At 32.8% G+C, this 140,958-nt stretch overlaps 12 protein-coding genes, 2 long non-coding RNA genes and 3 pseudogenes across 18 annotated transcripts; 8 read left to right on the top strand and 9 right to left on the bottom strand.

Moving 5' to 3' along the window:
• Positions 1 to 21,977: 21,977 nt before the first annotated feature.
• On the bottom strand, positions 21,978 to 23,668 carry LOC146956308 (uncharacterized). The gene has a single exon (XM_085728297.1). It carries the CDS (start codon positions 23,550 to 23,552, stop codon positions 22,182 to 22,184), a length of 1,371 nt encoding a protein of 456 aa, XP_085584423.1. The 5' UTR covers positions 23,553 to 23,668; the 3' UTR covers positions 21,978 to 22,181.
• Positions 23,669 to 27,230: 3,562 nt separating this feature from the next.
• On the bottom strand, positions 27,231 to 33,707 carry LOC146956309 (uncharacterized). Of its 2 annotated transcripts, none has more exons than XM_085728303.1 (12): positions 33,574 to 33,707; positions 33,225 to 33,416; positions 32,445 to 32,540; positions 31,941 to 32,044; positions 30,380 to 30,558; positions 29,966 to 30,088; positions 29,788 to 29,876; positions 29,247 to 29,352; positions 28,645 to 28,742; positions 28,257 to 28,511; positions 28,074 to 28,157; positions 27,231 to 27,603 (listed from the first exon to the last, which is right to left on the bottom strand). In XM_085728303.1, exons 2-12 carry the CDS (start codon positions 33,348 to 33,350, stop codon positions 27,589 to 27,591), a joined length of 1,275 nt encoding a protein of 424 aa, XP_085584429.1. In that variant the 5' UTR covers positions 33,351 to 33,416; positions 33,574 to 33,707; the 3' UTR covers positions 27,231 to 27,588. The 2 variants fall into 2 exon arrangements, with proteins under 2 accessions (XP_085584429.1, XP_085584433.1); XM_085728307.1 differs by having other exon boundaries at positions 33,505 to 33,707.
• Positions 33,708 to 38,441: 4,734 nt separating this feature from the next.
• On the bottom strand, positions 38,442 to 42,080 carry LOC146956310 (uncharacterized). The gene has a single exon (XM_085728337.1). It carries the CDS (start codon positions 41,769 to 41,771, stop codon positions 38,646 to 38,648), a length of 3,126 nt encoding a protein of 1,041 aa, XP_085584463.1. The 5' UTR covers positions 41,772 to 42,080; the 3' UTR covers positions 38,442 to 38,645.
• A 2,466-nt stretch (positions 42,081 to 44,546) lies between these two features.
• On the top strand, positions 44,547 to 46,322 carry LOC146956311 (alkane hydroxylase MAH1 pseudogene; annotated as a pseudogene).
• A 343-nt stretch (positions 46,323 to 46,665) lies between these two features.
• Positions 46,666 to 52,206, top strand: LOC146956312 (uncharacterized). Of its 2 annotated transcripts, none has more exons than XM_085728345.1 (3): positions 46,666 to 46,870; positions 46,951 to 47,045; positions 48,609 to 52,206. In XM_085728345.1, exon 3 carries the CDS (start codon positions 48,609 to 48,611, stop codon positions 51,978 to 51,980), a length of 3,372 nt encoding a protein of 1,123 aa, XP_085584471.1. In that variant the 5' UTR covers positions 46,666 to 46,870; positions 46,951 to 47,045; the 3' UTR covers positions 51,981 to 52,206. The 2 variants fall into 2 exon arrangements, with proteins under 2 accessions (XP_085584471.1, XP_085584468.1); XM_085728342.1 differs by having other exon boundaries at positions 46,670 to 46,870; positions 48,606 to 52,206.
• A 41-nt stretch (positions 52,207 to 52,247) lies between these two features.
• On the top strand, positions 52,248 to 57,459 carry LOC146956313 (uncharacterized). Of its 2 annotated transcripts, XM_085728358.1 has the most exons (6): positions 52,248 to 52,555; positions 53,830 to 54,685; positions 54,775 to 54,901; positions 55,023 to 55,316; positions 55,411 to 55,515; positions 56,434 to 57,459. In XM_085728358.1, the coding sequence occupies exons 2-6, from the start codon at positions 53,832 to 53,834 to the stop codon at positions 56,905 to 56,907; spliced, it is 1,854 nt and encodes a 617-aa protein (XP_085584484.1). In that variant the 5' UTR covers positions 52,248 to 52,555; positions 53,830 to 53,831; the 3' UTR covers positions 56,908 to 57,459. The 2 variants fall into 2 exon arrangements, with proteins under 2 accessions (XP_085584484.1, XP_085584479.1); XM_085728353.1 differs by lacking the exon at positions 52,248 to 52,555 and having other exon boundaries at positions 53,823 to 54,685.
• A 2,340-nt stretch (positions 57,460 to 59,799) lies between these two features.
• Positions 59,800 to 63,946, top strand: LOC146956314 (vacuolar protein sorting-associated protein 2 homolog 3-like). Its single transcript, XM_085728372.1, has 11 exons — positions 59,800 to 60,040; positions 60,194 to 60,238; positions 60,374 to 60,408; positions 60,496 to 60,546; positions 60,886 to 60,990; positions 61,091 to 61,162; positions 61,678 to 61,749; positions 61,836 to 61,916; positions 63,187 to 63,222; positions 63,333 to 63,388; positions 63,752 to 63,946. Exons 1-11 carry the CDS (start codon positions 59,995 to 59,997, stop codon positions 63,801 to 63,803), a joined length of 651 nt encoding a protein of 216 aa, XP_085584498.1. The 5' UTR covers positions 59,800 to 59,994; the 3' UTR covers positions 63,804 to 63,946.
• A 462-nt stretch (positions 63,947 to 64,408) lies between these two features.
• On the bottom strand, positions 64,409 to 71,881 carry LOC146956315 (casein kinase 1-like protein 6). Its single transcript, XM_085728367.1, has 13 exons — positions 71,244 to 71,881; positions 71,097 to 71,137; positions 70,391 to 70,609; positions 70,196 to 70,291; positions 68,089 to 68,159; positions 67,739 to 67,800; positions 67,552 to 67,615; positions 67,386 to 67,470; positions 66,026 to 66,152; positions 65,861 to 65,934; positions 65,724 to 65,787; positions 65,413 to 65,534; positions 64,409 to 65,001 (listed from the first exon to the last, which is right to left on the bottom strand). The coding sequence occupies exons 1-13, from the start codon at positions 71,317 to 71,319 to the stop codon at positions 64,756 to 64,758; spliced, it is 1,347 nt and encodes a 448-aa protein (XP_085584493.1). The 5' UTR covers positions 71,320 to 71,881; the 3' UTR covers positions 64,409 to 64,755.
• A 2,168-nt stretch (positions 71,882 to 74,049) lies between these two features.
• Positions 74,050 to 75,776, bottom strand: LOC146956316 (scarecrow-like protein 23 pseudogene; annotated as a pseudogene). The gene has a single exon (XR_015020087.1). The product of XR_015020087.1 is annotated as a scarecrow-like protein 23 pseudogene (transcript).
• Positions 75,777 to 77,663: 1,887 nt separating this feature from the next.
• Positions 77,664 to 78,012, top strand: LOC146956317 (uncharacterized). Its single transcript, XR_015020090.1, has 2 exons — positions 77,664 to 77,765; positions 77,843 to 78,012. It is a non-coding gene; the product is annotated as an uncharacterized LOC146956317 (long non-coding RNA).
• Positions 78,013 to 78,289: 277 nt separating this feature from the next.
• LOC146956318 (uncharacterized) lies at positions 78,290 to 88,919 on the bottom strand. The gene is made up of 14 exons (XM_085728384.1): positions 88,757 to 88,919; positions 88,273 to 88,534; positions 85,917 to 86,091; positions 85,052 to 85,135; positions 84,695 to 84,936; positions 84,261 to 84,477; positions 83,948 to 84,027; positions 83,558 to 83,642; positions 82,128 to 82,259; positions 81,915 to 82,028; positions 81,774 to 81,821; positions 80,728 to 80,812; positions 79,043 to 79,099; positions 78,290 to 78,903 (listed from the first exon to the last, which is right to left on the bottom strand). Exons 2-14 carry the CDS (start codon positions 88,494 to 88,496, stop codon positions 78,764 to 78,766), a joined length of 1,683 nt encoding a protein of 560 aa, XP_085584510.1. The 5' UTR covers positions 88,497 to 88,534; positions 88,757 to 88,919; the 3' UTR covers positions 78,290 to 78,763.
• On the top strand, positions 79,256 to 79,538 carry LOC146956319 (uncharacterized). The gene is made up of 2 exons (XR_015020089.1): positions 79,256 to 79,346; positions 79,439 to 79,538. It is a non-coding gene; the product is annotated as an uncharacterized LOC146956319 (long non-coding RNA).
• A 2,137-nt stretch (positions 88,920 to 91,056) lies between the features above and the next one.
• On the top strand, positions 91,057 to 91,737 carry LOC146956320 (protein FAR-RED IMPAIRED RESPONSE 1-like; annotated as a pseudogene).
• A 554-nt stretch (positions 91,738 to 92,291) lies between these two features.
• Positions 92,292 to 96,574, bottom strand: LOC146956321 (putative fructokinase-7). The gene is made up of 10 exons (XM_085728398.1): positions 96,180 to 96,574; positions 95,807 to 95,989; positions 95,519 to 95,697; positions 95,211 to 95,266; positions 94,430 to 94,620; positions 93,805 to 94,017; positions 93,522 to 93,719; positions 93,262 to 93,402; positions 92,916 to 93,032; positions 92,292 to 92,827 (listed from the first exon to the last, which is right to left on the bottom strand). Exons 1-10 carry the CDS (start codon positions 96,546 to 96,548, stop codon positions 92,684 to 92,686), a joined length of 1,791 nt encoding a protein of 596 aa, XP_085584524.1. The 5' UTR covers positions 96,549 to 96,574; the 3' UTR covers positions 92,292 to 92,683.
• Positions 96,575 to 105,348: 8,774 nt separating this feature from the next.
• On the bottom strand, positions 105,349 to 109,562 carry LOC146956322 (ABC transporter I family member 21-like). Its single transcript, XM_085728404.1, has 5 exons — positions 109,104 to 109,562; positions 107,505 to 107,556; positions 107,093 to 107,229; positions 106,236 to 106,322; positions 105,349 to 105,919 (listed from the first exon to the last, which is right to left on the bottom strand). The coding sequence occupies exons 1-5, from the start codon at positions 109,437 to 109,439 to the stop codon at positions 105,632 to 105,634; spliced, it is 900 nt and encodes a 299-aa protein (XP_085584530.1). The 5' UTR covers positions 109,440 to 109,562; the 3' UTR covers positions 105,349 to 105,631.
• Positions 109,563 to 120,224: 10,662 nt separating this feature from the next.
• CHR8 (chromatin remodeling 8) lies at positions 120,225 to 126,782 on the top strand. The gene is made up of 7 exons (XM_085728411.1): positions 120,225 to 120,529; positions 120,635 to 121,171; positions 121,530 to 121,935; positions 122,521 to 123,394; positions 123,760 to 124,369; positions 124,734 to 125,201; positions 125,450 to 126,782. Exons 1-7 carry the CDS (start codon positions 120,440 to 120,442, stop codon positions 126,110 to 126,112), a joined length of 3,648 nt encoding a protein of 1,215 aa, XP_085584537.1. The 5' UTR covers positions 120,225 to 120,439; the 3' UTR covers positions 126,113 to 126,782.
• Positions 126,783 to 127,910: 1,128 nt separating this feature from the next.
• Positions 127,911 to 130,243, bottom strand: ABCI18 (non-intrinsic ABC protein 4). Its single transcript, XM_085728414.1, has 3 exons — positions 129,548 to 130,243; positions 128,676 to 128,960; positions 127,911 to 128,264 (listed from the first exon to the last, which is right to left on the bottom strand). Exons 1-3 carry the CDS (start codon positions 130,037 to 130,039, stop codon positions 128,202 to 128,204), a joined length of 840 nt encoding a protein of 279 aa, XP_085584540.1. The 5' UTR covers positions 130,040 to 130,243; the 3' UTR covers positions 127,911 to 128,201.
• Positions 130,244 to 140,958: the final 10,715 nt, after the last annotated feature.

The raw sequence follows: 140,958 nt of genomic DNA on the forward strand, positions 1-140,958 counted from the left end.
GAATTAAAATCCACTGCGAAGTTTTGAATATTTATGTTGACCAATTTATGAAAGATAAATTGTTATTTATTCCATTTATGATTTTTAAGAAGTGTAGCATTCCGTTTATGTAAAAAAAAACAATGATTATTTGTTATGAAATTTTTATGTTGGGAAAATGGGGTGTTACATCACAAATCTCAACAAATCACAATTCCCATTTCTTGTAACATTTTTTAGGGTTCATGTTCTCTTTCTTCTCTACTATTAAAACGACATTGTCAAAATGTAAATAGTCTCCTTCTTTGTTTTTACGTTTTGTTTCACAATGAAATTTCTCATTGAACTGTTTAAAAAGAACTCTTTCATTCTTTATTTTTCTCGTTAAAGTTATTAACTTTTAACTATTTTTCTCATTGTTTATTATCTTTCATTGATTCACCTTGAAAATTTCTCATTGAGCTGTTTTAATGAGAACTCTTTATTAGCTTTATTTTTCTTTTATTCTATTTTTCTTTAGGAACATTGGAAGAGTGTTAACCCATATTATCTTTTATTCTATTTTTCTTTAGGAACACATTCACCATAAAATTTCTCATTGAACTGTTTTTCTCATTCTTTATTATCTTTAATTCTATTTTTCTTTAGGAACATTGGAAGAGTGTTGACCCATGTTCTGAAACCTTTGAAGACCACGACAAAACGATTTTACAGTGGTTGGAAAAGAGGGGAGAAACTCCTTGAGAGTTTTGATTTGGGAAATGACGAAAGGAAAGTCTTGCCTCTTGTTGCAAATCAAGGCCGATGCGGTATATTCAAATTCAGTGCTTTGTTTCGTCATTAAATAATATTTATAATTATACTCTGTTTAATAATGGTTGAAAACGTGTTTCAGCTTCTCTCTGGGCGTTCACGGTAGGTGGAACCATTGAGTCTCATTTGAAGATTCACGCTGACATCCATGTTGAAATCAGCAAACAGGAACTGTTAGATAGGTGTTACAACAAAAATCACCGCGGCGGTTGGATAGATACTGCTTTAGACTATGTCTCTAAATATGGGGTGTCCATGGAATGGAACTACCCCTATTTGGCTAGACACAGATTTCGCCACGATGATAAGAATGTAAATTATTTTTCTATCTAGAATTTTTTTTATTTTTTTTTGAAAGAATCTAGAATTTTTTTTTATTATTGTTATTATTTTAATATCTCGCTGTAACATTTGTCAGCTCAATTTCACACATAGAGTTCGAATCAAAGGATACCGACAGTGTTTTACTGAAGAGCAACTGTTGAGGGCACTTGTAGAGTACGGTCCTGTAACACCCCGTTTTCCCAACATATAAATATTATAAAATAAATCAGAGTTCATCACAAAAAGGATGACACAATTCGTTCTTCAAAATATAAATCAAATATAAATAGAGTTAAAGTCTACTCGTTATTTAAAACAACTTCTGTCAATAATTCCAAACATATCGCAGCGGAAAAATTCTTAAATGTTTAAACAAATACTTGGAACTAAATGCCTCAACATCATAAACAAATTATTAAACATTCCATTTCAAATGGTTCATCAACATAATTCATAATAATACGTAACAAGTAGAAAACAATGCAAAGATCCCCATCCCATTACGTATCAGAGCAACCCTAAGACGACGCGCGAGGGAGTCAACTCACATCAACAGCTAATCCTGGTTATCTGCACGTTACCCACGTAGAAGCAACATTCAAACAGAAGGGGTGAGATTCACATTCAATAATAATAAGCATAAAATTCATCAACATAATTTAACAACATAGATAACAACAAATTTAACATCATAAATAACAATTATACAACGTTAATGCTTCACATAATTACTTAATTTCATAATTATACAACCTAAAATTAGAGAAAGTTAATCCCACCCTTACGTTAATTCAATGGATTACCTACTCTTTCAACAATCAATTTGCAATTCAAAACCCTAACTTCTTTTCAAACTCTAACTTCTCTAATCATCAAAATAAAACAACAACAAACATGTTAAACCCTATTTCAGAACCATATACTTATGATTAAATAAGGTTATTCCCACCCTTACCTTAGATTGATTGATTGCAAGGTTTCTACAGACTTCTCTTCTCTGACTCTTATCTTCTCTAGGTTTCTCCTCTTTCTCCAAAGCAGTTTTGCACGTAATATAATTTTCTAACTCTAGCTCTCCTTTTTATATAAACTTTAACCTATTTATTTTCTCTTAATTCCAATTCTGCCCCAAAGCCTCATTATTCTAAATAATTATATTTCTCCACTAAATATATTTCTCCACTAAATAATAAAATAGGGGCTACTAATAAATATCAACACATAATAAAAATATCACTTATCAAATATATTAATTAAATTATAAAAAGACTCTAAATTCAATCAAATAAATAAGTAATAAAATAGGGTGTTACAACTCTCCCCCACTTAAAAGAATTTCGTCCTCGAAATTCAGAGCACAGGAGAAAATGAATTTATTTATTGCTTAAATATCTTAAACTATATATAACAAAATAGAAACTTCAAACAATACACAAAAATCACATTAAAGTTAGTCAGTTAAACATGATCACATAAAAAAAACATAACCATTAATTAGAAAACACAACGACAGTGTTCAACCGTCACACGACACAAACGACTCAACTACTTGGGCGGACGGACCGACCTGCTCTGATACCAATTGTAACACCCCGTTTTCCCTTCATATAAATATTATAAAATAAATCAGAGTTCGTCACAAACAGGATGTCACATTTCGTTCTTCAAAATATAAATCAAATATAAATAGAGTTAAAGTCTGCTCTTTATTTAAAACAACTTCTGTCAATAATTCCAAACATATCGCAGCGGAAAAATTCTTAAATGTTTAAACAAATACTTGGCACTAAAGGCCTCAACATCATAAACAAATTATTAAATATTCCATTTCAAATGGTTCATCAACAAAATTCATAATATTACGTAACAAATGGAAAACAATGCAAAGATTCTCATCCCGTTACGTATCAGAGCAACCCTAAGACGACGCGGGAGGGAGTCAACTCACATCAACAACTAATCCTGGTTATCTGCACGTTATCCATGTAGAGGCAACATTCAAACAGAAGGGGTGAGATTCACATTCAATAATAATAAACATATAATTCATCAACATAATTTAACAACATAGATAACAACAAATTTAACATCATAAATAACAATTATACAACGTTAATGCTTCACATAATTACTTAATTTCATAATTATACAACATAAAATTAGAGAAAGTTAATCCCACCCTTACGTTAATTCAATGGATTAGCTACTCTTTCAACAATCAATTTGCAATTCAAAACTCTGACTTCTTTTCAAACTCTAACTTCTCTAATCATCAAAATAAAACTACAACAAACATGTTAAACCCTATTTCAGAACCATATACTTATGATTAAAGAAGGTTAGTCCCACCCTTACATAAGATTGATTGATTGCAAGGTTTCTACAGACTTCTCTTCTCTGACTCTTATCTTCTCTAGGTTTCTCCTCTTTCTCTAGGTTTCTCCTCTTTCTCCAAAACATTTTTGCACGTAATATAATTTTCTAACTCTAGCTCTCCTTTTTATATAAACCTTAACCTATATATTTTCTCTTAATTCCAATTCTGCCCCAAAGCCTCATTATTCTAAATAATTATATTTCTCCACTAAATATATTCTTTCACTAAATATATTCTTCCACTAAATATATTTCTCCACTAAATAATAAAATAGGGGCTACTAATAAATATCAACACATAATAAAAATATCAGTTATCAAATATATTAATTAAATTATAAAAAGACTCTAAATTCAATCAAATAAATAAGTAATAAAATAGGGCGTTACAACTCTCCCCCACTTAAAAGAATTTCGTTCTCGAAATTCAGAGCACAGGAGAAAATGAATTTAATTATTGCTTAAATATCTTAAACTATATATAACAAAATAGAAACTTCAGACAATACACAAAAATCACATTAAAGTTAGTCAGTTAAACATGATCACATAAAAAAAACATAACCATTAATTAGAAAACACAACGACTGTGTTCAACCGTCACACGACACAAACGACTCAACTACTTGGGCGGACGGACCGACCTGCTCTGATACCAATTGTAACACCCCGTTTTCCCGACATATAAATATTATAAAATAAATCAGAGTTCGTCACAAACAGGATGTCACATTTCGTTCTTCAAAATATAAATCAAATATAAATAGAGTTAAAGTCTGTTCTTTATTTAAAACAACTTCTGTCAATAATTCCAAACATATCGCAGCGGAAAAATTCTTAAATGTTTAAACAAATACTTGGCACTAAAGGCCTCAACATCATAAACAAATTATTAAACATTCCATTTCAAATGGTTCATCAACATAATTCATAATAATACGTAACAAATGGAAAACAATGCAAAGATCCCCTTCCCGTTACGTATTAGAGCAACCCTAAGACGACGCGTGAGGGAGTCAACTCACATCAACAGCTAATCCTGGTTATCTGCACGTTACCCACGTAGAGGCAACATTCAAACAGAAAGGGTGAGATTCACATTCAATAATAATAAGCATATAATTCATCAACAGAATTTAACTACATAGATAACAACAAATTTAACATCATAAATAACAATTATACAACGTTAATGCTTCACATAATTACTTATTATCATCTCATTAATTTTAATGACAACTTGACAACACAACAACTAAATCGACAACTCAACATCAACTTAACAACTTAATTTCAACGACGATGCAACGACAACTGCATCAACTTGACAACTTTATATGCATGTGGTGCCAATCAGGGCATCAAGCCCCCAACTTTATAGAGCATAGGCTCTCAACGTGGTATGAATGATTAAGAATTCATCAGGGCATCAAGCCCCCAACTTTATTTGAATGATATACATTCAACATGGCATCAAGCCCCCAACTTAAAAATATGAATGACTAAGCATTCAACAGGGCATCAAGCTCCCAACTTTAAAATATGAATGATTAAGCATTCAACAGGGCATCAAGCCCTCAACATTATTTTTGAATGACAATGCATTCAACAGGGCATCAAGCCCCCAACTTTAAATATGAATGACTAAGCATTCAACAGGGCATCAAGCCCCCAACTTTATATGAGTATGCAAGGACTCCGCAACAACAACCAACAACTTCGACGACAAGTTACAACTTCAACAACAACTTACAACTTTAACGACATTCACGACAACAGCGACAACGACGACAACAACATCTTTGCATTACAATATTATAATTCATTAATCATAATCAACATCATATATTCATCAACATATACATTCACATAATAATACTTCATCAATCATGAACAACATATAACATCATATCCATCAACATATACCTTCATATAATACTTCATCAATCAAAGATATTCACGTCAAACCAAGTTAGATTCATCACAACATAGGTTAAATACTCTAAAATGCCTTAATTGAACTCATAGTACACAAGCTTTGACGTTTGGAGACAATCCATAAGTTTTGGGTTGACTTAGAAATAGTTATGCGGAATTTTCATAAAATTTCACTAAGACTTCCTTGGAGTATTTTCATCGTAACTCAAAAACCAAAAATCATTTTCAAGTCACACCAAAGCCATTGGAAAGCTAACACAATTATCTAAAACTTTCATGTTCACACCAAAGGCCAATTCAAAACAGAAACGTGCGAAAAAGACGCAAAAACCTGAAACAGAGAATGTTGTCACTATGCAATTTCGCTAAGACCTCCTTGGAGTATTTCCATCATAACTCAAAAAGCAAAACTCATTTTCACGTCAATCCAAAGGCACTGGAAAGCTAACAAAATTATCTAAAACTTTCATGTTTACACCAAAAGCTAATTCAAAACAGAAATGTGTGAAAAAGACTCAAAAACATGAAACATGGTATGCTGTCAGAGGTGGCTCTCGGGAAAACTCCATTTTTCACCCAAAAACCCAAATTTCATCTACCAAAATCCCAATTTTGATAGGAAACTTAACAAATGATTATGCTACAACCTGAACATCGATTATACACAAATTCAATGGATTTTCTACTCTATTAACAACCAATAACGACTTCAAAACCTAATTCACAAACAACAACATGTTAAACTCAATTTCAGAATTATACAACCTAAAATTAGAGAAAGTTAATCCCACCCTTACGTTAATTCAATGGATTATCTACTCTTTCAACAATCAATTTGCAATTCAAAACCCTAACTTCTTTTCAAACCCTAACTTCTCTAATCATCAAAATAAAACAACAACAAACATGTTAAACCCTATTTCAGAACCATATACTTATGATTAAAGAAGGTTAGTCTCACCCTTACCTTAGATTGATTGATTGCAAGGTTTCTACAGATTTCTCTTCTCTGACTCTTATCTTCTCTAGGTTTCTCCTCTTTCTCTACGTTTCTCCTCTTTCTCCAAAACAGTTTTGCACGTAATATAATTTTCTAACTCTAGCTCTCCTTTTTATATAAACCTTAACCTATTTATTTTCTCTTAATTCCAATTCTGCCCCAAAGCCTCGTTATTCTAAATAATTATATTTCTCCACTAAATATATTCTTCCACTAAATATATTTCTCCACTAAATATATTTCTCCACTAAATAATAAAATAGGGGCTACTAATAAATATCAACACATAATAAAAATATCACTTATCAAATATATTAATTAAATTATAAAAAGACTCTAAACTCAATCAAATAAATAAATAATAAAATAGGGCGTTACAGGTCCAATCGCGGTTACCCTATGCAGTGGCCGTGAGTGGGCAAGATACAAGAAAGGAACAATTTTTGACACTGATGTTTGCCATCATGTTGTTAAGTGTAAGATTGAGCCACTTTATCTCAACAATCATTGTGGGATACTAAGAGGCTATGATGCTGAATTCCTCAACGTCCAGAATAGTTGGGGAAGTGATTGGGGAAACAATGGCTCAATCATGTTACGAAGGAACAAAGAGGCAAAGGGCAATGCAGAATCCTGGACAAAGCTTTATTTCCTATTATTGACAGGGGTAGTGCATTAGAATTTTAAATGGGTTATTCGTAAGGATCTTTATTTCTCAAAGATAGAAGCACTTTTGGCTCAAAGGCTTTTTTCTTTTAAGTATTTTTCTAGTTAAGTTTTTTATTATTAGTGTCTTGTTTGTTTGTTTGAATTCCCTAAAGTCACTAGTGACACTTCCTGAAATAGCAGAAATGTAATTTCAGAATTTTAATTAGTTTTCCTTCATGTTGTTGTAAGCCTTGAGCCAATTAAGTTAATGAAAAATCAGAGCATTAGCAATTATTACTTTTTCTTCTACTCAGAACAAGTTGAATATGTTACTATTTCGTTGGTCAATTATTTGAATTCTTGCTGAATTAAATTTTTTAAAGTTGAATATATATTCAAATTTAAAAAATAAAATATTATGTGAGTCATCGCCTATGTTGGTCAATTTAATTTATATTAGCATTTTTACGATTTATGTAAATAATGAAAATAGATTTATTTAGCCTATGTTGAAGTAATAAATTCTATATTAGCATTTTTACGATTTATGTGTGCTATGCGTGAGTTTGTTAAAGCAGTTAGGTTCATTCACTGCTATTTAGTACATCTAATGGTTTTGGAGTACAACTCACAGAAACCATTTCCACAACAAAATATTTTGGAGTCCAACTCACAGAAACTATTTCCACAGCAAAATGGTTTTGACATAATTTTATACAAAACATACTATTAAGGACATTTGTGACTGTCATTGAACCAAATCAACACTCTGAAACCATTTCCAACTAACATATACAATTTTGATTGACGGTGATGATGATAAATGACGGTGGTGATGATGATGATGATGATTTCGGTACGGTGATGATGATGGTGAATGACGGTGATGATGTTATACCCTAATTTTGGACATAAAAATACTAACTCAATTCTTCTTTTCTTGTATTTCAAGTCATTTGATATGTCTCTGATCAATTACATCTTTCTTTGCATTTTATTTCAATATTATTTGCAAAATTCACATAGAAGGGTATTTTAGTCATTTCCTATGTTAAAATTTCTTTCAGTCTTTTAAAAATTTGTTTGAGTCCTTTCAAATAGTTTGAATAAGTCTTCATTTCAATTCTATGTCAAAACCCATTTCAAAAATTGCATTTGAAGTCATTTTGAGTCAGTTTAGCCCCTAGGGGCATTTTAGTCTTTTCAAGTGTTAAAGCTCTGTCTAATCTCTTAAAATTGTCTCTGAGTCTTTTAATTTTGCTTGTATAAGTTCTTGCTTTAATTCCCTGTTAAAAATCCATTTCAAAATTTGCATCTGAGTCATTTTTAGTCGTTTTAGCCCCAGGGGCATTTTGGTCATTTCACACGAAATTTCGGCAGAGAGAGGTTACTTTAAAGTACCTCATTTAGGTAATTGGTTCATTTTAGTCCGTTTTGTCAATTTTAATCGTTTCACTTTACGTTATTTTCCATTTTTTGCCAATTTTAATTCAATTTTATTTTAATTTCATTTTAGTCCTAAAAATTCTAAAATTGCATTCAAGTCCTTGTCCTAGTTTCAAATTTTATTTTCTAAGTCCTTTTTATTTCGAAATTTCAAGTTTTTTTTTGCAGAGTAATTTTTTTAATTTTCAGGTTGGTCCTTTTAGTCTTAGAATTTGCAGATTGGCCCTTTTGTCCAAGTTATTGTCCAAGTCAGCAAGTCCAAACACGTGGCAGTCATATATTGGTCCAAAGGTCCACATGTCAGCCTATATAAGGCTGTGTCATCAATGCAATAGTACAGAGGCCCATTCACTTTCTGCCAACTCACAAACACATTTCATTTTTCTCTCTCCCCATCAAACAGATCAAAAAGCCAAAATCTGAAGAACACGATGAAAAGCTTCATCATCTTCAAACCCTAACTGAATTTCCAGAAACATAATCCACCACAAAACCATCCAAATCCAATCAATTCACGCCAAATTCAATATCACAGAACCATCACAATCATCAAAACTGGTTCAATTTCACAAGAAAACAAGGAATCCACAAGAAATCACGTAAACCCTAATTTCCAGAATTAAGAAGCAGCAATCAATTGCGACGAATTGGAGTGTGGATTCTCAGAGATTCAACTGAATCATCATCATCGAATACCAGCCACTGCAATTCAAGCACGGATTGTGCGATCACAGTGACGAAGAGAAGAAGAAAGATCGAAAAGATTCGAATCAGAGAAGAAGAGGGAGCGAAGTGAACCTTGAACCGGTGAAAAGAAACACGAAGAACATCAAGCTCTTCTCAGATTCAAAAGCTTTCTCTGGATCTTTCGTTCACATCTCCGAAACTTCAAAGAGGTAAAATTCTCAAAACTCACTGTTACTTTCCCAGTTTTCAACCAATATGTGTAATGTTCATCATCAAACCAATATAGATCAAACAAGATCCGAAGAAAGCTTTTAAAAAAAAACATCAAAACCGTAGGTTTCTTTTCTAGATCTACACCGATCCAAGAATCTTTTTAGAAAACTAGTTTCAGAATCACGTAGAGGAGAGAAAGAGCGTTAAGATGATGTGATTAGGTTTAGAAATGGAGTGGTTTGGAGCTCCGACGCGGCGGCGCCACCGTTGGCCACCACGTCGGAGAAAAGGTGAGGACGGTCGGAGAAGAGGAGTCTGTTGCAGACTCTCTCTCTCTAGCTTCCATTAGAGAGAGAAGTAGGGTTGAAAAATGAACCAAAACCGGTTCAAGGCCTTATATAGGCCAATGAACCGGTTTAACCCATGGTTTAACCCGCCTCCAAACCCTAACCCGTTGGATTCTTGCTGTTGGGCCCAAATTTCATACGTTTGCTTTGCACACCCCTCTCCCTTGTGAGTTTGTAATATATTTTTGCTATTTTCACCCCTGCCTGTCCAAAATTTTTCATAAAAATCCTAAAAAAATTTCTATGTGTTCTTGATCATTTTCTTGACATTTTTGTGATGTGGTTATGTGTTGAGTCTTGATTAAAAATAGGTAGTATTTTCTTGTTAATTGTTTACTATGTTTGTTAAATTTGTGAAAGTTCTATGTGCTCTTGTGTCCAAAAATCCTTTAAAAAATTTCTAAGTATTTTCATACACATTTCTTGGTAGTTTTATGGTATTTTTGTAATGATTCTAGCCTATTGAAAATTGATAACAATATATGTGGAGTTTTCTTGTGATTTTATGTTACTTTTTGTTAATTTCTTGTGAAATTCTTGCATGTTCTTGATCCTAAAATCTTGCTATGGTATATTGACCCTTGGTATGAGAATTTGCAATGTGTATGCCTCTGATTTGGTGCTATTCTTTACTGTTTTGGAGTTTGATTTGTTAGTTTCGTGTTTTACAAGTTATGTGAATATTTCTATGCAAAAATAAAGTGTAAAATGTGCCTAAAAGTGTGTCATAACTCTTGGTTTGAATATGTGCCTATAATTACCACATTGTGGCTGCAATAAAGTCTCTTGAAAAGTGCTATGATGAGAGAATTATAGGTCGTGTGCATATTGAGAAGTTATGGTAAACTTTTAGTATATTTTAACACTTTATTCTTGTTGATTTTGTTTAACACTTTCTTGCCTTATCTCTTTATCCTATTGCATCTTGTGATACTAACCCTTTCATTTCATATTTCATACATTCCATAAGCATTTCAATCTCCATCTCACATTCTTGGTTTTTATCTTCCTACACTTTAAAATTCATGCAAAGCTTAGAATGTAAAGACTTAGGAATTTTGTAATATTTTACTTTATGCTTTTAAATTCTTGCAAGACCATAGAATGTAAACTAGGGCATGATGTAAAGGACAATGGACTCTAATAATGTACACCGACACAAGCACCGACACGTGCACACACATCACATAGATACCTTTAGATATATGCTTAGGTTATGCATGTTTAGATGTATGTTTAGGATTGTATGTTTAGATGAATGCTTAGGCTTTACACTTAGAAAAATCATTTTTCCAAAAAATATGAACAACATCACTCAAATATTTTTCTTAATAAACCTTGGGATCAAAATCCCATTGATTTTCCTTTCATTTTCTTAATCAAAATTTTAATGAATTTTAATCATACTTAGACCTTTTTTTTGCAAAATCACTAATCAAACCTCACCTTTTCTTAAAGTCTCATGCCTTTAAGGCCTCTCAATCTCCATTCTTCAAAACTCCAATTTTCAAACTTAAAATCAACCAACAAAAACAAAAACATTTTTTGGAAGAGAACTACGGTGGATTTGATCCCTTAAAAGGGTACGTAGGCAAGGAATCAAAATTCCTTCAATTCAAATAAAATAAAAAGTCAAACACATTCTTCTCCCTCCAATTCTTCACTTAGAATACCTTTAGGCTTAATATCACTTTCAACATAGCATTTAAAAATAAAGCGCGCGCGTAGAAATTAAAGACGGTTCCTATAGGATACTATAGTCGTTATGGGTGCCTAACACCTTCCCGTAGCGAAAACAACTCCCGAACCTCGATTCTCAAGGGTTTTACTTACTTTTTCCCTTCCCAAGAAAAAAATGAGATATCACCGGTTAAAAAGGTTCAAACGTAATCAATGTTTGACACCCGAAAACCAAGATAAAACAGATGATGATGAACGACGGTGTTGATGATGAGATTGAAGATTCCAGTGGTGATGATGATGAACGACGGTGATGATTCAGTTTGTTTCCGTGTTTGGTTCGTTTTGTTTGGTCCCGCGTTTGGTTTTCTTTGAGGGTGTAGGAAGCAGTTATGTTGGGCTACCGGTTAATGAGGGTGCATAAGAATTCCTTATGCATGATAACCACACCCGCATATAACAACACAACCACCCACATTCCCTTCTTATTTTCCATTCCCATAATCCAAAACACTCATTCCCTCACTCCAATGGCTTATTCTTCTTTAATGTTTAATACAATAATAGTATTGTATTTCGTATACTTTTTCTTATTACTCACCAATCTCTTGTATTACCAACGCATTCCCATTGACCCAACCGAACAACAAGCACTCTACACTGTTCTCAAAACCATCAACTCAGACTACCCATGGCCGACCCTCTTCCCCGGCGACCTCTGTCTCATACCACCACCCGGCGTCGTTTGCGACTACTCCTTCTTTAATTTTCACGATGATATACTAAGATCACACGTTCTTGAACTCAACTTCGGCAACTGCGTTTCCGATGATGGTAAACCAACCATTCCATGCTCCCATAATGCAACACTCAACCCAATACTCTTCACCCCTTTCAACTACCTTCGAAAACTCACTTTCCACAAGGTAACAGGAAAAAGAGTAGAGAGTGAGGGGATATTATTTTGGTTGTTTGATATTATAGAGAGAAACTTGAGTAGAAAGTGACAGGAAAAAAATGTGTGTAATATTAATATGTGTAGAAATAAAATATTATGTGTGTGTATATCCTCTAAAAAATAAGTGTAAATAAAAAAATAGAAAGCCAAAAGGAATTAAATTAATCAAACTAAACGGCACAAGGTAAAAATATGCCTTCATACAAACAAAAATCATAATAATAGAAAAGATGAATTTTGATTTGAGTTATTCCTTCAAACTAAAATTATCTAGTGATGGTTAACCACAATCAATATTTCTATAGTTGACACTGCTGTAAATATGAGATGAATACAATAATATTTACAGTACCTAGCAAGAAGATATATGCGTTATCTCTTTCTTTATGAGAGCTGCAGTGCTAGATAATCTCAATTCGGTCACGAAAATTTTGGTCTGGTCGTAATTAATGTTCAATTAAAATTGTATATAGAAAATTAGTACACTAAAACAGTCCATCTATAGGATCAGAGGGCGCATTTGATTAGTATTTTGTTTTAGTAAAATCGGAGGGAGTAATTGTACCAAAAAAAAAAAAAAATCGGAGGGAGTATTTTATATATAGTATTGTAAAAAAATTATTTGCTCTTTCATTTATATAATTTTTTTAATAAGAGTGAAATGTTAAAAATGTATGTAAATTATCACAAAAAAAAATGTATCTAAATCATTTTAGAACTGATTTACTCTAACGGTGTAATTTTTTTTAAATCAAATCAAGCAATATAGATTTTTGTGAAAATATTTTAAGAACTGACTTATAAAAATGATAATATAATTTGATTTAATTGTATATACGTGTAGGAAAAAATTACCTTGTCAGGACATAGAAGTTATTCTCATTTAGGAAAGATTACCGAAGTAGTCTTCATGAGCTTGTATCAGTTGGTAATAGATATTTCATGATATACATAGTGATCGAAGTTTTAACCGCAGCCACAATATTTATTCACCTTAAAAAGTTTAAGTGAATTTACAGTCAATAGACTACTTGATAAAAAAAAAAAAATCAATGAAGTATAATTACCTATTTTAACTTTTAAGCCATTTTGACTTCCTCTATCTCATATTAAATGTAGTAAACACTTAAAAAATTATTAAATTACAGTAAATTTATTTTTTCTTGCTTTTATTATTTTGGTGATATTTTTTTTCTTCTTACAAACACACATAAGATAGAGGATGAATAAGCATTTGTTGTGAAGTTATGTACTGTATAATGGTGTCATAAAATGTGGGAAAGGACAGGTGGAAGGAGAGAGCTGGCAAATTCTGTTAATAGTAATGCGGGAATCAAGGATGCAAGGCGTTGTAGGAAACAGATTTTCCCAATTGCAACCTCAACCGATTTTTGTGTGAGTGAGTGAGTGATAACAAGACTCCAATTCGTATTCATCTTTCTTCATTTGTTGCTAAACCAAATTGTTATCCATCTACTGTGTACTTAACTTGAATTTAAAACATTATTACATTATCATTCTCTTGGCTTAATGTAAATCAATTGTAAAATCATCTTGATATATAATTTTTTAGAAGCCATAAATAAATTGGACCTTAACTAATAAAATGCATGCAGCCACATTGTTTGTCGTTTTCTTTTTTCTACATTCTCTTCAAAATCATTTTTACTATTATATCCATCAATTTCCCTTTCATTGTATTGGAAAATTAAGGTGAAATTCGTAATTTAACCAATTAGAGCCAGTAGTATATAACAACACACACACAGAGCCATCCACCCACATTTATTTCATTCATCTTTTCCAGTTCCCAAATTCCAAAACACTCAATCAATGGCTTCAACAACACAAGCACTGATAATACTAGCTTTCTCATACATTTTCTTATCAATCATCCTTCTCAAGAATTACAAACCGCCAATTCACCCAACCGAACAAAAAGCTCTCTGCAATGTTCTCAATTCCATCAACCCTGATTTGTCTACTCGCTTCTCCGGCGACCACTGTCGCTCACCACCACCCGGCCTCGTTTGCCGTTACTCCTACTTTCATCTTCTCAAGTTTCACAAACTAAGATCACACGTTGTTGAGATCAACTTCGGCAACTACGATACCGATGAAAAACAAAATCCCACCCTGCCTTGCTCCCATAATGCTACCTTTAACTCAACTCTTTTCACCCCTTTCAACTTCCTTCGAAAACTCGTCTTCCGTGAATGCTTCAACAACCGAGAAAACCCTATCATCATCTCTCTCTCCACTTTCCCGACAACTCTCCAACAACTCGTTTTCATCGACAACCTTTCTCCCATTCAGGCTTCCTTCTCATTTGCCGAGTTTGGAATGATTAATAAACTTCAAATTGTCAGGACGCATAAGTCTCTGAAAGAAAAAGAATGATAGTTTCTGATTCATATAAGCACTTTTGGCTCAAAGGCTTTTTTCTTTTAAGTATTTTTCTAGTAAAGCTTTCTTTTATTAATGTCTTGTTTGTTTGTTTGAATTTCCCTAAAGTCACTCTGTGACAGTACTTCCTGAAATAGCAGAAATGTAATTTCAGATTTTTAATTAGTTTTCCTTCATGTTGTTATAAGCCTTGAGCCAATTTAGAAGTTAATGAGAAATCAGAGCATTAGCAATTACTACTTTTTCTTCTACTCAGAACAATTTGAATATGTTACTATATATCGTTGGTCAATGATTTTTTATTTCTCGCGGAATTGAATTTTTTTTTACCCCAGTTAAATTATTGCAGTGTTATTTTTTAGCAATGAATGCATAGTGTGAACTTGAATTGAAGGTCAAATTAAAGTCAACTCTGAAAATTGTATGGATGGGATTGGGATGAGATGCGTATGTCATAGTTGCGTTACTTTGCAATCCATAACAATACTAATACTACTAATTTTATTTTTTGAAATTGAAATTGGAATTGAAAGTTAGAGAAGGTTAATAATAGTAGTATGGAGTAATTAATCCTGAACAATATAGCAACAATATTTTATAATCATAGGGAGCGAGTAGTTACACTAACAAGAGCAAATAACGTACCAGAATTGCATTGGGATAAATATAGGCTCATATGGTCATACTAGTAGCACACAAGAATGAACATAAGGCTTTTTTCTTTTCTTTTCTATATGACAAAAATATATTTAATCCAAACTAGCATCATTTTTATATCATGTATCAAACTAGCACCAATACTATATGATGGTATTCACATCATTTGTTATAAAGAAATTTTTTGAAGGAACAAGAGTGAGACATATTTACTAAGAAAACTAGCAAGAAGAAATATTCCTAATTTTTTCATAATGGCTGCAGTGCAAGACAATCCCAGTGCAAAGTTTTGGTCTGGTAGTACGTAATGTTCGGTTAAAATTATATATGGAAAATTATTTTTTCGTGCTTACACTAAACGATAATACACGATAAGATAACGATAATACACGATAAGATAGAATGATCACTATTTCTTTAGATGATCAATGAAATATTTCTTGCTTTTATTTTGTGGTGAATATTTTTTTTCTTGTTTATATACATCCACATAAGATAGAGTATCAATAAGCATTTGTTTGATTTTATGTTGAAGATATGTATAACGGTTTTAAAATGAGGCCAAGGAATAACATACTCCCAATTATTTTTACCAATTCGTATCCATCTTCGTGTACCTGAATTAAAACATTATTTTCTTACATTATTATCACTTTTCCGCCGGCTCAATGTAAATTGTAAAATAATCTCTCCGGCGAGTTTGGGAGCACTGAAAAAGTTGAAGGCTCTTGATCCGACAATGGCAAAATTATTATGTTTGACGCTCTTACTCGAGTTTAAACCTGTAACCTTGCAATGTGAGTGAGTTTAAGTGATCTTTACCACTTCGTCTACATAAAAAAAGCATTTTTTTTTTGACAAAACATAAAAAAAAGCATTGAAAAGCCAAATAGAATTAAATTAATAAAAAATATATGGCGTACGATAAAGGTATGCCATCATACAAACAAGTAATAGTAGAAAAGATGAGTTTGGATTTGAGTTATTTCTTCAAACCAAAAAAATTATCAGGTCATAGTCAACCAGAGTCAATTTTTTGATAGTTATTGACCCTCTCACATTCTTTTGAGTAATGAAACATGAAAAATTAGATAAATGAGAGTAGTAACGCACGTCTCTATAAGTTTAAGCTAGAACTCCAAAATAGTCTTAAACATGAAACTTAATGTAGCTATAATTTCGTACACCATCCGATCCGATCACCATTATAAGCAAAAATGTATTTTTTTTAGATTCATTCAATAAATGTTATATGTGTATATTAAAGACCATATACATCATTTATTCAATGAATCTAAAATGTGAATTTTTGCTTATAATATATAGTGCTAAGAGGGTGTACATCAATACCTTAGATTCATAACTAAGTGCATTCTTTCGATACCTGAATACCTTCATATATCAACATTATCAACTAACTACGAATTTGGGTACCTTTTCAGCTTGGATTTAAGATAATCAAAGCTAACATAGAGTTAACAACAAGTAATAAAAAGTATACATGTCTACAAAGCGAAAATACATATAGATTATGAGAATTTCGTACCAACAGTTCTGAAAACAACAAGATTCAAAGAAAAAAAATTGCAAATTGTTAGGACAAATAAATCTCTGTTTGGGAAAGAAAAAGAATGATAGTTTCTGATAGAAGTACTTTTGGCTCAAAGGCTTTTATTTTTAAGTACTTCCTAGTTAATTAGGATTTTTATTATTCATGTCTGTTTGTTTGAATTCCCTAAAAGTCACTTGTTGTGACACCTGAAATAGCAGAAATGTAATTTCAGAGATTTAGTCAGTTTTCCTATATGTTGTAAGCCTTGTGCCAATTGAGACGTTGATGAAAAATTAGAATTGTTGTTTTATTATTCAGACCTCTCTGTTGCAGTTTTATTTGCTAGTATAGTAGTATATGTATAATGTAATTTTTGCAAACTTGAATCCGTAGTCAAACAAAGGTCAACTCTCAAAATTGTATGGATGGAATTGTGATGAAGATGCGTATGTTAGCTTTCCTTTACATTGCATAACAATACTAATAGTACTAATTTGTTTTTGGAAATTGGAATTGAATGATAGAATTAGAAGGTTAATAATAGTAGTAACATGCATATGCAGTTCATTTAGTCTTACTAGTATAGTAGCACACAAGAATGAATAAGGCTTTTTCTTTTCCTTTTGTGTGCCACCAAAACAAATAATCCAAGCTACCATTTTTAATATATTACGTACCAAACTAGCACTAATTTTGGGCAAAACTGAGAAATCTGTTTTAGCATATCACCGATTTTTCAAATGAATTAATTGACATCGATGCATCACCACCTTTTATATGCGAGTAATTACAACAAACACACCAGATAACTTGCATAGCAAGAAAGCCGCTAAACAAAGCAGTTAACTTCCATTCTATAACTAACTCGTAACATATATCAATTAACTACTAATAATCTCTAACTAACTGAAACTAGTTTGAACTACATCTAAATAAACTTTCTTAATTCAAAAAATCCGAAGTTAATGAACTAATTTCATATCAACAGATGAACCAATTTCATGTTTCTCAGATGAAAATTTTATATCTATCACTTTCATATATAATCAAATAATTGGTTTCACGTCGGAAAATATAAGTACATAAATATATTCATCAATATAATGAAACAAAAGTTGTATATAATTAGTTAGATGAAATATCTACATCAAAATCATAGCAAACAAAACATAATTCTAACAATTGAGAGAATTAGTTATACATAATAACCTTACAATTCATAACAAGAATGTATGAGAAAATGATTGATGTTGATTTCTTCAAACTTGGTCCTCATCTCCCTTTGGTTACTCTCCTATCTTGTTCTTGCTCCAAAAAATGACGCAAATGAGATTCTTTGAAGGTTTATGGCAAATTTGTTGTCGGTCTTTAGCTTGATCGGAAGATTATGATCAATCATCAACTCACAAATAAAAAATTGCAGCCAATTTACTTGACAAGCTGCAACAATTAACATGCCACACCCTTGGTCTCACAGCTTGATAAAGGAATTATGTGTTGTTTTTTTTAGAGCACCATGAGATTGGTGCTCCTTAAAACATCATTAAACAAGTAACCACTTGTACTCCTTCTATCACAATTAAGTTGGAGATGGAGTATGTAAGTTCATATGTGCGTCTCCTAATGTTCATGTTATCAAACCCATCTTTATTGTACACGTTATAAAAAACGCATACAATATTACCTCGGTTGGAAAAAAATTCAGGAAATTTACTAGGCTTGAATAGATGTGAAATCTCCCATTTAACAATTTATGAGTTATTTTAGGAAATTTATGTATTTTTCTTATTTAGTTAACTAAATAGATCAAACGTATATTCTTAAAGCATCTTTTCTAATTGACGTGTTTTATGATTGAATGAGTCACTGGTGGATTGATCAATCTCCACCATGCCTAGAGCATATCGTTTATTTATCTCTTGTAAATTTCATTCATTATTCAATTTGCATCGGATATAATTCAACCTTACAAACTTTACACTCCCTCACGTCTATGACTAGACATTCGAAGTGTGATTCAAGAAAGTTCAGCAGATAATCAACAAGTGGTCAAAAAGATCTAAAACTCTAATAACATGTTAAAATTTAAGTTGAGTATAACTTAACCTTATAAAATCGACTTGTAAGATAAAATCACACTTATTTATAACTTCATGTTGAGGTCCTATATCATTCAATGTAAAACTCTTGGCACTAATTGTAGCAAAAAAAATTCATACCAATAGTGTCAATTGTAACATGTCATGAAATATAATATAGTATGAAACAATTTTTAATTTATTTTCTATATGGAAAGATGAGCAATATTAATTCTCAAGACAAAGTCATATATACATACGACAATACAAAACTGTCCTAATTACGACAACTCAAAGTCATATCAACATTGAGGTTTAAATGACCATCGGGTGGTGCCTACCACATAATGATCCTTGGATGATGTTGTCTCTCACTAGCTTAATTATTGCTTCGACGTGAATACTGTGAAGAATGGAGCAATCTGCATGCTCTACCTACAACTTGCTCTACTCATCCATCCTTATTCTGCCATAGAAAAGTTAATGAGATGGGATTTCTCTAGATTGTACAATACCTGATTATATACATCGACAAAACCTTCTGCATTTTTCATTAATGGTTCTATTTTGTGCCCTAAGTTAATTTTCTCCCAACATGCAATACGATGATGACAACAAATGAAAATATGCTAGTTATATTCAGTATATGTCTAACACACTACACAATTTGATTGACAATCGATACCTTTACTCATCAACCTTCGTCTATTAGACAAACAATCTCTCTCAAGACGCAACATAAAATGCTTTAACTTAGAATGAATAAATAGTGACCGATAATCTATTCCAATCACCTTTCATTTTCCAATCATCTCGATTTATTAACACATTCACACATATCCTACGAGCACTCTTAATTGGATATAAATCTTTTTTAGCAAACCGCCAATTTATTTATCATAGGTTAAGACGTGGTATTTTTAAAATTTTATTCACATCCCTCACACATATCATGACAAATAATTTCTTCATTCCACTTCCTAGTGTTAACACCAAAAAGACGTGCTCTCGCCATCACCAACTATTCGACCTACCCTCTCCTTAAACCAAACTCGCCTTGCCACTCTCATTCCCCTCCCTAATATCAAATAAATCCTTCCACCACGCTGATGCCCACCTCCCACCTCTCCGAATACAACCATATTCAACCCCATGCTTTGCTACCAACACTTTGACAACCCTTCTTGATCAACATACAACTTCCAACACCACTTCTCTAACTACTCCAAATTAAACTCCTTAATCATCCGAACCCCCAAATCACAATTCTCCTTGACTTAACAAACCCTCTATCAGTGAATCGAATTGCGAGCTCCCCCACCACCTATGGACATGATTAAAATGCTTGTAAGATAGGACTAAAAATGTGCTTTTATGGGGGCAAAAAACAAATGATTTTGTAGAAGCGATTATTTTTTGAAAAATATTCGGTGGAAGAGAATGTGTCATAATCTAAGATAGAGAAGGCCTTAAAGATTAAAAAACATCTAAATTGAATATTCAATTGTCATAATCTAAATTGAAAATCTAAATTTGATAAACGAAATTTAGATATTTTTTTTAAAACCAAATAAACGAAATTCAATTGTCTCTTTAAATTTCGTTTATTTGGTTTTTGATTAAATTTGAACTATTGATTAAATTTGTGTACAAATTTTCGCTTCTCATTCAAGTACTCTTATCATTAATAAACAAGACACTACTACAAACTTCCTAAGTGTTGAGTTTGATTTTTAGAACTTGATAATATATACTCCCTCCGTCCCGGAATATCTGACCCATTTACTAAAAAAAAGTGTCCCAAAATAACTGAGTCATTTCAATTTTCAATACAATTTTCATCATTCCCAATACAATATAACTCTAATTAATACTACTTTCATCATTCCCAATTCAATATATTCCACTTTCTCCTTTATTTATACATTTTTCTTAATCTGTGTGAAAAACTAAACTGGCTCAGATATTCCGGGACGGAGGGAGTACCAATTACAACAAAATGTATTTTGAACTAGTTGACATAACAAAACATTTTCATGAATGTTAACAATATGTTTAACCTGAGAGAGTCAATCTCCAACCTTAAAATTGTGCGTAGCTCGAGAAATTATCCACCCTAACAAAATACTAGTGTAAATAAATATTTTAGCATGATGAATATAATAAAATCTTACAAGCAGTATGAGCAGCCTATACTATTGTACTGTCCCAAGCTTAGCCATCTATCAGAATGCAATATGATTATGAATACAATCCATAAAAGAAATGAGGCACAAACATGGGATATTGAGCGCTATAATACGTGAATTCAGAGTTATTAATGGATTCTACATTCTTGTGTGCTGTATTAGCAGCCTATACTATACTATTGAACTGTTTCAAGCTTAGCCAGCTATCACAATGCAATCCTGCTACGATTTCGATATTACTCTTGTCAGTGTCACTAGTCACTACTACCAATTATAAAAAAGAACTTTGCTGCTACATTTTCAGAATTAGTTACTACTACTACTCACTAGTACTACTTCTGGTTTACAACGGATTCTCCCTCCTCCTTTTTTCCTCACCCTACACTGTCTCATTACCTTTCAATTCTAAAAACAAATTAGTAATGTTAGGTACTAAAAACAAATTAGTAATGTTAGGTAAAATTTGCAGAGGAAATCAAATTTAGCATATGATCTTATGATCTTATCCCATCCATACAATTTTTAGACTTGACCTTAGTTTGAGCATAAACTCAAGTTTGCAAAAATCAAATAAAATAAAGCATATACTACTCTATACTAGTACTATAAAAATTACGCTGCAACAATTTAACTAGGTAAAATTAAAGTGAGAAAGAAATAAAAGTGACTAACAAAATAAACATATCTGAGTAAAAAGATAAAGTAATTAATGAAATTTTGTTTTCAGCATACATACTCTAAATAACATTTCTTCACTACTACACTACCATCACTATCATTTCCATTTACATTTGTTGAATTCAAAACCCTTTTCCTAGTAAGAGTAAACAGATAGGAGTATTTCTTTTCTGGTAAAAAAAAAGACAAAACATATCTTCACCTTTCCCAACTCAAAATCCCATGAAAACAAACAACATGACCAAAACCAGCTTAATAGGATCAAAAAGCAGCAAAGAAGCCCCATTGAAAAGGACTTCACTATCAGAAACAACATCTGTTATTTTGCAGGGATTAAGTTGACCCAAACTACCTCCATTTTCAGAACAGCTACTATTATTGTTTCCCAAACACAGCCCTACATTTCCTGCCAACTTTAACTTTTGTCCAACTCTAGTTGAGAAAGTGATCCTACCACTCAAATTGTTGTTCTCCAAATTGATCTCATTAGCAAACTCCAAAAGCCCAAATTCCTTAGGAACAGGCCCATCAAGCTTATTGTTATCAAGCCCAAGATATGATAAATTCTTCAAATAAACCCCCATTGAAACTGGAATTTTACCAACCAACCCCATTTTAGAAAATCCAATTTTTTCAATAGCACCAAGATTTTCCCATATTTCTGGAATTTTACCGGAAAGTAAATTCCCACTTAAATAAACTTCTTTCAATCTGGGAATTTCTCCTAAGAACAAAGGGACACCAAAATTACCAAAAAGGTTGAAACTTAAATCCAAAAATTCCATTTTTTTCAAGTTGCTAAAACTCTCTGGGATTTTACAACTAAACCCATTGTAGCTTAAATCAAGCTTCAAAAGAGAAGTTAAATTCTCAACCTGTTCTGGAACACACCCATTAAACTCATTCTGACTAAGATCAAGAATCTTCAGCTTCTTCAGTTTTCCCAAACTCACCGGAACCTCGCCTGAGAGATTGTTTTTTGAAAGAGTAAGTTCTTCCAGGTCACAAAAACCACCAATCTGTGAGGGAAGTTCGCCGTGGAAGCCATTTCCGATCAAGACAAGTCTTCTGAGAGAGGTAAGATTGGTGAGAAAAGGTTGGACAGGTGAAACAATAGAAGGGTTGTCGATGAACACAAGCTCTTCAAGAGACGAAGGGAAAGAAGGAAGAGAGATGTTAATGATGTTTTGTGTGTTGTTGAAGCATTTGTAGAAGAAGAGTTTTCGGAGGTAGGTGAAAGAGGTGAAGAGAAGTGGGTTGAGAGTGGCGTTAGAGGAACAAGGTGGGGTTGGTGTTTCATCGGAAACGTAGCCGAAGTTGAGTTCAACAATGTGTGCATTTTGTGGTTGGTTTTGGTCATAGTCGCAAACGACGCCGTGTGGGGCGGAGAGACAGAGATCATCGGGGAAGAGTGTTTGCCATGGTATGGTTGGGTTGAGGGAAGTGAGAACATTGTAGAGTGCTGTTTGTTCTTTTGGGTCAATGAGAGGTTGGTCTTGAGAGAGTGAAAGTGAGAACAAGAAGATGAATGAGTATAAGCATAATAATAGTGTTTGTGTTGTTGAAGTTGAAAATAGAGCCATTGGAATTGGAATGAATGTTTGGTTGGTTTTTTGGGAGTAGAAAAGAAGAATAAGAATAAGAGAATGTGGTTTTGTGTTTATTGAGGATTGTGTGGTAGTAGTATGATACTAATATGTTGAGTCATTGGGATGGGACGGGATGGGATGGGATGGGACAGAGTTTGTTGTGACTGTTCTGTTCTGTTACTGGCTGGCTGCTAGTGATTTATGAAATTACAAAAGTAGCCTTATAAAGGATTGGAAAGTTTATTTGGTTGGATTGTACATTATGGTAAAAATAAATGTGGATGGAAAAAGTAGTGTAAAAGAAAGAGAAAAGATGCGAAAAATAAAGAAAGGGAGGTGCAGAAGAAAAAGATTATTGTTGTGAGTGGTGTGTGGTTTATGAGACAGAAACCTGCTGCAATGCAAGGAAGGGAATGCGCCGCATTAGCCGACTTACAGAACAGTGTCGAGAGTCCTAATACTGGCTAAGAGAGCGACATGTAACGCCCTCTTCACAAACTATGCACATCACGTGACTCGTTTCATCTCATCACTCTCTTGGGTACTTCTAGCCAAACTTGTTCTCACCTTTATTTCCCTTTCTCCCTTCATAATACTCCCTCCCTCCCTCCCTCCCTCTTCCTTTTTATTATCATTCATAGACATATACATTTTTCAAGAAAGATTGATGGTGTAATTAATGTATATACTTTATGTATTATTATCATTGTTATTACTATTAGTTTGTAAAAAAATTATTAATATTATTATTATTATTATTATTTAATTACCACTTCTTTTGGCTCACAATAAAGAATTTAATATGATTTACCTGCACAATTAACGCAATATATTTTGATCATATTTTGTCTACTAATATATACTCCCTCCGTTCCTTTATAATTGTCACTTTTGCATAAAATTTTTGTTTCTAAATAACTGTCGTTTTCAAAGTTCAAAGTATTATTAAATGTGGCTTTACCTATATTACCCCTATATATTTATTGCAGAGAGAGAAATGTATGAAATGAAGTATTAAATGATTAAGGTTATTATAGGAAAAAGAAAAATTGTTGTATCAAAAGTAGTAAAAGTATTTGTTGTCTTGGTTTGTGTAAAAAGTCAAAATGTGACAATTAAAAAGGAACAGAGGGAGTAAATGATAGCACATAAGATGCAATCAGATTTGTCTCAATGAAATTTTTTAAAAGGAAAAGTTAAATGGTAAATTTTTATGAAAGTTTGTGTAATCAGCGCATTGGAAATTGAAAAGTTTGATATTTTTCAAAAATAATTACTAAATTTATAATGTTTAAAGAGTGTCTCGGGGATACTTGTTAACAAACCCTTTTTTTAATTATTAACTTTATAATTTTCGTTAATATATACACCCTCCGTTTCAAAATGAGTGTCGTTTTAGGTGTTTACACACATATTAAGAAATGCAATGATTAAAAGAAAGAGAATGATTATTTTACCAAATTATCCTTATTAACTATTGGTTAGTTTTAAAAGTAATACTTTGGAAGTAGTGTGCAGAATATTAATTGGAGGGTACAATTGAAAAGAAAAAGTTATTATTGCATTGGAAACTGAAAGCGACATTCATTTTGAAACAAATTTTTTTGGCTAAAGCGACACTCATTTTGAAACGGAGGGAGTAATTAAAAATATTAAATGTCAGAATTATGTATTGACATATTCGAACCAATCAACTGAGATAACTCATTGTAGAACATATAGTGTAGTATTTGCAATTCACTTTTCACATTTTAAAACAAAATAATAGTATTAATTAATGTTATGTCCAGAAAACATAATAATGCATTCACATAGCAACTTGAAAATGAGTTTATATCTGAGGACATATTTTTTTCCCATGGTTGTTTACAATTACGAACGGAGGAGTATATTACTATTATTCTTTTATTTTATGAAACCTATTTGAGACAAATAAATATTTTCAATATAACACTTACTATAATTTTAAGAACATATAGAAAATAGTGGGTAGTCTCATTTAATTTTCTTGGTTTAATTATAAAAATAGTTGTACTTTACTACCCAAAAAAAAAGTAGTTGTACTTAAAAAAAAATCATTGAAACTTGTTTCAAAGGAGTAAAAGAGGTTTTGGAAAAGCTTTCACAAAAAAGTGGTTATAGAAAATGAAATCAAAACTAGTAAAAGTTTTTTACAAATGGTATTATTATATATTCTATCAAAAGAAAAAGATATGATTGAGTTTTATTTATATTTTCAAGTTTCAACAATCAAGCTTCTCTTTTTAAAAAAGAAAAGAGAAGTTTTCTATTCTAGACCCTATTAACAAAAATGCTATGTTTCCACCAATTATCGAACTAGATTTTTAGTTATAGTGAACTTAGGAGGCCAGCATTAATTAATATATATATCTTATCTATCAAATATAAAAGTAAAACGATATTTTTTTTAGGGGTAAAAGTAAAACAATATTTTTTGAAACAGTAAAACAATATTGTTTACAATCAAATGATCCATTTTTAGAAGTGCCATTGGATAAAGTGATAAGCGCTATTTCTGGTAATCTAATAATACGACCATGACCATGCATGTGATTATGAACGACTGCTAAAGATTGCATGATGTGTGATTTTGATTTGATTTTGGCATGTCATCCTCCTCATACCCAGCTGTTCAACTATTTTTTTATTTCAAGTTTCACACAGAATCTTATTACAATGTGATGAGATAGATATATTATGTCATCCTCATAATTTTCTTTTGAAGGAATCCTCATAAACAATATTATAATGCAATTTTTCATTGCCTAACTCAATAATGTTAAAAATTAAATAAAGAACTTAATTATATTTTGCTTAAAATATAAATAACAAATTAAAAATGGAATCTACAAGAGTAGTACCATACAGGAGCCTAATGGACTTTTATGAAACTTATATAGATATATAGATAGGGTGACAAAAACTTTAAGCATGACCCCTAAAAAAAACTTTTAGTATGAGTGAATTCAAACACTTCGCTACGGAGATAACATGAATTCAACTAGGGTTAGTTTAGTTATAAGTTGTATCTAGTTTTTAATTTTAATAGAGATTAAATTAAATCGATTTGACACTGTCCAATAACATTGATTCGATACATATTTTATATTTAAAATTGACAATTGGATTGAAATTTTATGTGTAGTTAAACTTTTCTTCCAAAAAAAAAGTGTAGTTAAACTTTGCGTAACCAAAAAAAAAAATCACAATTTGGTCGTAAGATTGAAAGTTTATTTGGATATTTGGAATTGGAGCCGAGGAATTTGGATATGTGGGAGTGGAGTTTGGAAGAATCATAAAACATAAGAGTGATAGAAGGAGGAAAGTAAACACTAATTACACGACCAGCACAAGTTAAAAACTAAAAGTTTAAGAATGCTTGCATTACTCTCTAAAACACCCTTTCAAACATGCTTCCTCCCAATAGATTAAAATTTAAACAGAGTTAAATTACGTTGGCCTCACTATAATGCCTCATTGATGGGCAACCCTACTCTCGGAAATCACCCGACAACCCCGGGCGATGACTGCATTTTAGTAACAACGCTTGTAGTATGACTTTATATAGGATAAAAACCATACCTTAGGAGTTGAACCCATGCCTAGCTACCACTTATTAAGTACCAAAAAAAAAAAAACATTATTTGACAATTTTGTGAGCATTAAGGTGATAAATGCTGCTTTCTGGAAAAATGTTTCTTTCCTATGTTACAACTTATGAAAGTAATTTTATATTATATAAGCCAATACAATAAATAAAAGTTTTCCCCCCTAACAATCTCAGCAATATCTAATAAAACTGATGTTTCTGGTTCTCAATATCTAACGACATCCGTATTGAAGAATTCAAAGATTTAGAATCGACTTGAGGACTTGCTTGCTATCGCTAAGAGAAAAAAAAAATTGAAATAAAGAAAATAATGGCCTGTCAGGAGCAACTGAAACCTGGGAAGATCACGCGCAACCACAGCTGCCATCATATCGTTACAGAAAATCTAATGTTGTTCGGTCATGGATTCTTTGTCTGCACAAGTAAACAGACACTTCAAATTTTCACATATCTAGTAAGGAGCAACATAATGAAACTAAATTTTTTCCTTTGTTTATGCAAAAACAGAAAGAAATGTAGTAGCAAAGTACATATGAATATGATTGTGTGTGAGTCGCTCTCAAAATAATATGCTACTTACAAAAAAAAGCTTGCAAACAAAATTGAAAAATTAAGGTTCTGTTTTATGCAGAAAAGATTTTCTGTTATGATTTTCTATTTCACTTTTAATAAAAAAACTGTGACTTCACTTTAGATTTTCTTTTTGTTTCAAATATTTGTACAAGAAAGTTTGTTTTTACTGTTTCCTTTACATATACATGAAAAACATAAAACAATCTGACAAAAATTCCCAATTTGTAATTAAAGGCGAAAATACTAAATAAAGCCAATCAAACTGACACCAAAAAGGCATAAAATAAAAAATTCAGCAGGAATGAAATTACCTTGTTCAGGTATTTTTCCTGAATTTTCAATGCTTCTTTACATGCTTTTTTAGCATCAAGGCTTGAGGTTATGTCACCCAAGATCTGAAGAGATAGTTTCATGTGAGATACATGCAGAAACGCAATGCAAGAACATAACATATATGCACATGTATAAGTAAGGGATGGAAAGAGAGAGAGGACCTTGACAACATCATCCACACCCTTGGCCTCGGTTAAAATCCGCTTATTCTTGGTCTCAAGAACACTAGCAACAAGAAAAATAGCCAGTGCACTATTTTCTTCTGTGCGGCCTGTCTTTACAATTTTTCTCTCGAACTTGCCATATTGCTGCAGAACTTTGTTATTTACTGCAGTTGTCGGGGCTTTTGTTTTAGCACCATCTGGATCCTCGTACTTAGCAAAGATGTTTGGGTTGTATTCCATGCCCCACATCAACTGGAAACAATCTATATTATGTCTTAAAATGAGCTATAAATTTCAAATACTCTATCTCATCAAAAGAATCAGAAAACAGTAGCTCCTCAAAACAAAAGTGACAATTTATGTTGTCAAAGGAATTGATCCTTACCTCCCAAAGATACAAAGTGTCTGCAAAAGAAAATTCTCTTCGGAAAAGAACCATCAGCATGCGAAACGCAAAGAGATACTCTCCACCATCTAAATCCTCTGCGAAATTAAAAGAGATAAAGGTTGGTTTCCTACTCTTACTTACATTTATACAGAAGAAAGCTCTTCATGCCGAGACAGATTTGAAACAAGGTCTCAGGTAATGTCTCCCAATTAAGGGAGAGGTCCCCAAACAACTACAGACAACAACTATTAACAGCATGCAGTTGTGTGTATGTCCTTTTTCTGTTATCAAAAGCAACCTTGCAACATGAATATATGATTGTCAAAAGAGATAAGTAGTTTCCGTAAACTTCCATGGGGGTATCAGCTTAGCGATCAGAGTTGACATTGTAACCTCAAGGGACGGAGTTGAAAACTCCTAAGAAACGGTTGTAAAATGACCATTAGTGTCACTTTAACTAGTTATAATTTCCCCCTTAAAAAAAAAACTTCCACCACGTGGAAGCATATGACTCTGATTGGAAATAAAGATTAGAAGAATCTGAACCATGAAACTATTACTCATGCATATTAGAAGTTTCATAAACAAGCTTTACATACCAAGGTGATGATGAAGTTTGGGATCAACTGTTTTCATTATCTGTGAGAGTGTGCCCAACTGAGTTTGCACCCCCATTGAAGTTGCCGTGACCCTGAAGTTCTCTCTCTGTTATGGGACATAGGCAGGAATGTAGAAAGTAAAAACAACGGGTCTATTTGGTTTGAGAAAAGGTTCTGTTTTACTTTACATTACAAAAGTGCCACCTTTTTACTTTGTTTTCTATTTTCAGATATTTGCATAAGAAACGGTGAAAAGAATAAAATATTGTGGTTGTGGTGTTTCCTACACAAAACTTCAAAAACATGCTTTAAAGGGAAAACAAAGTGGCATGCTAATTAAAGGTGAAAAAATAAATAAAAATAAAATATTTTTCCTCCTATCAAACAAGGCCTCCCTCAGATGGAGATTAAACATTTTTCAGTCTCCAAATAAAAACAAAATTAACAACAGATTTAAAGGCCTAATGTTATCAAACTGAACAGTAATTTTTTTTTTCTGTTGAGCAACATAATGTTCATGTTAGTGTGTTATGTAGCCTACCATCCTTCGCATTGCACGGTCAAAGCACCAAAAGCAATCTGCTTCATTCTCAATAAGAATAACCAAAGGTGAGCAAATATCATTCATTCCTGCAAATGAAATAATCCATTAAGAATATCTGAAATTTCTTAAGCTTTTGCACTTTAACGTTAAAAAATCGAAAGATATAGTCATCTACCTTGTACGTAACCAATATCATTGTCCAACCAAGCATAAATCGATAGAACATCCCAAAGTTTTGATTGATTAGCTTCAATTTCATAAAAGGCAAGTGCTCGGTCTGTTCGAACAACATCCAGACCTACAATGCAAAATAATCAATTGCCATTACAGATGCTTATTATGCTTATTAAACCAGACATAATAAAAAAACAGGATTTTCTTAACGAGTGCCTTAAGGGCATCGGTTAAGGAATTCCATAAAAGGAAAATTTGTCTTGAAGATACAAGTTTTGACTTTTGTGAATGTAATAATTACACCAATTTTTATACAAATTTACTTCTTTTAGTTTATTAACCAATGCTCTTAGGGCCCTCATTGGCGTTTTCCTAAAAAATATAATCGAGTTTTTATACAGTATCATATACTTACCAATCTGATGTAATAACTGCAGCCACTGCACAACTTTCTTATCTGAAGTCTTGATCTTTACCAAAGAAGGATCTATTGGCTGGCCATCATCACCGACGAGGGGTGTTGTAACAAATTTCCCACTACCAAGGACTGGGACTATCTTTTGACATTCAGCTTTCCACATATCATACTGCCCCCTGGATAATAATTTACATATAGATTTCATGCTTTGTTTGTTTTCAATCAAAATAAAGATAAAAAAAAAGGAGGAAAAGACTTGGGATTAACACCCTAAAAAATTTGTCCCACCAAATGCGTATTAGAAAAATCAGTACAAGATTATTAGGAGGAAACATGGGAAGCCACCCAATATTATGCTCACATTCTTTGGGAGATCAGATTTTTAAAAGATCTGTAAAGATCTTGATATTATGTTAGAGTACTTTAGACCATTGTTGTTAAAATCCCAATCAGAATCCTAAAAACCCACGATTTTGCGATTTTGCTCTGCCTTACCGATCTGGATCGTTAGTAGAATCCTGAACTACATAAAATCCCTTTGAAATCGGATTAGTTTCTTGTCCTAGACTTTCTTAGAGTATCTCTCAAGACTAGTTTCCATATTTCTTTGTTATTATCATAATTTGTTTTGCTACTCAACTAGGAATTAGAATCTTGTCTAGAATAAATATAAGGTTTAGTGTTTAATCTTTTTATATAAAATCATAATCATCAATCATATCAAACCATGATCATAATTGAAAGTCTTTATTCTTTCTTTTCCCTCTTTATCTGAAACCCTGTGTTAGATAATAAGTTATAAGCCTTTTGTAAAATTAATTAGGCTAGGGGATTGTGGGTAGTTTAGTATTTTATGTTTTACTATATACTCTCTATTGTAACCCCTTATTTTGACAAGCTATTGGTATTCTATGAAACCCTAGCCTCCATTGTTGTTCCCATTCTCTATTTTGCATTTGTATTATTAACACCCTATAACTTGAACACGAGAATTTATCTTGTGCATATAGCCATATACTATGAAGCACCAAACATGAACTTAATAGGAAGCGTGGCCATCCAAGAGGTAAAAAATTTAGTCTCGTATAATACAACAGTGCAGTAGTAGCAAATATGAAGCACGGACACTCCTCGGATTAGGCGTGTCCCGTGTCGGACATGCGTCGGTGTCCGACACCGACACCGACACGACACTTATGATTACACTAAATTATATCGTTTTCTCAAATTATTATTTGTGTCGGCGTGTCGGTGTCCGTGTCGTGTCCGGTGTCCGTGCCTGTGTCCGTGCTTCATAGGTAGCAATGGTCACAATCACAGAAATAGAAATAGGAAATAACCACAATGATTAGGACAAAAAGGCAATGCAACAGCAGGAAACGAGAATTTATCTTGTGCATATAGCCATATACTATGAACAGAAACATTATTTTATTCCTCTTTATCTTATGTTATAGCTTATATAGCCATACTATGAACAGAAACATATTATTTTATTCCTCTTTATCTTATGTTATAGCTTATAATCCTACATAAACATATTTAATTGAAAATATACCTCCGGCGTTGCTTGAGCTCATTCCGTTCTTCAGATGTACTGTTTGGATCATAACAACCTAGTAAGAACTCCCATACCTCCCCTTTGATTGAAGGATGGACACCCTACATAATGTATAGAAAGAAACACAGCATAAGCACAAATCAGAAGGAACGGAAACACTATAGTAATAACACACACACACGCACACACACACACACAGAGACACACGTATATGACAATGATTGATTGTAACTTTTACTGACATGTGTTGTCATAAAAACACACAGCACATCAAATGGTTATGATGAATCACATGATATACTGCCTCTTTCACATAGAAAAATGTCTGATGCAAATGGAAGTTGGGAGTATCACTACACGCTACAAACTATTGAAAAAGAGTCACCATACAATTAAACGGTAGTTATCAGAATAATTATAAACCCACAAACATACAGAAAAACTCACAAACAGGCCAGCAATGCAATGATAAACGATATACGAGTAAAGAATATAAGTTACCCCTCGCTGTATTCGTCTCAGAACTTTTGCAATGTCCAAACGACCTTCTTCATTAAATGCTGAATTCCATCTTCTTGCACTTAAAGTCTTGCCAGACTGCGGAAATAAAAAACAATGTATAAATCACAAGATAAATTTTAATCAAAACGGCAAAGAAAAAAATATAGAGAAATAAAACCACAACCTCGCTCAAGTATATATAATAACAATATTTGTGGGATTCATTTTGAGTTCTTAAAGAGTTACAAGATTAGACTAACAAATTGGTAAGTGTTCTGAAATATGAAGTGTCATAGCAGGCCTACCAAAAAAGAGTTAAAAACCTCCAATGAAGTTCACAATTGGAGATACTCACAGCCAATGTTGTCAAATGGCTGGTTTAGCATAGCAAAATTTGAAAAATTCGTCATAGTTCGATGATACATCATTTTAGTACAAACAGTCCTCAAATAGCAGTTATAGTGGGAATGCAATAAAACGTGTTATCAAATCGTACTTCTAACAAACTTCTATTTTGTGCGATACGAGATTGACAATATTGACCTTAGCATAAATTTTCAATCATGCAATAGCATACTATTTATTAGGGCATTGCTTGACACATCCAGAATTGAAATATGTCGGGGGTTCGAATCCTGGATTTCCCATGTATTCACGTTAGGGGGTGAAACTTTGGCCACTAGGCTACTTGACCAAAAAAGAACACATCCAAAAGGGTACAAACATACAATGAAACATTTGAAATAAAAGTGCATTTGGGATAAAAAACAAAAGCTTCACCCTTGGTTTAAATCGAGTTGTTGGAACATCAGCTTTGCATTCTGGTCGAATGGGGTAGAAATCATTCAACTCAGTAGTTCCAGAACGCATCATAAGAACACTACACAATCCACCACAGCCAATCATCAACTACTCCACCCTCTTCAATTCCAACAATGTTTCTATTTGCTATAGACCCATCACGATCATTTTCTGCACATTGAAAACAAACCCAACAAAAAAAATTAAATTTTTCTTTCATGATAGGGAGAAAAATCAAAAGGGTCAATTTCATCGTTACCGATTATATCTGATCCTGCATCTCTAAGAAGATTCTGAAAAATACCCAGTTGAGGAAAAAGGAAAGTACCTTTGCGATTTGAGAAATGGTGAATGAAATTTTTTGCAGATTGTGAGGAAGAGAGAGAAGGGAATGAGTGTTGAATAGAGTAATCCGCAAAATGGAACAATGATTTGAGATTGTGATTGGTGTTAGAACAGAACAAGAGACAACAATACTATGATTCTATATATAAGCTTTTTTCTTAACGGTTATTTGTCTTCATTTTCATCAATGTCCTATTTTGGAGGAAGGGTTAATTTCGTAAAATTAATGGATCAACTACAAGATAAATATTAAATGACATAAAAAGTATTCTTAATTTATAATAAAATTTATATGAATTAATTTATAATAAATTTTATTTAAATTTATTATTTAATTGTACTATCTTTTTTATATTATTAATTGATTTTATTTGCTAAAATTTTATTTTATTTTTATTTTCATTTTATGTATACTACTCCCTCCGTCTCACAATATTTGTCTTTTTAGCATTTTTTCTTTTTCTCAAAATAATTGTCACTTTAGAATACCAATGCAACATTTATTATTTTTTTCATTATTATACTCTTATTTATTGAATTTCATCCAACTTATCTACTCCACTAACTACAATTAATAAGGGTGTTTTAGTAAATGATACTAATTTTACCATTGAAATCAATACAATTAATTATTTCCTTAATAATCGTGCACAAACTTTAAACGACTATTATTAAGAGACGGAGGGAGTATATATTTATTTTATCTAGAAAATAACTAGTTAAAGAGAAATGAAGAAACCTGGGTGTAAAAACGAGAAGGAACAATAGCGAATATATTTTCCCACATGGTCATAGACATGATTTGAATGTCATAAACTATATTCCCATTTGGGTGTGCTAGTAATATGCATTTTGCTATTTCTATTAAAGAAACAAAAAGAGGCCTACTACTGTCATAACTTACCTATGATGTTTTTTTTTTTTTAATGACAATTCTATGATGGCTTTTGTGAAATACCCACAAGGACATGTGACAAGACACTAATACTGAGACGTCGATACCAATAATAAATTGCAAAATTGTATAATTGAAAGTAACTATTAATATCAGTATCATTTCGGGCATTAACATGTGTCGGACGCCTACATCTTTAATATGAAGTGTGAGTGTTACATTCCACAATCATTGCCACATGAACATTTAAAGGTGGGCATGGTAATGCTAACTTGTGCCCTGAATGACACATGTTAAGAAACTTATTATAGAAATACATGTATCAAAAGACGTGCATTCAACTTCTTAAAAGCTGACATGTTATGTTTTCCAATGCAAAGTTGCTCCTTTTGGATTGTTTAACATGTAGAAGTTAACATGACTCATATTAATTTGTAGTCTTTAATAACACTTTGTGGTTATAGGAACCAAACGTTAAAAATATTATCAATGAAATTTGACTAATTGTAGTCTTTCAGTCAAAGAATAGACTCAGAGAATAGAAATGAATTGTTTACTACGAGATGATTGAATATGTTAGAATGACAACAAGAAAAGTCGAGATGAGAAAATGGATTCAACATCCCGCTTTCTTTCATCGTTGACAATTGGATGGACTGAATTGTACCATTTTAAAAATGTATTGGTTAGTATGCAGGCATGATCTTATTTTCCTAAAGATTTTTTCACCAAAGGTTTGGACGGTTTGTGGTGTGTTTAATGTTTTTTTTGAACGGTTGGACGGTGGAAAACGTTTGATTTGACCGTAGTTATGATCTAAGACTTGTTTTAGTTTATAAATAGGATTCTATCTTCAACAAAATTTTTCATTCTTCACTTCACCACTTTTCTTACTTTTTCTTAAACATTTTTTTAGTTTTCAGGAGTGATTATTCTGTCATGGTCATTGTTGACCGTTCGTAGAATCCATGCATTTGTTTTGCAGCTTATGCGGGGATTCTACGACGATCAGCAAAGACCTTTGACATTAAATACAACATTGAAATTACCGTTCAAAATAATTTGAATTTTAGAATTCGAAAACTTCTTACAATCTGGTTCAGATTATATAATCCAAACCAAGGATTTTTTTTGTCTTTTTTTGCATAGAACGTGAGAATAGGAAAGAGTGGGAAAGGAAATAGTCTCTAAAGTATTAATTCTCTTCGCCCGATGGAGGGGTGGTTTTATTTGAACTTGAAATCGTGTCCTTAAGCTCTGAATGAGTATAGTATTGGCAAGACATCAAAATTGTGATTCAACTTTTTAAAATTATTTAAACTATGATGAAATTTAAAACGAACCAATCAAATTTACCTAACTATTGATGGTGTCGATCACATCTTAACCGATTGAACCATCCAGTTCAGTCTAAATTTTAACCTAACTTATTCAACAAATAAATTAGATCATGTCTTGTCCTGTTAGTTGGACCATATGCTCCATTCATCAATTTAATCCTTTAATTTATTCCCATAATTGCAATAAACTTATGATAAACCAACATAACAACATAATCCACACTCACCTGAATAGACTTTTTCTCTGTCATCTCTCTAAACCCAAACACACAGCTTCTTCTCCCCATCTCCAAATTTTCCTCCGCGATGTAGATCTAGAGAGGGTGGTGTGTCGAGTGTTGCTCTTCACACCACCGTTGTAACCCCCTTCCTCTGGCGTCTGTCTTGTCTTCCCGTCGTTCCTCCGACATCAATTCTCGCGGTCCTCTTTGTTCAGATCTCGTCGCCTCTCGACGTTTGTCGACAAACAGCTCCACCGTCGCCGTTTAGGTGGCTGTTAACGAGCTTGGGTGTCACTTTCTGCACTGTTTTGTGGTCCGTCAGTTGTCTGGTGCTCGCTGGAGTTGTGCGGCTTTTTTTTCGCGACACCACTGTTTTTGGTGGCCGAACTCTTTCTGTTTTTTTTTGCCTTTTGTTGCAGTTTTCCATTTTGCGGCGGTAGTGTCGTGGGTGCTTGTACCTTGCCGGAGGTTTGGTTGGTTTCGTGTTGTGGTGTCCGTGTTGTTGTGTGTGTTGTGTTGTTGCTTACTTTCCTTTTTTTGTTTTTAATAAATTGGTTTTGTGCGTTCTGGGGTTCCTTAAAAGTTATGATTCATCTGTATGATCTTGAGTTGTCAGATGTTGCTCGAAAGAGTTTGGTGCGTAGACGCTCCGTGTTGGCGGTAGTAGTCATTTATGTACCTTCAGAATTTTTTGGGTCGTGTTAATGGGCTCTTTTCGCTTTTTGGCTAGGTTGTAGTTTATTCCGGCGTCGAACGCCTTCTCCTTGTCTCCGGTGGATACCTGTTTACGACCTGGGTCGTGTTTCCGCTTCAGACCGGCGTCGCTGCCTGTGTTTTGTTGTTGGGTTGCATCTTCCTCTTGATGTGTTTGTGGAGCTGCCTGTTTCTTGGTGAGGTGGTTTGGCAATGTAGTTTTGGCTTCAACCTAGTTGTCTTGCTCTTTTGCTTGTGAATCGTGGTGTTGCAGTGGTGGTGGTGATGCAGGGGTGGTGGTGGTGAGGTAGTGGTGTTGGTGGTGGTTCAATTGTGGTTATGGGGATTCGGAAAAAGGGGGTTGGTGTTGCTTAGGTGAGGAGGTGGGTGCTTTTGTGGTGGTTGTTGTGGGTGATTCCTTTTGGAGGCCGCCTCTGTGATTCGGGTCCATATTCGTTGTTGCTACCTCTTGTTTGAGTTTTGGGTTGCTAAGGTGTTTAAGGTGGTTTAGAGGGTGTTGTTCTTCGAGTGGAGCATTTGTTCCTTTTTGATTGATGTTTGCATTACCGAAAATCTTGTCGTATGTCTTACATAGTGTGTGCTGGATGCTGGTGGGCCGATTACTTTGCTTCGAGATTGGGAGTCGGTGTCTAGCTGCATTCTTGTTTGGCTGGCTACGGTCATTCTCTGGTGGACCGGGGTAAGGGGTGCCCGTCTGGTTGGGTCCTGAAGTCTGGTGGGCCGATCGCTTTTGATTCGAGATCGAGAGTCAGTTCTTTGGCTCAAGTTTGATTTTGGGCTTTTTTTTGTGTTCTTTCGGTGTACCAGAGGTGGTGAGGTAGTGGAAGCTGATTGATCTTTAGAATAGTGGCTCAGCTTAGGCGATGCGGACAGAGTGATTTATTTTGGGTTGAGTAGCGGCGATGAATGGTTATGGATATCGTTTTTTCAGTGGTCGTTTCTTGAAGGAGTTTTTAGGTGGTGATGTTTATTTTGGTGGGTGTTGTCAGGTAGGGTTTGACTAGGTGATGTGTGTAGGGATGCCTTTTATGGTGTTTATTTTTCGGGTGTTCCGCCTATATACGACGCCTTTCGTTTGTATTCGCTGAATTACCGATCGATATTCGTCTTGAGCAGAGATTTGGTTTTTAAATAAAATTTGCTGATTCAAAAAAAAAATCCACACTCACCTGAATTCTCCCAACTTTACCGAGGTGGGAGTGCGTGTTGAGATTTTCCCTTTCCTTCATGTATCGAGAGCGGTTGTGGGTGGTGTAGGTGTTGATATTTGCACTCGTACCTAAATCCACCATGTTAGTAATTTTTATACATATGCTTATTTATTTTATTTATATTTAATCATATTTTATGATTTAAATCTCATCTAAGTAGAAAATATAATTCTAATATGGTGAAGGAAGGGTGTGGAACCCGACCATTGTTGGTGTTGTGCAAGATAAGTCATTCCAACCTCGGCAGATAACTCATTGTTGTACAACTCCTCTTCCAACCCATCTGCTAAGTTCACCAACCATGGACCATACGCACTAGACCATCAATGATGAACCCCTTTAGCTTCTGCATCATAAGAGACATTTCTTTTACTCTTCCACAATCTATATCAACCTAAACATGTAGTATACTGATACGACCCAATTCGAGTAGGGATCACACTCCAGAAATTAAGAGAGAAAACTAGAGATAAAAGAAAGGAAATTCATTATTTTTCATTGATTCTCATAATAAGGCATACAATACTTATATAGACTTGTGCATACTCATAATAAGATAAGTGCACCCTAACATACTCAATATTATCCCCTAACAATATACCTTCTAGATCCTTCTAGACTAAGGTGAGTCATAACAACTTCTAGAACTAGCTGAGTCACCATATTATTGCTCCTTATTCTAATATCATATCATTACCGACCCCTTCAAGACCAACCTTGTCCTCAAGGTTGTAAAATCCAGCTTCTGCCATAAACTTCCCTGGATCCCACTGTTTGAACTGAGAAAACCCCACTATTGTAGACATATTCAGATCCAAATAGCCACCAGGATCCCATTGTTCACAAATGAAGTTCAAGGAGCAATAAGCCTCTTGATTGTAGACTACTGCTATTCCTTGAAGGTAGCACATCAGCCCAAAAAGTTCATACTTGACAACATTGGACACACTACCAATTAAGCCATGATGTTTGATAAGACCATGTTGAATTTCAAAAAATGAAGCAACTCCATGTAGTGCTATATGATAACCATTAGCAACATTCAATCTAATGCCAACTGTGTTGTATGTTAACTCCCTGAGAGCTGATGGACCAACACAAAATTTAGATATTCCACTTCTTATTGCAACATTAGTGACTGCATAAAGAAAAGTAGCAATAGTTGTTATTGCATAAGAATGAAACATTGCTACATCACCTTGAATGACCTCAGAACCAATGCCACATAGTGAGTTTGACCATTTAAATTTATCTAGCCATTGTTGAAGTAAGCCAACACTATTATTTTCCACCTTAGCAGTCATTCCCTTACCCCAAAAAACAATATTTTCCAGCACTTTTGGGGCACCAAGAAACCCATGGTGCTTATCACAAACCAAAAGAAGCTTCAATTTATGGAAATCAAGACCGTGATTTAAATTTTGTAATTTCAAAACAAATTGTTCTAGAGCATCAACAAGGTCACCCATGGGAATGTATCCTGCAAGAATGGCCCCATCAAGAACTTTATGTGGAATCTTCCAATAAAAGATCATAAATTGTGTAGGCTTAAGCAAAATTTGGCATAGCCTATGATTATGGAACACCACAACTTTAACCAATGTATCACCAAAACAAGCTATGTGCCTTCCAACTAAGACAATAGATGTTACAAACCACACTTCCCAAAAGGCCCTGGATAAGACAAGTTGATATCTCGGTGCAATGCCTATGGTTACCCCTTTAGAAGAGCTAAAAGAAGACACTTTATCAACATAGTTATGTGCAATAATGAATGTTGCATAAGTCCTATTTACCACGGTGTCACCAGCTGTGTTCATGCTTACTGGAACCATAAAATTTCCAACAATCATGTCCTTGATAAAATATTCAGCACTAATCAATTTAACATCGTGAATGGGTTCAATGAATAATTGTCCTGAATCACAAGTTCCTTCCCAACTAATTGGAATTTTCCATGTCATCCAATTACCTCTAAAGCCATCATTGTCAAACCAATTACCAAAGTCAGAAGCTCCCACAAGGATATCCTCTCCATAGTAGGAAGCAAGACATGGATAACATATACCTTCAAAACTGTAACAGAGCCCAAGAAGATTTGGATATCTACCACAACAACTACAAGCACCATTAACATATAGATTATATGGACATGTGGACAAGCCGACAGTAGCAAGAGAACTTAACTCAAGGTTCAAATGATTAAAATTTCCATCAACCGGTAAAACATCATCCAAGGAGAATATATATGACTGTAAATATATACTCTGAAACATAGTAGAAAGTATTCCCAAGATGACTTGAAAGAGATTAGCATTCTGAAAGAAATAGGGTCTAATTGGCATTATAGCAAACATGTAGTAGGGGTTGTGTGAGAACTCAATTTGCACAGATTCATTTGATTCATTAGTTCCAAAATCAAAAGATTCACCATGAAAAAATCTAGGGACCACATTAGTACAAGTACAAGAAACAAATGTAAGAGAGGTGTTTAATGTGGTGGGCAGTGGTGGTGGAATAACAGCACTGTCGGGTGGCTCCGGTGGGGGAATCTCGGCTGAAATGATTGTGAACCATTGAAACAGAACCACATTTGTGACAACATCCTTGTTCAATTTGAAGTGTGATGTATTCAGAAATTGAGATCCCCCAGGGTCGAATAGAAAAACGACGTGTGGTGATTGAAGCTCCATCGTTGGAGAATCAACAACGGGGAAGGGAAATGGAATAGAAATCAAGTGTGTTGAGTTTTCTGCGGTACCAAATAACAATACAGTGGGTGGTGGGTAACTGTGTAAAGTTACATGAGCGCATAAAGGATTGATACCTGTAGCAACACTTCGATCCGGTGGTTTCGGCGGCGGAAGTAGATCAGAGATCGGCGATGGTGGTACTCGAAGTGGAACCGAGACTCCTTTCGGCGGTTTCGACGGCGGAGACGGCATCGGAGGTGGATCATAGATCTTTTCTGGTGGTTTTGGTGACAGTGCCGGTGTTGTGTTTTTGTCCGGCTCGCATAGAGAAATCGTATTACTGCTATAGCAAAATGAGAAGTCAGAAGGTGAAAACCCATTTTTCCCATTTTCAACCTCTGATGATGGTGGAGCTGAGACAGTGTCTGGTGGTTTAGGGGATGGTGGACCGAGAGAAGGAATGTTGAATTTCTTGTCTCCAGTTGGAACGAAGAGGCTCCTCTGTAGTACGCTACCACTGAATTCTGCAATTTCCAACTCCAGATTTAGTTCACTTGCAGTGGTAGTGATAGAATCAACCAAATCGGAAGGCTTCTCAACAACCTTCGAGCATGGTGGAAGATCTTGATTGTGTTCACCTGCAATGTCTAGTACGAGATCAACAACACAATCGGCAACTCGGGAAGTCTTCACCTCCAACTTTGAGGATTCACATGCTTCCTCCGTTTCTTCATCTAACACAAGCAAGAGATGCCGCCATTCAGGCTTGAAGCGCCATAAGAGATCAGTGGTAAAGGTGTCCCAATTTGACTGTGGATGACGGCGAGACCACCACAGCCACCATCTGAGAGCACCACCACGCATAGCCAGTGCGGCTACCATCATCTTTGTCCCTTCAGATGTTCCGGTTTCCCTAAAATAACTTTCAGTAGAGAGGATCCATCTGTAGGCATCTTCGTTGCTACCGTCGAAAATAGGAAACATCTTCGTTGTGTACGGTGTGTAAGGGTTGGACAGTAGCGATGGAGTATGTATGGTAGGAACAATGGAATAATACGAGTGAGTGAAGGTGGAGTAAAATGGAGGAGTGTAAAGGGGTTTTTCCATGGAAGGTGAAGTTCAAGAATGAAAGCACCAAATGATACGACCCAATTCGAGTAGGGATCACACTCCAGAAATTAAGAGAGAAAACTCGAGATAAAAGAAAGGAAATTCATTATTTTTCATTGATTCTCATAATAAGGCATACAATACTTATATAGACTTGTGCATACTCATAATAAGATAAGTGCACCCGAACATACTCAATATTATCCCCTAACAATATACCTTCTAGATCCTTCTAGACTAAGGTGAGTCATAACAACTTCTAGAACTAGCTGAGTCACCATATTATTGCTCCTTATTCTAATATCCTATCATATATACCTATTAATTGAGTGTTACGTAGGAATTACTACTTGTAACTTTCAACCATCCACTTAAATGTCATGCACCAAAGGAGAAAGCAAGTTAATTAAGTTTGCATTTGTGTTTATACATTCTAAGAAATATAGTAAGCGTCGGAAAGGGTAACACTTCAAGATGTGAAATGGTTAATTCTCTTCATGCACTAAAGAATAAAGACTATAAAAGTGTAAAACCATGTACACATTTTATAAGCATACATAAAAAACACATACAATTCGAAACATACCTAAATTAAATCTACAATGTGCATGATACAATGTATTGGAGAATTTGTAGCCATCCTCTTCTACATTTATGTCCACAATATTGGCGAGACAATGGCGATGAAATTATGCCAAATTGGCCAATAGTTGGTATGCATTCAATTTCTTAATTTGAATATTATTATAGTACATGATTTAAATCAGGTAAGGCAATGTATAACTGAGCTGCCCCTTGTGGAACTTTTGCCACCACACTTCACCTTGTACCATTTAAAAGAAGCAAATTTTAATCCCAAAAACATTTTCGTCAATTACTTGTGTCATACTAATTAGAAGCAAAATAGTATATGTTATGACCACATCAGTGAGGTTGGTTCAAAAAATGAGACTGCTATACCTTCCACCTTGAGTATAGAACCAGTGGCAAATTTGGGTTCGAATTTGGTGTTGTTTGATTAAACAGCTGAGAATACAAATCCTCATATATTTGAAAATAAGAAAAATAAACAAATGTAATATGTTAAGAGATAAATTTTCAGGGATGACCAATTTAATTCTAACATTAAGATACTTTTGTGGAAATATCATCTTTTTGTAGCTATAAGCGATTAACATAATAAATGATACACGTTCTGTAAAATTGGCATAAACTTATGAGTTCAACTTCTAAGAAGCATTGGATAAAAGCTTAAAGAAGTAAGAAAGGGGAACTACATATAGTCCTACATCGACAGAAAAATCTTGTATGATTGTGTTTATAATCGTCAAGGTACCTTCATGATATGTAATTGATTATGGATTGCATAAACAAATTTACACAAAATCTTTTTGGTGGTGTTCAGGGTTTGAACCCGAACCTTGCATATATTAAGCATTATATTTACCAACTAAGTTAAGCTCGCGGAGACGAAATCTAATTCCAAGGTTTTCATCATTATATTTAATTATATATATTTAAATAACTCAGCTTTGCTATGTCTAAGTTTTTTTTTGGTAAGTTTTTTCTTTGAGTGATTGTTATGTCTAAGTTAGTGTCTTTAATTTTTACAGTTTTTTTTACTCAAGCAAACTCGGTGTTTCATTCCTAATAATCAATGTTTTAAAAATTGGATCGGTCATCGATCCGATCAAGTTATTAGATTATTGGTCAAACCACGTGATTGAATTTGAATCAGATGATCTTTAATCTTATGATTCGGTTTCTCCAAAAAAAAAAAAATGTTATTGTATTAAACCGGATTGCTTGTTTAAAAAAAAAATTCATAACATGTATATAATATATAGTAAATTCACAATTATAACACAGATTTATAAAGAGGAGTACTAAAAATATATTTTATATTTCACGAAAAAAATACATATTTATAATTAAGTATGATAAAAATTGTATTATCTCCAAAAAAAGAAAAATAATAATAATGTATTTGTAAAGTCATAAATACATTTATATCATAAAATTTTAACTATCATATTAATAACCACACCTTTTTTCCTAAGAGAAATGGTGGGACTCAATTAAATATTTGTCTTAGCAATGGTTTATTAGGGAAGATGATGGGGTGTCAATGTATGTTCTATGAGTGGTTTATAAATCATCTTGATTGTATTTTGAGATAGTTTCTCGTTTTCTTGGAGGATTTATGTTGATTCTAACACCCTCATTTTGACGTAGGAACTTCCAAAGCATTGTATAGCATTTTTTTTTCCTTTGAGGATGTAGAGGACAAATTATAGGACAACTCCTCTTCCAACCCTAGACATATGGTTAAAAGGCCAAGCTAATAGCCACTTGAACCAATATTGTCTAGGAAATTTATTAGCAATACTTGTTTGGGATGATTCAACCAAATTTGAAGGAGAGCTTGATATAGAGTAGGATCAATTTCTGAGCACTACAATTGTCAAATGTCATTGGTTTCTCTGGCATGTGATTGTGACAGGAGGATTAAGAAGATAGTGTTCACACCTTTTTGAGGCAATATATTTAGGAATAATACAAGTGGGTTTCAACCACCCATTTAAATGTCATGCACCAAAGGAGAAAGCAAGTTAATTAAGCTTGCATTTGTGTTTATACATTCTAAGAAATATAGTCAGCGTGGAAAAGTGCAACACTTCAAGGGGCGGGTGAAATGGTAAATTCTCTTCATGAACTAAAGGCTATAAAAGTGTAAAAGCATGTACACATTTTATAAGCATACATCTAAAACACATGCAATTTGAAACATACCTAAAGTAAATCTACAATGTGTATGATTCAATGTATTGGAGGATTTGCAGCTATCCTCTTTTTCATTTACATCTACTATTGGCGACACAGTGGCAGTGAGATTATGCCGAATTGGCCAATAGTCGGTATGCTACTGTCGGTGTTGCGTCATCTGTCAAGTTTCAATGACCATTTCACCTTAGTTTTGAAACGTCATGGAGGAACGTTTCGATTTGAAGGACCCTGGTTCACAAACACAAGCTTTATCGCTACTGCTGATCCAATGAACGTTAACCACATCGCAAGCAAGAATTTTGGCAACTATGGGAGGGGGTCTAATAACTTCCAAGAAATTTTTGAATTTTTTGGAGGTGGTATTGTCAATTCTGATTCCCACGTATGGAAAGAGAAGAGGACAATGTTTCATTCAATTCTCAAAAGGAAAAGCTTCAAGAGCTTGTTCCAACAAACTAGTCAAAAAAAGCTGGAGAAATTCCTACTACCATTTATTAATGATGTATCTGAAGCAGGTTCTGAGGTGGACTTGCAAGATATCTTGAATAGGTTCACTTTTGACAGCATCTGCATTATTGTATTTGGATTTGATCCTAATTGGCTTCCAAATAAGATTAGTGATCTTAGAGAAATTTCATATCAAAAATCTCTTATTGTGATAGAGGAAGTGCTATTCTATAGGAACTTCATTCCTAGTTGTTTATGGAAGCTGCAGAAATGGTTTCTTGTTGGTCAAGAAAAGAAGTACAAGGTAGCTCAAGAAAATCTTGACCGATTCTTGTATGAAAGTGTAACATTTGCCAAACGCGAAGAGAAAAGCAAGTGCAGCAGCAGTGAAGAAATGGATGAATGTTCTTTCAACTTTGTAAAAGCACTGATGAAGGAAGGTTCTGGAAATGAGGCAGTGAGTGAGAAGTATCTTAGAGACAATGCACTCTCTCTTTTGTTAGCAGGTAATGGCACACTTAGTTCAAGTCTCAGTTGGTTTTTCTGGCTTGTTTCAACTCATCCTATTGTGGAAGCAAAAATTATTCAAGAGATCAAAGATAATTGTGTATCACAACATGAGAATTGGATAACTTCAATGGTGGAAAGCCTTGATAAGCTAGTCTACCTCCATGGAGCTATATGTGAATCCATGAGGCTGTATCCTACTGTACCTTTTGAGCTTATCAATGCAATCAAATCTGATATACTACCTAGTGGAGAGAATGTTAGTCCAAATACCAAGTTAATTTACTCTTTGTATGCTATGGGAAGGATGGAAGAAATATGGGGAGAAGATTGCATGGAATTTAAGCCTGAGAGATGGGTATCAGAGAGAGGACACATTATACATGTACCATCTTACAAGTTCATAGCTTTCAATACAGGACCTAGAAGTTGTATGGGTAAAGATCTTAGTTTCATTCAAATGAAGATGGTTGCAGCTGCCTTGTTATGGAAGTTTCACATACAGGTGGTGGAAGGTCACCCTGTAACCCCTAGGGCTTCTGTTGTCCTTCGAATGAAACATGGCTTGAAGGTCAAGGTTACTAAAAGATGCATTTGACATTGTTGCTCTCTATGTCTTGGTCAAATATTCTTATGGTCTAGTGATATTATATTATATGGTATTTTATATTATATAAACTTTATTTTAAAAAGCATGTTTCAATGTAATAAACTGATTTAGGTGAACGGTTGATATATATATTTTTATTTTTAAGTTATTGGAGATGACCTCTCCAAGCTAAATAATACATCATAGATATTTTTAAACTTTTTGTTTTACACTACAAGAAATCATCCATTTAGCTAGGAATTATACCTAGGAATCCAGCTTCCTAGCTATGGACAGTGTATACCGAGGAAAGTTTCCTAGGTAAGCATATTTGACTGTTTGACCATGCCTAGCGAGGAAATGGAGGTGGTTACCGAGGAAATATTTCCTAGGTAAGCATATTTGACCGTTTGACCACCTAGATGATGCTTAGCGAGGAAATTTAGGTGGTTACCGAGGAAATATTTCCTAGGTAAACACATGGTACAGAATGCAGCAGCCTTTGCAGGAAAAGGTAACATGACAACTCTATATATATTAACGTTGAGACAGTGAAAAAAGGCTGGCATATTCAATTGCTTAGCAGGTGGACGTTGAACAACCCATATTGGGTTATTTAATTGGGTTTTTGTGTGTATATATATACATGTCTTTCAACACTTCTCTATTATATTTTTCATTCCATATTTTTAACACTTCTCACTTCAATTTTATTTTCTATCTATACCATTCAACAATTGCTCTTGCATATTTATTTTCATATAAGGTAACTATTTTTTTAACATTTCAATTTTTATATTTATAAATAAAATGTTAATGAAATATATGTTACATTATTTTTTGCAGTTAATATTTGGTTTCATTTCCTATTACAAGTTGTTGTTCTTGCTGTTGGCTGCTACTTTTCCGATCTGCATTAGCATCAAATTATATTATTTGAGGTTAGTTTTTCTTATTTATTTAAAATTATTAGTATTAGTAAAAAATGTTGTGATTGGCATTAAAACTGTTTGTTAATAACTATTAAAAGATGTTAGTAAAATTGTTTTTTTTAAGGAAGTAAAATTGTTGTCTTAGTTATTGATAAAAATATTCTTTTTTTTTAGCAGAGATAAAAATATTAGTTAGTTAAAATAATGTTAGGTTAGTAATTATTTTAGTTATTTTTGCCGGTGCTTTTTTTCTTCTAGTATTTTTTATTTATTGTTAGAACAATTAGTGCCTATAAAAATAATTAATATTTTAAGTTTAGTCCCTCTAAAATTTTAATGATAATTTTAGTCCTCCAAAAATTTATAATTTCTAAGAATAATCCTTATTTTAAAAACTTTTTACAAAAATAGGGACTATTCTTGAAAACTACAATATTTTGGAGGACTAAAATTATCATTAAAATTTTATAGGGACTAAACTTGAAAACTCATTTATAACCTTGTTGTTGTTGTTGTTATTGTTGTTATTATTATTATTATTATTATTATTATTATTATTATTATTATTATTATTATTATTATTATTATTATTATTATTAAAAGGTAGGTCAGTAACAATGTTAATTAGAAAGAAAAAAAAAAGAGATATGTTAATTAGATTGTGACAACGAAAAAATAGAATAGTATAAAAAATAATAGTCTAAATATGTTATTTTAACGATATTGTTATTAGAATAGAAATAATAGTCTAAGGAATTAGAATAATAGTCTAAGGAATTAGATTGTTAATTAAAAATAAATATGTTCTTATAGAAAATATTAATTAATTTGAATTAATATCAATGATGCAGAAGATGGATCAATATATTCTTCATCGAAGTTGGATGTATGATAGTAAAATTGTTGTCTTAGTTATTGATAAAAATATTCTTTTTTTTTAGCAGAGATAAAAATATTAGTTAGTTAAAATAATGTTAGGTTAGTAATTATTTTAGTTATTTTTGCCGGTGCTTTTTTTCTTCTAGTATTTTTTATTTATTGTTAGAACAATCAGTCCCTATAAAAATAATTAATATTTTAAGTTTAGTCCCTGTAAAATTTTAATGATAATTTTAGTCCTCCAAAAATTTATAATTTCTAAGAATAATCCTTATTTTAAAAACTTTTTACAAAAATAAGGACTATTCTTGAAAACTACAATATTTTGGAGGAGTAAAATTATCATTAAAATTTTATAGGGACTAAACTTGAAAACTCATTTATAACCTTGTTGTTGTTGTTGTTGTTGTTGTTGTTATTGTTGTTGTTATTATTATTATTATTATTATTATTATTAAAAGGTAGGTCAGTAACAATGTTAATTAGAAAAAAAAAAAAAAAAGAGATATGTTAATTAGATTGTGACAACGAAAAAATAGAATAGTATAAAAAATAATAGTCTAAATATGTTATTTTAACGATATTGTTATTAGAATAGAAATAATAGTCTAAGGAATTAGATTGTTAATTAAAAAGAAATATGTTCTTATAGAAAATATAAATTAATTTGAATTAATGTCAATGATGCAGAAGATGGATCAATATATTCTTCATCGAAGTTGGATGTATGATAGAAAAAGACCGGGGAAAAGGACACTTAAAGCTCAATTTAAGGAAGGAATTCGTGAATTTGTTGCTTTCGCCATGTCACAAGATATTTTTAGAAGCGAGGGAGGAATTAGATGTCCGTGTCTTAAATGTACGTGTAGGTTGATTCAGAGCCCAGAAGATGTCATAAAACATTTAGAGGATGTTGGTTTTATGGAGGATTATTATGTGTGGAGACATCATGGTGAACAAGAGCCGGATGAGTTTGATGTTAATATGCAGGCTTCAAGCAGTGGAGCGCATACAGGGTGTGAAAACTTTGGTCTGATGGAAGATATGGTCGGTGACGCTCTCGGGGTGAATCTGTCTTACAATGAGGGCATTGAAGAGGAAATAATCCCGAACGAGAAGGCGTTGAAGTTTTACTCAATGATGAAAAAAGTAAACGAACCGTTGTTTGAAGGGTCATCTGAGTCGAAGTTATCCATGTGTGTGAGGCTATTAACTGGGAAGTCAAATTGGAATGTACCCGAAGATTGTGCAGAGTACTTCACGAAAATGATGAGAGATTCGACTCCTCTACCAGAAAATTTACCATTAAGTTATTATGAAGCAAAGAGATTAGTGATGAAGTTGGGATTGGAAGAAAAAAAGATTGATTGTTGTGTTAATGGGTGCATGTTGTTTTACGACAATGAATTTGGTAAGAATGATGGCGCGTTGGAGGAGTGTAAATTTTGCAATTCACCAAGGTATGAAGTGAGCGGGGATGATGTTGATCGTAAGAAGAAACGAGTCGCAGTCAAGTCAATGTTTTACCTGCCAATAATACCAAGACTGAAGAGATTGTTTGCATCAATGCGCACGGCTGGTCATATGACGTGGCATTATTACAATAAAACTAATTCAGAGGTGATGCGGCATCCTTGTGATGGAGTGGCATGGCAGCACTTTGATGCTGTACATCCCGATTTTGCAAAAGATCCACGTAATGTGAGACTTGGATTATGCTCTGATGGATTTACTGCGTATAACACAGCGTGGGCTAAGCCTTATTCTTGCTGGCCAATAATTGTTACCCCATATAATCTTCCTCCTGAGATGTGCATGACAAAACCTTACATGTTCTTGAGTTGTATTGTACCAGGACCATCGAACCCAACTGACGGTATTGATGTGTTTTTACAACCCTTAGTTGATGATCTGAGAAGGTTGTGGGTTGGTGAATTGACGTACGATATTGCAAAGAAGGAGAATTTCACATTGAGGGCAGCTTTAATGTGGACTATTAACGACTTTCCTGCATATGGCATGTTGTCTGGATGGTCAACTCATGGTAGATTAGCTTGTCCTCATTGTATGAAAGATACAAAGGCATTTTACTTGAAAAACGGAGGAAAGAATTCGTGGTTTGACTGTCATCGTTGCTTTACACCAGAGGATCATGAATTCCGGAGGAAGAGGAATCAGTTCAGGAAAGACACAGTAGAAAAAGATGGTCCACCTCCTAAGATAACATCAGATGAAATATTTCGTAGAGTCAGCACTCTATGGAGATTTCCAGATGTTGGCCAAAGAGTCAGATACGAAGGATATGGTGAAGACCACAATTGGACCAAAAGAAGTATTTTTTGGGATCTCCCTTACTGGAAAGACAATTTACTAAGACATAATCTTGATGTTATGCACATTGAAAAGAATTTTTGTGACAATATAGTTCACACAGTGATGAATGTCTCTGGTAAAACAAAAGATAATGAGAAGGCTAGAATGGATTTGCCAGAGTATTGTAAGAGACCAGATATGGAGTTAAAACTTCTTCCAAATGGAAAATATCTGAAACCCAAGGCTGTTTATAGCTTAACCAGTGCTGAAGCGAAATCTGTTTGTCAGTGGTTAAAAGAATTAAGGATGCCAGATGGATATTCTTCTAACTTGTCAAGGTGTGCCGACGTAAACACTGGAAGATTGCGCAGGATGAAAAGTCATGATTCTCATGTTCTCATGGAACGCTTACTTCCAATTGCGTTTTCTTCATTGCCTAACCATGTTATAAATCCGTTGACTGAAATTAGTCAGTTTTTCAGAGACTTGTGTGCTTCAACATTGAGGAAGGATGAACTTATTAAAATGGATCATAATATTCCTATCATTCTCTGTAAATTGGAGAAAGTTTTTCCCCCAGGTTTCTTTGATTCTATGGAACATCTTGTGGTACATCTCGCGTACGAAGCTTGGCTCGGCGGACCTGTTCAATACAGGTGGATGTATCCATTTGAAAGGTTTATGGGTGATTCGAAGCGAACGGTGAACAACAAAACAAGGGTTGAAGGATCAATAATTGCAGCTTACTGTGCTCGGGAAGCCTTGAATTTTTGTTCTCATTACTTCAATCACTTGATGTTGAGACCAATAAGTGTTAGAAATGAAGCCATTGCCGAAAGTGAATGGAGTCCGTCAACCTTATCAGTCTTTCGTCTTCTCGGTCGTCCGTCTGGGTCTGGGAAAGAGTACTGGATGAACGATGCAGAGTTACGGTCGGCCGAAGTTCATGTGTTGATTAACTGTCATGAAGTTGGACCATACCTTCACATCTTTCAAGTATTAAATGTTGGGGAGATATACACTAGTTTTCCAAGATGGTTTAAAGATCAAGTGTTAAATGTTGAGCCCAATATGCATATATTACATTTGAGAGGATTAGCTGATGGTCCGCATAGACGTGTAAAAAAATGGCACACTTACTTTGTCAATGGATTTAAATTTCATACCGAATCATGGACGGTAGGCAAAAAAACAATTAACAGTGGTGTTTACGTTAAAGGAGTCAGTGAGGGAGGTGAAGATGACTTCTATGGTGTGATTAAACACATTTTTGAATTGACTTACGCATATGTTGAACAAGACAACAAAGTTGTGTTATTTTATTGTGAGTGGTTTGACCCGAGGAATGGGACTAAAATTGATCCAAAGTACAAAACTGTTGACATAAGAATGGATAGAAGATATAACGCATTTGACCCGTTCATCTTGGCAAGCAAAGTTACTCAAGTGTATTATGTACCATATCCTTCTCATCACCGGCGCAAACAGGGATGGTGTGCTGCTATCAAGACAAAACCAAGGGGTCAAATTGAAACAGATGACATAATTCCAAATATTGAAGTAGCTTACCAAGACAATGAAATGTCACATGTTCCAGAGGTGATTGAAGTCGACCCGGTTACAAATTTGGTCGACAGAGAAGTTGATGGTCAGGAAATTGACTATGACATGTTGTTTAATGACACTGAAGAGTCAAGCAACTCTGAAGACAATTTGGAAGAAGCAAATAACCCTGAAGACTATTTAATGTAATGTCTATTTTATCATTTTAAGTGTTTAATGTTTAATGAAACTATTTTATCATTTTAAGTATTTAATGTTTAATGAAACTATTTTATCATTTTAAGTGTTTTAATGATACATATTATAACTATTTTATTATTTAATTGAACTTTTTATAATCAGTAATAAAAAACAAAAAAGAAAATAAGAAAACTATTTGCAATTTTTTATTATAATAAAAAAGAAAAAAGAAAAATAGAAGATAGTTTTAGCCGGGAACACTGTACTGAAAATTTCATTCACGCTCTACACTGAAAATTTCATTTGCCCGCTTTCTTATTTTCCCCCAAAACCCCCAAATTAAACTCAAACTTCACCACTCAGCACCAACCCTAACAACCCTAACCCGTTCCTCATTCTTCTCACTCTCTCAAACGGTGCTCAAGCTTCACACACAGTCTCGATTCTTCTCACTCCCAAACCCTAACCTAGCTGTGAATCGGTGCTACAATCGGTCAACTCACTCCTCAAGTCTCACAATCGGAGCTCAATCTCGGAATCTTCTCACTCACTCACTCAATCGGAACTCAAACGGTGCTCAAAAGGTGGTCACTCAATCTTCTCACTCAATCTGCTAATTTGTGATTTAAAATTTTAGGGTTTCTGGTTTGGGTTTTTTGATTAATGTAATCCTTCACCTTTGCTTTAAATTCTATTTGATGCTATGTTTTTATTCAGAAAATTTGATTTGGGTTCTTTTAATTTGTAGAATATATTTATATTTATTGATTTTGAAGTCATACATGCACTCCGTTAAAGAATAGTTGTTTAGAATAATAAGTATACTTTCTTAATTAAGTCTGATAATATATAACTCCTTGTAAGTAGAGTAATGTTGAATATCTTCATGACTTCATGTACTTGGCTTGAGTCTACAGATTCTGGTTTAGAGACCAAAACCTGCAATTTCAATTCTTTGCTGCACTGGATAACTTTATTATTTTAGGAGCCATATTTGAAAATTTGAAAATAACCTTAAAATCTTATTCTAAAAACTGTAGTGTGCCAACATCAAGCAATGGTCGGAGGTAGATATCCTTTGCTCTAACTTAAACTTGTTTGGTCTGGAAACACTAACTTACTTCCTTAAAAGTAAAGGTCTATAGCCACCCCTCACTAGAAATTACATAAGCTAAATACTTCAATGTACTTCTTGACCTTTCTTTCAATAAGCATATGACATGTCTCTCATTAGACAATTCAACACGTGATCTAGCTGTAAAATAGTTACTTCTGATCATTATTATTATATACCAAAATATCATGAAAGAAAACTAAGAAATACTAGCTCAAGGAATTCTTAAACATTTCATTCACTTAAGTATGAAAAGTGGTTAGGGGTTTCATTCATCTGAAAGGTATGACAAAGTACAAGTACAATACTTAATACTCATAATGTTCTTCTGTGTACGAGTACTTATTGTTTCTGTTTAGGTGTTTTGCATTTTTTGTTTTGCTGCTATGCACACTAGCAACCTTCTCATCTATTTGTGCTGCTATTGGTGCTCGGTTTTGCCTCGGTTTTGAGCTGTTCTGGTTGCGTTTTATTATTAATTTTGCTGTTTACAAACAGAAAAAAAAAACAAGTGCATGCATTGTTCCTTAATTTCTGATGGTGGTGTTTCGATGTTCCGTATATATACGGCTCCTATTGTATTTTCCCTGTTTTGCCATTTCAAAAAAAAGTATAAAGATGCCATCTGATTACATTTATGCAATTATTGTATAGACTACAATGTTGTACCATATATTTTGGGTTCCTTTATAAATATTATAGTCCATAATTGATACTGTAAACTCCTTCATTGTATTATGACAGCTATGTCTAGGAAAGAAGATAGGGGCAAGAAGGTTGCAGAGCCTAGTAAAAAAAAATCAAAGTATACGATTACAGAGGAAGTGGAGCCAATTTGGGCAAGAAGGTCACAGAGCCTTGTTATTCGTGAGCCTAGTAGTGATGGTCGACCTCCACACAGATCTCCTTCACCGACATATCCACCTCCACACACGGATCATTCCACGGCATGTCCACCTACCCATCGTGATACTACTCCATCTCCTAGTATACCTGGAGTTTCTCCTAGTATACCTGGAGTTTCATTCACTCGAGTTACTATGTCTGGTGTTAATCCTCCACTCTATACACACTCACCAAGACATGCTACCAATCCAATCTCTGCAAGGTCTCCTGCTCCATCTCCTAGTATACATGGAGTTACCATGTCAAGTGTTAATCCTCCACTATACACGCACTCACTAAGACATACTACCAACCCCATCTCTGCAAGGCCTCCTACTCCATCTCCTAGTATAAATGGAGTTTCATTCCCTGGAGGCACTATGTCTAGTGTTACTCCTCCACTACATACACACTCACCAGGATATAGTAACACTCATTTCTCTGCAAGACCTCCTACATTATCATTAGAAGATATACCAGATGTCCGTTTTTTAGACTTGCTTGGTATTAATGGAGGATTTATGCCAGTACCCGAGGTGCAGCAACAACAGCAACAACAACAAGAACAAGAACAAGAGCAACAGCAACAATGTGAACAAGAACATCAAAGCCAACAAGAAAGAGAAGCAGCACGACAAAGCCGGGTGAGACGTCGCTATTATGAAGTGGTACCAATGTACAAGAAGAAATATTTACTTAAAATTGAGGGTGACTCGTAAGTATTAACAAATTAATCTGCTACTTACTTTCATTTCATACTTTTTTTTTTAAAGTAATATATTAATTATCCATTTAAATGTTCAGGTTGGAGCCATCGAAAATCTCTGCAAAATACATAAGGGAGGCAATCCAAGCAGTGTATAAAAAGCCGTGGCCCGTGTATAAGGATCTTAAGAAAGAAATTGGGGATAAAGTTTTTAAAGAATTTAAGGTAAAAAGAAATTATTAAATCTTTTATTTTCTATGGGGTTGATTTAAAAAAAGTAATTTTTAATAAATAAATCTTTAATCATTATATTTATTTTATATATGGTTCATTTATTTTTTTGCAGAGACACTGTGTGTGGGATCCTCAATACGAATCTGATGTCGAGCGCCTTTTTCATCGTTTAGCAAGTACGCGTCTGTCAGATATGCTATATGATGAACGAAAGAATCTTGCTGAAGACCGTTCTTATCGCCCTCATTGGATGGGCGAAGAAGATTGGCGTGCCTTGTTGTCCTATTGGGCTACAAATGAGAGATATAGAAAGCGCTCCACGGCTAATAAAAGGAATAGAGCGAGTTCTAGACAAGCTCGCCACACACAAGGGTCTGTTACTGGTGCAACCCACCGGAGACATATGGTAAAAGTATATGAACTTTGTACATGTTTTTATATATACGTATATATTTAATTAGTCAGGTTATGTAATTAATTAGCTTTTTGTGATAAATTAGGCAAAAGATCTTGGAAGAGATCCCTATGTAGACGAGCTTCATCGAGAAAACCATATTATACATGGTACGGATGTCTACGTTGATGATCGCTCCTATAATACACAGGTGAATTTCTACTCTGATAGTATGCTGGGTGTTGTGTGATGTTTTTGAACTTTCATTACATTCTGCCAGGAATATTCATGTTACTATTTTTAGTTTTCTGTTTTATTTTATTTTGCATCCGAAACCATAATAATAACCTGGCCCTGTTCAAGCTTTGTGGCTTAGTTCAAATCAATTATTTTTCTTCATGTCTGTTATTTTATTAAGAATCTTATCAGTTTCAGTAAATTAGCCAAAGACGAATAGGTTATTTTGTGGGGATAGGATTATCATGGTTTCTTGATTCATAGACTGAATTTTTACTTGTCCTTCATCTTGCAGCATTTTGTGCATGTGATGTTGATGACACTGTTCCTGGTTGATATTTTGGCATTTCTTATTATGTTTTTAATGTTATTTTTAACTTGTTTTGGAATTGATAGGTAGCTTTTAAGTGTCTCTTTGAGCATTGATAACTGTATAGGGTGGATATTTAATACAGTAATCCAAAATCTTATGACATTGTGAAGTTTGTGGAATGTAATTTGCAACCAAGACTTTGGTTCCTTAATTTTCCCATCTTTCATTTTTGTTTGGTCCGACTCCTCTAACGCAGGGTGCTAGACTTCCACAATGTGGTGAACCAAGATTTGAATCCCGGTTGGGAGAGCTACCCACATTTATTACGCCGACACGCCTCAAATGAATTAGTAACTTTAAATTTAAATGTTATCTTTGCAGGGTGTTTGGTCATTTACAAATGAAGTTATAAAACCATAGAGAAATATGGCTAGTGAAAATTCAAAATAGTTTTCACCTCTTTAAGAAATGTGCATATACTGTTGTGTAGTGTGGCTGTTCTGGTTTGGACTGTTTGTGCTGTTTGGTTTTGCAATTAAGAGTTATTAAGCAATTTCCATTTATTATTTATGTATACAGGTAGCTTTTCGGGAGGAGGTACGACTATTCTTGGAAGAGTCACGAGAATATTCGACCTATGAAGAATTGCCTGATGCGATCAAGCTAGAACTTTGGAGGAAGGTATCAGGACCCGGAACAACGCATAAGTGGTATGGTCTTGGTCGGTACGCTCCCCTCATGGAGCATGGATCTGTAATCAATGAGCCTTCATTTGGAGAAGGTTCTTCAAGTAACCAGGAAACGTTGCCTCATTTGATTTCCCGGATAGAACAATTGACACAAGAGTTACAGGCTCGTAAGCTAATGGAGCAAGAGTTGCAGGACAAGATGGAACGGGACGCTGAGCAATATAGAGCATTTCAAGAAAGCGTTGATCGACGGTTTAAGGAATTCATTGCAAGCACATCAAGGAGACCGGGTGTTGAAGAAGATGGTTCAGATGAGTCGGACAATCCCAACATTGAGGAGGATGAAAGTGATGACACCAATTAAATATGATGCTTCAGATGAGAAGAATATTTTGACTTCTTTATTTAAATATGATGCTTTAGATAGTTTTAGCCTAGTTTTGTGGACAATGTAAATGTTGCAGTTTGAAATTGCAGCATTTATGCTCTTCTGTTTTGGCAAATATGATGCTTTAGATACTTTTAGGCTAGTTTTGTGGACTATGTGAATGCTGCAGTTTGATATTGCAGCATTTATGCTCTTCTGTTTTGGCTGTTGTTGATGCTGCAGTGGCAGTTTTTTGGTTCTATTTTGGCTGGTGGCCCTTTGTGTTCGATTTTGATGCAGGGATATGCTATTGCCGGCATCGTTTTTGCTTGTTGTGGCATGTTGTATATTCTTGCATCATGATTGGGTCTTGTTTTTGGGTTTTAGGTGTGCCGCATATATACGGTCCCTTTTGTACTTTCTTCCGCGAGTTGCAGATGTGTCTTACACTCTCTCTCGTCGATGAATATATTTTCCATTTATTTGGATATTGGAAATGTAAAATAATATTTAAAATTATTATTTAATTAACATAATTTTAGGGGAAAATTTGTATTTTTTCTATTTTTTTTTTATTTTTTAGTAGTTTTCCGAGGAATATTTCCTAGGAAACAAATAATTAAATATCCAAAAATTTTCAAATTTCTTTGGTTCAAAAAATGTTTTGGCGCAATTTTAAAAATTTTAAATTTTTGGCGCAATAATATTTTAAATTGAATTTCGAAATTTATTTTTAAATATATTTTAAATTGAATTTTAAATTTTGTTTTTTATTTTTAATTGTCACATCGACTGAACTGTGACAGTGGTGGCAGGAATTGGCAGTTTTGGCAGGAACGTTTCCTAGGAAATTTTCCTAGGTGTGTCCTCGCTAACAACTTCCTCGGTGATTCCTCGGAAATTTCCTAGGCACAACTATAAATATACCTAGGAAGTAATTCCTCGGAAACTTCCTAGGAAAGCCTCCTTACCTAGGAATTTTGCTTCTATTCCTAGGAAATGTTTCCTAGCTAACTTGAATGTTTCTTGTAGTGTTACCTTGTTATATGAATATGTTTCTCCTCTTTTTTGTTTTTTGATGCAACTGTTAATCCTCTTAGCATATAAGTTATGATATTCCTGATTGTTTCTGCAATGAAACAAAGGAATTTAAATCAATCAATGTTGATCTCTTTTAAATTATTGTTCAGACCAATGTTTTAAAATTGATTCTGATGCCGAACTGGCAAAACCCATCCCTGGTTGTATTTGTATTTCAATTTGAAAATCAAATATGAAAATATGTTGGAATGAGAATTCAAATTTGACCAACAAAGAAGAGATGTGTGTACCGAACCATCCTTGATTCGCCCCAAAAACATTGCAAAAAAGTAGCGTGTACCAAAGGACTAATAGTATGTGTTGGTGTCGTACAACATAACATTCATGTGAGCCCAATGGGACAAGACAACCGGGAAAAAAGATTATGTATTGTATATTAGTTGTTGACATGCGAGTTTAGGGATCAAGCGACATACACGACAACATCATGTCGCGGAAGCCAAGTTTATTGAAGAGATCAATGATAATAGTTAAACCAAAGATGTTTGTATATACACAAGCTTCGTTGAAATGAAGATGTCTGCAAGGTCATCCTGTAACTCGAAGGTTTTATAGTACTCTTGGCATGAAACACGGCATGAAGGTGAAAGTCACCAAAAGATCCATTTGATATATGTATTTGTTTCCTTTAGCTTATTTGTAATTGTGATTCCAGTGACTTGCATGGTATTAGAAGAAATGCCCTCTATATTATTATATTCTACTACAAGAAAATAGCATTACTAGCCAAAATTGACATTATAAAAACATAAAATCAAATATCATAAAAATATATTTCATGAATGTTTCCAATTTCTAAAGAGAAGCTAAAATTTGTATCCCTTTTGAGTTATCCTAACTTGCAACAATTCATTCAGGAACCATGTGCTAGTACATGTCTGGCCAATTATTTTCTGACATTTGGAAATCCTCAGCAACCATAATATGTGGAGTCTAAACCAATCTAAGGAGTTAAGATAAAAACTTCCAGAGATGACCAATTGAATTTAAACATTCAAACCTTGTCCTATATGATTATTCAGTTTAAGATACTTAAGTGATACACGTTATATTAAATTGGCATAAACTTGAAGAATTATTTTTTATGCATCTACTTCTGAAGCTTAGAAAAGCAAGAAAGGGGTCCTACAAATAGTCCCACATTGTCACAAAAATCTAGTACGGTAGAGTTTATAATCATCAAAATGCCTTCAAGATATATTCCTGACAATGGAATTGCATAAACCACTTATTATAGTTTATGGAATTCTCCATTACTCGGATTTTTCATCAATGTATCTAAAAAACTCGGATTTTTCATCAATGTATCTAAAAAAACAAATTAGTGTCATTTTCATAGTCTATTTCTATTACGCATTGGTTTTTTATTTTTTTAACACAAACAAACTCATGATATTTCACTCATAATAATCATTGTTAGGTCTTTGATTTACGGACAAACAATTGAATTATTTATTGAACAACATGATTAAATCATATATTTTCATAGTTTATAATGCAACTTGTTAACATTCCCCATTTTTTTAACAATAATACCTCACAAACACTTAATCCCTCCAACCAGTAGCTCAATCAAACATCTTAAATGAGACTCATTAATCATTTATTGACATATTCATTTCAGTTCAATATTCTAATAATAAAAAAAATGTGAATTCCACTTGTTTCTTTGTTTTTTTTTTTTTTTTTTGTCAGGAGATTCCACTTGTTTCTATTACGTATTCAAAATATGTTATTTTAAAGAAAAGTATCTCATTGATATCAAGTCTTAATAGAAAGATCCTCTGTTATCAAAATATATTTTGTCAACATTTTTTTTATAGAAAAACCTCACCTAAATTTTGTTTCATAAAAATAAAAAATGGAGTGAAGAAAGTATAAAAAAAAACATAAGATCCATAGAAACAGAATTTGCTGGTTAATCACTTATCATTCATTCGATCACAGACAGAGTGTGTGAAGAATTTGGAGACAAGAAATACGATGATGAAGAATCTCAATATTTTCTCCAAGAAACCTAAGCCAAAAGGTTCCTTCCTTTCCTTATCATTCATTCGATCACTCACTTTCTCATGTTTTGTCTTTCTTCTTCTCTTCTGTTCCTTCCACCGTCATTCAATTTCGCTTTATTTGATTAAAACAACCCTTTTTCTATTAACACCCCCCTTCTCTATCCATGCAGAGGTTCTCAGAGAGAGTAAACGTGAAATGGCCAATGCCACTAGAGGTAATGTAATTACTGATCACTTCATCACTACTACATTACTCAATTACATTTACATTTACATTTACATTTTTTTTTTGGTGTTACATTTCCACTTATAATCCCTTACTGTATTAATTAATTAGATGTATTCCACAGGCATAGAAAAAGAAATTGGAGCATTACAACTCGAAGTATGTTTTCTTAATTTACTAGTACAGCTGATCATTACTATTTATGTATATCCTATTGTTTAAGTTTCTCATGTTTTTTATGATTAGGAAAAGAAGCTAGTTGCTGAGATAAAGAAAACTGCTAAGACGGGAAATGAGGTTTAAACAAACATTCATCTATCTTGTTCCTAGTGATTTAGGCTCTGTTTGGATAAACAACTTAATTAAACGCTTATCAATATAACGAAAGATAAAATAAAGTCAAATTGTTTTCATATAAGCTATAAGTTGTTTTCATAAGTCATCTTGGAGAGCGTATAGAAATAAGCTGAAAACAACTTATGGACATGTCATAAGTTGTTTCCGTAAACTTTTCTAAACAGACTCATAAGCTACAAATGTTTATGTATTAGCTAGTGCTTATGTTAGTAGATAAGTTCTATTAAAATTTGTTGATATTTTCTTCACTCGTAAGTTATCATCATGCACCTTTTGCAGGCTGCGACTAAAATATTAGCCAGGCAGTTGGTTAGGCTTAGGCAACAAATTGCTAACCTTCAAGGTAGTCGAGCTCAAATGAGAGGCATAGCAACTCACACACAGGTACATTGCTTGAGTGGTGGTCCATCTGATGCTAATTTTGGTACTTTGTTATCAGGGGGTGGGTGATTTTTTCTCTTACCTATGCTTATTATTCATGCAGGCATTGTATGCTCAGTCTTCTATTTCTGCCGGCATGAAAGGTGCTAGTAAGGCAATGGAAGCTATGAATAAGGTAGAATGATTTATCATATGTTTTGATTATATTTGATGTCCATGGCCCGATACATGATACATTGCTGCAGTTGGTTTTATTTTAGTATTGGACACATGCTACAATAGCAAGATGATATTTGGATACCTCTCCTGCAAAAGATTGAAAATGAAGCTTTTGTTTTGCGGAAGGTCTTACAAATTGGTGCATTTTAATTGGATGTTTATTAATGGAATGGTGTCCAAGCTTGTTCAAGGTTAAGGGTTAGGAGATAAAGTTGATATTTATAGGTTATTGCCGGCCTTTTAAGATTGCAAAGTTTCCAATGAATGATCGTGAAGGATGAGATTGTTCTTTTGCTAAAAGGAAATTAATGCATTGGGAAGGCAGAAATGCAGAATTGATATGCTAGCTGTTCTTTTAACTTTCACCTAACGCTGCATAAATTGACATTAGGATCCATAAATTACTCTGTAGTGATGTCATATTTTTTCAATCCATTTCCGTTGTGCTGAATTTAAAGAAATTATTTGCAGCAAATGGCGCCTACAAAGCAAGCCAAAATTATTCAAGAGTTCCAGAAACAATCAGCACAAATGGATATAACTGTAAGTTGTTTTTCAAAGTGAGCATAAATTTTGAAACATTGTTCGTGTTTCCACATCTAATGGCAGAATCTGTAATTCATGTACAGACTGAAATGATGTCAGATGCCATCGATGATGTCTTGGATAATGATGAGGCTGAAGACGAGACAGAAGATCTGACAAATCAGGTACTAAGGACTCTTCGTACTGCAATTATTTTTTTTAAATGTGTTGAAATCTCTGCAGAGCTTAAACCTGATTAATTTCCCAGAATTGTTGAAAATCTCAGCTATACATTGGGCATGGTTAATTAATTTCTTACTTGGTTATTTACATGGAAAATACTATAAGCCTGTAACATCCTGTGTTCCGATCCCTTAGGAATTAATAGTGCTAGGAAATGCAGGTCCAAATTTAAATCTTAGCTTTAATTGCTTGCTAGTAATCCATAATCCAGTTAGGTGACTCAGCTGAGACAAGCTTACAATTCTCTTAGACATAAAAAATTTGAAATCAATAGAAAATTACATGGCCTATAAACCATAGTATTTCCTTCTTAAGAGTTATAAGGTTGCATTTTATGCACCCCAGGGATAACACACGTAGAACAACATAGGACAAACAGTTGAGCGACATGACAATTGTTTGTTCTATATGATTTTAGGTAGACATTGTTCAGCACAAGCAATTTTGTGATGTTGTATCATGCATAAGTATTGGACAAAATAATGCTAAATTTACTATTTTATTTACCACAAACATAAAGACATAGGACCCAAAAATTACTGCTTCTATGTATACCAAGTAATGTACTGCCACTTTAAAACAAGTAAGCTAGCAAGTTACATTTTGTAAAAAGAAAAAGCTAGCAAGTTACAATTTTGTGGTATTCCTAAAGGTGTAACTTGCTAATATATTTTTTCTAAAGAACACGTGGGAGTATTTTAGTCAGCTGGTCGCTAATATAGTCCCACTTGTTTTTTTGGACTGCGTTAGCAAATTATAACTTTAAAATTTGTTAATGTATTCCTAAAATTGTAATTTGCTAATATACTTCTAAAAACAAGTGGGAGTACATTAGCAAATGTATCTAGGTATAATGTTAACATATATTTAGATGCGCGCGCGCACACACACACTTGGTTTAATGAGTAACACAATTTTTGTTTTATCTAGGACTTCATCTTTTGTTTAGTTTTGTCCTTAACTATTTTGATATCAAACATGAAACAATTCTGTGTTGTCCTAATTTTTAAGCAAATCAAGTGCACCTTAAAAATACTTTAAATTTTTGGTTGGCTAATAGCTAAATTGACAAGGGTTAGAAAGAATAATGTCGAATTCATAGAAAGTAAGAGTATAGATGGGCAGAAGTTGCACATATGATTCTACGGAGGTAACATTTACTTTTAAAATTACAAAAAACAATTGATGGAAATTTTATTTACTTTTTGGCAGGTACTCGATGAAATCGGCGTGGATGTTGCTTCACAGGTTGGTTGGAATTAGTTGTTATTAATCTCTGTAGTCCAGTCGTTTGTACTCTTTTAAATCTGTATGTTTTGTGCTCAAGTTAATTTCTGTTTTATTTACACTCCTGGCAGTTATCAGCAGCTCCAAAAGGAAGTATCAAAACAAAGAATACTGAAAATGTCAGCAGGTATATACCATACTGCATTTTCTTACTGTCACCATTTTTCCTCCATCCTTAGTTTTTAAAGAAGTTTAGACGATGATATGAATATGAATACTGAAAATGTCAGTACGTATCTACCCATCCATTCCAACAGTCCCCCCTCTATGTCTTAAAGAAAGTTCAAAAAAGAGAGAATGATATAAGTTTAAAGATATAAATTTCTATTATGCAACTTATAAGTTGTGAAGAATTTACTTGGAATTGTGCATTTAAAGTTCCGAATCCACATCTATGTTTACCATACATGTGAATTTCTTGTGAAACTTCTTTAAATGTTGTTTTTTCTTTATCAGTTTGTTTGACCTTTGAAATTTGATGCCATTGCAGCTCCGAAATTGATGACATCGAGAAGCGTTTGGCGGCCCTTAGAAACCCCTAACTTTTTGTCTAGAATTGTGATTCTCAAACTCAGTTGTAAACTACTAGAATTCTTTTCAGAACTCCCACGTTTTTTTGGGATTTCAGAAGTTCATTGTGTATATCGTCCTTGAAGTTTTTGATGTATTTCATTTTAAATTTTCACGTTTTTGGCTAGGGCAATCTAGGGGAGTGGATTCAAACCAAACTGAATCATGCTTACAGTTTGAGATAACCAAACCAAACCAAACCGGTGTTATGGTTCGGTGAACCAATTCGTTTTTTTCGAACCGAACTGAAGCCATTTTTTACGAACTGAACTATGACATTTTTGGTCATTTTCACGAGTCATATCATGATATTCCTACATATATCGAACATTCTATGACAGAAATTATTTTTATTTTCATAAATTCAATTGCCGTCGAGAACTCAGAATGTTATGCAGCACTAAAGTACTCAACCGTTGAAGTGGCTTGTTTTAACAAAAATAATAATAATTCAGCAATGGTACATAATTTTTTTTATTTTTAATTGCTATGAATATGGTAACTCGGTTTTTTAATCCTACAGCACCATATCATTCGTTGCTTTAAATAACATCATCGATCATTCAGCACAGTAGCCTTGTTAAACTACATTCACTGTCAACAATTAACATTGCATATCCACAAATAACATTGCATATCCACAAAACTTGCTACAACTCAAGTTTCATACAGTACAATACTTATTTATAAAAATAATCTTTTCTTTGAATTACATCTTTGACGCGTTATAAGAACACATTAAAGCTGCTAAGAAATCTTCTGAGGGGATCTAGAAATGATGTCGGGATGTCATGCCATTGTGACCTCAATGGTAATTCATTAATATCCATGAACTTGAATCTTTTGTTTCTTTCCATAAGGCTTCTTGAAATCCCAGGTGTGCCAAAATTTAGAAATGAAGAACAAAATAACACACCCTTGAGATTACTTCCTGATAGTGAGGAGCTCAAAGCTCCTCAGAGGATCATCACGGTGGCCTCTCATAGACCCATTGCGAGCAAAAGTTGCTTGTTTCGTATCATACACAGGTTGAACTCTATGTGCGCCAGATGGACGGCCCCCACTTGTGGCCATCCTGCCAGAATGGTCACCTGAGGAATTTGGCTTTGATGATACCATGGCTCTTCTTGAACTGCTTCCATATCGAGTTGAATTGTGTTGGGCATAGTGCTGTTAATATAAGATAACGTTAAACATAAGAATAATAACTCAATAAACAAATGCATAGTTACACTCAAGACTTGACTAAATATTAAGAGAATACGTTTGTTTGATTTGACAAAACACTTTCTGTTCTCATTGTAAATTATTAAAAACAGACTTGTTTTCTTTCACTTCATTACTTAATTTTTAGATTTGTAAATAAAACGGTGAAAGCAATATTTTATCGTGCTTATAATTTCAAGTACAAATATTTACAAATGGTAAACAAGGTAAAAAAAAGGGACATTTTTGTAATTATGTGAAAAAACATGAAATGGAACTAGAAAACGTCTTGTCAAACCAAACAGGAAACAACATTCTCATTTGAAAACTTCATATGATGATTTAAAAATTCTTATTGTTGTGAAAGAGTATTACCACATCATCATAAGTCCTATGTCTGGTGTGTTCACCGTGATGAGGGCTAGAATTTGCGCGGTTCCTCTGGGTGAATGCTTCAACAACAGCACCAGATAATTTCTCCCGAATCTCTCTCCCAACTGAAACAAATAGCATGAACAAATATTATACAACAGACTTTGAAAACAGTACAATATTTTTACTATTGATGAGAACAACGAAAAAGATAACTTCAGTTGAATGCTTTCAGTTCAAACATTTATTTTCTGTCACAGCACATATTAGCAGGATACCGAATTTCATTCTTATTCAGCTGAAAGACAACAGACCTGGAATCTTTTGTGCTTTATGTACTGGTGTAGCTGCATGCATAGCTGCCTTGCCAGTGCCATGCTGTCGTTACAACAACCACAGTAAGCGACCAACAAAAATGTAAAACAACAAGATCTATAGATAAAATACTAACCCGTCCTCTAGAGCTGCCACTACTCTGTGGATACTTCAATACAGTCCAGTCAAAAACATAGTCAAATTGATAGCCTGCATGATCAATGCCCACGTCAATTCACAACCACCGAATTTCCAGCAAAATATACTGAATGCATTTTCCACATTATTTTGGGTAACATACCTTCTCGAATAAAAAGGTCTCGGAAAAGTCTCTTTAAATATGAATAATCTGGTTTGTCCTCAAACCTCAACGAACGGCAATAGTGGAAGTATGATACAAACTCAGAGGGATATGATTTACAGAGCACCTATTTTTATAAAAGCACGTAATTCTATCAACAAGAGCGATAAAATTAAGATTTTACATGAGACAGAAGGGAAATGAAGAGGAAAGTTTTATGAAAATAACATTTTAGGGTGTGTTTGGATTGAGGGTTTAGGAGGGGGAAGGGAGGGGAGGGTTTACTTTTCTTTTTCAAATTACGGACTATAGAACATGTTTTTCTAAAATAAATTAAGTGTGATCAGTGGCGGAGCCACGTTAAGCTATCTGTGGGCTTGTGCCCCCACTAATTTTTGAAAGTTGCTTCATGCATTACATATATACACACTAATACATATATTATATATTTATGTATAATATTTAGTAAAAAGTTTTACCAAGCATTCCTAAAGATGTTATGGAGCCTTTAAACAAAAACGCTTGGCTGCATCTCTCAACACTTTCTGTTGTGTTGGTTTCATTTTCCTAATAATTAATGTATGATGATTATGTAATGTTATATTATGGAAAAACTTGAAGGTTTTGAATTAAAATGGGTTATTAATAATTTCTATTAAAATTACCAAAAACAAACCTTAGTTTTTATTAGTCATTTTAATTTTTAAATGTGTCTTTAGTTAGCTAAGTTAATCTTTATATATATTTTTCACTAATCAATTTGGTCTATACAATTAATAACAAATGAAACATTTGAAGATATGCTCATAGTTTTGATAAAATTCAAATATTTTAGTGATAACACGCCATATATTTAGAGACCAAAATGACAACTCTAAATTGGTATCGACCTCTAAGTTAGTATTGTACATCGACGTCTATATTGTTTAAGATCCAAATTATTTAAGATGATGGCTATGCTACAAATTTATATATAGTGCCCCCACTATTCAAAGTTTCTGGCTACGCCACTGAGTGTGATTGAAATATTACATGATCGTTTATCATGTTAATATGTTAACTTTTTAAAAAAAAATTTCATAGTGTCCGTAATTTAAAAATGAAAAGTAAACTCTCCCCTCCCTTCCCCTCCCCTCCTAAACACTCCATCCAAACACACCCTAAGTGCCAACAGTTGAATGCAGGAAATATAGGTAAATAATTAAAAAAGCAAACATCAACTTGAGAGTGTTTAGTTAATTCCAATTTCTAATAAACAAGAAACATGCAATAGTGCTCAATAACTGGTATTAATTTAATTTCATTAAAAAAATATAAAAAAAAAAAAACTGACAGATGCAGGAAGTCAAGTCATAATTACCTCTATTGGAGTTGATACCTTCGTCTCACTGATTTTATCGTATTTTTGCTTTTTGTTTCCAGCCCTCAGTCCTTGCCAGGGAAGACTGAAAAAGGAAAAAGTATGAAACAAAGTTGATAGTGTGAATAAACTATAAAGTTGTAGATGCGTTTGTCAATTAACTAACCTTCCTCTTAAGAAATACATTAGCACATAACCAAGAGATTCCAGATCATCCCTTCGACTTTGTTCTGCCACCACAATCACACAATTAGTATATAGAAAACACATTCAGTCCTAATAATGTAATAATTCATTTTGAACTGAATAGTCCTAACCGAGAAAGTAACAAACCAGCATAAAATATCACTTACCGATTCCAAGATGGGTGTTGACACTTGCATAGCGTGCCGTGCCTGTAAGGTTCTTATTTTCCCTAAGCAAAGAAGAAAAATATCACTTACAAAATATATTGAGATCAATGGGAATTTGTGGGACCAAGTTTGATACTGTTTTAGTTAAAGTATACTAAAATATTATCTACATTTAGGTAGTGATTTCCAGTAAAAAAAATGGCATAACAGCCTGTTAAAGGGATGCAAATGCGTAGAAAAAAAAATTAAAAAAAACTAAGCAATTATTAAGCAATATAAGGTTTAGTTTGCCTAATTGTTTAGCTTAACCTAATATTGCTCCCTCCTAAAATTATGATCACAAAACCAACCTGTACGGTATGTGCCTATGAGTCTGAAGATCCCTATATTTTTTCGCAAGGCCGAAGTCAATGGCATACACCTGAAATGAGATACAGAGTGTGATGTATCAGTCGATTATATTTAGTTTTGGACAAGAGAATAAAAATTTATTAAAATAAATAAAAAATTGAAATAAAAGATAGACAAACAGAAACACTCCTATAACATCCATAAAATAAAATAAAAAATGGAAAGAATATTAACTCAACGTGCTGTACAAACTTAGCATATCCAACGATTAAGAAATTCCCACCCTTAAAGAAACCAATTGCTTTGACCAACAAGGAGACTACAAAATGAAGTCTTTTAAAGGATACAAACGGTTAAGTTTAGGCTTCATTTTATCGTGTTAACGCTAGGTAATCTAGTCTCACTAGAAGTTAATCATGTTATAATTAGCACTGTATGGTTGGTATGCCACGATGAAATCAATAAACTGATACCAACATAAAGTCACTTGCATGCCAAAATGTGTGCACATGTCAAAGCAGACATTTTCTCAAGTAAGACCAACTCAACATTATACTCAAGGGCAGTACATTTATTTCCTAAATTTGTCGTGCAGGGATCTATGCTATGAACGGCAACAGTATCTACAGCGTAAGTCATTGAACTAAAGGAGAAACACACCCTCCCAAAAAGTAAATATTACTATGATAGATTATGAAGTAAACCAATAGACGTGATATGAAAATAAGTAAAATGACTGGTGAACTTAGGATTTTAAAGGAAAGGTCCAGGAATAAAGTGAGAGTACTCTTGAAAAACTCAAGGACAAACATGGAAACAGGACACTGCCAATTCAAATGTTACTCAACCAAGCTTGTATTTTGATGTTATTGAATGCCGAAGACTCATTATAATGGGTAACTCTTTATTTATATCAAAGACAGGAAAATAAAAACCAAAATCATCCAAACTACACAACCATTAAAACCACGAATCAAATGACGCCGTTGCATTCTGTCAAAAACTAACTTGCAGCTGCTTGATTGCAACTAAAATGTTAGTTAAAGAACCTGACTAGCTTGCAGTTGCTTGATTGCACTATGTAACGGAATCTAACATGTCTAACAGATACAAGTAGAAGTGCCGCTATCAATATCAATATAATACAGAAACTGTAGATGCTATTATTGAATCACTAACTATATACTCAGTTCAATTCAATCAATAAAAATCATCTTTTCTGTTGCTCAGTTCTTTTCAAGGTTTCTAACATCAACTTTTTTTACCAGGGTTTCTATTAGACTCCTCACATGTTAGACAAGATTCTATCATTTTTTCGGTAATAAGTGTTTTTCCTACTCTCTCTTGGGTTGTAAATTCGTAGTCCTGACAGGTGTTATTCCATTGCACAATCATATCTTTTCTTGTATGTCCACTCATCCCCTGCAAAATTCTCATCTCTAAAACACTTGACTTCTCTTGTTGGAACTTTATTTCCTTCAAACTTTTGAGAGGTACCTTTCAAACACAAATAACTGAAATATTTCTCCATTTCATCCAACTCACTTGAATCCTACGATTTATATCTTTCTCCATTTCTTCGTCGCTTGGTATGATAGATTCAAGGGGCCGAAACTGTGCACCTTGTGTTGTGGCATTAATATGACCTCCAATATTCCCCTCTTAATATTCAGGTCATACCATATCCAATGTGGGACTCAACAAATGTACTCCCAAGATTTTCTTATATTTAATCATAAATCATGTGATTTTAAGCTTCTCTTCACAACTCTAGTTTACCATTTATTCCTATTTAGACTCTTCAACTATGACCATACAACCCACACAAGAAAATATATGACAGCGTTACCTCCTGGATATGCTAGTAAGAACATTTAATACCAAAGAAAAAACATAATAGCTTAAAATGGGCCCTACCATGTGTTATACTTGTCTATAGACACCCTATCATAATTATTTTCTAGGTCAATAATAATCATATATAGATAATTTAGGCTTCTCCCATACTCCTCTATCAAACTTTTCAAAAGGCATATTGAACCCACAATAGACAAAGGAATTAAAAAAAAAAAAACAAGAAATCTTCAACAGACAATAATCGCATACTTGATTTGCTTTACGTCCGAGGCCCATCAGAAAATTGTCTGGCTTTATGTCTCGGTGAAGAAAGCCTCTTGAATGCATGTATTCAACTCTGTTAATCTGAAAAAACAAACAAAAGTGTGAGGCAAATAAGCTATTAGTACCATTATATAAAGAACCATATTAAATAACTTTCGCCAACTTGACAGACAGACTTACTAATTGATCGGCAAGCATCAACACCGACTTCAAAGTGAATTTCCGGTTACAATAATTGAATAAATCTTCCAGACTGGGTCCAAGAAGGTCGATGACCATGACATTGTACTCTCCCTCAACTCCAAACCATTTGAGGTGGGGGATTCCAGTTCCTCCTTGAAGAATCATATACAGTTTTGACTCATAGTGAAGCTGTGGATGCCTGGTCTTCACAGATTCCTGGAATATTTTTGACAGAACCGTGAGACAATTGGAAATTGGAAAAACATAGTGTGTCACATGAAGTGCCACCACTAACTGATAACAAAAAAAAAATCTTTCACAAACTAGCAAAACGTGATCAACAATGCAACAGAAAATGTATTATAAAAATATGATACGAAGTGAGCATCTAGCAGCTGCAAAACAGAATTGTGAGGATAAACATAATGTGCCATTTCACATCTCATTTCAAGAACCAATCATCCACCTATTGACCAAAAGTTAACATTTAAAACATATCTCATGCCATTTCCTTCGATAAATGATATCGCAAGCATGCTCAATTTCATGGATCATCATTGACCCTAAATAGTTCAGATAATATCCTAATAATACATCTAGAACCAACATGAAAAAAAAAATCAACCAAATTCTAGAAATTCATAAAAGAATTCAACAATAAAAAATAAAAATGAGTCAAATGATTGAAGAGAACTTCACATACCAGCTTAACAGCCACCTCCTCTCCAGTTTGTATATTAACAGCTGATATAAGAAACAATAGAATGAACATGTTAATATTAACAAAACAATACAATGTACCCAAATAAATGAATTAAAAACAAAAAAAAGGGAATAAAGATGAACAAACCTAAATAGAGCTCTCCAAAAGAACCACTCCCAATTTTCCTTCCAAGTTTAAACTTTCCACCAATCACATGATCCATGATAAAATCACCTTCAAATATTGAATTCAGCCCTTGATTGTGGACAAATTCAAACAGAGGAAGGAAAAAAGACCAAATTGATTGATTTTCAACAGATTCTTAAACCTGAATCAATAAAAATCCTAACTTTCTTCCAAAATTCACCAAACCCAACAAAAATTCACAATCTAACAATCAAGATTAAATGCAAATTGGGGGTAATGAATCAAATTTAAGAAATTTGAAACATCCTCATGAATGAGGAATTATTCAAAAGAACAACTTTTTCCAACTACATTCCTTCACCCCAAAAGAACCAAAACCAATCATCCCAGAATAATCAATATCAAGAACAACAAAGGGAAAAATAAAAAATAAAAAAATGATATTTTTTTTTTTTGGAAAAACAGAATAAGGTAGGAAAAGAGATGGTATCTGTGGTGTGCTGGATGAAAGAGGAACAGACAAAAGTAGTTTCACAAGTTTGGAGATGAACGGAGGAAGTGGGTCTTGTTTGGTGTGAAGAGAGAGAAAGAAGAGAGAGAAAGTTAAAAGACAAAGAATGAATGACAACAGAAATAATGCTTCTGTTTTCTGTGAATCAATGTGATTATTGTTTTTTCTCTCACTTTTTTCGGCTGTCTTTTTTTTATATTTTTAATTTTGATTTTTAAATTCATTTTCTATATTTTTTTATTCCTTTCTTATTTTTAACGCAAAAAATTAAAAGAGGAAACAATACAATTGATCTCTTCGAACTTAACTAAAAGTCTAGCAATGTTGAATTTTTGCTAAAAATGTTTCATCACACTTTTTAGTTTTATCCAATTCGATAGATTAATCTCTAAAATTGTTCGCAAATGATACTCTATTTACACACATAAAAAGTTACGATTAAAGAGAAAATGTAGTTGGAGTGGAAATTCACCTTGTATGAGCCTCACATATTATATAATATATAGATGAGTCGTTAAAGCGATGAAAACTTTATACTTTTGTAAAAAAAAATGATAAAAACTTTTTATTTATAACATTTTTTTTGAGAGAAAAAACTTTTTATTTATAACATGTAATTCATTTTTTTTAAAGAATGTAATTCATAAAAGGACAAAAACATAAGTAATTTTTTAAATGTTTTTTTAGTAGTTAAGTGACTAAAAATTTATCTCTTAATAATGAATAAATGAGATGTCAAAGTTCAAATTACAACCCTTACATATTACAATGCATTATATCTACCAATTAAGTTAAGTTTTTATTTATAGATATGCGTCTATAATTTAAAAACTTATAGATTAAAATTTCACCTAAAAAGATTATAGATTTAATAATAAGCAATTAAATTAAGAATCATAAGAAAAAAAACTCATAATGAAATGTATTTAAGTGTTTTAAAATAAATTTCAAATGTTTTAATTTTTTTTTCACAATTAGATTTTTTAGAGAAAAGTCAGTAACATGAGGATTGAAGGTTATCAGTTTCCTTCTCCGCCTTTGGGCTGTCACAATAGTAGACAAAAGCTATTTTTATTGTTTTTTAATATATTTTTTCTTTATCCACTTTTTGTGTATTTGATTCTCAAGTCAATTTTCTTCTTTTTATTTGTCAAAGCATTTGATGATGGTCATGACTTTTGTTTGTGTAAGGATAAAGTATTGAGGATGGCTTTCTTCTTTATCTTTTTGGGTAACTTTTATTCTTTCACTATTATTTTGTCTTTCTATTTAAGTAACTTTATCTATTTTATTTCAAATAATAAAAACTGGACGATAACGTTGCGTGACTGTATCTCAGGTGGTAAAAGATTGCATAATATTATATACAGAGGTTAAGGTTCGAATCCTGCCCATTAAACTTTCCTTTTTTGTCAAAAAATTAAAAAAGTTAGACAATAACTCTCTTTTTTGTTAAAAAAACTATTTTTATCATACAAAATGCATCGAAAGTAATTTTTTATGTGAAAGTTAATAAACTATTTTGACTCGGATATTATTCACATGTAACCATTTTCACATTTTTTGAAAAAAAAAATGGTGATGAAACAAAATATTTTTTTTAAGGAAACTAAATAATTTTCACTTTTTTTTTAAGAAGAATAAGTGAGGTATTCAGGGTTCAAATCTCGACTCCTGCATGTATAATACAATATTCCTATCAATTGAGCTAAGTTCATTAAATCATAAATATTTTATTTTATTTCTTGACTAAAGTATGTTTATTTATTGTCGGCATTTTTTCATGTCTTATACTCTCATTTACACGGTTGATAGTTTATATTATAGAAATATTTCTTCAAAAAAAAAGTTTATATTATAGAAATATTATATATATATATTTGTAAAAAAAAAAAAATAAGAAGTAAGTTATATGAAAAAATATGTGCACAAAATAAAATACGAATTTTTTTCTAATAACACTGCCTAAATGTCCAATTACACTCCAAAATAATCAAAATACCTTTAAATTGAAATAATATTTTCAATCGTCATCGTCTTTTCTCTTAAGTAAATCTACAACATTTTCAACCATGTGATGTGAGGGTGATTGCTTGGTTACGAAGGTAAAGAAGGTGAACTCAAGTTGATTGCACATAAAAGTCTAAAGTGGTTCCAACAACACGTTAACACTCCTGTGGAGATACACTTGCTTGATCACAAGCATAAATTTGAGTCACTTAGACACACATACCGTGATGCTTTTTTTATTCTATAGAACTCGAACTCCTTTAAAAAAAATTGGTACATATGAACTCCTTTAAATTTAAACATGTATAAATAAATCATGTATATATGGTTACATAATAATTGTTTACAATCAAATAACTTCTACTAAATTTGCTCAATTTACAACTCAATTATCTACCTCAAAACAAACAAATTAAGAAACTCAAAAACCTTACAACCTTGAACAAAGCTACCTAGAAGTTCTACAAGTCCAACAAGAAGCAGTATACAAACTAGTATCTTTCCAACCAAGCCTTAACATGCCATCAACTTGAGCAAGACTATAACCATGAGCTGGTGAATACATGTTCAATATCAACTGTGCTTGAGCCATTGAATTAGCACTCATTGGAACCTGCTCAAAACTATTTCTTGCAACAAGTTCACTTCTCCAAAGCCTAAACTTTTCTTCACCACTTCTCTTAGGTCCACCAATTGCTAATATATTGTTGATCTCTTTAGATAGAAGACCATGTTCAACAATGTTCCTGTTAGAATCATCACTATGCAAATATGATCCAAGTGAATCAAAAAGGGTGGAATAGTAATGCAATGAACCAACAAAACGGTCCAAAAATGACCCTCCAATGTTAACATCTTGTTCTACCAAAGTTATGATTTTTGGTTCCAATTCTTCAAGAAGTCTCAAAGTTTTCCAATCAGGTCCAGTTGAATCATACAAAGAATGTTGCAACCAATGAACTGCAAGTGTCTCATTAGGCCTAATTTGTAACATGGAAACATCAACAACTTCACCAAATTTACATGCTATAGGGTAAAACTCTAAACACAAACCGAGCCTTCTTGCAAAATTCGAAAGATTTTTCCCCGTCTCAACAAGAAGTTCCATCGATGCTCCCATCCCGGTCATTCGAACTGAAGGCCGACCCTCCATTCGAGTCGCGAGTATGTGAAAAAAAGCAGGCCATTGAAGCCCTTGCATGATATCCAAATCAATGATATGAATGCTATTACAACGGTTCACGGCTTCGAGAATTGCTTGGTTTGAAGTGAAATGTGAAAATTTGATGAAAGGGGAAATATTGTTGAACACTTGTAGAGAAGAATGAATGGTTCTATGATCAATCAAAGGAGAACATGCTCCAAGCCATGTATTCATCACTCTACTAATCATAGCTTTTGCAAAATAAGCAACAACACGTTCAGCACATGAAGTTTTGTAAGGTGAAGCTAATTGTGTTAACTCTAGTAACATTCTATGAGCCTCACCATGATTTTCAACTGAAATTGCCACTGCACATTCCATTAGAAGGGTTATCAAATTCAACCCTTGATCACATTCATAACCACTATTACTATTATGGTTTTGAATTAAATCTGAGGTGTTTGTTTGAATTTGTTGAAGATTATTGTAACTATTATTATCAGAAGTGTTTTGTGGTAATTGATCTTCAACAAAGTGTTTAGTAATGTGTTCAACCCAATCACTCACCTCATTATTCTGTCCTCCCAAGTTTAGGGAGTGATTTTCTGTTGGTGGTTTTGGATAAGGATTTGTTTGGATTGGAGGTGGCAATAATAAGTCATTTGCAATGATTGTATAGTCCCATGTTTCATGCATGTGTGGATGAATCATGTTTGGATTTGCATGAAGGACTTCAAATCCTACTTTCATCATAGAAACAAAGATATCAAATTAATGCTTAAAATCTATAGCTACTATGTTATGAAAATTAATATGTAGCAAAACAAAATACAAAGAAAAAGAAAAAAAAAATGATGAGTTGGAGTGTGAATGTGAGAGAGGGTTTTCAAGAAGAGGATTATGTTACTTTATAAGGGAAAGTTTCATGATCAAATAATTAAATTTATAAAACTAATAAATTAAATAGAATTGTGGTGTTGTCAATAGACTCAATAAGCTTTGCCAATTCCTGTTGATGGCCGGCATAATCAAGACATTTGGAAAAAGACAAGTCACTAGAAGTTAATCATTACACCTCGAATTGGCAGTGATTTTCCCATTATTATATTAATTATAATTATATTAACTAATTAAAGTAATGAAGCTAACGTTATCAAGCTTTTGATACTACATTTTTTTTTAAAAAATTTTTATCAACTTCTTTTCGACAATAATACTAAAAAACTTATATTTAGACATTCGTGTGTTGTATTTACTATTCTCATATCATAATTGGTTAGGAAATCAATTACAAATTTTAAACAACAATAATTATTAATGCAAAGAGTGGATATTCAAAACTAGATATATCATCTTGTCATTATTATAAGCAAAAATCAACTTTTTAAATTCATTGAATAGATAATGCATGTGGTTTATAATATAGACTACATATATTATTTATTTAATAAATCTAAAATGTAGATTTTTGTTTATAATAGTGACAAGATGGTGTATGATTCAAGAGATTGAAAGAATAATTTATATTTTTGGAGAACTATCATGAAGTGAAATTTTTTTGAAAATGTGAGATAATTAGTACTTATTATGCCACATTCATAAATGAAAGTTTTTTTTAGGATAGAAGGAAACTACAAAAGACTGCAAAACAAATCTAGGGGTAGTCCATTTCCATTACATCAAACCGAAGCTTGTGAGCTAAAGATGAACAAGGAGATTGAAGAATCGTCCAAGAGAAGGAGGAGCAACGGTGATCCAAGTTGGCAAGAAAATCAACACAAGAGTTATTATGATTCAACGAAAAATTTCAATCTAAAAGATGGATAAGACGAAGAATGTTAAGTATGAGAGGTAGAAGAACTGCAATACGAAGCTATTATCATCTTCTATAAATAGGAGGTCTTATAAAACTTTATCATTTTTTTTTTTAACTCTTGAATGAGTGTTTGTAGAATGATTCATAATTTGGATTGAGTTGTAATCATATTCGAGATAATGAAAAAAGTTGGTCGAGACGTTTATGTTGACATAGATAAGAAGTCTTGACCCACGTAAATATCTGTGTGCATGTTCTCTTAAGATCCTTGATGCACATTGATTTTCCATAACATAATTCTTTACATAAACTGTGTTTTCATTAATATGAATAGGATCTCTTAAATTCTAGCTTAATTGAAAAAACTAATCAGCCTAATATATTATAATTGATGAACAAAGACAAATAAGTGAAATAACACCTATTGTTACCAAAAAAGACAAATAACACATATATTAATGAACACCTAATTTCCTCCTTTTAATATTAATCATACATGGCTTAACGGTTGAAGAGGGACGTTTGCACTTTTCTATATTACTAGAACGTATCGGCATCTTATATTTAACCAGTGTAGGAATATACCACTACCTGTACACACAAAAAAAAAAAAGTTTATAGTGAATCCAAATCCATTGAGAATATTTTTAGTCTTGTCGTTAGAACTGTTTAGAGTGGTAAAAAAAGTTTATATTTGAGTAATAAGATATACCAAATGCCTAACAAAACCACTGGATTAACACCTTCCGTAAGCCTTTGATTAAACTATTAATATATTAATTTTATAAGGTTAATCATTAAACCACCTTTTAGGTGAAAGTGATGTCTATGTTAATTTATTTTGGCTGTAGGGGCTTTGAACGACCATAAGTTATTTTACCAAGCTACAAGGACAGTTTAATATACAAACCTTATTGCTTAGTCTTTATTCAAATGGATCTCTCTTTGATCATTAAAGAACATATTGCTCTAATTATTGATTGATTTATAAGCTTGCCGATTTGTATAGTATGCTTTAAACAACACGGCACAATAAAAATGGTATCTAAATCCACCAGCGCTTATGCATATGTCATTTTAGTCTGTCCTATTTTTGATGTAATTTTGACATTTTCCAGATTTAGCTGCCTTACATGCAACAGCTTCACTGGAATAGGTTAATACCATCATTCTATATTTAGTTAAAGAATGGGAAAGCACGTGACGGAACCATTCCAAGTGCAAAAAATAAAAATAGTGCAGTGTGTAAAGTAACCAAATGTTCAAACTTTGCGAAAGGAACCAGTCATAATGTGATTATATATACAGGGTCTCAAAAAATAGGTCATGAATGTGATTTGGATCACAATATTATATGCTTTTTGATGTCTTTATGATTTAAATTAAGGTTGTATCAGCAATTAACTGCAATTCTCTACAATATCAAAAATGGTAGTACACCACAATTTTGATCATAGAAATACTCCTCTCACCCTCTCATAGAAACACTAATCTACCTGAAAAATACTATTAGATTAGATGTACAAAAAGAAAATAAATACCGAGAAAAATTGAATTTTAAGATCTGTATCAAAATGAACAGTAATATATTTAAATTTAATGCAGGTTTTATACAACAAAATTACTTGTCAACCATTAGACTCCAGCGTTACAGACAAATGCTTTGTTATCATTAATGTAAAAGAGAACATGAATGACAATAAACTGTAAGAAATTTACAGAGTATCCACAATTCAATGACACCAGGAATCTGTTTACAGTGTAGCATATTTGACAATAAACTGAAAGAAATTTACAATTCAATAGTTGTGATTGCCAGAAAAGACTTGTCCAAGCCAGCTTGCTCGAGGTTAATTACTTGATTCAAGACGCAGCACTTTCTTCTTGCCTTTTCTCATAACCATTAATTAGCGTAACCAATAACAAATCCAAATGTGGAATTGCATTGAGAGTCACATTTAGAATACGGGAATTGTCAAATATATGCATGAGTTATGGTACCTACACTGTTTGACTGGATAGATCATGATATTGCGTTGTTAGGACTTATGAGTAAGATTCCTCTCACTATGAGATGCCTCTAACTTGGGTGGCAAAAGATTCAAAAAGCTTCCTTGAGGTCGATCACTTGCAGACGTATCAGAAACCTCAGACAACTCTGACGTCTCTGACTCGGAATCTATCATATACGTGTTAACCAGTATGATTCGATGAAAAGAATTATGGTTACATGCAAGAAACAGAGATGTGCATAGAGCATCATGAACTAAGAAAACAGTTTGAAAGAATCAAATAGCCACAAAGATGTAAGAGCCTACCGAAAAGCGACTTAATGGATGGTCTCTTTGATTTGGAGGGCTTCTTCTTCAGCTCAGCTGCAACGCAAAAGGATGGTAAAGTCAACACAAAAGTGCAATATATTCTTGAATGTAAAATCTAATCAGCACCCCAAACAAACCAAAAATAAAACAATTTTACTTTTCAACATAACCCTGCCAATTTATCTTCCACAACCCTGCCTAAAATGACATGTAACAGCATTGATGTGAAACTGTGGTTTGATATATTGTTCCAATGATCTATCTTGGCCTTCCAACAACAGAAGATGGAATGAATCATAAGGTAAAATTTCTTCATCTGGACTAAGTTTTGCATATAATGGTTGTCCGGGTAGTCATGTAGATTAACTAATCTCTATTTGCATTTATGTTCAGTGACCAACAAATGTATTATATCATTTCTTTCAATGTTAGAGGACTTCTGATCATCCAACATTGTAATCGTAAGGTATCTTAAAAATATTTTACCATATCATTATTCTATCATAAAATATGTCATTTATCTTAATTAGATTATCCTTAACGAGTAAGTTGAATATAATTGTATTCTTGAGTGTTCCTCTTTCTCCCTCTATACCTAATAGACTAAACACTAAAACTTTAACACGTTTCTAGGGTGGTGCCATACTTTATGATCAGTCTCGTCACTGTTATGATGTCGAGTTTCCAAAATATGGAGCTTATTGTAATGATGCCATTATCTGCATGATTCTTTTCTTGTAATCGGCTATGTACAAGTTCTACCCATCCTTTCTCTCTCAAAACCTGTTTTAAAAGGCTTAGATAAATTCGTCTAACTTTAATTCCAATTATCCCATATACAATATGGCCCATGCTATAAGAAATGCATTAAATCACTATAGTCTCATAGAATTAGGCCCTGGTTACCCCGGATGCATTCCCGAACGTAAACCAACCTCAATAATCCCAGTCAATGTTTGGTCGCGACAATCACTGATATAGAGCCAGTTCGGGTTAGGTTTTTTTTTTTTAAATGATTTTTATAGTCTTTCATTTTATTGTTATAATTTTAACAAAGAACTTTTTAAAGAAAACTTCAGATGAGAAATTGGTTTAAATAGTTTCTCATAAAAAGACATTTTAAGTATTTCATCATTTTATTCTTAAAAAAAAGAAGTATTTCATCATTTTGCTATGACTATTTTTGGATAATGAAATTCAAAAAAAAATGTGATTTTTTTTTTTTTTGAAAAGATGTGATTTTTATTATGTTAAATAAATCTCTAACAATGAATATTCCAAAAATATAAATAGAAAATCTCTAACAATGAATATCTAAGTTGCTGAATGTCAAAATTACTCTTTTAATTTATAACAGATGAGTTCAAAATAGCTTCTACTATTTTTAAGTAAGTTTTCATAAAAATCAGTTTTAAAAATATAAAGTAAAAATTACTTTTTTTAATCTATAACAAATAAGGTGCATTGTCTTCTGTAAAAACAATAGTTACATCGACTAATACAATTTGTCATTCTAAGCATTTCCTTTCTTCTATATCTTAAAAGAATAAACAAATAAACATATATCTTTAACAGTGACCTTTTCTCTTAATATACTTCATCCCAAACGAAAGTACATTTCAAAGGAAATAAACATTATATAAAATAATATACATGAGTGGAAAGAGAAAAAAGAAACGTACCCATCCCAGGAACTTGATAATCGTTGACAATTTCAAAGTTCTTATATGTGTATCCAACAAAATTTAAGTCTTTAGATGAAAGCATCTGCAACATCCCGTCAAACAACAAAAGAATAAGAAAAAGGAAATGGATGGGGGTGGAGAACAGCTGTACATAAGAAATTAAAAAATTTGAAGATTGAGAACTATTCTGTAAGCCAGTGAGAAGGAAAAAAAATTAAATTTTGTTGTCTAATATAGTTCACAAACAATTGGAACTTGAGGAAGTTATATTTGTTGGCCAGTGCTAAAAGGAAGTTAAACAAAAAATCTAACACAAGTGTTGTTGAATATAAAGTCGTTATTTCATATCCGCGCAAATACATACAACCCTAGTACATGTTGAATAGTGATTTTATATTCAGAAAGTTAAACATTATTGAATTAACATGAACATTTAACAAGATCAATAATAAGTGTTCCTAGGCTCTAGTAGAGAGTCATAATTTCAGCTTCCTAAGAATTCAAATAACAGTGTATTCTCACATATTATTATAGTATTTCTAGCCGTACCGCAACACCAATACATTTATTCATATCAAGAATCTGAAGAAGAGCATGTTCACTTAAATATTATTCAAGTGACTTCAAAAGTCAAAATCTGCCTAAAAACAAAAAGGAGGGCAATAATATTTCTTATATGGGAAACCCGAGCCAGTTCGAGAATTAGCAAGACATTTCCTACTATACGGCCCTGCCTATAGTTTATACCTTCTCAACCATCAATTCACCTCATAGCAACTAAAAGGCAGCCTACTCGTGGACATGCAAGTGAAAGGAAATTAATTTTTAAAACAGTAGAGACATACCATAATTTCCATATAAGTAATTCAAAAGTACAAACAATGACAACTATTGATTTTCTTTGTTTTTCCGTATATTGCAAAAATTTAGGGATTTAACAGAATACTACTTGATCATCATATCAACCAATAATAGGTTATTCAAACACCAACTCAACAGATAACTTGGTGAAAATTTCCAGCAGAGGGAACATCAAAGATTACCTTCCTCCATGGACCAGCTTTTGACGACGGTCGAGTTTGGCTGTCAGCCTGCAGGTGCAAGAGGTAAAATTAGAAAAAATGGACAATGAAAATGGCAGAAAAATATCTATACAAAAGCAAGAAAATGATAGACTAAAATACCTCATCAAACTTTTCAAAATTCTGAGTATCTAATTCATCATTGACCTCAGGTATAAATGCAGCTTCAATTTGATATAGTTTATCCCATTCAACACCTTTGAAGAACCGATGAGCCTGAAGCGGAATGCAACATAAAGATAAACTCCAATATTGAAATATAAAATATAAAAAATATAATAATTCAAAGAAGAACACACTGTACAAGTACAACACCTTTATTTCATCAGCACCTTTTGATCCCAGCCTATGGTTGACATTACATAAAAGTCTACTGATAAGATCTTTAGCCTCAGGTGATAGCCCAGCTTCATCAGGAAATTTCAAGTGAGATTTCCAGTTCACTATCTGCAATAAAGAGATACCAAGATAAAATTATCATGCTCAATAAATTTGTTTTAAAAAAGAAAAACTCCGTCTGTTTGGTTTCTGTTTAAATTTTTTCGTATCTTGTTTTTACTTTTAATTACAAAAATGTCATTTTGTTTCATTTCTATTTCCATTGTGTTCTTTAACAAACATGAAATATAGTGAACAGAAGGTGGCATAAAATAGGAAAAGAATATACCAAACAGGATCTAAATTATTATGTTAATTGGACTTGCTTACTCTAGAGAGGAGGTTTCACTCTAAAGCATCGCCATTACAATATAGGTAGGATCGATTCTGCACATTATGGAAAGTGTACACCTAACATCGTAGAGAAGCCTAGTCCATTTTAAAATTAAACTTGTCAAAATGCATCAGATGAAGTATGAAAAAAATACCATGCTAAAATGAAGTAGAAAAACTTAACTATTAGTAATTCGTGAAAAGAAAATCTTGAATTAAGTAGCTAGTTTCAGTCTGGTTGTCTTTCAACAGCATTTTTCCAGCATCCTTACTTTTGATACTGAAGTCCACAAGTACAAGTTTCATTTCTTTTGAAAAGAAGCAATTGCTTTTTAATTCTAAATGATCAACCAGTTAAGGCTACAGACCGTTAAAGATTCATCTGAGTATGAATGGGTCATGATCCCCTACACTATCAAACCCATGATACCCATCTTAAACAAGAAAACAGATTAAAGTTTGGCAGCTCACATGAAATGTCTGAAGGGGAAACAGGTGATATGGTAAAAGAAGCTTCGGAGGCAAGAGGAGAAAAAAGACATATGTTGTTGCGTTTAAGTTTATTTTGCAAACTCGGCCAGAGAAATAAAGGACTATAGGAAGAGTTCTGCCAAAGGAATTAATGACTAGAGGACAGTACTTTCAGCCTCATGGCTATTATCATATATGTGATATGGCACACATTTTATTTTGTACATACTGCAATGTAGTGGATCCCTGGTATCATGTATGTCTTGTCCAAAGAAGGTACCATCACCGAACATGCCAAGAGATATTAAACAGGACTTATGAAATTGAACTTATCAATGATTGTGAACAATCTAGCCACCGATTTGACGTAGAATGATAGACTTTGAAAGAAACAACAAATACAAAGAGCCGACAAACATATTAACTGAAATCTAAAAAAATCAAATTCAATAACCGCACAAGTCATAATTAATAGTAAAAGTATCCTGTAGTGGGTTATAAAAACAAAAGTAAACGTCAAACAATCATTAGTTGCAAGAATCATTTGGATCAAGAAAGATTACCTTCCTACATGTTGTCATTGGATCATCAGAATAAAAAGGTGGATATCCCACCAACATTTCATACATGATAGCACCAAGTGACCACCTGTGAATTTAATAACAACACCGTTCTGTCATTATAAAACATTTAACTCTGATCTTATTGGAGTTTATTCACAAGTCCAATATAAATGGAGCAAATCCAATATGATTGATGTTTTCAAAAAAATATCATTATTGAATAGGAAACAAAACAAAAAGTGGAAGAAATAAGTCCGGAACAAGTAATCAAGTAAGAAATTTGAATGTCAAAATAGGTTGGAACTTACTGAAAACATATCACTCAGTTAAGAATGAAAAGAATAAACTCAGATAGTATGGTTTAAGTGGGCCAAGATGCAGAAAACTCACCAATCACATTCCATCCCATACCCTTTCTTCAAAAGAACTTCTGGCGCAATATAATCCGGTGTACCAACAGTGGAATAAGCCTAGAACATTTATACATTCACAATTACAAAAGGAACAGAATTTTAAACACATTAAGTAAAGAAAGGTGTTTCCATATAGAGACCCTCAACAGTAGAAATCAGCAATTTGTTTTTTCTTTTTTTTTCTTTTTTTGGTTGGGCAGGCAGAGAGGGTTAAACGGGTACATCAAGTTTTGCAACTACACTACTCTCAATTAACAAAGCAATATCAAAACATAAAGTAGTAAACTTACAAGCGTCCTCCTGTTCTTTTGCCAGTTTTGCAATTGTTCTTGTTGTGTGCGTTTTGGAGCTGAGCGCTCCTCACTCTGTGTAGATCCATTCACATTCTGACCCACAGAAAAATCCTTTTCTTCAAGCGTACTACAATCTAATGGTTTACAAAGTCCAAAGTCAGACAGTCTCAGGTGTCCATATCTATCAAGTAATAAGTTATCAGGCTTGATATCCCTGCAACACAAAACATTGAAAAGATAAACTTATACTGTTCAGTGATCATGATAAATATGACTCCATTCATGACTTCGTACATCGAACATTTTCCAGCATTGGATGATTTTAAAATGATTTTGCCAGCAATCATGATAAGAGTCATAGCAGTGTGTCCTGGAAGTTAACTTAAAGGTATACTGGTCTCCATTCGAAGCAACAAAAAAAATATGTATACCTATGTATATAATTGTGCTTGTGTATAGATTCAATAGCCAGAACAGTTTCTCCTACATAAAATCTGGCTTCATCTTCAGTCAAGGTATCCTTTCTCATAAGTAGAGTCATCATATCTCCACCCGGTAGATACTCCATAATAAGATAAAGATACTCGTCATCCTGGAAAGAGCAATAAAGTTTGACAATGCAATTGCTGTCAACCTCTGCGAGGAGATTCCTTTCCGCTTTGACATGTTCAACCTAAAAAAAAATCGCGAGAAAGGGAATGAGTATGAATCATGATGACTTTATTAAACTTATGCATAAAAACTGTCACTCTCTTGAATAACATATAGAAAGACAGATGACTGTAAACCTGTCCTCTGCGAAGCATCTCTGATTTCTTTAGTTTTTTCATTGCGTATACATGATCAGTAGTCTTCTCTCTGCAAACTCTGACCTGCAACGATTTCAAATTTTAGGAAGAGACAGATTGTTTCAGACAAAGGCACTTAAAGGAAACATACAAAAACGAAAACAAAATCAGTTGGGATATTCTGGCAGCATTTAAACACAGAAAAGTCTAAGAATGAGCTTGTGGTTCAAGAAAAAAGGGATGTTTCAGCAAAATGCAATCTACAGACTCTTTCAGTACCAGTGAGCTAGATCTATTTGGAGCTTGTGAGAGAGTGGAGAGAAGAAATTATTTCGCTCAACAATAATTTAATCCCATTTCAACAAAGCAGAAAGGTTATATAGTGTAAGAGATGGGGTGATTCCAAGATCAATTATAGACCCAAATAATACTCATGATACCATATTAGTATTACAATAATATGCAAGGCTTTAATAGAGAAGATATATTGAGATCCCTAAAAAAAACTATTACTAAAAACATCACAAAAATTATTACAATAATATGCGAGGCTATAGACGCTTTTGTAGCCCACGTTACCGATTACAATTTACAATATTTTATTCTGTATATCTCTTCAAAATCACATCAATGGTAATATCAAGTTGCACATAATGAATCAAGAGAACGAACAAAATGAATATTATATACCAAATTACCAAGAAAAAAAAAAAGATTAGATTTCAAATTTTGATGAATAGACACTATAATACGATCCACCGTTACATTTAACTTTATACATAGAAGAAAATAACCATAAACCAGAAGAAAGCATAATCAGCCATGTCATGTTACTCATTCTCATCACATACAATTATAAACATACCTCCCCAAATGCACCTTTTCCAATCATAGTCAATAACTCAAAATCATCAACACCCATCTTGGCTCTTTGAAGGCGCATATATTCAGTTTCCTTTTTCTCTAAAAATTTAAGTAAGTTGTTTTGATCTTCTTCGGAGACCTCGGCATCAGCCAACTTCTTTTCCAAGATGGTTCGACTGTTGTAAGCAAGTGAGGTGTTATAAAATTTTAGCACCTTTTATCAGAGTAACTAACACAATGAACATTAACATTCAAGAAAAAAGACATTTTCAGTTCCAGCATCTCTTTACATGCTGCACTCAAACCATGAGAGAGGAAAGAGGCATTATTTATCACAATAATCATGAGTGCACCTCAATAAAAAAAAAAAAATTGAGAGGAATCCATCTTTCATAACTACATTTTAAATGTTAAATATACGGAAAATACCACACAATATTTGGGTTGTCTAATTGTAACTTTCAGTAATTTAGAATATCTTAGATTATCTTTTAGGAGCGATTTCCATATCTCATACTTTGTTTTCATATTCAATTGGGATTAGTAGTAGTGTAGCAACTGTTAATAATTAATAATAATCATAATCACAATTCACAACCTTCGTCTTTTCCATTCCCCCATTTCATATCTAAAAGTCTACAACATGAAACATGATATTACAGCAATATCACCCTCTGTGACTATTTTACTGTTGAGTTCCCTAAAGTCTGGATTTGTCGTAAACATGTCATTATCTCCATAACTTATTTTCTCGCTGTTAATGCACAAAGTCCAATCTCTCGTTCGTAGTTTCTTTGAGTGTGGAGTTTTCTGTTCGCCACTTTCTCAACCTATCTCAAAAGCCTTGGATTAGTTTGTCTTGCCGTTGTGTCCTTCTAGCAGCCTTGACCCCAGCTATTCCCTTCCAAATGCAGTTTAGCCCTGGCTATCCAAAATGATGGCTGACCCCAAATATCCTGTATTAAACTTGATTCTGGTTTTCCAGATGAAGTTTGGCCTATACTAACCTTGACCACGTGTGATGTATTAGTGATGAATTAGCTATGATTCACACCGGTACCCGATTGAGAGTCATACCAAGGGTGAGTTCTCCTATCTCAAGGTGGAACCATTTTGTGATGAACTATCCAGGGCTATGATACATACCAACCTCAGTAAACTCAGCAGAAACTCTATATTTAGAGGAGCTTATAAATTCCAAATAGCTTAGAGGAGCTTATAAGTTGATTCAACAGTTGAAAATGGAGTTAGGGTAAACTAAGCGTAAGTCCATAACAACTTGGTACATATTATAAACTATTTTATAAGTTGTTCCAATTCCAAATACTTGTTCAAGTGATGATGTCATAAGATATATAACCATAATCACAATTCAAAGACTTTATTCTTTCTCTCCCAGTCTCTACTCATTTCTTATTTAGAACTATCAACACAGTCCACTAAGAAACTAGAACTTTGTAGTTTCTATAGGGCAATAGCTAGTGATATGATGAGCCAGTTCCCTCTTAAAAACATCATTGAGTGATAACTTTAATCCATAATATGCATGTGCATATCACCATCTTGGTTTCTTTTATTTAGAAAATAATAACTTAGTAACTCACTCTTTTTATGGATAAAACAAAAACAACCAAGCCGTATCCCGCTAAATGGGGTTGGCTACACGGATCAAACGCCGCCATAATGTTCTGTCATATATCATATCCCTATCCAACTCATTAATCTGTAGATCCTTAACAGTTTCTCTTCTGGTTGTTCCGTGTCTTCCTCTACCTCTAGTTATTTGACTACAGTACTCTCCATCTGATCTACTCCTTTTATAGATAGTTCTCCAAAAAACATCTAAACACCATGCAAGGAATATAACCATCCCTGTCAAACTTGAGTTACAAGCAAAAATGTTCTCACAAAACAGAACTCAAAATGAGGCAGCATAAGCTCTGTTCAATTTACAGACTCGGTACTCGATTTAAATATTCACCCAGGGTTGTTGAGAAACCCCAGCCATGTGCCAGATTTAATCATTTAACTACTCTGCAGTACAACTCGTATCTATGTGAATTATAATGCAGTAATTTAAAGATGCAATAGTAATGCTGAAAAACAAATAGCACAAGGCACAAGGTTCATAGAACTCGATGATATGAATATCACAAATTAGCACTTTTCACATACTACCAAAAACTCAAAGTAAAATGCTGCAGTTTTTCTACTCCATTGGTCCTCCAAACTCAAATTCTAATGATATTTTTCCCTCCGCACAAAACTATGAAGGCAAGCGAATCTCATTACTCGATGTTTTCAGATATATAAAAAATCTCAGTATCTATCATAAACATAAATAAAATGAATCATACCGCTCTTTCCTCTCCTGAAGATTCTTCATTTGCTCCTTGTAGTGATTTTCGATATACTGCTTTGCTGCCGCAACCTTCTGCTTCGTGACATCAGAAAGCGACCCATCATCCACAGGTGAAGTCAAATCTCCATTTCCATCATTATTACCATCCTCATCCCTCTTCTTCGCCTTCATTTTATCACGAGGCTGCAACTTCGAAAGCCAACTCCTCGCAGAATCCATTTCTTTGTCTCGATAATCAACAACCTTCCTTGTTCCTTCTATGCATGTTCAAACCCAATTACAAAAAAAAAAAATCAGAAGTAGCACAAATAACTTCTAAAAATATGATTTTTAAATAAAAAAATTACATACAAAACAAAACCCAGATTCGATTACCAAATTTGCACATGACCCATTTTCCAAAACAGAATCTTTTTTCCAAAATTGACATGAAAAAGTGAAAATTTTAAAAAAATAATAATAATCTTCCATGTATGTACCTGAATTGAATTGCTTGGGGCATTTCGGAAAGCGTAAAATCCAAATTGCGAATGGCGAATGAGAAAGGAAGAGGAAGAGATGTATTGTATCTTTCGGATGAGATGCGCGTGATTTTCTGTGCGATGTTCTTGTCTTTTCTTTCTGCTGAATGAAAATGAAATTGAAATTAATGGAAATCATGCATGTTCCATTTTCACACCAACTTTGCAATCATAATCATTTTTCTTTTATTGATTATTATTATTTCTACCTTCAAAAAAAATATTATTATTTCTTAAAGAAAGTAATAATTTATTATTTTATTGTATTTTTATATCCTTAAATTCTTTGGATAAACTTGCCGAGGATCAAAATAGACCTTGATGTTTAACGACGTTAACAAATGTGTTTAACAATTCGTTAAAAAGTTATCACATAACAATGAGAGTTGAACTCACGTTCTTACAAGTGTGTCAACTATTTATCAACTGAATCAATCTTCATTTTTCTTAAAAAATATGAGTCGATCTTCATCATCGTATGATCAAATATTTAATATTATATTAAGAATATAAAATGATATTTATTTTATGGTATTTTTAAAATTTAATAAACAAACATGTATTGTCACTGAAACCAGTGGCGGAGCCATATAAAAACAAGTTTAGATGGTCCCCGTGAGCTTAACTCGCATGGTAAAGGATAATGCATAATATATGTAGGGGTTGGGGTTCGAACCCTAGACACCCCACTTAGTCACTTTTAAGGTGAATTCTCTAGCCGCTAAACTACTTGACAAAAAAAACAAGTTCAGATGGACCACAAAATAAACTATAATACATAGTATATACACAAAATTTATGTTTTAATAAGCATCAAACACTTCCTAAAAAAATAAAAATAAGCATTAAACACAAAATTGATTATTAAAAAATTAAATTGCATGCCTTAAAAATTTAGAATGGGTGACTTGAAAGCGTGATAGTAATGCATACTATCACGCTGTTTTTCCTTTTCTGCTGTTTTTTGATTAGTCTTGTTACCAAAAAAAAAAAATGCATACTGAAATGGAGAAGTAGATAGGCCATAATGTAATTTTATTAAAAGTCAAATATTTTAATAGTTTACCCTATAAAAAAAATAATTTTTTTTTTTGTGGGATGGGTCATGGCCACCTGAGCCTTCGAAGGGCTTCACCACGTAGATCTTAAAACCAAAAAGAAATGCGCTATCAAGAACAAATGAGAATTTATAATACAGTTATTGTATTCGTAGATCTTCATTTTTCTTATACTCATTCAACACGTTATTTCTTTTTTATGTTTCTCTTTCTATCACTTCACTTATTAAATTAGTTATCTCATATATCACATCACTCTCTCTCTATTTCTATCTCTTAACGTAGAATGGATGAATGATGTAAAAAAATAATTTTCTTTACATGTAAGCTTATTTGTTAGAAACAAAAACAAAAGTACTTAATTCTCATTATGTTGGTGCAAGTTATTTTCTATGTTTTTTTTCTGCAACACTCAATATATAAAGGAGATTGTATTTATTATTCTTAAAAATCAAATCAAAAATAGGAAAGGGAACAAAAAGAAGACAATGTTCTATTTCTAGTTTTAACATTTAAAAATTAGTTGGTAGTTATTTTATCCCGCCGAGAAACTAGATTCAACTTTAACGCCGCCCTTTTTAATGTAAAAAATAAACTTTGTATATTTGCTTTAAAACCTAAACTTAAGTACTCCCTCCATTATAATTAATCTAAATTAAAACATTCTTTGTTTATTTTATTTTTCATGATTAAATTAGACTTTAACTTTTCATCTCTTGTACTCAACCTACCACAAATATAGTCTTTTCATGTTCTCCTTTGTAAAAAAAAAAAAAAAATGATTGTTTTCACAACGAAATCTATTTTCTCTAGGAGGAGGTGCGTACATGAAATAATGTTCTTGTCCTCACTTGTTTTCTCTCTTTAATTATTATTAATTATTAGTTTCTAATTCTCACCATAGCCATGTTCGAGTTCCACATCTTTTCTCGTTATTGTTAAAATCACAACTATTATTATCATATCATATATGATATATGAGTTGTCATCCTTTCTTATATATTGGTTTATTATGATATTCACATCACAGGTAAGTTATCGTTACTATTTAAGCTATCTTTTAGACATTAATGATATTCATATCATACATAAGTTATCGTTACTATTAATCATAACTTTTTATACATTTATAATTTTAAGCTATCATTTTTATAAGTTAAGGTCATGTGTTTAATACTTGTCACCATATATTAGGCATTAATGGAAGCTCTTTATGGTAATGGAGATGAACTTGTTGATGGAAATGGAGAGCAAGTTGTTAACAAGACTACCAATAATGATTCACGTGTTGATGATTCAGAAGCTAATGATAGTCAAAAATCTTCCATTAGAATGAAGTTTGAGTCACAAGAAAACAAGTCGTTGCTCAAAGGTTTCTATGGAATTTATTGATGTGACTTATGCTTGTACAAGATATGAAAAAGAAAAAGAAGAGCATCCACTGCACATAACCCACGTCCTTGTTTGAAGGTGGATTGTGAGGCCAGCTTGCACATTAAAATAAATTGCAATAGAAAATGGGTTGTTGGTAGCTTCATTAAAGATCACAATCATGAGGTTTTTCCAGCATATGCACATTATTTTCTTTGCCATAGAAGAATCAATAAAGCTCAAAAGAATTGTATTGAAACTTTGAAACATGTTGGGGAGAAAACAACCAAAATTTACGTCACCGCGGCAAAACAACATGGATGATATGAAAACATTGGTTGCTTGGAGAAAGACATTAGAAATCTTTTAGATGAAAGTCGCCGTTTGGCTTTAGAGTCAGGAGATGCAACTGCAATGTTGGAGTGTTTTATGCTTTTGCAAGAAGAAAATCTTAGATTTTTTTATGCGATTGATTTAGATTATGAAGATCGTGTAAGAAATGTATTTTGAGTAGATGGAAAAGGTAGATATGAATATCAGGAGTTTGGGGATGTGATTTCGTTTGATACACCATAAATAAATACATAATGTCATTCCCTCCTTTTATTGGTGAGAATTATCACTTTCAATCAAGGTTACATGGTTGCGCATTACTCGTTGATGAGACCTCAAATGATGATTCATATTCAGTAGTTAACAGTGCTTCCAATTACTGGGTTGTATCAGATCTTGTTAGCTTTGAGGTTACGCCTTTCATCCCATTTTCATCTCCAAACCCATAAAATTAAATCATTGATCTTCCCTAGTTTCTACCCATTGAGAATTACATCTCATTCAATCAATAAAATTCATGCGAAAAAATGGGGCAGTGCTCATTCACCCCTTTCATGTTCCTCTTGAAACCTGTTTTCTTTAGTTTGTCTAAGATTCAACATTTTCTTCTATCAAATCCTTAAAATCGATTTTTTTTTTCTTCATTTTGATTGTTAAATGGACAATGTGTTTGGTAAACACACTCTTTTCGGTTTATATTCAATTATAAATTAAAATTCTATCACACAATATGAGGACAACTAGTAATAGATTTTCCCTCCATTGATTAATGTACAATCCCAAAGTGGAATTCTATCACAGTTGTTATTCACTTTACATTCACCAATCCAAACATGAAATTAGTTTCTTCACATCGGCTCTATCCAAATTTTGTGAAGCAACAACCGTTGTTTCATCAAATATTACCATGAGGGTGAGTCAAGCTGGAAGAAGATAACACAATACTTATGAGTTCAAAACAATGAGATCAAAACATGTGTGACAACTCGCATAATCAAAAGAGGAATCCAACTCAACGTATTGATATGTTCCAGCCTGAATGTTGCAGTCCAGGACTTCACAAATTAGTGCAATCGGAACCAAGTAAGAAGGTTAATCACTCTGTGTCAACAGATATTACATTTTATAACTGCACAATGTTCCTATTTGCATCAAAGTGCAGGACAGCATCTTTTGTAGGTAATGCAGGAATTGCCCCCCAGTTCATCATTGTGATCGCAGCACATACATTGGCGAAATATAACGCTTTTTGGAGACGTTCCTCATCCTGTCACACAAAATAACTTCATCAAATCCAAACACACAATTTTTTTTTCTAAATCAACACCTAGAATGTGTAAAGATATCTGAATTACCTCAAAAATACTTGGGTCAGAAGCTATTTTGTAGAGAATCCCGCTAACAAATGCATCACCAGCACCAGTTGTGTCAAAAGGTTCAACATTGGCACCTCTAACTTTGCCCTTAAAATCCTGCACAAAAATTTAGTAATCACTATTAGCTGAATGCTTGAACCTTGCTCAAGTTTTACAACCTGCTATCCGTCATTGAGTGTCGAAATTGTTAATTTACATTCGACAAGTCACAACCAACATTTCAGTCCACTCATCAGAATAAAGAGCAAAGAAAATAATAAAATGAGGAATTATAAAACCTATTCCGACAATTAAAATCTGAGTTAAATGACTTTGGCAAGCTTACCTTGGTGTAATATCTACAACCTCCCAACCCTTCAGTAACAATTAAAAGCTTCAAATTAGAGTGAAAAAGCTTGTTTAATACAACATCATCATCATAAGGATCACCACCACAAGTCAAAAAAGTAATCTCATCTTCACTGATCTGCAACACATAAGAAAATAACACTTCACATAGACACAGAGAAAGAAGAAAGAATGATATGCAATGGCATTTATAAAGTGTATTGTATAAAAGTAAAAAACTAGACAAATAAAATTTACCTTTATGATATCGGCTAGATCCCATATGCTCATTATACCAGTTCGAGCATCCCAGGCTGTTGGCCATAGTGCCAATCTCAAATTCGGATCATACGAGAGGATGCAATCAGAGTCTTTAGCAATTCTCAAGGCAGCAAGATGAACATACTTGCATGGATCATGAATCAAACTCATGGAACCATAATGGAATATTTTGGCCTGCAATCAGTATTAAATTATACAGAATTAAACAATAGGTCTTTTATGGCCACATTTTATAAACAGAGATGGAAATTAAAGGCACCTTCTTGATGAGGTTACAATCAAGCTCTGTCTCATCCAGAAGCATATCAGCACTAGGATTTCGGAAAAACGAGAACTCGCGCTTGCCATCAGCTCTAATTGTAAAAAAAGCCGATGGGGTGCTGGCATTAGAATCAAACCGCATGCCAGATGTATCAACGTTATTTTGCTTTAAAATATCAGCCAACATATACCCAAATTCATCTGCTCCAACCTAAAACACATGGTAAGGAGTTAAGCTATCATTTACTCAGCCAACATAGATTCACATTCCTAACATTCAGAATACTACTACAAGAAGTTTTATTCTTAGGTACAATCTACAAGTAAATACATGATATTTCTAGGAACATTTTTTAAATTTATTTAATTTAACAATAGAAAAGGGAAAAAGGTAGAATGGGGTGGAAATGGGAAGTTATAGTTGGTTAGGTTTTAACGTGGTTTCTATTCGATGGGAATGTAAAATAGAAAATACAAGTAAAAGATATATTTCTTAAATATGAAGATTTGAACAAATCAAACATGGAATTCCTGAAGATAGTAACAAGAAACCAAATCTGTTTCAAAAAAAAATGTAACAAGAAACCAAATAACCATGTCAATAAATAGACATAGATGCACACCTTGCTTATAAATGCAGATGAACCACCTAACTTAGAGATGCCGACTGCCACGTTTGCAGGAGCACCACTAGGAGTTTCCTTGAAACCAGGCAAAGACGCTATTGGCATGGAACCTATTAACATTTCACCAAAACAAACAACCAGTTCACTTGTTTCGTTGCAGCCTTCTGTTAGGAGATCATCAGATTTACCTGCAAAACATGAATTGTTGGTTCAAGTTTTTTTACTGGTAGCACTCTAGGGAAGTAAAAAAAAAAAGAAAAAAGATATATTTAAGTGTGAAATACCACAGAACATCCTTATTAAGTTATGCTAATTAGTATTAAATAGAAGAATCATTTCACTCGGGTATCATGACAACCTAATAGCTAATAGCCAAGCTTCATAAACTACTTGTATTTTGAATTCAACTATAACATGGAAATTACCAACCATGAATCCATGATGACCTTCATGCAGAAGAATTGATGATGAGACAAACCAGTTCATATCCTAGATCACAACTAAATTCACAATGGCTTGATAAATTAAGAATTTAGACCCATTTATTAAACTTTTATCTTTCACGTGTTCAGTTCATCAGCTAACAAGCAAGCTCAACACATAGTCATCTTTGTCAAAAATATATATATGTAATTAACAGTAGTGCTTTAACTTATTTGATTTAATTTTTTGGTATGGCCAAATTATTTTGCAACTTTACATAAATAATAATGTTAAGAAAATATGATAAAAAATTTAAATCTAACTCATTCAAATACTAGGACAGACAACATCTTACTTTTTCTTGTCAATGCTTGGGATTTCACTTCTCGTTCCAGCATGCTCAACAAATACCTTCAACCATAGCCAGAGACGATTTAGCACCAAAAAAAAAAAAAAAAAAAGACATTTATCACATATATTTCTGAGTATCATCATTGTGGCAGAATTTTAAATGCGGCAACCATGACAGACTGATATAATATGGACAAATTAAAATCAACCTATCTATAATCATGGTTATTACTATATGATCACATGGACACCTAGTCCTAGATCTTCCTCTGTTTATGGTCCGTACCTATGCTTGGACACAAGAGTCCTTACCTATGCTTGGACACAAGAAGTCCTACAGCTTTAACTTCTCTATTCCATAAGTTAGGAGCAAGATATTGAGACAACATTGAGCCGCTGAGATCATCAGCTAGTCCTCCCCCCAATACTCTAGTATTTTGAGGAACCAGCATCAATCTTCCATCTCTCGTAATTATAAAGGAGATTTCGACCTACAAGCAGCAATAGATCTGTCAAGTTCACCCTTACTCGGAGAGGAGAATAGCAAATAAAAGCAGTGTATATGTATGTATTGAGATGAAAAGGATGTCTCGTGGCAACCTTTAATCCACGAGGGTTTGCACAAGGTTGAAGGGCTTCAATAGGCTCCATCTCCATTCCAAAGACTTCACGAACACCATCGGTCAATGTCAACTGCAGGCACCTGCTTTCAATCCCTGGACCTGGAGGGGCTTGTTGATACCTGTGTTTTGGAGGACAACGGATATTGATAATTTCATCGACCTGCCAATACATTAATAACAGCAAGCATCTAAGCGATCCAATGTCCATATCATATAGGAGCATAGTTTACATTAATCTAATCCAATTTGAGATTCACTCAAATTCAACAGAATTGAAACAATAAATTGCAGAAAACCGTAACAATAATTATAATAATAATAATAATAAATGAAGAATACGAATTTGAAACCTGAAATATGAAGGGACCATGGAGAGTGGTTTCGAGATCTTCTTCTATACCAATACCAAGAAGATGAGGTATACCACTACCACAAGATTTGAGATCGGAAAACAGAAACTTCTGGAAACAGATATCCACTTTTTTGCAGAAATTTAACGAATCCCCTAGTTCGTCAAGACAATCAGCAACCTTTTCTCTCTTCAAATAAAACCCGAGATTGACAAGTTGACGGTAAACGGGGCAATCGGAAGTCTCAGGTTCGGGAACAAGCCGTGGAGAAATAGGTAGAGGCTTATATACTTTGGATGCGTGTCTACGGCGACGGCGACGGCGGTTTTCTCTTTTCCTCATGGTTTTGCTTCTTATCCCCTTTCTCATTCTCGTGGTTTTGTTTTCCCTTCCGTGAATAATCCTTCTCTTCCTTCTCTTCTCTTATTCTCAAAAAATCTTGCTTGGTAAGCTATCGTTTACCCTAATTGTTTCCCTCCTTTCTCGTAGAATTAAATGCTCATTTAACCATAATCCCACATCCTAATCAAACAATAACTCCCTAATATTACTTAACAAAACCCTATAATTGTGGCTAATAACAACGACAACAGTATCACTTCACTTCTCCATTCAAATTCCACTATTCAAACATTTTTCCTAATCAAACATGAGATCCAGTGCAAATGCAAAATTAATATAATAAAATTCAAAATGATACAATTCTTCACACATTAAGGTCATGGAAAATTTTGATAAAGATATTTATTACTTGGAGGATTGTAGGACAAGTTATCTCCACGAATACCAAATATTACTTGAACGTCCATCTGCTTGACTATGAAGCTATCTTGAAGAAGAGAGCAACAAAGTTTGGTTTCTGCATTCACACATAAGAATTCTGAGAAAATTGCAGCCACACCAACACCAAAATAATTTTGCATGTTAGGAAATACATGAAGAAACAATAGTTATCTTTATTAATTTCTATCCTCTTCCTTTTAAGATGCTCATGTTGGAACATGTGTGGAAATTGAGTAAAAAGACTATAAACACAAATTCCCATGTTGGGTAGAACTAGTGTTGTGTGAATTGAAAAAAGTGGAAGTCCCACATCGGATGGAACACACACATTAGTAGTGTTTATATAGTGGGGGTGTACCTCTAATTAATGGGGGTACATAAGCACTAGAGAAAAAATATATATTGATATATATTTTATCATTTAGAAATGATAAATTAAATAATTAATTTAATCATTATTAGAAAGTGCTTTCTTAGTCCCCAAGTTTTGCTAAAATATTTTGGTACATAATATAATATATTTTTGTACTAAATTTAATATATTTTAAATTAAGATATTTTTGTACTAGATCTAATATGTGAATTACTTAATCGCAAAGTAATATGTTACTTGTTCCCAAAGTTTCTCATATTACTTGTTCCCAAAGTTTCTCACTTATTAGTTGTGAATTTTCTCTATAAATAGAGAGCTCACACAGTGCATTCCACACACCAAAGAGTTTCATTGAGTTGTCGGGAACTCTTTCTCTCTTCTCCCTTTTTTGACTTGTGTTGACGAGTCTTTCATCTCTTCTCCCTCCTTCGACTTGTTTAACAAGTCTTTCTCCTTTTTCTACTCCTTTCTGTCCCTTTGGAATTAAGAGTGTTCTTAAGACCATAGTCCCTTTTCGGTTTAATGTCCCTTCGGAATTAAGAATGGTCTTAAGTTCATAGTCCCTTCGGTAATATATGTCCCTTCGGAATAAAGAGTACTTTTAAGATCATAGCCCCTATTTGAAATAATAATGTCTCGTCGGAATCAAGAATGATCTTAACGGTATATAAAAATTATTCAATAACTTTATTTGAGGAGAAATGGTGGTAACACCATATTTGAGTGGTCATAGTACCATATTGATAGTTTGGAGAACTTAAAGGTTAGAATGGTGGAAACACCATATTTGAGTGGTCTTAGCACCATAATAGAATGGTAATAATACCATATTAAAGTGGTTTCAGTATTAAAAGAGTGGTCTTTGTACCATATTGGAGGTGTAATTCTCGAACGGTTTTCTACGGTGCAGTAGTTAACCGCACAGTTGTAGCTGGGCTTGTTTTATCCTGGAGGCGGCGTGGTTGATAGTCTACCTTGCACAATTTTGGGTAGTGCCACGAAACGTCTTAAAGAGAGCGACCTGGTCGTGACTCAACCTAGTAACAACTTCGGTAGATAATAGAATTTGGAAATCCAAATACAATAGTTTGGAAATCCAAAAACAACAATTTTAAGACGTTTCTATATGCTATGTCTACCGAAGAAGTTACTTATTGAGATTCAGTTGTCCCTAAATACATTAAGGATAAATCAAGTTATAGAAATACATCTTTTGACTGAAACGATGAAGTGATTGTTGTTATAAACAACAATACTAAGAAATTCACATATGTGACTTTGAATTTGTTTTCAAAAATCAAAACCACACTGTGAATAAAGAATCGAACACTACTTGTTTAAGGACTATCGATCATTAATAATGATAAAAAGGATATGTTGTAATTTTTTTTTTTTGGTTGCTACAAAACATTAAAAAAATGTTTTGGACCGAAAAAGAAAAATAATGAACAAATGAATGCTTCCGATGGAATTGCTTGGCATTGATTCTGTTATTACGTTAAGTGGAATTGCACTATACTACTTTGGAATAACCATATGCAAGAATGTGCAAAATTTGCGTCCATATAAGAGAGTGTTAAAGAGATGGGAACTTGGCTGCTATAAAAGTATATGCAGCTGAATTCCGTTTGAAGCTAGTTGCTCCAAAATAAGAAAGAATCTGAATTTCAGATTTCTATTGAATAAGACTGAGTTGACTCGGACTTGAAGAGAGACTTGTGTACAATGTATTCTTGTGGAAAAAGACCGCGTCTTTGATGACATGTTCGAAATTAAATTCTCCTTCTATTCTATAAGTTGTGTGATTTTAATATTCAGCATATCAAAATTTTAATTTTAAACTCGAGTAACTTGGACTTAATTCCAACGTTATATAATTAGACAATTTTATTTATTGCAGTCAAGATATATGAACCAAAAGTTCATATAAATCAGAATTTAGAGAACATGAATCTCTAAACATAATAAATTATGATATGTGTGAATTTGATGACACATAAATTAGAAATGATAAAAAGATGTTTTTTATCATATTTATTGATGACTGTGAATAAAATTGATATGCTTGAATGTTCAATTTTTATAACGAAAATTGAAATTTATAGAGTACCCAAGTCTAAGAACAAAAATTCTAATTAAGAAATTTTTGAAGAAAAGACAATCTAACTTGTCTTATTTTTGAACTTGGGATTGTCCGGACTATATTTGGCTTCAGGACCCCAAGAGAGTTAAACTCACTAGTAGAGCCTATGAATGTGTATTCATTAGGTATGTTATAAATAACGAAGCATATAGGTTTTAGGACCTAAATGTTAAAGTGATCATAGAATTAAAAAGATGCTGATTTCTATGAAGTAAGTACCCCTGTAAATTAAAGAATAGTGGGGGCACTAGTGGGGGTAAACTAAATTCCCTTCTAAAAATTAAGAACTAGTGGGGGCACTATATCTAATCACATTCATGTAATTAGAAATAGTTATGAAACATCGTACAAGATGTTATAGAACCTCAAGGAGGTAAGAAAGCTAAAAATGCTAAAGAGTATGAACTTGGTTTATACATTGGAAGAAGATTCATTAAGCCTTAAAGAAGTTATATCCTCATTGGATGCTGAATTATGGCAAAAAGCAATAAACGATGAAATGAATCTTCTAGAGTCTAACAAAACATGACACTTGGTTGACTTGTCTCATAGTTGCAAAATCAATCGGTTGTATTTGGATTTTGGAAAAAGGAACTAAAACCTGATGGTACGGTTGATGAATACAAGGCTCTCCTTGTAGTCAAAGGTTTTAGACAGAGAAAAATATAGACTTCTTCGACATTCATTCACCAGTCACGAAAATCATATCCATAAGAGTACTAGTCCCTTTCGCCGCCGTTCATAACTCGATAGTACTCCAAATGAATGTGAAAGTTGCCTCTTTTTATGGTGAACTAGAAGAAAAAATCTATATGAAACAACCTGAAAGTTTTGCGATTCATGGACAAGAAAACAAGGTCTGTAAGTTAGATAATTCTTTGTGAGGTCTAAAAAGGAATGACATAAATTTTTTGACATTCTAATGCTATCGAATGAGTATAAAGTGAATGAAAGTGACAAATAATATTTGCACGATCATAAGTCTCTATAAAGACGACTTGCTCATATTTGATTTAAAGATTCATGTTATGAATTATGTGAAATCATTGTTTATCAACAACATTGATAAGAAAGACCTAGACAAAGTTGAAGTAATTCTTGGTTTCAAGATTACTAGATCAGAAAAGAGAACTTTTTTGATAAATCTCACAAAGTTGAGAAGTTCTTAAGGAAATATTATTATTTCACCGTAAACTTGCAATCATATATTATGATCAAGTGTAAGAACACTTGAGATGGAGTTAGAAAAACTGATGCGAGCATCATTGGCAATACTTAGGTATGTCACTGAATGTATTAGACCCGACATTGCCGATGTCGTAAACCTCTTGTGCAAGTTTACTAGTAGACGGATGAGAAGCATTGCCATGCTATAGAAAGAGTCATGAGGTGCCTTAAGAAGACTATGACTCTAGAATTACTTCATGAGGAGTAACCGATTGTACTTAAATGGTACAAGATATAAAATAGAACATCTTTCAGATGAATATTTAGCGACTAGTGTTTGCATATTGAGCATCACTAGAGGAGTTATTTGTTGAAACAAATGATATTGACTCAGTCCACTATGGAATGAATCTGAGATGAGAACACTAGAGAAAACTAGTGAAGAAGCAAGTTGATAAGATACTTGCTAGTTGAAATCCCTTAGTGGATAAAACCGTTTCCAGAAGTGTTAATTTATTGTGATAGTCTGCAGCTATTACAAAATTGAGAATCGTTACCACAATGGTAAGAGGCGATTATTAAGGCACGAACACATAGAGAAATAGAGAGCTAGCTACTCTCAAAAGGAACGGTTAAAGTAGATCCTGTACGTACTGATAAAGAATTAGTTAATCCTTTGACGAAAGGAATTACTAGAAAGAAAGTCCTAAACACATCCAATAGGATGTGACTAATGCCCAAAGGTCACAAGTGATGGTAACCCGACCTACATGACTGGAGATCCCAAGAAATAGGTTCAATGGGTAATAACAAGTCACAAGTGATAGAACATGCTATGATAAAAGTAAGAAAGCATGATTCCTGCAGCGATAGAAGGATGAGATAATAGAAACTCTTAATGAGATTTATACTCTATTTGGAGTGGAGTACATAGCTACAGGAGTACTCTTGATAGACTCACCTATATGAATGTGGAACTAAGGGCCGGTTCCTATGGGATTCGGGGCAGAATACCTAGAGCGTTCGTTAAAACCGGGATACACGTGCAAGGCCATAAACGCACGGGCTTTTAGAATACACCTTATGAAAAGGTTTGTGTGTGGGTTCTATGTCTGAGATAGAGTTCAATGCTGTAAGCAACTCTTGTTAATCAGAATTTTACTCGCTATGCAAAGGTTCAAGTTGTAGGCGACACCTTTGTTTACTAGCAAATCTTATGGAGACGTTTTTGACGTTATGGAGACGTTTTTGACGTTATTTATGAAACCATTTTTTAAATTCAAGTGGGGGATTGTTGGAACATGTGTGGAAATTGAGTAAAAAGACTATAAACACAAATTCCCATGTTGGGTAGAACTAGTGTTGTGTGAATTGAAAAAAGTGGAAGTCCCACATCGGATGGAACACACACATTAGTAGTGTTTATATAGTGGGGGTGTACCTCTAATTAATGGGGGTACATAAGCACTAGAGAAAAAATATATATTGATATATATTTTATCATTTAGAAATGATAAATTAAATAATTAATTTAATCATTATTAGAAAGTGCTTTCTTAGTCCCCAAGTTTTGCTAAAATATTTTGGTACATAATATAATATATTTTTGTACTAAATTTAATATATTTTAAATTAAGATATTTTTGTACTAGATCTAATATGTGAATTACTTAATCGCAAAGTAATATGTTACTTGTTCCCAAAGTTTCTCATATTACTTGTTCCCAAAGTTTCTCACTTATTAGTTGTGAATTTTCTCTATAAATAGAGAGCTCACACAGTGCATTCCACACACCAAAGAGTTTCATTGAGTTGTCGGGAACTCTTTCTCTCTTCTCCCTTTTTTGACTTGTGTTGACGAGTCTTTCATCTCTTCTCCCTCCTTCGACTTGTTTAACAAGTCTTTCTCCTTTTTCTACTCCTTTCTGTCCCTTTGGAATTAAGAGTGTTCTTAAGACCATAGTCCCTTTTCGGTTTAATGTCCCTTCGGAATTAAGAATGGTCTTAAGTTCATAGTCCCTTCGGTAATATATGTCCCTTCGGAATAAAGAGTACTTTTAAGATCATAGCCCCTATTTGAAATAATAATGTCCCGTCGGAATCAAGAATGATCTTAACGGTATATAAAAATTATTCAATAATTTTATTTGAGGAGAAATGGTGGTAACACCATATTTGAGTGGTCATAGTACCATATTGATAGTTTGGAGAACTTAAAGGTTAGAATGGTGGAAACACCATATTTGAGTGGTCTTAGCACCATAATAGAATGGTAATAATACCATATTAAAGTGGTTTCAGTATTAAAAGAGTGGTCTTTGTACCATATTGGAGGTGTAATTCTCGAACGGTTTTCTACGGTGCAGTAGTTAACCGCACAGTTGTAGCTGGGCTTGTTTTATCCTGGAGGCGGCGTGGTTGATAGTCTACCTTGCACAATTTTGGGTAGTGCCACGAAACGTCTTAAAGAGAGCGACCTGGTCGTGACTCAACCTAGTAACAACTTCGGTAGATAATAGAATTTGGAAATCCAAATACAATAGTTTGGAAATCCAAAAACAACAGCTCATCAACAGCAATGGATTCTTTTGCTGATGTTCAACAACTTTTCCAAGTAAGTAGTTGACACCATTGTCTCGCTCTCTTCCTCTCTGACCCATTTTACTACCATGGAGAAGATCCTCCTCACTTTAGTCACTACGTAGTGGTATCCCTCTCGAAGTTTGGTTGGGTATGTATCAATCAAATCCTAGTAGAGCTCACCATCGTTCCCTTAATTTCATATGTATCATATTTACCAACTATTATGACATGATCATATTATCATACTTAGTTTCATCGTGGAAAATGTTAACAAGTGCCTCGGGAATACATTAAAAATTGAACTGTTTGACTTTTTTAAAGAATAACTTCCTAATTTAGCATGCTTAACAATTATGAATATTTCTCATATTTCAACAATAATTTTATGTATGAATATTGATTTTAGGGTTAACTATGTTTTCGGTCTCTATAAAATTACAAGCTTTCAAGTTTAGTCCCTATAAAAAAATTATTCACTTTTAGTCCCTAATGTGTAAAAAGTTTTCAAAATATGGACCATTTCTACAAACTACAATATTTTAGAGGACTAAAATTACCATTAAAATTTTATAGAGACTAAACTTAAAAACATGATTTTGTAGGGACTAAAAATGTGTTCAATACATAAATCCCGAGATAAAATTTTAAATTTAAACCGCTTGTCAAGTGTCCTTAGAGCACTTGTTAGCATTTTCCTTAAAAAATTTGTGTTTATTGTAGCTTCTTTGATTTTTGTTTGCATTTTTAAAATGTGCAAGTCAGGAAATTTAAAGAGCAAGTGAAAGTTACAGACAACATGATGACACATAAGATGTCTGTGTTTTTATTTAACCATTATAGGAATAGAATGAAATAGGTAATCGCACAGAATATATGGAAGATTTCACCTTACAAGCTTTCTAGTTTACAAGTTATTAACCTTAACTTCCATATTTTCCTAATCAGAATCACCCCAAAGCTATTCACAGGTTAGTTACTAGCCTTTTTATTGTTCTTGCTTTCCTTTGTCTACTTTCTCTTCCCGTTTGTAACCAAGGGAAAAAAAAATTATATAATATATATTTATGTTACTGGCCTAAGCCAGCCCCACGTGATTTTATTGTACATTGAACAAATTATAAAGCTACGATTAAGGGGGTGTATTGGATTAGGATTTTAAAAGACTATTTTAATAAAAAAAAGTCTTTAAGATTTTAAAAGACTGTGTGAGATTGTATTGATTTTGTGAGATTTTAATGGATTTATCACACTGACTTTTAAGGATTTCAAAGGATTTTATGGGATTTTAAAATTTTAAAGGATTCAATGAATTTTAGGGGAAAAAAGAACAAACTTACAAGTGTGAATGATAAAAATAATGAACAAATAAATTCTAGTGTTTGAATAAAGAAAAATAAAACCAATAAAAAATTCTTTTACTATTGATTTTAAAATTTTAAGGATTTTATGGATTTTATAAGATTTTAAGGGACTAAAAAACACTCTTAACACATTATTCTCCATACACATTTTTTGTTTGTTGAAAATGTTATTCCCACAAAATTCAATTGTACATATTTAAAATTATGACAGCCCTTACAAATCTTTCAAAAAAAAAATATTGTGTCAGCCCTCATTTTGTGTTTGAAATTAGAGAAGTCGTTTGAGTTTTTCTAAGAGAGGTGAGAGAGAGAGAAGAGAGGAGGGAGAGGGAGAGAGAGAGAGAGAATGGAGAGATAGAGAGACGAGGAGAAAAAGGAGAGAGGGGGGAGGGGAGAGAGAGAAGGGAAAAGAAAGAGATAGTAACTTTTAAATGAAAACAATCCCAAGAAATCTCATCTTTTCATGAAAGACTTTTTCTTGTTAAAATTACACTACAAAATCCCACAAAATCCATCAAAATCCAATTTATTAAACAATCCTTCGAAATTTAAATGATTTTGAATACCATGAGACTTTTTTTAAGTGATGAAAAGTCTTGATTGAATACCTCAAGACTTTTTTAAAATGACAAAGAGTCTTGATTGAATACCACAAGACTTTTTTTAAGTTGCAAAAAGTCTTGATTGAATACCACAAGACTTTTTCATAATTAAAAAGTCTTTTAAAATCCCATAGAATCCTAATCCAATACATCCCCCTAAAGCAACCTTGATTAAACATATATCAAGTGCAGAAAAATACATAATAAAGAGAAACCAAAAAGAAAACTACTAAAAGCTGTTAAATTGGAGCTTGAAGGGGATTACATAGCCATAAACAAGGGAAGATTACAGATTAAATCATGATGAAGACAGATGCAAAACCTAGCTAAATTTTTATTTGGTGTTGTATAATCAATCATATACCGTATGCGAATTAATTCTTACAGTACATATTTTCGTCTCTCAAATTATTTTCATTTGCAATTGGTGTTGATAGAGACTATCGATAGTATGCCATGTGTCTGGATGATGAAGAGAACGGAGAGCTAGTAAAAGAATTCCCTTGAGCATTAGATGTATTCTGGACAGGTTTCTTCTTTTCAAGCTTTGTTTCAGCACGGAGCCAGGACTCGACAACAGACAGCAGGTTAATTGAAGATTTCAACTCCTTAACATCTGATATTTTTTCTGCTCTCCTCAATTCGCCTTCTTGTATATATGCCAAATGAGTTGCCCATGTCTCCAGTCCATCAAAAATGTGAGTTGCATATACAATTGTAGCTTCTCTCTACAAAAAAGGAATACTTTAATAAACAGATTGAGACAATATACAGTACTTTATCTCTTGTAGAAACTAAAGATCAAACTCGTTAGTCTATTGTTAAAAATTGTCTTTTTTAGTTAGGATTCATGAGCAGGTTATGGTATTGTTTAATTCATATAACCAACCCCACTAGGTGGAAAAAGGCTTAGCTATTGCTTTTACCCTATTTCCAACTAGGATCAACTATCATCCTGTTTTGCATTGGGGACATCCCGTTGCAGTTTTCTCAAATTTATATTCAGTGTGTTTCAGCATACAAATATACAGAGCTGGTGAATACCTGCTCACATTCTTCCTTGAAGAATTCCAATAAATCCATTCGAGTAACAACATCCAGGTCAACTGTTACCTCATCCAGCAAGAGAACCTGAAATGCCAATCAAGGGTTACACTACAGTTTTAGATTGATCGCATTTGAACTGCTGCATTAAATACATAAACACACTCAGACTGTCACACATAAATAAGTCAAAAAACATTAACCAATAATTAGATATCATATTGAACATCTGCTTACTCCAGGAGTAATTCTTGTTGAAATTAAAATATTTAATAGCTTTTTGTATTCGTAAAACATTAACAATCAAGCCATCAAGCTAAAAGCTCTTTTTAAGCAAACCCTAGTCTACAAATTGTCATAAAATTTTAAAATCATCTGATACTTCACCAAACACTTCAATTTACTGCATAATATGTATTTGAATTTCAAATAAATGTCGACTACAAGATTACATAACTACAAATGTTCAATTTCATCTAGAACTTAATGTGTATGATCATTAAGATAATAGCACAATATTTGGCTATTGGATTAATAAAACTTAATGTATATTGTGAGTTTTTATTGGATTAATAAAACTTAATGTATATTGTGAGTTTTTAAAAATAGTAAATTTATGTAATAAAAAAAAGTTAATTTGGCAAGAGTTACTCTTGAAGTGTGTGTGTGTGTGTGTAATTCAAAAGACACTAACGAATTACTAGAATTCAGATTAAAGAGGGATCTTTTATTTCGAGAAAAGGTGGCCAGGATAAAGTATATAAAGTTCAAACTCAGGTGAAAGCATTGACCCTGACATTGTCCACAACAACATAACTACCACATGCAAATTCCTTAGGCTATTCAATCCATGATACCTTATAAGGATGAAGAAGACCCAAACAGATTTGCACTCGACGCCGCTGCCCATCGGATACCTTATGCATTCGCCACTGCAGATCTATATCAAGCAGCTCAATCAACTTGTCTCTCCTGTCAGGATCAACACCTTCAACTGTCAAAAGCAGAAGAACATCTTAGTTTTTCTATGCATCAGGGCTAAAGAGCAATTGTTTTTAGATAGCCAAACATTACATGGAACCTGCATGCAACGTTTGTATATATAGCATGATTTCAGCGTTCTTTTTTTCAATAAATATTGTCCTTAATAGGGTTTCATTGAAGGACTCCATGCTATGGTATGACTAGTTTCTCTCATGATAATTATAAATTGAAAAATGGAGATGCAGTCACATTTGATAACAAAGAAAATCATGTTCGAAAACCCACCACCGAATATCATATGTTCAGCAGAGAAGTCTCCCTGCAGTGGAATGTCTCCCTGGATAACAGCAACGACATTAATATTTGAAAAGGAATTGATCAAAGCAAAGGCAGCACAGGTTAGCAGGAGGAGTCAGGGTGCAGTTTTAGGCACAATTCTCAATTCCACAAACACAAAATCTCAGCTAAGTTACATGAAGAAACATCAGTAAAATAAAAGCTATGTCAAAAGAAAGCTACTAGAGATCTAAGGGTCCGAAGTGGGCCACCGTGTTTTATGATCATCAAGCTCTTGCTGTCCCACTATGTTTTGTACATGTGTGGCTCATGTACAAAACAAAACCAAACTTTAAAGGAAATCAATCTATAGTTCTGGCTAAGAGAACATAAAGGGCTGTGCATCTGTACTACAACAGAAACATGATTCCCACATTTAGTCTCGTAAAATTTATCAAAAACCAAAATGTTTGCCTTAAATGTTCCTAAAAAGTGAGGGCAACATAATCAATTCAAAGTAAATACAAAGGCCTAACATTCACCCATGCTGCAGAAGACCTTGTCTTAAGAATTTGAAAACCACCCTACTTTTGGAAGAGTTATACTTTATATAGGTATTAGTAATAGGTAAATCATATGATAGAAGATTGAGTAAGTAAAACCTATCCTCGAAACTAAGATTATATCAGTAAAAACTCCCATTAAGAAGGAATAGAAACAGGGTCAAGGGAAACAAGATAAAAAAAAAAAAACACTAGCGCAGCAAAAAATACTTGCTCGTTCTCCCAAGTCCCAATGTATTATCAGAGCTTAAAACCTCATACACTAAGTGCTGGTTGGAATTGAAACATCAGTTACAAGCCCAACATACAAGTCCTAATTCTAAAGTGTGCAAGCATGGTCCAAATACGTATAGAGTCTGCTTGGATTATAACTTATTTAATCTTGTTTAGTAGATCTTATGGAAACAACTTATGACATGTCCATAATTTGTTTTCGGCTTATTTCCTAGCATAAGCACTAGTGGGACTGTTTAATAGATTTTATGGAAATAACTTATGATATGTCCATAAAGTTATTTTCAGCTTATCTCCATCAATTTCCAAGATAGAGCTACTTATGGTTACATGAAACAATTTTAGTATTTTATGATATACTACTAATGGCCCGTTTGGATTGGCTTATTATTTAGCTTATGGAAAACAGCTTATGCAAATAAATAAGTTTTTATGTATTTTGCCATAAGCTTGTCAAGGTAGTTAATGAAAAAACAGGTTATGAATATACAATTTTTGTTAGCGAGAACTTATGAATTAACATAAACGGTTATTTATTCACATAAGCTCAAAAATAAGTTAATCCAAACGGCCATAGAATGCTTAATTAAGCTGGCCATAATATATGAAAAGCATCCTCACAGTCACCAATAAATTACAGTGCGTAATCAAAAGTTTAAGCAATGCTGACTATTGAAATAAGTAAAATCACAAATCACCAGCATTTCATTTTAACCACTCGACACAAAATCTCCGAATGCGAAAAAAGCGAAACCTAACCCTATTTCCTAACGACATTAAAAATGAGAATAAAAAAGAATAGAATACTCACAGCGCAACCAACGTTTTTACTCCAAGATCCACCCAAATAAGCAAGATCACCACTACAAACAAGCTGCGTATCATGAAAAGCGGAACAATTCAAAACACGAACAACGTCTTTTCCTCCAACCATATGCTTCCCAGCCAGAATCTTCAACAACGTAGTTTTACCAGATCCGTTAGCACCGACGAGGAGGCATCTGGATCCGGGAGAAACGTGGAGGTTGAAATCGACGAAGAGCGGTGGTTGTTGTTGTTGGATGTCGTTGTAGGAGAATTGCATTCCTTGGACTCTGATTCCGCTCGAGGAATCGTCATTATCTTCTTGTTTTTGTTCTATTGCCATTGTGATTTCGAATTTGGAATTGTGATGATTGTAACTATTGAAAGTGTAATTGGAGATGAAGATGAATGAGATGGAACCTGGTTTTTAAGTTTTTCTAGTTGAAGTTTCGCGCCGATACAAAACGAACACGTTAGTGTAAATGGAACCTATGAATAAACCATAATCCACGTCGCTCTCTCCACCGCTCCACCTACTACTCAATTCCGTATTAATTAATTAGTTAATCCTTATTTATTAATTTTATTACGTCAGCCGCAAATTAACTTAATTTTTTCCCGCTCATTTGCTTTATTAGGTTTGCAATTATTTAACCTAACAAATTCAATCTAAAAAAATGCATCGCACCAATTTCATTCTATCCTCTTGCCTTTTTTTTCCTACACTTATCCTTATTTATTAATTTTGTTACGTCTGCAGCAATTTAACTTAATTTTTCCTTATTTATTAATTTTGTTACGTCTGCAGCAATTTAACCTAATTTTGTCCCGCTCATTTGCTTTATTAGGTTTGCAATTATTTAACCTAACAAATTCCATAAAAAAAATGCATCGCACCAATTTCATTCTATCCTCTTGCCCTTTTTTCTACACTTATCCTTATTTATTAATTTTGTTACGTCTGCAACAATTTAACCTAATTTTTCCTTATTTATTAATTTTGTTATGTCTGCAGCAATTTAACCTAATTTTTTCCAGCTCATTTGCTTTATTAGGTTTGCAATTATTTAACCTAACAAATTCCACCTAAAAAAATGCATCACACCAATTTCATTCTATCCTCTTGCCTTTGTTTCTACACTTATCCTTATTTATTAATTTTGTTACGTCCGTCTGCAGCAATTTAACATAATTTTTCCTTATTTATTAATTTTGTTAATTTTGTTACGTCTGCAGCAATTTAACCTAATTTTTTCCCGCTCAATTGCTTTATTAGATTTGCAATTATTTAACCTAACAAGTTTCATCTAAAAAAATGCGTCGCACCAATTTCATTCTATCCTCTTGCCTTTTTTCTACACTTATCCTTATTTATTAATTTTGTTACGTCTGCAGCAATTTAACCTAATTTTTCCTTATTTATTAATTTTGTTAGGTCTGCAGCAATTTAACCTAATTTTTTCCCGCTCATTTATATTGCTACAATAAAAGAAATTAAAAGAATTATCCTCGTGGGCTTAGCTCATCTAGTAGGGATATTGCTATTATATGCAGGGGCCGGGGTTCGAATCCCGGACACCCCACTTCTCTACAGTTAAATTGTGTGAGTTCTATCCACTAAGCTATTTGACAAAAAAAAAAAACAAATATCCTTAAAACAAATAGAGTAATCAATAGTATATATATAAAGTAAGGTTTTTTATACCACATGTCACTTCCACATTCATTCTCAATATTTTTATTATTTTTTCTATTTTATTTAACATAAATATCTCAACAAACTTTTGATCTTATGCACTGAGTATTTTTTTTCTCAACAAACTACACATCAATCAATCAATCAATCAATAGTATATATATAAAGTAAGGTTTTTATGCCACATGTAACTTCCACATTCATTCTCAATATTTTTATTATTTTTTCTATTTTATTTAACATAAATATCTCAACAAACTTTTGATCTTATACACTCAGTATTTTTTATCTCAACAAACTACACATCAATCAATCAATCAATAGTATATATATAAAGTAAGGTTTTTTATGCCACATGTCACTTCCACATTCATTCTCAATATTTTTATTATTTTTTCTATTTTATTTAACATAAATATCTCAACAAACTTTTGATCTTATGCACTGAGTATTTTTTATCTCAACAAACTACACATCAATCAATCAATCAATCAATAGTATATATATAAAGTTAGGTTTTTATGCCACATGTAACTTCCACATTCATTCTCAATATTTTTATTATTTTTTCTATTTTATTTAACATAAATATCTCAACAAACTTTTGATCTTATACACTCAGTATTTTTTATCTCAACAAACTACACATCAATCAATCAATCAATAGTATATATATAAAGTAAGGTTTTTTATGCCACATGTCACTTCCACATTCATTCTCAATATTTTTATTATTTTTTCTATTTTATTTAACATAAATATCTCAACAAACTTTTGATCTTATGCACTCAGTATTTTTTATCTCAACAAACTACACATCAATCAATCAATCAATAGTATATATATAGTAAGGTTTTTTATGCCACATGTCACTTCCACATTCATTCTCAATATTTTTGTTATTTTTTCTATTTTATTTAACATAAATATCTCAACAAACTTTTGATCTTATACACTCAGTATTTTTTATCTCAACAAACTACACATCAATCAATCAATCAATAGTATATATATAAAGTAAGGTTTTTTATGTCACATGTCACTTCCACATTCATTCTCAATATTTTTATTATTTTTTCTATTTTATTTAATATAAATATCTCAACAAACTTTTGATCTTATACACTCAGTATTTTTTATCCCAACAAACTACACAACAATCAATCAATCAATCAATAGTATATATATAAAGTAAGGTTTTTTATGCCACATGTCACTTCCACATTCATTCTCAATATTTTTATTATTTTTTCTATTTTATTTAACATAAATATCTCAACAAACTTTTGATCTTATGCACTGAGTATTTTTTATCTCAACAAACTACACATCAATCAATCAATCAATCAATAGTATATATATAAAGTAAGGTTTTTATGCCACATGTAACTTCCACATTCATTCTCAATATTTTTATTATTTTTTCTATTTTATTTAACATAAATATCTCAACAAACTTTTGATCTTATACACTCAGTATTTTTTATCTCAACAAACTACACATCAATCAATCAATCAATAGTATATATATAAAGTAAGGTTTTTTATGCCACATGTCACTTCCACATTCATTCTCAATATTTTTATTATTTTTTCTATTTTATTTAACATAAATATCTCAACAAACTTTTGATCTTATGCACTCAGTATTTTTTATCTCAACAAACTACACATCAATCAATCAATCAATCAATAATATATATATAAAGTAAGGTTTTTTATGCCACATGTCACTTCCACATTCATTCTCAATATTTTTGTTATTTTTTCTATTTTATTTAACATAAATATCTCAACAAACTTTTGATCTTATACACTCAGTATTTTTTATCTCAACAAACTACACATCAATCAATCAATCAATAGTATATATATAAAGTAAGGTTTTTTATGCCACATGTCACTTCCACATTCATTCTCAATATTTTTATTATTTTTTCTATTTTATTTAACATAAATATCTCAACAAACTTTTGATCTTATGCACTCAGTATTTTTTATCTCAACAAACTACACATCAATCAATCAATCAATAGTATATATATAAAGTAAGGTTTTTTATGCCACATGTCACTTCCACATTCATTCTCAATATTTTTGTTATTTTTTCTATTTTATTTAACATAAATATCTCAACAAACTTTTGATCTTATACACTCAGTATTTTTTATCTCAACAAACTACACATCAATCAATCAATCAATAGTATATATATAAAGTAAGGTTTTTTATGCCACATGTCACTTCCACATTCATTCTCAATATTTTTATTATTTTTTCTATTTTATTTAACATAAATATCTCAACAAACTTTTGATCTTATGCACTGAGTATTTTTTATCTCAACAAACTACACATCAATCAATCAATCAATCAATAGTATATATATATAAAGTAAGGTTTTTTATGCCACATGTCACTTCCACATTCATTCTCAATATTTTTGTTATTTTTTCTATTTTATTTAACATAAATATCTCAACAAACTTTTGATCTTATACACTCAGTATTTTTTATCTCAACAAACTACACATCAATCAATCAATCAATCAATAGTATATATATAGTAAGGTTTTTTATGCCACATGTCACTTCCACATTCATTCTCAATATTTTTATTATTTTTTCTATTTTATTTAACATAAATATCTCAACAAACTTTTGATCTTATGCACTCAGTATTTTTTATCTCAACAAACTACACATCAATCAATCAATCAATCAATAGTATATATATAGTAAGGTTTTTTATGCCACATGTCACTTCCACATTCATTCTCAATATTTTTGTTATTTTTTCTATTTTATTTAACATAAATATCTCAACAAACTTTTGATCTTATACACTCAGTATTTTTTATCTCAACAAACTACACATCAATCAATCAATCAATAGTATATATATAAAGTAAGGTTTTTTATGTCACATGTCACTTCCACATTCATTCTCAATATTTTTATTATTTTTTCTATTTTATTTAATATAAATATCTCAACAAACTTTTGATCTTATACACTCAGTATTTTTTATCTCATCAAACTACACAACAATCAATCAATCAATCAATAGTATATATATAAAGTAAGGTTTTTTATGCCACATGTCACTTCCACATTCATTCTCAATATTTTTATTATTTTTTCTATTTTATTTAACATAAATATCTCAACAAACTTTTGATCTTATGCACTGAGTATTTTTTATCTCAACAAACTACACATCAATCAATCAATCAATCAATAGTATATATATAAAGTAAGGTTTTTATGCCACATGTAACTTCCACATTCATTCTCAATATTTTTATTATTTTTTCTATTTTATTTAACATAAATATCTCAACAAACTTTTGATCTTATACACTCAGTATTTTTTATCTCAACAAACTACACATCAATCAATCAATCAATAGTATATATATAAAGTAAGGTTTTTTATGTCACATGTCACTTCCACATTCATTCTCAATATTTTTATTATTTTTTCTATTTTATTTAACATAAATATCTCAACAAACTTTTGATCTTATGCACTGAGTATTTTTTATCTCAACAAACTACACATCAATCAATCAATCAATCAATAGTATATATATAAAGTAAGGTTTTTATGCCACATGTAACTTCCACATTCATTCTCAATATTTTTATTATTTTTTCTATTTTATTTAACATAAATATCTCAACAAACTTTTGATCTTATACACTCAGTATTTTTTATCTCAACAAACTACACATCAATCAATCAATCAATAGTATATATATAAAGTAAGGTTTTTTATGCCACATGTCACTTCCACATTCATTCTCAATATTTTTATTATTTTTTCTATTTTATTTAACATAAATATCTCAACAAACTTTTGATCTTATGCACTGAGTATTTTTTATCTCAACAAACTACACATCAATCAATCAATCAATCAATAGTATATATATAAAGTAAGGTTTTTATGCCACATGTAACTTCCACATTCATTCTCAATATTTTTATTATTTTTTCTATTTTATTTAACATAAATATCTCAACAAACTTTTGATCTTATACACTCAGTATTTTTTATCTCAACAAACTACACATCAATCAATCAATCAATAGTATATATATAAAGTAAGGTTTTTTATGCCACATGTCACTTCCACATTCATTCTCAATATTTTTATTATTTTTTCTATTTTATTTAACATAAATATCTCAACAAACTTTTGATCTTATGCACTGAGTATTTTTTATCTCAACAAACTACACATCAATCAATCAATCAATAGTATATATATAAAGTAAGGTTTTTATGCCACATGTAACTTCCACATTCATTCTCAATATTTTTATTATTTTTTCTATTTTATTTAACATAAATATCTCAACAAACTTTTGATCTTATACACTCAGTATTTTTTATCTCAACAAACTACACATCAATCAATCAATCAATAGTATATATATAAAGTAAGGTTTTTTATGCCACATGTCACTTCCACATTCATTCTCAATATTTTTATTATTTTTTCTATTTTATTTAACATAAATATCTCAACAAACTTTTGATCTTATGCACTCAGTATTTTTTATCTCAACAAACTACACATCAATCAATCAATCAATAGTATATATATAGTAAGGTTTTTTATGCCACATGTCACTTCCACATTCATTCTCAATATTTTTGTTATTTTTTCTATTTTATTTAACATAAATATCTCAACAAACTTTTGATCTTATACACTCAGTATTTTTTATCTCAACAAACTACACATCAATCAATCAATCAATAGTATATATATAAAGTAAGGTTTTTTATGCCACATGTCACTTCCACATTCATTCTCAATATTTTTATTATTTTTTCTATTTTATTTAATATAAATATCTCAACAAACTTTTGATCTTATACACTCAGTATTTTTTATCTCAACAAACTACACAACAATCAATCAATCAATCAATAGTATATATATAAAGTAAGGTTTTTTATGCCACATGTCACTTCCACATTCATTCTCAATATTTTTATTATTTTTTCTATTTTATTTAACATAAATATCTCAACAAACTTTTGATCTTATGCACTGAGTATTTTTTATCTCAACAAACTACACATCAATCAATCAATCAATCAATAATATTCAATAATATATATATAAAGTAAGGTTTTTATGCCACATGTAACTTCCACATTCATTCTCAATATTTTTATTATTTTTTCTATTTTATTTAACATAAATATCTCAACAAACTTTTGATCTTATACACTCAGTATTTTTTATCTCAACAAACTACACATCAATCAATCAATCAATAGTATATATATAAAGTAAGGTTTTTTATGCCACATGTCACTTCCACATTCATTCTCAATATTTTTATTATTTTTTCTATTTTATTTAACATAAATATCTCAACAAACTTTTGATCTTATGCACTCAGTATTTTTTATCTCAACAAACTACACATCAATCAATCAATCAATCAATAATATATATATATAAAGTAAGGTTTTTTATGCCACATGTCACTTCCACATTCATTCTCAATATTTTTGTTATTTTTTCTATTTTATTTAACATAAATATCTCAACAAACTTTTGATCTTATACACTCAGTATTTTTTATCTCAACAAACTACACATCAATCAATCAATCAATAGTATATATATAAAGTAAGGTTTTTTATGCCACATGTCACTTCCACATTCATTCTCAATATTTTTATTATTTTTTCTATTTTATTTAACATAAATATCTCAACAAACTTTTGATCTTATGCACTCAGTATTTTTTATCTCAACAAACTACACATCAATCAATCAATCAATCAATAATATATATATAAAGTAAGGTTTTTTATGCCACATGTCACTTCCACATTCATTCTCAATATTTTTGTTATTTTTTCTATTTTATTTAACATAAATATCTCAACAAACTTTTGATCTTATACACTCAGTATTTTTTATCTCAACAAACTACACATCAATCAATCAATCAATAGTATATATATAAAGTAAGGTTTTTTATGCCACATGTCACTTCCACATTCATTCTCAATATTTTTATTATTTTTTCTATTTTATTTAACATAAATATCTCAACAAACTTTTGATCTTATGCACTCAGTATTTTTTATCTCAACAAACTACACATCAATCAATCAATCAATAGTATATATATAAAGTAAGGTTTTTTATGCCACATGTCACTTCCACATTCATTCTCAATATTTTTGTTATTTTTTCTATTTTATTTAACATAAATATCTCAACAAACTTTTGATCTTATACACTCAGTATTTTTTATCTCAACAAACTACACATCAATCAATCAATCAATAGTATATATATAAAGTAAGGTTTTTTATGCCACATGTCACTTCCACATTCATTCTCAATATTTTTATTATTTTTTCTATTTTATTTAACATAAATATCTCAACAAACTTTTGATCTTATGCACTGAGTATTTTTTATCTCAACAAACTACACATCAATCAATCAATCAATAGTATATATATAAAGTAAGGTTTTTTATGCCACATGTCACTTCCACATTCATTCTCAATATTTTTGTTATTTTTTCTATTTTATTTAACATAAATATCTCAACAAACTTTTGATCTTATACACTCAGTATTTTTTATCTCAACAAACTACACATCAATCAATCAATCAATAGTATATATATAAAGTAAGGTTTTTTATGCCACATGTCACTTCCACATTCATTCTCAATATTTTTATTATTTTTTCTATTTTATTTAACATAAATATCTCAACAAACTTTTGATCTTATGCACTCAGTATTTTTTATCTCAACAAACTACACATCAATCAATCAATCAATCAATAGTATATATATAAAGTAAGGTTTTTTATGCCACATGTCACTTCCACATTCATTCTCAATATTTTTATTATTTTTTCTATTTTATTTAACATAAATATCTCAACAAACTTTTGATCTTATACACTCAGTATTTTTTATCTCAACTTTTGATCTTATACACTCAGTATTTTTTATCTCAACAAACTACACATCAATCAATCAATCAATAGTATATATATAAAGTAAGGTTTTTTATGCCACATGTCACTTCCATATTCATTCTCAATATTTTTATTATTTTTTCTATTTTATTTAACATAAATATCTCAACAAACTTTTGATCTTATGCACTCAGTATTTTTTATCTCAACAAACTACACATCAATCAATCAATCAATCAATAGTATATATATAAAGTAAGGTTTTTTATGCCACATGTCACTTCCACATTCATTCTCAATATTTTTATTATTTTTTCTATTTTATTTAACATTAATATCTCAACAAACTTTTGATCTTATACATTCAGTATTCAAACTACACATCAATCAATCAATCAATCAATAGTATATATATAAAGTAAGGTTTTTTATGCCACATGTCTCTTCCACATTCATTCTCAATATTTTTATTATTTTTTCTATTTTATTTAACATAAATATCTCAACAAACTTTTGATCTTATACATTCAGTATTTTTTATCTCAACAAACTACACATCAATCAATCAATCAATCAATAGTATATATATAAAGTAAGGTTTTTTATGCCACATGTCACTTCCACATTCATTCTCAATATTTTTATTATTTTTTCTATTTTTAAAAACCAATATTTTATTTAACAAAAATCGGGTTTTCGGGCTACTTGATCAGATTGCTCCGAAACATCCCCAGAAAATCAGAAAAAATTCAAGGACTAATATTTTTAGAATTTTTTGGTACTATTTTTTTTTATATTTTTATGATTTTATTTGCCAGGTTTTTAGCATTTTTTACTTAGTTTTTTGTTGTTTTTAAAAGGAAAACTCAAAACTATTGAAATGTGAGAGAGTCTGATGACTGATTATACATAAGAATTGTCCGTATTATAAAATCCGAAATAGTAAACATGAATCCAAATTTTAAAATCCGAAATGCACAAGGGCATTTTTAGAAATTTTACAGGGCGCGGGAGAAGGCAATAGGGTGGGAAAGTAATAGTCCATGTTTAAAGGACCCAAAACTATTACCACTTGGACTAATTCATTATTGATTTTGTTACACTTTTTATTCTTGCATTGGACATTCATCTCATCATTTATATTTATTTTTAATTTTTTTTTTTGAAATATTTATATTTATTTTTATGATATTATTATAATTGTAAATTTAAATAAATTCAATCTAATATACTGACACGTGTATTCGTGCACACAAACTTATAAAACTTATTTAATATCTAACCCGGGCAACGCCGGGTCTCTAAACTAGTAACGTATTAAAATTTGCGTATTCGATTCTCTAAAAAAATTAAAATTATTTGTGATGTTTAGAATACTCTTTAAAAAATTATGGGTAAGTTATCAAAAATCAATAAGCATTAATCATATAAGTAAACTTATTTTTTTGAGGGAAGCATTAGTCATATAAGTAAGGAGAATGTTAACCAGTGCCTCCGGGGCATTGGTTAAGCAGTTAAAAGAGGTAAGATTTTATTAAAAAGTGGTGTATAATTAGTTAGTCAAAAGTAACAGTTTATATCTCCAAAACAACTTTTCTACTTTTGTATTCCTTAACCAGTGTCCGGGAGCACTGGTTAACGAGACCCTGCAAGTAAACTTGTAAGTGGTATCCACCCACATTTCTGATTACGGCTTGAAAAATTATGAATTTCACGATTTTTTGAGAGGTGATCAAAAATATACTTTTTTGGGTGTTTGTTTTAACTTTACTATATTGGTTCCTATGAATACTTTTCCTAGGATGAAAATATGATGATGGTTGATTACTATTATAATATATTCACATGAACTTTCATAACATAGAGTTTAATATGTAATTATACAAAAATTTATTACATTTACATGAAAATTTTATAGGGTTAAATATGATTTTTGTCATTATGATTTTAAATTTTGTTTTTAGTCCTCTAAATATTTTACCTCACTGTTTTTAAGTCAAGTCATGTGTATTATTTAAAATTTTGATTTTTTTTAAAAAAGATATTTATAATATTCTAAATTTTGCTAAACAAAATTCATTCAAAAATATAAAACATGTATATTTTTTAACTTAAATTTAAAGATCAAAGTGGTGATAGAAAGTATTTTGAGACCTAAATTAAAGAAATATTTTAATGAGATTAAAAGCGAAATTTTGTTTTGAAAGGATTAAAAGCAAAATTTAAAATTTTAATAAAATTTCCTCTCAAAACAAAAAATATATATATATACAAAGACCAATTTATTTTTTTTAAAGAGAAGACCAAAATCTTGTTTAACCAAATTTTATAAACAAAAAAAAAACAAATATATATTTCTATAATTTTATCTCGGAATTTCCATATACAAAAAATAATTTTATTTCGGAATTTACAAAGAGCAAGTATCGTTTTGAAGAAGAAAAATTCAAGGGTTCAGCATTACGACGAAACAACGTAGCATTACCCAGAACCCTCTCCTCTCTGGGAAACTGGGAATCGAAAAACCTTGTTTTCCTTTGAATTGAAAATCCAATGCGATTGAGTTCTATTCAAACCTAACTCAGTTCAAAGGAAAGAAGGTTTTTCACTTCGATAATAACCACCGTATAACAATAACTTATTAATGTGACGAAAACAATTCAATGGAAGAAGAACAGGATCGAATTCTGCTTTCTACTTTAGGCGTTCAATCTGCCAATCCCGAAGACATCGAACGCCACATTTTCGATGAGGTAATTTTTTTATCTTCAACTTCACTTAAATTCATTGTTCATATTGAAATCAATGTTGTTTTGTTTACTTCAAAGTTTAAATTATGACTGTGTTGATTTTTGTAGGCTAGGAATGATTCGGTTGCAGTTACCGAAGATAAAGGGAATAATGATGAAAATGAATGTAAAGGTTTGACTGAAAATGCTGATCCGTTATCGAAAGCTAAAGCTGAACTTCATCAGAAGCTGAGAGCAATAGAATTTGAAATTGGTGCAGTTTCTTCGACAATTGAAAGGCCGAGAGATGTTGGTAAAAGTGAAGAATGTGAGGAGAATGAGAATTTGGACGAAGGGATTGATGAGGGTGGTGGTTCGGAACTTCAGCGTGTTCTTGCTGCCGATAGGTTGAGGAGTTTGAAGAAAACGAAGGCTCAATTGGAGAAAGAGCTGAAAAGTTTGTCGAAGGATGGTGATTTGAAAAGTACTGAGAGTAAAAAAGTTATCTTTAGTTTAGTTAAGGAAGATAGAAGACCGAAGAAGAAGCTTATAGATGATACGAAAGTAAGTAAAAGACCTGCGAAGCGGTTTAAGACGGTCTCATTTGATGATGATGATGATTTTGATGCTGTTCTCGATGCAGCCTCTGCTGGATTTGTTGAAACTGTGAGTTACTTGAATGCTTGTTATTTTCGTGTTCAAAACTAATGTTTGTAGTTTGTACAATAAGGATTTAACTCATATGCACTAACACTGTAAAGATATTTTACACTGTCAATTAATCATAACCGTGCATTTAACTTGTATCTTCCACTTCTAGAGTCACCCACGTGGTTGGTTGTGAATTTTGATGGACTAACTGTGCAAAACTTTTTACACTGAAAGTGCATAGAAATTAAACTCATATTATCAATAATATATTGGATGGCATAGTGTGCTAGGAAAGAATCAAATTTGAACTTTAAAGGATATAGTTGGTGGTTCTAAATAGAAGAACTACTAATTTTCGTTGTTTGTTTTTCAGGAAAGGGATGAATTGGTTAGAAAAGGAATGTTCACCCCTTTTCATAAGTTGAAGGGGTTTGAGCGCCGCATTCAACAACCTGAAGCATCAACTAGTCGTAATGCAGTTGAGCAAGAAAATACCAACGATCTTGCTTATTCCAGTGTTGAAAGAGCTGCCAGATCATTTTCTCAGGCTGCAAAAGCTCGCCCAACCTCCAAGCTGCTTAGGCCTGAAGAGGTACCGAAGCTTGATGCACCCACCATTCCTTTTCGCAGGCTCAAGAAACCAATGCAATTACCCAAACCTCTAGACGACAATGAGGGGGATCTGAATACAGATTCAAAAAGGAAAAAGAAGCGACCTGGGCCTGGTAGGAAATGGACCAAGCGTGTTTCTTCTGAGGATAGACAACTGGGTGAAAGTGGTATGTCATGTTCTTATTTATCTAGGTCAAAGTAGAATAGTAATAGAATATGAATAATTGAGGTAGTGGGTGTTCTATATATAACTCCAATAGGGGTAATAAATTGGCAGTCCTGATGGTATATCTGGATTCTTAAGAGGAGTTGATTCTGATATTTATTTATCTGAAACTTAACAATGCCTTTATTATATAATTTAAAAATGTAAGGGTTCACATAAATATCTTTTGTTTGTTATCGGTGTTTGTTTATCTGGACATATGTCCTCTTTTGTAATGATTCTTTGTTTTTATTGTTGGACGTCTATTTTGCATGCAACGTTAAAATGTCAGTTTCATATCTTTTTTTTATGAGTAGTATGCAAGTCGGTAATTTGCATGTTGATAGCCAATGATGATGAATTGAAAGATATGTCTTAGCGCCCTCTGTCACTGATGGAGAAGGTTGGCTTACGACCCACCATACACTGGTGGCAGTTCATGCCACTCCCCCAGACTACTTTGCTTGCTGTAGTGTTATTATTATCACATTTCTATTTATGTTCATAGTCAAATTCAATTAATTTCAGTTAATTAAATTTATTGCAGAAAATGCTAATGGTTGCTTGGACAATTCCAGTTGTGAAAGTTTAGAAGAAGTAAATGATGTCGAACTTTCTGAACATGAATCTTCGTATGTAACATTAGAAGGTGGGCTGAAAATCCCTGATAACATATTTGAAGCTCTGTTTGACTATCAAAAGGTTGGTGTTCAATGGATGTGGGAGTTGCACTGCCAAAGAGCTGGTGGAATTATTGGTGATGAGATGGGTCTTGGTAAAACTATACAAGTATTGTCATTTCTGGGTGCTTTGCATTTTAGTGGCATCTACAAACCCAGCATTATTGTCTGTCCTGTTACACTCCTGCGACAATGGAAAAGGGAAGCTAAAAAGTGGTATCCTAAATTCCATGTTGAACTTTTACACGATTCTGCTCAGGATCTGGCTTCTAAAAAGAAGCGAGCTGAATCCGATGGAACAGACTCTGAAAGCAATAGTTCAAGTGACAATGATTATGAGAAAAGTGTACCGTCTAAAAATACAAGAAAATGGGAAACCCTAATAAATCGTGTCATGAGATCAGAATCTGGATTACTCATCACCACTTATGAGCAGCTAAGGATATTGGGAGACCAGTTGCTTAACATTGAATGGGGTTATGCAGTTCTTGATGAAGGGCATAAAATTAGGAATCCAAACGCCGAAGTTACCCTAGCTTGCAAACAGCTACAAACTGTACACCGCATAATAATGACTGGTGCACCTATTCAGAACAAACTGAGTGAGTTATGGTCGTTGTTCGATTTTGTTTTCCCTGGAAAATTGGGTGTTTTGCCTGTGTTTGAAGCCGAATTTGCAGTTCCTATAAGAGTTGGCGGATATTCAAATGCTTCTCCGTTACAAGTATCCACAGCATACAGGTGGGCCAATGTTTCTTTTATTTTGGTTTCGATGAGGGTAGATTAAAAAAATCAGCTTGGCCACATTTGAAATTAGGCGCTAGATTTTCTAAACACATCAAACTTTAGTCTTTATTACTCATAAACTGGACATACTTCCCCAGAATTTTCTAAATTGTAATCCTTCAAAGATAAAATTTAATTAGTTATGAATAACAACACATTCACCTATTGAGATCCTAGGATGTCCAGGAAAGATGAAGTTATCAAAGCATGTAGATGAATGTTATTAATTAGATTGTTGGCATATTTCATATAGGGATTGAGTTTGTTTTTTATGCCCCCCAACATACCAAATAATTTGAATATTATTTTGTTGTTTACAGGTGTGCGGTGGTGCTGCGTGATTTAATTATGCCTTATCTTCTCCGACGAATGAAGGCTGATGTAAATGCTCAGCTTCCAAAGAAAACTGAGCACGTTCTGTTTTGCAGCCTTACACCAGAGCAAGTATCTTCTTATAGAGCATTTTTGGCAAGCACTGAGGTGGAGGAAATATTGGATGGAGGCAGGAATTCACTTTATGGAATTGATGTGATGCGTAAGATCTGCAATCACCCAGACCTACTTGAAAGGGAACAGGCCTTCAGCAATCCAGATTATGGAAATCCTGAACGCAGTGGGAAAATGAAAGTTGTAGCTCAAGTGCTTAACGTTTGGAAGGAGCAGGGCCACCGTGTTCTTCTTTTTACTCAAACCCAACAAATGCTTGACATTTTTGAGAAATATTTGACCACTTGTGGACATATTTACCGGAGAATGGATGGTCTCACTCCTGTAAAACAGAGAATGGCTTTAATGGACGAGTTTAATGCCTCCAGTGAGATTTTTGTTTTCATTTTAACAACCAAAGTTGGGGGGTTGGGGACAAATCTTACTGGTGCAGATAGAGTGATCATCTTTGACCCTGATTGGAATCCTTCGACTGATATGCAGGTATGTTTGTATCTAACATGTCGGTTTACTCTTGAAGTAGTTGAAATTGAAACATGGCTGAAAACCTTTTATTCACTGTTTTTCCATGACCAGTTTGCTAGTTGTGTCTGGATGTTTTTTTAAAGGGGGAAACGAAAAATGGGGAAAACCGGTGTGTGTGTGTGGTGGGGGTGGGGGAAGAGAGGATGGAAGGGGTATGGAAGGGGGCATGGACAATGGCCTCCTTTATCACCTCATTCAGTTTCTTTCCTTTTCCATCAATCTAAATACACTCTAAATTTTGATGCCCCTGATAATTTTCAGATTCAATTTTTGTTTGTGAAGTTGTATCAACTTGATTCTCATGGAGACTAATGTTATATAGGCTAGAGAGCGTGCATGGCGAATTGGTCAGAAACGGGATGTAACTATATATAGGTTAATCACACGTGGAACTATAGAGGAGAAAGTATATCATCGTCAGATTTACAAACATTTTCTTACAAATAAGATATTGAAGAACCCACAGCAGAAAAGGTTCTTTAAGGCCCGAGATATGAAGGATCTTTTTGTTTTGAATGTGGATGGAGAAACTGGGTCAACAGAAACGTCAAATATTTTCAGTCAAATATCTGAAGATGTAAATATTATTGGGGCACATCAAGAAAATCAGGATAATAATGAATATAGTCAAACTGCTGAACTGGGTTCTGAAGATGATGCAGTTGGTGATGATGGCAAATCACGCAGAGGATCTTCAAGAGGAAAAGGGAAAGAGCAGGTTGACAAAAGTAATGGGGTTGACGAAGAAGCAAATATATTGAAAAGTCTTTTTGATGCTAATGGGATACATGTAAGCTTCTTCTGTATTTTTCAACCTGCATCTAAATTATCGTGCATCATTACTTTTATTTGAGCATATTATTGGAAACTACATTCTTTGTACAAGCAAGCGTATATTAATTTGTACAAGAATTATAAAGTATCTTTACCACATATTCAGACTATATTAGATTGTACATATTGGTCTGTTCTTGTCCTTTTAGTACTCCCTTTTTCAATGTACTGGTTTCCTCTGATAAACTTGTTATATGATGTCAGAGTGCCATGAACCATGATTTGATCATGGATGCCCATGATGAGGAGAAGATGAGACTCGACGAGGAAGCTTCCAAGGTTGCACAAAGAGCTGCAGAAGCTTTACGTCAGTCAAGAATGATCCGAAATCATGAAAGCGTCTCGGTTCCTACATGGACAGGAAGGTCAGGAGCTGCTGGTGCACCATCATCTGTTCGGCGGAAGTTTGGTTCAACTGTGAAACCCCAGTTGCTAAACAATAGCAAAGCATCTGATGAATCGCCAAGCAGGGGATCTAACAAATTCAATGGATATGCTGCTGGGGCTTCTTCTGGTAAGGCATTATCTTCTGCTGAAATATTATCCAAAATTCGAGGTAATCAAGAAAAAGCCATCAGTGCCGGGCTTGAGCATCAGTTTGGTCAGTCAAGGTCTGTAGATGTTAGAACTTCCAGGGCTCCTGAAAATTCATCTGGAGTCCAACCTGAAGTAATGATTCGGAAAATCTGTACCTTTTTCCAACAGAAAGGTGGCAGTTGTAGTTCAGACAGCATAGTTCAGCATTTCAAGGACAGGATTCCCTCAAAAGATCTTCCCCTGTTCAAGAATATGTTAAAGGAAATAGCGACTCTGCATAAAGGGTCAAATGGTTCCCATTGGGTTCTGAAGCCAGACTATCAAGTATAGTATGTTATTTGCATTACTTTGATGCCAACTGCTCATTACTGCTGATCACAGAAGTTTAGGGGATACTCATTACGTAGACTGAACATTAGACAGGGAAGCTTTCCTAGTGTTTTAACGGGTTAATTTTTTGTATACTGATTAAGTTTTTGTTGGGATATGGGTGAGAAGAATGCACAATTGCATATCGGTGGTTTCTTGCCACAATTTTGTACTTGGGAATATGCTGCAAATGGCAGTTTGTAAAGCCTCTTTCTTTTATTTGGTTCTGGTATGGGTAATTCTTTCTTAGACAAAAAATGTATGTGCGTAAAAAAAGAACTTGTGATGTTATTGGTTTCGTGTGAACATTTTTAAAGGGAGGGAACATGGATATGGGACATGGATTCCCTGCAGTAGCGAATTAACACCCTTTGCCGCAGTAGTGAATCCCGGTCATCTGTGATCCAACGACTCTATACACAGTCTGTATCTCGGTAGTTTAACATAGTGAGATCTCAGCCGTTCATTTCTAATCGGACGGCTCAGATCAATTACTGCCTCCATGCAGTAACTGTTAAATCCAAATCACATGAATGTTAACCTATGCATGGTGCATTCAAGAAATTTTGAGGTTGTAAAATTTAAATTATAAGCATGGGATTGCAATCTCCAATTAACTTTTAGTTGCAAATACATTTGAACTTTTTTTTAGTCAAATCCTTCATTTTTTCCGTTACCAACGTTTAGAAAATATAAATTCAATCATGTGACATTTGATGGACCCGTTTATTTATTTAATATACACTTCAAAACTATAGAAATAAAGAGGGAAAATGGAGACCTAAAATGGAGGGGATCCTAACTCTTTTTTTTTTTTTTTTTTTTTTTTTATAAATATAAATTTAGATAATTTCATTAGCAACAAACAATATGCCCAATACAAGTGGGGAACTAAATAAATAAATGGAAACTAATTAAGGATAAATTATTTCATTGGTTTCATTACAGTTATTAAAAGGGTACACGTCTTCTTTAAGAACTTTGAAACTATCATTAACTACTTCGTTTAGATCTAGCTCAAAGTCCATGTTATCTGACTGAAGGTCATGTACCAAACAGAGGATGACAAACTAGTGTTCTCCAACTAACCAAATTCAAAAGAAACACAACTGTATGTGATCAATTTTTGACCAATCGTTCACTGATCTACAATCTTCCATCGATTCTATGACGACCTAAACCTTTTACAAATTATTTGTCTTGTAAATATCTGGGATGAAAATATACTCCCTCAGTCCCATTATAAACGTTCTTTTTACAATAATTGTCTCAAATATGACAAACGCAATATTCATTTACATTTTCCACTAATTTACCATTATTTATTGTATTTCAAACCAATTAACAACTCCACTAATATGAATGATATTTTAGTATTATCAAACTATTTATTATCTATTTTAATACAATTAATCATAAATAAGAATCCTAAAATAAAATAGACCCAACTTTAATGCAATGCACGTAGTGCACACATAGCTGTTGCATTTGGTCAGATGTGCCTACATACATCAGTTTTTGAAATTGACTTTTTATTAAAAATTAATACCAATATAGTGGTTCAAAAAACCATAATAGTATACCTGTATTTTTATTTTTTATTTTTTTTGCAAAGTTAACAGATTTGACAATAACTTTCTCCCACAGTTGAGACAAATACATTTGGGTTGATGGTTGATGAAATGCATAAGAAACGCTCCTTTGAGCACAAAAATCATAAGCACGCCACAGTCAATAAAGATTGGGAGAGATCAAGGGATTGGGGAGAAATTAACTTTATATGATATAGAAACATGTTATTACAAACCAAGGAAAAACATCAATATTTCCAGGACATTCCTCGAGCAATCAAATTACTCAATATCCTGCGCTAACTATACTTATGACACCTCTTTCTTCAGCTTCCTTCAATATTTCTTTTCTCAAAATGAAAAACCCCCAAAATAAATCAGAGAATAATAAAAGCCTCTTAGTTAAGATACTCGTATATATAATCAGAAGGCTGCCAATCCTGACGCAGCTGTCGATCCAAGAGTGGCTGTATATATAATCAGAAGGCTGCCCATCCTGATGCAGGTGTTGATCCAGGAGTGGCTGATGAGGGAAGATTTTTCTGTAAATGCAAGCATGAAATGTTACAAATGATTCATATTAAACAGTGTCTGGGACTACAACAATATAGAGAAATTAAACTGGCAAAGTAACATGATCACGGATATGCATAACCAATGTAACTGTTGTTTTACAAATCAGAACATTCATTTTATATGCATAAACAAAGCAATGGAGTTAGTATTCTTGCTATTCAGTGTTGACTGTTACTTAATTAGCAGCATAGCATAATCTTAGATAGGTACACGGAATCTTCAAAATAAAATTTAGCAGAATAATCTTCAATCTGTCTAAAAGAAACAATGTAGTTGCCCAGCCATGCAATAATTTGCAAGTTCTAAAACATTTGATTGCAAAAACAAATGAAGTGGAAATAGGAAAGGCTCTTAAGGAATGAGCAGGACCAGCATACCTGTAATTGAGAAAGATCCGATAGAGAATCAGTAGACTGTTTCACACCTTCTTTTGTCCCTTTAACACTAGATACAGGACCGGTAGAAGCAATCCGAGCAGCAACCGGATCATTTGGTGGGAGTGGAAGAGCGGATCTGATTTTCCCTGCACCCGGTGGGGGAGCAAGGTTCAATACTTTTGGCTTCGGTGTTGCTACATGCACACCCGATAGGCCAGCAGCTGAAAGCATGCCAGCTCCACCAGCCGCCTTGTGCTTGACATTAATCCTGATGGTTTCTCCCTCCTACAGGCCAATCGACAAATACTTCAAACATAGGATAAGCAAGGATTCACAACGAGAAATATAAAAACACTGTTAAGAGAAGACCGTGATTTGTAAACATGGTTTTAAAAAAGGGTTTGCGATCTGGGTTGCAACATCAAGGTTTATGAAATATGATGTCTCTGCAGTCACTATTGAGATTACATTGGCCCCATTTGCCCACGATCATTTGCAATAGCAACAATCATGATGCGACCACAACCATGATTTAAAACATTGGAGAAACATAAACACAACTAGAAACTACTCTAAACATCGGATTTGGGCAAAAAATAACCTCGGACAATTCACCATGATCATCATTATATCATAAAGCAATTGTAATCATAACACAAGCATCTAAGTGATCTACTTATCCACAACAATTAACACTAACCAAAAATACACAAAAAACTAATCTTTCATTTATGATACTAAAAATAAACTATTTTTCAACTGAAAATAGTAAGCAAATCATCATAATAACAATAACCGCTACAATAAATTAAAGTTCAACTGCATAATCAAGCGAATTAGATTGATCACACAAATTTGCTAATGGAAACTACCTTAAGCCTATGATTAACAGCAGGATGAATATCGATCTGTGAATCCTCCGCGGCATCAGCATCACCAGACTCCTTATCATGTTCTCTTCTCACATACTTCTCATGATCAGAAAGTGCAACATTGAAATCAAAAGCTTCATTCCTCTCCGCAAACCCCAATCCAATAAACGCATGCTTCCCTTGTCCATCTTCAATCTTCAGAACAAAATATCTCGACGAATCGAGAACCGGTTCAACCGAACCCTCACGCTGACCGGGAAAAACAAAACACGCAGCGAAGAGATCACCGGAGTTAGGATCTTCTAACCGGATCTCGCACCGGTCACGGCGAGATACGACGCGGAGACGGCCGGACCAGATCTTGTCTGATTGGAGCCATTCGCCGCATTTGTAACCGCCGGAGGTTGTTCGCGGCGGGATCTTGTAGACGGCGACTTCGCGAACGACGAGGAGTGTGTGGTCGAAGCCCTCTTCTTCTTCTTCTAACGACATCGTTTTGGTGAAGTTAGAATTTGAGCTTGAGTTTGAGTTTAATGTGAATGGAATTGAATTTGAGAAACGCGTTATTGGTGTGGTGTCTTTGTCTTTGTTACTCTCACAAACACAAAGACAACACCAAGGTCAACTGTTTTAGGAGAAAGATAGAACAAATATCACGTTACCAATATGCTCTGCTACTATCTTCTATCTTTTCATGTCTTACTCTTGTATCTATGCTTTATCTTTAAGTCACAAAAACTCTTTTTTACGGTGATAAAAAATACGTGAGTTGGAATGGACATGATATTATTTATAAAGGATACCGTTAACGTTAACCTGTGCCTTTAGGGCATATGTTAAGAAATCTAAAAGAAGAAACATTCTTTAAAATTTTGTGCATTTAAATGATTAAAAAGTAAAATATTGAATGCAATGCACACATCCCAATAAGTTTTTTCTATATTTGAATCCTTAACTTGTGCCTTGAGGTCATGTTAACTTGTGCCCTTAGGGCACATGTTAAGCAACCCAAAAGTAGAAATTGTTTCTTAAATTTTGTGCATTCAATTAATTAAAAGTCAAAAAGTTAAATTCAAATACATTAATTACAACAAAACATTTCTATTTTTACTTCTTAACTTGTGCCTTGAGGGCACAAGTTAACATTAGCCATATGATTTTTAATAAGCAAGTTTTTTTTTTTAAATTGTGTAATCATTACTTGGTCAAATGTAACATCTTGCATTTCCAATACAAATTTCTATTTGTAGAATCTTTAACCATTGTCATGCGAACACTGGTTAGCAAGACCTTTTAACAAATATATTAAAAAAAATCATTGAAGTAATAAATAAATTCATCTTAGAGGGATTGTTTCAATCCCAACTCATAAATTTAATTATAAATAGGATTTAATAAATGAATGGTATGCATAACATATATTTGAGTCAATAAAAAATAAAAATAATAATAATTTAATAAATGAATGGTATGCAGAACATATATTTGAGTCAATAAAAAATAAAAATAATAATAAATGAACAAATCTTTTCTTCTCTCTTCCGCAAGCTCTTTTTTCTCTCCTAACCTTAAACAATTTCATTGCCTTCCACCACCATTTTCACCCCTCAATCCAAACTGGTTTTCTCAAGATGTGGTCACAGACTTGTGGTGGTTTGGTCTGTCATCCTAGCTATGACACCATCAAACCCCATCAGGGGTGGATCAACCCATTCGACTTCATGGATCTAAGATTCATGAACGAGTAAGGGTTTCGTTCAACCATTCAGTCTTTCCTTTTGAGTTTGTTGGTCGTCATCCTCGCTTTTGTGAGGAAGGTTTTCGGGTCTTTATGTCGTCGTCGTTCGTCGTAGTTATGCGGTGGTTTCGGTTGTTTGTTTTAAAAATCGTCGCTAATTTCTTCTTGGAGGTGGTGACGGTTTTTGTGGATTCAAGTGAAATCGGGTTATATTGTCATATTGATGTGTCATGTTTCAGTTTGTTTCCACTATGTCGGTTCTGTGTGTGAGGTTTCAAGGAAGATGTCAGTATTGTTGCGTGTCGGTGGTTGTTACTAACCTTTGATCTCTGATTTTTCCAAATATGTTGAGATTTGCAGTTATCAAGGTGTTTGGGTTGTCGTTGCCGCACCAGTGGTTCTGTGTTTGGTAAGGCCTTGTCGCCGACATGTTATGATGTTGCTCGTTGCGGTTTTGGTTGGTGGAACTCAAAAGGGTGGTCCTATTATGATTTGTGGATCGTATGGGTGGTCGCTTCATTGTTGAGTAGGGGTCAGATTATACATTTTCCTCTTATGCGGTCAAGCTTCAGCGTGGATTCCCAAACTACCTTTGTTGTCATCTTTAAGGTTGACGTCGTTCTTCAAGGTTTGATAAGGGTCGGGTTGTTGTGCTGCTCCAGACCTTTCTAGATGGTCGTTGTGATTCTGAACTGTTTTTAGTCTTCCTCCTCCACGCCGAAAGGAGGGTACTATTTGGTACCTAGGTTGGGGCTCAAAAGAGTGTTTAACTTGATGTCGTTTGTTGCAGGAAGTTGATGATATGTGAATTTTCTTTCGTGTTGACGGTTGGTCCATTCACTACAATGGAGACCTCTGATTAAGAGGTTGTTATGATTCACATGTGTTGTTTTTAATTTTTTTTTATTACCTGTTTGGGTAGACCTACACTTTTTTGTGGATATACTAGGTTAGACTTATGTCCTTCAGTTTTTTATGTATTTTTTTTCATAATACATAGGAGCGCTTGACAAATTATTAGAGTCTAGTGGTATTACCTTCTACTCTCTTTGATGTCATTATGCTCTTTATTTAGCGAAAAAATAAAAATACATTGTTTTGGGAAATATGAGAGATTAAAGTGATCAAATCTTTCGAATTAATCAATTAATTCTCATTGTTTGGTAATTGTACGCATTTTCTACAATAGTTCATCTAACATCACGATAATTAACAAAATAGCTCTGGTCAATCTCTTGACTCAGTGCCTTCTTCTAAGAATACAACCCCCTAATTCCTTATGTGAGTCTGTAATCTTTCAAGGTTTAATCGAGCGTTAATTTAAAATCACAATCAAACAATTATTCATTTAAGTGAATTTCTAACCACTGAGTTATTTGACAAAAAAACAGGTTAAATTTGTCCCAAAACAAAATACCATTGAATATTCTTTTAAAAAATATGTTAAATTTGTCCCAAAACAAATCTATGCATCATCAATGGATTTGTGTAAGTATTAAGGTATTTAAATATATTAATTAAATAGCCAGAGGTTCGATTGCAACATATTTTTGGACATAAATTGGATGTCTGATGGACGAAATTGGCAAGAACACTTAAAATTCTCTTATCAAATTTGTATCTTAGAAATTCTAAGTCTTTAGAGTTTGTTTTGATTTGTTAAGTTTACACATCTGATTGTATATCAAGTGTAATAACATATCTTGTTGATTTATAAACACCTAGAATTTGTCAAAAAAAAACACCTAGAAGTCTCCTGCTTACGTGCTTGAGCAGTTGAAGTCTCTTTCAGTTGTGATTGAACATTGGAAGGCTCTTGCAAGTGAGCTTGAACATTTGGAAGAGTCTTTGAGCATCTGTAATCTATTGAGATTATAGTGAAATCTTTTGAAGTGCAAGGGGACTGGACTACTCCTATTTTGTGGGAGAAACCAATATAAATTGTTGTGTCTGCCCCCCCCCAACCCCCACCCTCCCTCCCTCCCTCTCTCTCTCTCTCTCTCTCTCTCTCTCTCTCTGTCTCTCTCTCTCTCATCTTTGTGTTTGATATTTCCGTCGCCGTATACATACTCTAAATCCATTAGACTCTAACCAATTCTGAAACACTTAGAAAAAATTTTAGAAAAATCTAACACAATTCAACTCATCCTCCTTGTGTTTTTCTCACCTTCAGTTGGTATCATAGCACGGTTTGTGCTTAGCCACTTAACCATTCCACAGTTAAAGATCCACATAGAATAACATGTATGGTGAAGAAAACAGTGATGCTAGAAACATGTCATTTGCTCACTAAGATTATAATGCTCTCAATGTTGAGAAGAACAATTACTCTATGAGGCCTTCACCCTTCAATGGAGATGCTACTTAGTTTTCCTAGTGGAAAAGCAAGATGTACAGCCATATCATTGGTATTGATGATGAGTTGTAGCACATCATTAAAGATGGTGTCAGTTTTGAGGTTGATACAGAAGGTATTGCTCTTAACAGAAGAAGTTTGACTGAAACAAAAAAAAACTATGTAAGAAACATCACAGAGTTCGTGGTATTCTTGTGGAAGCTCTACCTCATTATGAGTATACAAAGATTGTGGACAAATCTACTGTCAAATATATCTTTGAGTCTCTATGTTCTACCTATGAAGGAAACCAACAACTTAAGGAAGTTAAAGTTAACCAATTGGTATATCAAATATGAGCTATTCAAAATGAAGGAAGATTGAGATATTGAAACCGTGTACTCAAGGTTTCAAACTCTTGTGTCTGAACTTCAAGTTCTGAAAAAAGAGCTATTATGTACCTGATCATGTCAAGAAAATTCTTAGGAGTCTTCTTGTCAGGTTCAGACCAAAGGCTACGACTATTCAGGAAGCAAAATACTTGAATAAGCTAAGCTTGGAAAGTCTCATAAGCTCTCTCAATAGTCATGAGATTGAGCTTCTTGGAGATGAACCAACTAGGAAATCCAAGTTCGTTGCTCTGACATCTAATGAAGATTCTGACAATGACTCGGATGTTGAAGAAGGTTGGACCAAATCTTTTTTGATTGGAGCAATTCGCCGCATTTATAGCCTCTGGAGGTTGTTTGTGGCAGGATCTTGTAGACGACGACTTCACAAACAACAAGGAGTGTGTGGGACAACACCCCAATGTCAACTGTTTTGGGAGAAAGATAGAACAATTGCCGATATGTTGCGTCTATCTTCTATCTTTTCATGCCTTACTCCTACATCTATGCTTTATCTTTAAGTCACAAAAACTTATATTTTAGGGTTAATAGTGTTTTATCCCGTGTAATATAAACTATTTTCGGTTTTCCCCTATAGAAATTTTTATTTGATTCCATCCCACTAATATGAAGATTCTTTGGTTTTAGACCTTCATGATAGTTGACTGTATATTTATTCTTATGTGGTGCGTCGAGTCGACATTTTTTTATTATGTGGCACATTGACTGTTTAATTATTAATTTTTTAACATTTATTTTAATTCCAATTGGTTTTTCATTATTAAATGAATTAAAAAAGTATTTTCCGAATCTCACTCAGCACATTATTAAATGAATTAGAAAAACTATTTTTTTAATTCTCATTTAATTTCCAGATTTTTTTAATTTCGAAAGAAAAATTTGAAGATAGATTTTCTATTTTTTATATTCGAAAAATATTACCTACTTTTTTGTTTTTTTAATCACTGATTTTTTTATTTTTTGTAGAAAGAATGAAACTTTTTTTTTATTTCGAAAAAAATCTGAACTTTTTTTTAATTTCGAATTTTTTTTTTTAAATTAATTTCCAGAAATTTTTATTTCTTTTAGAAAAAAAATTGAACTTGTTTTTTCTAATTTTTTCGAAAATTAATTTTCAATTTTTTAAAATTGGTTTTTTATTTTTAAACTAATATGAATGAAAAATCAATTGGAATTAACATTAATGTAAAAAAATTAATAACTACACAATCAACATTCCACATGATAAAAAAATGTTGACTCAGTTAGGGTTGTAAGCACAAATGTACAATCAGCTGTCTTGAAGTTCTAAAATTAAAGGATCTTCATATTACAAGGATGAAATCTTAAAAAAAAAAATTACGTGAAGAAAATAAAAAATGACCTATATTACAGCAGACTAAAGCATTATTAACCCTATTTTTTAATAATAAAAAACTTGTTACTCTTGTACCAAAATAAAAGAAGAATAGTAATATTTGTTCAACCATTTCTGGCAATCTTTTTTTTCTCGCCTCTTATTGGTCAAAAACAAGAGAGAATAAAACCATAACGTAGTATGAGAGATAGATGTTCAAAAGTTGTCACAAAATGAATGTTCAAATATCATATTTCATAAAAGAATGTATCAAAATTTTAAAATAGTCTTTGATTTCATCAAGATTGACATTTCCTCAGACCCTTGGAGCCATGTTACCCTCCAAATTGTTTGTTCTTTCAAGTGGTTTCTTAAATCTTGAATTTGAACCTTCCAAATTGATGATTTCAGTTTTCTTGTTTTATACCTTCATGTTATCTTTAGTTTGCACAAAAGCTTTCCTCTACACTTGTCTCTAGACTCTATCTTGTTCATAAGTTCGTGTTCCTCCTGGACTGGTGTAAATTTGACTCTTTTGCAATAACTTACATGATGATGGATATAGTTAAAATGGTTGTAAAAGTCATACATGTTTTGATATTCAATCTCAGCAATAAAAGAAAATATTGTTCTTTACACAAGTATTTTCTATTTTGGTTAAATTTTGAGCTCCATGTCCACTAACACCCGAACAAAATGAGCAAAAGTTCTGTCAAGTATTGACTTATTTGTGGTAGAACCAGTGCATATTTGGTACCAATACTTTCTTCAACAGCGAAAAGTATCTTCGCTCTCCAATGCTCTTGAGATTTGGATTGTTGTTTCATGCTAGCGTCAAAGTCAAATCTCCGAGTAAAGAGTTTATAGAAAACCAAAGCTAATGTTCCGTGATCCAATCTCTCTAACACTTTGAACATTTTGTAGGGAAGAAAATGAAAACTCATAAAAACCCTCACCAGGAGATGTCACTCCACACTTGCTCAATGACTTCCAGATGGCAATAACTTGGCTCACAAGGCATCAATCTTCAAAAGTGCTCCGTCTTTCGGTCAAATGATGTGAGCGTGAAGACTATGCTTGTATGCATGTCAAGTTTGATATTCATCTTTCATAATCATTGTATAAATTATGTAACCTTTGAAACAAGGTTGAGGCAATTAACTTAGTGGTGTCTCACAAATATTATTCAAGGCTTGAGCAATTTTTTTAGTTTGACTATGTTTATTGATGATATGATTTTTTCTTTTGGTTGTGATTCAAGACAAGCCGAAGGAATTAACACATGATTCATGGCGTTGGTGACGATGGTGATTCAGGTTTGTGGGTGCTTTTCGTCACTCTAAGATAATTAGAGTGTATCCGTTTTTTTATTACATTGAGGGCCAAAGTCCGAGAGTGTATTTGTTCTTCTCAAACATAGAAATCAATTACGTCAGGCGACTCTATTAGAGTTTCTACATCATCATTTGAGTTATCTTTCCTTTCAACTCCTTTTCTTGTTCGAAGTTTTTTATATTTGGTATTGATTGGTCTATCATGCTTCATGCACGGTTGAGACTCGTTTTCAATATTAAATTATGCGAGAGTGACATCCATTTTGTTTGGAGCATTAATTGACAGCTAATATTTGGTTTCCTTAACTTTGCAGATGAGTTGCATCTTGTACTTTAAGTTCATATTGGTTTATACGAGGATCAAGATAAGACAATAATATTTCATTTCAAAAATTGTACAGAAGAAGCATAATGACAAAAATGATTGGCTTGATAATCATTGAGATTTTAAAAATGTATTGTTATCCTTTTTAGAAAGGTGTAACCCTCAATTCAAAAGTATGGTTTGTTAATTAAATCATCCAAAACCATAAACTTTCATCCCATTTTCATCTTCAAACCGATAAAATTGAATCATCGATCTTCCCTATATCCAATTTCTACCCATTGAGAATTACAACTCATTCAACCAAAATCAAATCCATCTCATTCAACAACAACAACGAAAAAACTCTTCTTCGATGCGAAAAATGGGGCAGTGCTCATTCACCCCTTTCATGTTCCTTAAAATCAATTTTTTTTCTTCACTTGAGTTATTCTTAAATTTGACAAATATCTTATTTTTAACTATGATTTTATTCAAACTATTTTTTGAGATTTCTATCTCTAACCCTAAAAAATTAAACTCGGAACCTTCAAACTAATAGGTGGTGATACAAATACGTTACTTGTGACGATGGCATTCAGCTGCAGCGGCTTCTAGGGTGGCGAAGGAGAAGAAACTGGGGAAAATCGGTCGGACTCGAATGAGGAATGAAACTTTGGAGAGCAATGGTGAAGAGACAGTACAGTGGTTATGCGTTTGATTGTGTTTGAATTTTTAATTTTTGGATTTTTGGGTGTGAACTTTGAAGGTGGTGATGATGACGATGGTGGAGAAGATGATGATGAATTGAAGATGAATGAATATAAACAATCTAACCTTTTTATTTTCCTTTGTAAAAGAAAAACATTTTTTATTTATTTAGTAAGCTTTAATTAAAAATAAAATTTGATGATGTGGATGTGCCACGTAAGCATCCAAATTGCCGCATAATTATTGTTTGACGGACTTTGATGGAAAATGACAACGTTGAAAATGTTGTATAACTTAAAAGACATGTTTAAAATTTATAAAACTTAAAAGACTATCTGGCACAAAGGTAAAACTTCCTAAGAGGTATTTGAAAATGATGGGTTTCGGATAAAACGAGACTCATACCCAATAAACTCACTTACCTAATAATGTCAACATTTTAATTTTTATTTTCATATGGAGGAAGTAGAATACCAAAAGTTTGGGTCATAATCTTTCAAAAACAAAGTTTTGGTCATAAATCAATCTAATTTTCAAAATTGACACAAGACATCTCTATATTGAAAATCAAAACATGTTAGAGTTACAAATTAAGATGTTGCAATTTTTGGTTATTTTGATGCTAATGCAATTCTATGTCATTTATTATTTGATTTATCATTTATTATTATATGAGGCTAAAATATAGTGAAAATAAGTTACACAATTTAAAAAAAAAAATTGATTAATTTTGATGAAAAAATGAGGATTCATCATTTATTAATTTAATATTAACAAAAAAGTATAAAAATAATTTAGGTAACCCACTACTCAACCCAACCCAAACTAGAAATGAGTGGGTTTGTCCCAACTGGCCCAATGGTATAACTGGTGGTTATTTTTTATCACCCAAACCGAAGTATCATATATGGTTTGGGTCTTGGGTTGGCCAAACCCAGGCCAAACCGACCCACGTACAACCCTAGGGTTTGCCCTTATAAGAGCAGCTATGCTCACCACTTTGCCAAAAGTAGTGAGGAGCAACGACGGTTCTATCAAGATCACTATATCTAGTTGTATTTCTTGCATCTGTATAGAGCTGCAAATTCACTTCTTCTCTATCTATTCATCGCCCATTCATATAAAAGATATTCAACATATTTATCAAGTTATTGAATTGAGTATGATGATGTTCTAGAGATCCAAAGATATACAAACTGTGAATTTACTCAACTCAGGTTGTTTTCTCCTATATATGCGATAAATTCCATGTTATTAATATTTTTATGTCCCTTTTTTTTCTGGGGTTTATTTTCACCTATTGATTTTGTGTTTTTTTTATCCACCAGATCTATGAGCGTCAAACCAAAACTCGATTCATGAAGTATCATCACAACCGTGAATCCATGGAAATCGACAACGATATCTTATATTTCTACTTCTTCTGTGATGTGCTATGCTTGTATCGTTTTTTATGATAATTCTAACGAGTGTGATTTCTTTGATTAATATGGGTAAAACGTGGACATAAATGATGAAACTATTTTGCCTTGTTCCAAAAGGTAATAATCACGAACTTTTTATATTTTAACCTTCGTGTTTACCATCTGAATAGATTGATTTTATTCTGATAAGTAGTGTGTATTTCTATTTGAATTTGCAAGTTATTCCATCCGTTGACATGGTTTAGTAATTGACTATTAATTTTTTAAAACATTTTACATTTGTATAATTTTATATAATACAATCTTTCATCTATGCTTTTCATTTTTTAAGATAATATATGTTTTTAATTGTTGCATTGAGAAACGATTTATAAGAATATATAGTTCATGTCATACATCCGTCAAGTTATTAATGACACTCTGATTTTTAGTGCAGTTATTATATTGTGATTAGGAATGGTAAAATATATGGATTTGATGAATTTGAGTTTGAATGTCAATGGATGAATTAAAATAATCCATTAACAATCCACCGTTTTGAAATAAATAGATTCAATTCAACCTATTAACCAGTTGTTTGTCAATTGGATGGATTAACAAGGGGGTGATTGTTGGATTGGTGGATCAAATTACCACTATCTAATTGTGATGGTTGTTTGATAAGTAGATTTATTACGTATTTTAATTAAGTTATTTAGTTTAATTCTATTTAGATTTAATTAGGTTCTATGTGTTTTTATTTATATTTAAGAGCTTTTTACTTCAAAGAATCCAATATTATATTTCAGGATCAAATATAAGATTTGCAAGGCTTGGAGCTAAAGAAAAGGGATTTGGAGCACAAAAATAGGAGATTTCCAAGATTTGGGACCAAAATATGCACTTGAAGAAATCAGAATTCGCTCCCCCAAGTCAGTGAAGGGCGCACGGCCCACGCCTGCAAGGCGCACGGCCGTGCGCGATTGCCAGCATCCCTTTTAGCTGCTTTTTGCTCCGAACAACAGTTTTTTACGCAGCCTGCTTTGACGATAAAGCCCATGGATCTTCAGAGAATATTCCTTCAGTTATTTCTTAGGGCTTAAGTCATTAGTAGGCTATAAATAGAGAGCTTGTTCTCCTTGTTTTATGATCTTGAATTCTGAATATTGTATTGTGACAGAATACTATTTCTCAATAAAAGTTCTCGTTTTTGTTCAATTGTTCTTATTGTTTTCTTCTTATTCATTCATGGCAACACCAACCATGAGTGAGTAATTCCCTTAGACCTTGGGATTGTTGGGAGAGTCCTATGGCTTGATCCAACAATCCTAATCCGAAACCCTAGTTTATGTAACCCTACTTTTCTTATCTAAATTCACCGTTCTTCACAACGATATTAACAAGTACCAAACTTTGGATGCGAACGCGGAGGGTTAGTACTTGTTAATTCGTTACCCTAGTTATTAAGGTGATGAATCGAACGAAGAAGTCTTAATAACCGAACAAGTGAATTTAGACAAGGATTGCGAAGCATGAGAATAGCCTAGTGAACCTTGGAACTTATAGAATCTCGTACAATCAAGGATCTTAATATAGGAGTTAGCCATGAGAATAGGTCTAACACCTTGAGAGATACACTCCCCGGATATCGAACGAAGAAGGGGATAGGCTTTAGAGAGATTCGTCCTTAGAAACTAGGATTTACATAAACAAGGATTAGGATTAGGATGTTAGGTCAACCATAGGATGAACCAATAATCCCTAGGTTGCCTTTAGCTATTGTTTTCAACCGTCGTTTAGATTACCTTGAAACCCTAATTATCGATTTCTCCCTAACCTT

Source organism: Medicago sativa, chromosome 1 (assembly GCF_051527215.1).
Source record: "Medicago sativa cultivar Bolivia chromosome 1, Bolivia_mono, whole genome shotgun sequence".
Taxonomy (NCBI): Eukaryota; Viridiplantae; Streptophyta; class Magnoliopsida; order Fabales; family Fabaceae; genus Medicago; species Medicago sativa.

Excerpts from the sequence above, each read along its gene's own strand:
- LOC146956308 (XM_085728297.1), bottom strand. The coding sequence starts at position 23,552 with ATGGCTCTATTTTCAACTTCAACAACACAAACACTATTATTATGCTTA.
- LOC146956309 (XM_085728303.1), bottom strand. The coding sequence starts at position 33,350 with ATGATTGGCTGTGGTGGATTGTGTAGTGTTCTTATGATGCGTTCTGGA. Across the intron at positions 32,541-33,224 it reads CAACTCGATTTAAACCAAGG|TCTGGCAAGACTTTAAGTGC; the intron begins GTGAAGCTTTTG and ends TTATTTCCGCAG. Across the intron at positions 30,089-30,379 it reads GCAGTTATTACATCAGATTG|GTCTGGATGTTGTTCGAACA; the intron begins GTAAGTATATGA and ends TTTGCATTGTAG.
- LOC146956310 (XM_085728337.1), bottom strand. The coding sequence starts at position 41,771 with ATGGAAAAACCCCTTTACACTCCTCCATTTTACTCCACCTTCACTCAC.
- LOC146956312 (XM_085728345.1), top strand. The coding sequence starts at position 48,609 with ATGGATCAATATATTCTTCATCGAAGTTGGATGTATGATAGAAAAAGA.
- LOC146956313 (XM_085728353.1), top strand. The coding sequence starts at position 53,823 with ATGACAGCTATGTCTAGGAAAGAAGATAGGGGCAAGAAGGTTGCAGAG. Across the intron at positions 54,686-54,774 it reads CTTAAAATTGAGGGTGACTC|GTTGGAGCCATCGAAAATCT; the intron begins GTAAGTATTAAC and ends TTAAATGTTCAG. Across the intron at positions 55,516-56,433 it reads ATCGCTCCTATAATACACAG|GTAGCTTTTCGGGAGGAGGT; the intron begins GTGAATTTCTAC and ends TTATGTATACAG.
- LOC146956314 (XM_085728372.1), top strand. The coding sequence starts at position 59,995 with ATGATGAAGAATCTCAATATTTTCTCCAAGAAACCTAAGCCAAAAG. Across the intron at positions 60,409-60,495 it reads TTGGAGCATTACAACTCGAA|GAAAAGAAGCTAGTTGCTGA; the intron begins GTATGTTTTCTT and ends TTTTATGATTAG. Across the intron at positions 61,163-61,677 it reads CAATGGAAGCTATGAATAAG|CAAATGGCGCCTACAAAGCA; the intron begins GTAGAATGATTT and ends AATTATTTGCAG.
- LOC146956315 (XM_085728367.1), bottom strand. The coding sequence starts at position 71,319 with ATGGATCATGTGATTGGTGGAAAGTTTAAACTTGGAAGGAAAATTGGG. Across the intron at positions 70,610-71,096 it reads AGGAGGTGGCTGTTAAGCTG|GAATCTGTGAAGACCAGGCA; the intron begins GTATGTGAAGTT and ends AAAATATTCCAG. Across the intron at positions 67,801-68,088 it reads CATAGGCACATACCGTACAG|GGAAAATAAGAACCTTACAG; the intron begins GTTGGTTTTGTG and ends TTCTTTGCTTAG.
- LOC146956318 (XM_085728384.1), bottom strand. The coding sequence starts at position 88,496 with ATGGATTCTGCGAGGAGTTGGCTTTCGAAGTTGCAGCCTCGTGATAAA. Across the intron at positions 84,028-84,260 it reads AAAAGAACAGGAGGACGCTT|GCTTATTCCACTGTTGGTAC; the intron begins GTAAGTTTACTA and ends TAAATGTTCTAG. Across the intron at positions 78,904-79,042 it reads ATCCATTAAGTCGCTTTTCG|ATTCCGAGTCAGAGACGTCA; the intron begins GTAGGCTCTTAC and ends CGTATATGATAG.
- LOC146956321 (XM_085728398.1), bottom strand. The coding sequence starts at position 96,548 with ATGAGAAAGGGGATAAGAAGCAAAACCATGAGGAAAAGAGAAAACCGC. Across the intron at positions 95,698-95,806 it reads CAAACCCTCGTGGATTAAAG|GTCGAAATCTCCTTTATAAT; the intron begins GTTGCCACGAGA and ends TGCTGCTTGTAG. Across the intron at positions 93,720-93,804 it reads ATTGTAACCTCATCAAGAAG|GCCAAAATATTCCATTATGG; the intron begins GTGCCTTTAATT and ends TACTGATTGCAG.
- LOC146956322 (XM_085728404.1), bottom strand. The coding sequence starts at position 109,439 with ATGGCAATAGAACAAAAACAAGAAGATAATGACGATTCCTCGAGCGGA. Across the intron at positions 107,557-109,103 it reads GTAAAAACGTTGGTTGCGCT|GGAGACATTCCACTGCAGGG; the intron begins GTGAGTATTCTA and ends GCTGTTATCCAG. Across the intron at positions 105,920-106,235 it reads TCAAGGAAGAATGTGAGCAG|AGAGAAGCTACAATTGTATA; the intron begins GTATTCACCAGC and ends CCTTTTTTGTAG.
- CHR8 (XM_085728411.1), top strand. The coding sequence starts at position 120,440 with ATGGAAGAAGAACAGGATCGAATTCTGCTTTCTACTTTAGGCGTTCAA. Across the intron at positions 121,172-121,529 it reads CTGCTGGATTTGTTGAAACT|GAAAGGGATGAATTGGTTAG; the intron begins GTGAGTTACTTG and ends TTTGTTTTTCAG. Across the intron at positions 124,370-124,733 it reads ATCCTTCGACTGATATGCAG|GCTAGAGAGCGTGCATGGCG; the intron begins GTATGTTTGTAT and ends AATGTTATATAG.
- ABCI18 (XM_085728414.1), bottom strand. The coding sequence starts at position 130,039 with ATGTCGTTAGAAGAAGAAGAAGAGGGCTTCGACCACACACTCCTCGTC. Across the intron at positions 128,961-129,547 it reads CTGTTAATCATAGGCTTAAG|GAGGGAGAAACCATCAGGAT; the intron begins GTAGTTTCCATT and ends ATTGGCCTGTAG. Across the intron at positions 128,265-128,675 it reads CGGATCTTTCTCAATTACAG|AAAAATCTTCCCTCATCAGC; the intron begins GTATGCTGGTCC and ends TTGCATTTACAG.